We start from the raw sequence: 123,957 nt of genomic DNA on the forward strand, positions 1-123,957 counted from the left end.
TTCCCATTTTATAGTTGTGCATTTGATTTTTTCTTCCTAAGTGAAGTACTTTGCACTTACCTTTATTGAGTATCATCTTGTTCATTTCAGACCAACTCTCTAATTTGTCAAGGTCATTTTGAATTCTAACCCTGTACTCTAAAGTGCTTGCAAACCTTCCCAGCTTGGTGTCATCTTCAGATTTTATAAGCATACTCTCCACCCCATTATTCAAGTCATTAATGAAAATATTGACTAATATTGGATACAGGATAGACCCTTGCAGGACTCCATTAAATTCTTCCCTCCCAGACTGACAGCAAACCCTTTATAACTACTATTTGGGTATGGTCTTCAACCAGTTGTGCACCCACCTTATAGTAATTTCATCTAGATCACATTTCTGTAGTTTGCTTAAGAGAATGTCATGTGGCATTGTGTCAAAAGCCTTACTAAAATCAAGATATATCACAACTACTGCTTCCCCCTATTCACTAGGCCAGTAATCCTGTCAAAGAAGGAAATTAGGTTGGTTTGGCATTATTTGTTCTTGGCAAATCCATGTTGGCTCTTACTTATTACCCTATTTTCCTCTAGGTGCTTACAAGTTGGTTAATAATTTGCTCCAGTATCTTTCCAGGTATCAAAGTTAGGCTGACTGCTCTATAATTCGCTGGGTCCAGTTCATTCCCTTTTTAAACACAGGTACTATGTTTGCCATTCTCCAGCCTTCTGAGCAGGGCTGGATTTCCAATTAGGCACAGTAGGCACATGCCTATGGGCGCCGGCATTCTAGGGGTGCCTAAAAGTTAAAAGTGGGTTAAAAGTTTAATTTTTTACGAAAAACATGAAGGTCAGCTGTAGGTGGGGAAGGGGTGTGTGCTGAAGATGCTGAGCCTAAGAGCACATAAGGTGTAAATCTGGCCCCACTTCTGGGACCTCGCCCATCCTCCAAGAATTCTTGAAGATAATTGCTAACAGTTCCAAGATTCCTTTAGCTAGTTCCTAAAGTACCCTAAGTGAATTTCATCAGGCCCTGATTACTTGAATACATCTAACTGTTCTTTAACCTGTTCTTTCCCTATTTTGGCTTGTGTTCTTCAGAATCCAAACCGCCCCAGCTCGTCTCTGAACAATGCAAACACACATGCCAAGTCTGGGACTCTGGTGTATTTGGCACCCACTGCCACAGTTCCAGTGCTGACCCAGACTTCTCTGCTGTGTCTTGGCTGTCCCTAGCATCTGGTCCTCTGATCAACCCCTCAGCTGTGGGATCACAGACTCCAAGGCCAGAAAGGACCATTGTGGTCATCAAGTCTGACCTCCGGTATAACCCAGTCCATAGAACTTTCCCCAAAATATTTCTGTTTGAACTACAGTATATCTCTTTAAAAAAATATAATATTGATTTTAAAATTGTCAGGGATAGAGAATCCACCATAATCCTTGGTAAATCATTCCAATGGTTAATTACCATCACTGTTAAAAAAATCTGAATGCGTCTAGCTTCACTTCCAGACACTAGATCTTGTTATACTTTTGTCTGCTAGACTGAAGGGCCCATTATCAAATTTGTTCCCATGTAGGTACTTACAGACTGTGATCAAGTCACCCCTTAACGTTCTTTTTGTTAAACTAAATAGATTGAGTCCCTTGAGTCTGTCCCTATAGAGCAGTGGTGGGCCTGGTCCCTATAGAGCTGTGGTTTTCTAGTTGTAAGCAGTGTCAGGATGAGCTCCACCCTGACATCTGGTGGTGAGGTGTGGCAAGTTGTGGAAAAGAACTTCAGGGGCCGATCTCATTTGCATAGGCACACCCACCACGCCTAGAATGAGACCATAGCTGCTCAAATGGTCACTTTGGCTGCTATGGGATCCCCAGCGTCTCTGTTATTGGGGCAGGAAGAATAAATTGTTATTACCCTGATTATGGGAACTGTGCTTGGAACTGTACGTGGCCTTTTGTTATGATGGAGGGATTCACCATCAACTAAGTAGCACTCGCTAGGCAAGGGTCATGGGTTCCAAAACTGTGTGAAGAGAGAGAGGCTGGGGACAAGTATTAATACTTGGTAGCATGGGCTCCTTGGTGAGGGCCTTACATGCTAATTGCACTTCTGCCTCTCTCCACTGTGGAATATCAGAGCTAATTTTGATTTCATTAGAAGTCTAGTTATAGGCTGCTGAGCTCACTTTGGGCTGACAGTGCACCAGCACTGGGGCTCCCCTACTACAAGCTGAATTCACCTAAGAGCTGAAATCACTGAGTGTTGTGTTAGGTAGTGGGGGAGCCTGAAGATATATTGTGGCGCAGTTTGCGGGACGGCTGGTGAAGCAGTTCGACGCGGAGCAGCGTGTGGATGGCAGGAGCTGCTTGTGGGCCGTGGAGCTGAGCGAAGGAGTTCGTGGGGCGGCTGGCGGAGCGGAGCGCAGCTGAGCGAAGGAGTTTGTGGGGCGGTGAGCGGAGCGGAGCGCCGCTATGGAGCTATGGGGCGGTCAGCCTCAGATCGTGTAAGGTGCCTCTTACCCCCGTCCCATTTCCACCCAGGTTGGGAGGTAAAGCTCCGCAGATAAACTTTCGAACTCTGGGGCTGCCCTGACCAGGGACAGAGACTTTTGGGGCATTGGACTTTTGGGACTTTGGGTGATTTGGGATTGCTGGACTCAAGAACCAAAGGGAAAAGGGCATGCCCCAATTTGCCTGGGGTGGGTTTTTTTTTTTGCTCATGGGTTGTGTTATGAATCCTGTTGGTGGTGTTTCCCCAACATAATGCCACAGTGTTTCTCTCTGTTATTAAAAGGCTTTTGCTACACTCAGACTATGTGCTTGCGAGAGGGGAAGTATTGCCTCTTGGAGGCGCCCAGCGGGGGTGGTATATATATTTGTCCCAGGTCACTGGGTGGGGGCTCGAGCCGGTTTGCATTGTGTTATTGGAATGGATCCCCTAGATATTGAACCCGGCCCTTGTTGCTGCCAACTCTGACGGGCAGAAGGGTTACATAGTTCTTTAATCATTCTCATCTCTGAACCCTCTCAACATCCTTATTGAACTGTTGACACCCGAACTAGACAGCATTCCAGCAGCGGTTGCACCAGGTCCACATACAGCGGTAAAATAACCTCTTTACTCCTACTCAAGGTTTTCCTGTTACATCCAATGATTACAAGTTTGTGACAATTCTGCTTTTTGCTCTCCCTCTACAGCTGCAATTACGGAGCTGTGCCACCCAACCACACAGGACACATCTACCCCACCCCTCTCAGTCATCAATCTGGGTTCTTCTTCCTTTTGTGGCTCCTGATTCTCAAGTACAGGATGGTGCAGGCTCAACGCAGCCACATGCTCAGGCCCAGCCCAGAGCTGACTCTTGTCCCGCTGTATCCCTGCAGCAGCAGCAGTGGCAACCACCTGGTGTTCACACCCCTGCATCCTTCTCCCTCTTCTGCTCTGGAGACCTTGCCACAGGAAGTTGGGTAAGAATTTTCTGATATCTCTTTGCCCAATTCCTGTTTGCTTGTCCCCCTACCAATCAGAGCTTCAGAGGATGAACTAGTTTTGGTGAAGGGGAATTCACAGCCCCTTAATTTAATTTCACACCTCTATGACTGGTAAGAGGACACTCCTTCCTTCAAACTCCTGCTTAATTATGTGACAGATAGATAGCCCTTAATCTTTTCTTGGCTGTTTCAGCCTGGCAGTGTCTACAAAAACTAAATACAAATTAGTGAAGGAAAAAAAACCTGAGTGGTCAGCCAGCTGGCTGGCAGGAGGGAGGCCTGGAGGAGCAGGTGAAGAGGCACGAGCGGCAGGCACAGGGGGCCAAGTGGGACTGGGGTGGAGCATGGGCAGGGCTTCTGGGGGAAGAGAATGAACAGCGGTGGGCCTCGAGGCAGAGTCATGGTCAGGGCATGCACAGCCTCCCCAAATGGAGGAGTCACGCGCTGACCATGGAGGCTAGTGTGGACACTGACAGCTGATTTAATTGCTCTGGTGGCTGTAGGTCAACCTAACTAAAGTTGACCTAATTTTATAGTGTAGATAAATCCTCAGTGCTTGGAAGTAGTTTCTTAGACACGCCCAGGGCTGGTGGTAAATTTTCCCAGATTACTGGATGGCAGCTGAAGTCCATTCTCCTTTTATTGTTAAGAGGAACTCCTAGATAATGAACCCACCCCTTCTTGTTGCCAACTCTACCTGACAGAAGGATTACGTGTGCATCATCAACAGAATTGTTATCAAAGTTCCAGTCAGTCACATTTGTGCAATCCCACTGATAACAGGAGATTACACAGGGGTGTGGGAGATCATAATTTGTTTTGAAGAAACTTCATTCCAGTTGAAAGCTAATAAATACAGTCTTGTGCTTAATTCTCAGGCTGAGTTTATAGTGGTAGCAGTTATTAAAACATAAAGCAGAACTTTATTTGTAAACTGAGTATATGAATAAAAAATAATTGAGACAAAAACTCCCACAATGCTATTTTTTAGTCACTTTTCTCAGTAAAACTGCAATCTCAAACTCAGACATCAGCTCGTAGCATCATCAGAATAAATTTACAGTAAAGAGCTTCTCCCAGAAATTCTCTTGACTAATTTTACAATTTTTGTAAATGATATTTCCTTTCATCATAACAGCCTACACCTGGAAGATGCATCAGGACCTAAAGTAGGGGCTTTGGGGCAGTAAGAAGGTAAATCAGCCAATTATACTGAAACCAGGACATAATCCCAGTTTTATTATATACAGAAAAAACTCCTCTTCTAAATCAAGATGTCATGGAACCACATGGGTTACAGCTGATAAATTTGTTCCAAAATCTATGGGTATCCAAAGCATTCTAATGAGAAACTCTTATACAGCAAAGGATTAAATCTGAATTTAAAAATCTTCCAGGAAATGGATGAGCAGTTGTACACTTAATAAAAGTTCTAAAGTCTTCACATTATGGGGAACTAGGACGAATAGCTGCTCTTTGGCTATGAGGAACAAACAAAGGCAGCAATTATTACAAAACTTTGAAGATGACTTCAAAGGCTCACTGAAACACTCAGCCAAACCCTTCTTCCCCAAGGGAAAAATTAATATGTAAATCAGGGAGCATCCCTCACCAAAAAGGAATAAGCTCTAGGGAAAGGCAGCTTTGAAGATTTCTGAAGACTTGCTGGGCATCAAAGGGGAAGTTCAACCCCCAAGACACATTTTCAGAAAGCAATGAAGAAACAGAAAATTCAAAAACATCACGGGCACATTTTTTATTATTAATTCATCAAACATTTTTTCCAGGTTTGGGGGCTGGTTGCAGGGGCGGGTAGACACTGAATTTGCTGGAGTAAAGTGCGAGAGCCCATTTGGGTATGCTGACGCACTCTGGGATGAGGCGGAAGAGGCAGGCCAGCCTTGGCATCAGCGTCACGAGCACATTGCGCACCGATATGTAGTTGTAGATGGGTCTCCCGTCCACATCACAGAAGCGGTAGCGGCGGGCGAGGTCTGGGGTGAGCAGCACCTTGCCGCTGTGGCACATGACGGCGGGATCGGATGCCAGGCCCACCACGCACTTGCCGCTCACTTCGGGGCTCTCTGAATTACCAATCACCTTCTGCAGCAGCACACCCCACGGTCCCGAGCCCGCAGCCTCCTTAAGCACAGCCTCGGTGCGGACGACGCTGGGCCACAGCGTCACGCAGGCCACTCCGTAGGGGCGCAGCTCGACAGCGCAGTCGGCGGCCAGACGGTCGCAGGCGGCCTTGCCCACGCCATAGGGCACATTGAAGATGTAGCGCAGGCCGCCAGGCGAGGAGATGACGATGATGAGGCCGCGCCCAGCCGGCACCATGAGGCGGGCGGTGTAGCGGGCGCAGAGGTAGTGGCCGCGCAGGCCCGTGTCGTTGATCTGGTCCCAGAGGGCGGCTGGGCTCTCCCAGAAGGGCAGCCCCTGCTGGGCAGCGATGGCGCCCACCCCGGAGAAGGCGTTGTTCACCAGCACGTCCAGCCGCCCGCCCTCCGCCTGCTGCAGCCGCTCGAACAGCGCCGCCACCTCCTCCTCCCGCGACGAGTCGCACACCACCGGCACGCAGCGCCCGCCCCGGGCCGACACCTCCGCCGCCGCCCGGGCCAGCGGCTCCCGCTGCCGGCCCGTGATGTACACGGTGGCGCCCGCCTCCGACAGCTGCAGCGCGATACCCTTCCCTATGCCCCGCGAGGCGCCGGTCACCAGGCACACGCGGCCCGCCAGCCGCCCGCCGCCGGACATGCCGCTGCCGGCGTGGGAGGGCACTGCCCAGCGTCGGCCGAGAGGCGGTGCGGCTGCCCTACGAGCCGGGGAGAGCCGCAGGGCTGCAGCCCGGCAAAATCCCGGCCCCGCCTCTTCCTCTCCCGCAATGCAGCCAGGGGGACACGCTGGAAGTTTCCTGCCGGGACGAGCCTCCCCCACCTCCTGCAGCTAGACGCCGCCCAGCTCCGCTTGCACAAGGGGAGCGGCCCCTGCGCTGGAGACAACTGCTTGGCTCAGGCTAGGCCCGTTCCCCCAGGCGCCCGAGCAGCGGGGGATGCTGGGATCACGCCTCTCCACCAGCACGGTCAGCCCTCTGCGACCTCCCCTTGTCTCTGCACGGGGACGTGACAATATGGATCCAAGTCAGAGTCCAGCCACACAGAGCACTTTGCAGGAGCACTGCCCCTCCCCTCGGCACGCCGCCAGCTGCGCCCTCACACCAAGAATGACTACACTAGACCCTGAAATACTTGCATTTTTGCTCGATAGCCAGGACTGGAACCCCTCCAACACGTGTTGTGAAGGGAGTGACAGTTTTGAGTTACGCCTTTACTACAATTTTACTACAGCTTCTTTGAAAAGTTTTTCTGCAACATTGATTCATGTGATCACGCTGTAGAGGAAACAGAAGCAGCAGTTCCACTAAGGTCAACTGTCTGAAATGGGTCATTTTGATTATCACTTTAAAAGTTTTTTCCCCTGCTGATAATAGCTCCTCTTAATTAATTAGCCTCTTACAGTTGGTATGGCAACTTCCACCTTTTCATGTTCTCTGTAATATATAAAATCTTCTTACTATATGTTCCATTCTGTGCATCCGATGAAGTGGACTGTAGCCCACAAACGCTTATGCTCAAATAAATTTGTTAGTCTCTAAGGTGCCACAAGTACTCCTGTTCTTTTTGCGGATACAGACTAACATAGCTGCTACTGTGAAACCTGTCATTATACATTTAGTGCATGACCATCACCACATGGCACAACTCCTCACCTCTAAGACAACATTATGGATATAGGAGAACAAGAACTTTGCAACTGTTAAGGCAGTTATCAATAAAACAGCTACACTAGCCCAGGGGTCAGCAGCCTTTCAGAAGTGGTGTGCCGAGTCTTCATCCATTCACTCTAACTTAAGGTTTTGCGTGCCAGGAATACATTTTAACGTTTTTAGAAGGTCTCTTTCTATAAGATATAACTAAACTATTGTTGTATGTAAAGTAAATAAGGTTTTAAAAATATTTAAAAAGCTTCATTTAAAATTAAATTAAAATGCAGAGCCCCCCGGCCTAGTGGCCAGGACCCAGGCAGTGTGAGGGCCACTGAAAATCTGGTCACCTGCCGCCTTTGGCACACGTGCCATAGGTTGTCTACCCCTGCACTAGCCCCATAGGGTTTCTCCTATACAGAAAAGGTGGTATACTAGAATAGATACTAATAAAAACTGGTGGAAGAGTAAATAAGAGCCTTGGTGATCTATACAGCAGTGACACATTACAGTTACAACCTTGTGGTACTGTTGCCACTCAGAAGCAAGTAAACATAATCTTCCATACGCCAGTAAACTGACCGATTCCCCCCTTTATTATGCTACATGGCTAACATAATGCCTAACCTTATATTCCTACAGAGTATAGAGTACACAACCATGAAGCCCATAAATATTTATTAAAAAATTAGCATGACAAACTTTTTTTGGCAAGGTATAATTAAAAATTCTGAAAATATTAACGCATTATAAATACAGTGATTGAAAAGCTGCCTAAATGCATTTAAAGTTTCACATCCACTGAGTTCCAGAGAAAAGTAGCAAATAGGCAATCTGTTAAGGAATCCGTTCTGCTGTGAACACTTGAGAAGCCTGGCAGCGAGCCTTAAAAAGAAAATTAGATGCGTTCAGAGAACAAAAATATCACTCAGAATATACCTTATGTAATTGTGAGCATTAAGTAATTTCAAAATAGTATTATAAATTAGTTATAATTTTTTTTAAAAAGTATTAAATAACTTTAACCTAGAGTTATAGTTACCTATTTCCTTCCATTATAAACCTTGTTTGCAGTTGCTTATAACGTTACCAAACTTTAGACATTCATGCTGAAGTTTTTCCATGCTGGGTGTCTACCTTAAACTAAGGTCTAAATTTCAGCTGAAAAAATGAGATTAGTGAAGTAGTTATTTTGCCCATATTACAAAATTCATATAACCATTTTGTTGAGAAGCTCTAGCACCTCCATGTGGAGGGGGGTACCTGGTACACCAACAATGTGTCTTTTGTTAGGGATCAAAAAGTTCACTCCAAATTTAGCCAAATTATAAACCTCTGAAAAATTTGTTTGCAAGTGCTCAGCAGAGACCTATTAGAGTTCTAAATACATGGAGCACTGCATCATTAATGGTCTGGATGATGGGATGGCTTGCACCCTCAGCAAGTTTGTGGATGACACTAAGCTGGGAGGAGAGGTGGATATGTTGGAGGGTATAGATAGGGTCCAGAGGGACCTACACAAATTGGAGGATTGGCCCAAAAGAAATCTGATGAGGTTCAACAAGGACAGGTGCAGAGTCCTTCATTTAGGATGGAAGAATCCCAGGCACTGCTGCAGGCTGGGGACTGACTGGCTAAGCAGCAGTTCTGCAGAAAAGGACCTGGGGATTACAGTGGATGAGAAGCTGGATATGAGTCAACAGTGTGCTCTCGTTGCCAAGAAGGATAACGGCATATTGGACTGCATTAGTAAGAGCCTTGCCAGCAGATCTAGGGAAGTGATAATTCCCCTCTATTTGGCACTGGTGAGGCCACATATGGAGTACTGCATCCAGTTTTGGGCCCCCCACTAGAGAAAGGATGTGGACAAATGGGAGAGAGTCCAGCAGAGGGCAACAAAAATGATTAGGGGGCTGGGGCACATGATTTATGAGGAGAGGCTGAGGGAACAGGGCTTATTTAGTTTGCAGAAGAGAAGCGTGAGGGGGAATTTGATAGCAACCTTCAACTACCTGAAAGGGGGTTCCAAACAGGATGGAGTTAGGCTGTTCTCAGTGGTGGCAGATGACAGAAGAAGGAGCAATGGTCTCAAGTTGCAGTGGGGGAGGTCTAGGTTGGATATTAGGAAAAACTATTTCACTAGGAGAATGGTGAAGCATTGGAATGGGTTACCTAGGGAGGTGGTGGAATCTCCAACCTTAGAGATTTTTAAGGCCTGGCTTGACAAAGCCCTCGCTGGGATGATTTAGTTGGTGTTGGTCCTGCTTTGAGCAGGGGGTTGGACTAGATGATCTCCTGAGGTCTCTTCCAACCCTGATATTCTATGATCTGTACTGATCATGCTTCAGCCCACGTCTGCATGGATCGAACAGAACTTTCCCTGTAATTGCTCCTTCAACACTTCTGAGAACTGCTGTGGCTGGCAACAGAACTGAGCAGAGAGACAGTCTCTCCTAAGCTCTCAATATTGCCACTGTTGGGCAGGATGGATGAGAAAGCAATCTGACTGGAATGCAGAGGGGCAGGGGAATGGTAGGACCTAAAGAGTGAAGAACAGCAGAGGGGGAGGGGGAAAGGGACAGACAGAGATACAGGGGAAAAACAGTCTACTCCAGGGATCAGCAACCTTTAGCATGCGGCCCATCAGGGAAATTCGCTGGTGGGCTGAGCTGGTTATCTGCAGTGTCTGCAGGTTCGGCTGATTGCAGCTCCCACTGGCCGCCATTCACCACTCCAGGCCAATGGGGGTTGCAGGAAATGGCGACCAGCACATCCCTCAACCCACGCCGCTTCCCACAGCCCCCATTGGCCTGGAACGGCGAACAGCAGCCAGTGGGAGCTGCGATCAGCCAAACCTGCGGATGCTGCAGGTAAGCAAACCGGCCAGGCCCGCCAATGGATTTCCCTGACGGGCCGCATGTCGAAGACTGCCGATCCCTGGTCTATTCTAACCACTGAGTACACTCCCCTCAAGAACCAGGAAGTGAACCTAGGAGTCATGAGACTTTCTCTGCTGTCAGCCAATACCAGTGTGAATCATGCTGGTGAGGTGTGTGTCATCCCCCACCGGTTTACACATAAAACAATAACCTATTGCTACAGCCTTAATCTTAGTGCAGATAAGATCTAATTAAATTCTCTTAACAGTTTAAATTGGGTATGCTAGTCTTTGTTTCTGAGAAGCACTCAGTATTCTTTTGGAGAAAATGCTGTACACATGTAAAGTATTATGTACATACACATAAAGCTGCAAGCTTCACAAAACTGAGTTAGGAAACTGTTTTTAAGAATGGTAGAATTAGTATATATATTTTGGTCTTGAATATTCCTTTAATTAGAATTACAAGAACTTGAACCACATGAGTACAAGAATGTGTACTAAAGTGTTTTAAAGATCTTACTTTTATTAGTGAAGAAAAAAGAGGAGAGTTTCGTTTTGTGGTGTTTTTGCTGGAGTGTGGGGCGTGGAAACGAAAAAAGATCACAACACACCCAGATATCCAGAGTGCTTATGCGCAATTGATAAAAACAAACGGGTAATTCTATTACGTTTCTGTGTACAGAGTTAAGAGTTGGTATGGCAACCCCCATTTTTTCATATTCTCTGTATATATTCTCTGTGTAGTGTGTGTGTATACATATATACACGCGCGCACGCGATATAGATAGATATCTTGTATCTTATATCTATCTGTCTCTCTCTTCCTACTGTATTTTCCACTGCATGCATCTGATGGAGTGGGCTTTAGCCCATGAAATCTTATGCTCAAATAAATTGGTTAGTCTCTAAGGTGCCACAAGTACTCCTCGTTCTTTCTGCTGATACAGACTAACAGGGCTACCACTCAGAAACTTTTCTGGAATACTTACAACTTTCTCCTCTGGTGAGAGCTCGCCATCTATAGCCACTATTTGGTACTGCTTATCTTTTAAGCTACCCACAAATTTCCGAAGTAGTTTGAGACTGGTATCATCACTGCTTTGTTTTAGCAGTTTCTGCATTTCATGCGATGGACATCCTGGGTCAAATATTAGTAAACATAATGTTCTATTCTTCCTCTCTTCTATTCCAACAATAGTACGGCTATGCCCTAATTTCAAAACAAAATAATGACAGTAAAATCTCGCATCAGGGTCTAGGACTTATTTTATCACTTTATTGCTACACGTCCTTTGGCCAAGTAAAGAATGAGAATATTTTATTTAACAAGCTATTTGCCAATGAAAAGTAGATATCAACCAGTTCAAACCCCAAATCTGGCCTTCAGTGGACTGTAACAATTTTAATCTGATGGGAATCTTATTTTATATATTTCTCTTTTCTTATAACAAATAAGATTAACAGGAAATAAATTGGAAAACTTCCTGCATATAGGGATGAAGGAGGCAGAGAATATGAAATGTCATTTGAAATAATACCATGTTATACAAATGTAATAAAATTCAGTACAAGAGATCAAGAAACTAGTACAGATTATGCTGACCTTGGTGCTGCATGTAGATAGGTGGTTTGGGGGTACACACAACCTTTGTACTACCTTCTCTGTTTGAAGAATAATAGCTCAAAACCCATTCAAATAAACGAGGGTGGGTACCCAAGGGGCCAGTTGACTTGTGAAAGTCAATGATTTGACACCTACAGGAGATTGAAGATGAAAAGTCAGAGTATTATAGTAAGTCCAGGTTTTTTGTCCGTTTGAAAATAATGGTTTGTAGTGCCTAGTCTTTATTTTGTAATGTCAGATACACTTATCACTGCCTTTACAAAAATAGCACTAGCAGTAGTTTCATAATTGTGTGGAACCAGAAAGAGACACAGACCCTGCTCGTCTGGAATGGCCTGATGACAGTACAGCCAGATACCATCATATTATGGTTAAAAAAAAAAAAATTAAAACTAGAGCAAAAGCTATACTTAAGAAGCAATGTGATTTCTATTGCCCAAAACCAGAAAAAAAAAATTATCCCTTTGGTTACAAGCGTTCCATTCTTGGTCTCAGCTGAAAGATAATTTGGGGAGTTTATGAAAATCCTTTCACCTTCACCCTGAGTTATACGAAGTGGCAGGACTACATCACACTTTAAGTTTGAGCAGTAAATTGAGAGACATGCAAATCAATAGCTGCACTTCAAACTTTTTTCGTAAGACTAGACCTCAATTAGGAAGTATGGCTGTGAAATTTTTATTGAATGTGAAGCTTTAATTAAAGTGACTTTTATGCATAGGCAGTACGGAATTTTACTAAGGCCTTGTCTACCCTGCCACTTAAGTCAACATAAGTTATGCTGCTCAGGGGTATAAAAAACATACACCCCTGAGCGACGTAACTCACACAGACTTAATGCTGCGTCTGCACTGTGCTATGTCGGCAGAAGAAGCTCTCAAGTCAACATAGCTTCCATCTCTCATTGAGGTGGATTAACTGCATTGATGGGAGAGTGCTCTCCCATCCACTTATTGTATCTTCACCAGACCGCTAAATCGACACCGCTGCATTGACAGTGGTGCCGATTTAGTGCCGTAGTGAAGACATGCCCTAAGTTTTAAACTGAATAACTGCCTGCAGATCTATGCAGATTCACAAATTGTGTGGTGCTTTAACTAAGGGCTTGTTTACACTACAAAATTAGGTCAACTTAACTTAGGTCACCCTACAGCCACCTCAGTAATTCAATCATCCGTTGGTGTCCATACTACACTCCTTCTGCTGGTGAAGCACATCCTCATCAGGAGCACTTGCACCAACTGAATTGGGGCACTGATAGCCAAGTGAGGGGCACTGACAGCCTCAAGGGGCTCACACCTTGAGCGCCCATGCACCTCAGGCTGACAGCCCCAGCTATGAGCTTAGTACTGGGCTCAATTTCACAGCCATAAAATTGACACTCTCACCAATTTCACGCTGTTATTGTCTCTGCTCTACAGGGCTCTCAGCTTGGACAGCCTGGTTTCCAGCTGGGAGCTGTGCAAGGAGCTTGGGCTCTCAGTGCAGGTAAGCTGGGCTCACAGCTGTAGCTGTGAAACTGACAAATGTAAGCCCTCCACTGGGCTCAATTTCACAGCATGGAGCCTACCAACCATGAAATTGACATTCTTGGCAATTTCACAGCTACAGCTGTGAACCCCAACAGCCACTGTAAGTAACACAGTGTCTACAGGGACACTGTGTAGTCCTAACTACACCAACAGAAGGGCTACGCCTCTCGTGGAGGTGGGGTTATTATGTCGGTGTAGTAGGGCACTTACATCGGCAGGAGCAAGGCTGTAGTGTGTACGCTGACATAATTAGGTCAACTTAAGCTGCTTTATGTCACCCTTACTCTGTAGTGTAGACCAAGCTTCAGTCTTATAAGCTTCAGTCTTAAAGATCAGTCAAGTTTAAAGCCATGAAGTTGCATAAGTTATACAGCTCCAAAAGCAGTGTCCGGTTCTCATTCTCACGAAAAGGAATTTAAAATAAGAAACCAACAGCCTAAATTGGTTTGGGTGTGCTGATATACAAAACATAGCATATGTATAGGCTAAGAATTTTGGCGCCTCGAACACCTTCAAAGTTGATGTGAAGAGAAGAGACATAACTATGGTCAATTATTAGCGCTATAATTATAAAATTAGACAAACAGTATAGTGTACTATCATGTGTTACTGCTCAATATGTTTAGTTTGGAACCGAAAAAATCCCTTATTCTTAAGAGATTATTGAAAATCTTCACGTACTTTAATCTGAGACTGGTTAACAGAGAATAAATTTCACATGCTCCTATCCATGCCTTGGTACCATGTAATCTATTGCAGAAGTGAGATGCTCCTTGAGGATCAAAACCTTCTTTCCAAGCATCTTCAATCATGGACTGAATTTTTGGAATACAAGGAATTAAAGTAATATCTGAAATAAAAAAGCAACTTTTATGTTGCTGATACCATCAACTGAAGCAGTCTCTTACTGCTGAAAGTGTAACTAAGTCTTAATCAGTGTTTCATTTATAAAAACAGGAATGTCAGACAAAAGCTTTAATGTATTACAAAAATATAGTTCTATTTCTAGCTCTCAACTCTAAAATATTAATTTCAGTTGTGTCTCCTTCAGTATCCAGTCATCTCGTCTCAAATTTGTTCCTGAAAATTTGTAGAATACCTGCTAACAATAAAGAAAGTATTTCATAGATATCTCTAACCCATTAAGTATCACAAAGTTTACACTCCCTGATTTCTAATTAATCAGAATGTTGTATACAGAAGTTAACATTCAAAATGGTAACTCACTGTACATACCTCTCAAACAGTCATTATACATGCCATTCCGCAATAACGAAGAAAGCAGCATTTGAAAGTTCCTGTAGCCACAACCCCAACCTCTGTCTCCCAAAGATGAGTGGAAGTGATCCACTCCTGTAGAAAGCCATACACGCCTTACATCTTTGATTTCATTTTGATAGTACCTGCACAGTGCTTCAATGACTCCTAAAAGATAAAATATAAATTTTAAGACTACACAATGCACAAGTTAATATTCTGTAGGGGCAGATTCTCTCTATCTAGGAGCAGGTTGAGAAATAAAAGAGACAACACAGGTCAGAACTGATGAATGAGCATATAGCAGTAAGTTAAACCATGAACTTAGGTCATGTACAGACATTAGACAATCTGGCCATTTCATTTCTCTCCCACATACATCGTAACTTGATGACTCAATATATTTCTGATATAGTCTAAAAATCCACCTGAGCTTTTCTGTTGCAGCCACATCGAAGTGCCTTTTCTAAGATCAATATAGCATCACTGCCTGAAAATATATACATATGCTGTTAATTGGTCTATTGTGAACTACAGAAGTGATACAAGGGATGTGACTAATTACCACTAATTGTGTGACAAGTAATTCCACAGACAATGCTACCACTATATCCCCATTATGTTATCCCCTTTCAACCATGAACACCTTTATGGATACTATCAGTAATCCTCTCACACTTCTTTCAGACCCTCACTTTTTAAGGCAGTCCTTGAACAATTACTCACGAAGCAACATTCCCCAAAGTAATGTCCAAGAAAACAGTGGCATAGAACTCAAACTTTCAAAAACTAGAAAAGCCACTCATTGTGGTGTGTCAAGTCTTTTCTTTCTGCATAACAATAATATTCTTGGAAGTAGCTTTGCATTCATCGGTGCATTTAAGTGCCCAAAGGCCATACACAGACTAATTTGTTGTTCTGCCATAAACATTACCCTTAAAGTTTAAAAAGCATTGCAGTTCACCTTTAAGATCTCAAATCCTTTTAAGTACCAATTTGTTAATTCCAATTAATACAGGTGGAATTAAAAGCTAAATTTTAACTATCAAGGCCTGAATTGAAGTTTCTGTAAGCACTAGTTGCTAACTATAGCTAAGGTAACAAAACCTTGAACTCTGGTTTTGGCCGGCAAATAAAATGAATGGATTTTCAATTCCTTTTTTTTAAAAAGGCATTGGTAATTTTTAGTACACTTAACACATTGGAAGTAGCTTGGTATCTAAACTTTAGCATACTAAATGCTATCTGAATTATGTACTAAGTAAATGTCTACCACTGAAGAATCTTTTCCTGGGCTCTCCAAGTAGGAAGAGAGCTGTATTTAACTAGGAACAGTTTGTATTGAAGTTGTCACCAAAAGAATCATTGCTAGAAAACAAAAGCGGACAGTATGATAAACTTTCAGTGGCATAAAATGCAGGGAAGTGTTAACGAAAAAAATATAGCTGAGTATAAAATAAGCCATTCTGGTACCATACTGCTGTCTTATTGCTATCATTGGTACATACTATATCCGTGCTACTGAGCAAGCAGTACACTGTCTTCAGGAGAAAGTGAATGTTACTGGTGACGGACGGTTAAATAAAGAACCTTATGGAATTAGCTGAACACAAACAGAAATGTAAGTGACTCAACTGCAAAAAAAGACCTGAAAATGTAGGGGAAACTCTATTAGATCATGTGTAATACAGACAAGCAGGCAGAGGGTCAAATGGTCAGATCAGACAGTTAGATTCCTAATTTTTAGGGCCATCGATAGCAGAAAGGTGGGAATAAACAAGTAGTCAGGCGTATGCTGGGCTCTACTACATTAATAGATAATACAAGTATTTAGGGATATCTCACAGCCCTGAATTAAGACTAAACCCCTCTCTAAACTATCTAGCTCAGGTACTCAACCTGCAGCTCAACCAGCACAGAGCTGCGACCCACGTGACATCCTCAGGGTCATACAGGTACTATCAGATGCGGTCCACAATGGTAAATAGGTTGAGAGCCACCGATCTAACTAAATACATGGTACAGAAACTGAGGTGAGCTACACAGTAATAACTAGACAGAGTGAGAAGACCAACTACATGAGTAATAACAAGAACATATTTGACACAACAGCATTCATAGCAATGCCATCATGATGACTTTTGGTCTCTATCAATCTGAGCTGAAAAGATGAAAGGATCCATGCTCCTCCAGCAACACAGGTTAAATACTGACCTGAGGTCTTTGTTTTCCCATCATCTACACCAAAAGCCAAAGATTCCATCATGTCAGCTTTTCTCTTATGATATTCAGAAGGCGGCATCCTTCCCCTAGCTACTTCCCTTTCCATGTTCTTTAGTGACTGCTGCTTGTAGCCTCCAGAACTATCCAAGCCATATTGTCTCTGTTGAGCACAAAATAAGAATAATTTTAATGTGTTTCTTCCTGCTGATTATCATTGTGAATGAAAAACAATGCAATTAACAGGTATTGTTGTGAACAAATTAACAATGATTTGGAAATGCTCTAAACATGGAACTGATTCTGCCATGTGGCATTTTGTGCTCTACTGCAGCTATGTCAAGCTAGAACTGCCAACAGACTGCCACAAAGCGCCCTTCTGAGGAAAGTGTTTGGTGACTATTGGTTTCTAGCATACAAAAATAAATTGCAACATATGAACATAATTACTGAAATTTTTATGATGATTTAAATTAATACAGCCTACCATTTTAATGAGTTTTCACTGTATGTGGACCTCTCAAACTCCCATTCTCAAAGGAATTAATTTTACATTCATACTTTATTATGTGACAGCTACTATACCCAGACATGACATAGCTACTTAATGCAAATAAATAAAATTAAACAATAATACTTAACATGTATCTAGTGCTTTGCATAATCAAAGCACTGTATAGACATTTGACTAATTAATTTTCAAAACATCCTTGGGAGATGATTCACATTTCACAGTTGGGTAAAATGAGACAAAAGTGAAATGACCTGCCCAAAGGCCACACACCAAGTCAGTAGCAAAGCCAAATTTAGAACCCAGTACCTACTGACTCCCAAACTGTGCCCTTTTCTCCAAGACCACACTACCTTCCCACAAAAGCAGCCCTGAGTCTCATCATGACACGCAAATTAGAGACTTCCTAACAAAGCATTTTCACCAGCTTATTGTTTTGTAGTGAGATTCTGACAAAGGTCACTCAGCCAATCAAAACAGTTGAGTTTTTTCTTTTTATATACTCAAATTTCATTGGTCAAAAATTTGTTAACAGTGATGCGGTAATGATTGAAGCAATGAAGTATGACCTGCTGATAGTGCTGCTTGACTAGAGTTTCTTGAGTTAGATACACAGTAGCTATGTTCAGCCTACTCCAAGCCAGAGCTTGACTGCTTTTTATTATATCACTAGCCACGTATTAGAATTTATTCTTACACTATAGATAAGAAAAGCATGACTTTCTCTTCATATGGTACAAAATACATTGCACCTATAGTACATCACATCTGGGACACTACCAAATTTAACCATTTCAGGTTCAGCTCTGCCTGCATAATATTTAATTACAGAGATATATAACTATGAAAAGACAGACAATTTTATCACTCATGGAGAAGGGCTCCAAGTCCCACCTTACTCAAATTAATCTGAGTTATAATATGAAGTTATTAAAACAATATAAGTTTCTATTATAGTTGTTCAGTTTGTTATTACTAAATTGCTAGCAAATTGTGTCAGGAAATTACCAGGCAAAAAATGTGAAAAATAGCAAGATACAAATAAAGAGTTATGTGAGAAACTAAACTGAGAATGCACAAACACAGCTCCAAGATACTCAGTTTGTGGTTGCAAAAATTTTCAGTGGTACCATTTGGATGCCATGGCAAAATTTACAGTACCTGCAGTTTTTGGAATTCTTCTCTCTCTTGTCTTGCTTCTTCTAATCCTTGCTGTCTGTCTTCTTCATTCTGGAGCTGCTGAGCCAGTTCCAGATCACTTAAATTTCCACCTACATTTATATCTACTAGTATCATTTTAAAAGAAAAGATGTATGCACGTTTCAATAGGTTGACATAAAATATATATCTACCTATAGCAATGTGTTTGCATACACACAGCTGGGTAGAGGATGAAATGGTGAACGCTAAGGTTAAAATGTTTGCTTTCTGTATACTGACAACAAAAGAATTAAAGCAGATGTTAGGCTGTGTGTAGAGTTCAATTTTGAGGACCTGGATGGGTATGCCCTGGACGGCTGTATATTGAACTGTAAGGGACTCTTGTGAAGCTAAGGCATCTGTGGATTTGGGTTATGTCTGGACGACAAAGCATGTGAACTGAATTTATCTGGAAGTTAACTAGTGTTTCCGTGTTTTTTAGTGATTGCATTGACAGGAAATACATTTGAGTGAACTTAACTGTAGGATAAGTCTTTTTGGGAAGGAATTCCCCTATTTTACTAAGTTGTTAACAAAAAAAAATTGAACAGAATTGGTGTAGGTGTGATCTAATACTACGGAGCATAATGGGCACTGTTACCTGACAAGCAGCACTGGTAAATGCTACCAAGGAGGCATCTTCTGTGTCTGAAAAGAATCTCCTTTAGTTTGCTTGAGAGGAGCCCCAGTCTGTTGGACCTTACTAGTTCCAAAAGAGCAGGAGTCCCACAGACAAACTTTATCAGATCCATGACAGGTTGGGTGGCATGGACTGAAAGTGAGACACAAGAAACCTGAGGTCAGGGACTGAATGGGAATCTGTTAGAAGGGTACAGAGCTAGGGAACCAGAGAGGCCCATATAAAAGGACACAAATAACTGGTCAACCAGCACCAGCACCTACTCTTGGCAGAAAAGAACCGTGACTTTACCATAGGAAACCTACGTATGTGAAATTTAGAGTGTGTGTGTGTGTGTGTGTGTGTGTGTGTGTGTATTTGGACTGATATGTTTTAGGAAGCTGGAAAAAACATGAGGTGAGCAGGGCTAGGTTTTTTAAAGTGTCTCATTATAAATGCTTTAATTTTGCCTAATATGTACACTACATCTGCTTAGTGGTTTCATAAAAAGATAAATTGTGATGGTTTGCAGTAATTGTAATTTGTGAAAGTGACCTGTAAAAGGGAATTACAGGGTTTTACCTCTCACTTACTGACTCAAGTTTAATGTAAGCTTAAGTACAGAGTTAATAGTGACATCTGCCTAATAAAGTTAAGTACTAATTTTTCTTTCACAAACCTAGACAAATGCTTAAAAAATTCATAGTATCTTTTTCTTGATTTGTTTTGGTACCGATACATAAATATAAAAGAAACACACTAATTTAAAATACTTTTGATCAATACCAAGTTTTGATCTTTTCATGTACCTTCTGAAAAACGGTGCTCTTCTAAGTGCAAGTCAACATGTTCCTGGAGAATCTGACAGTTTGCACAGACAAGACCACAAATTGGACATTCATATAGCTGTTGACCATTTCCTGTATTTAAAGAAGAACTGATTTAAATGTGATGAACAATGCTATTATTCGGTATTTCATATGTGGAAAAAAAGCAGTTGACAGTATATATTCTGAGAGGGGTGTTCAAGCTGACAACAGTGGTTAATTTTGTATTGACAACAAAAGAATTTCCTACTGGATAACCCAATGAACTGTACAGAGTAATTATACTCTTAAAACGGATTTATATATAGCTTGTATGTTAAGAAAATTAAACTCTTCCCACTTAAGCTATGACAAGTCTGTTGGTGGAGGGATTCTCTTTTTTTCTATCAAATAACTGTTCATCAAGTATAATATCCTGCCCCATTTAACTTAATGATCAGAACTTGTTACCAATTCTTCACTTCAGAGAGCAGATGTTTAGCTTGAAACATACACTCAAAAGCAAAAGAAAGAAATGTCTACTGTCAAGAGACGAACCCATGTTTCCGAAAGAACAGGTGTTCAGCCCTCACAGTTGTGAAACCAACATGCAAAGGAAAAACAATCAGTTGGTAATTTTTCTGCTTTATTATATATAAAAGAGGTGGGAAGTTTGTCCTACCGCCACCCAAAAGAGATTTTTCCTGCTTAATTTTTTTTAAGCTTAGAAATATAAAATATATTAAGTCTGTCTACTGTTTTTGCTAAAGGTTTCCTTGGAGGACCAGAAGACTGGAATGGGGAATTGCTTATTCCATTTTCATCACAGTATCCTGTCTATGTATCTTTAACAAAGACCTTTTCTTATCACTTTTTTTTATTTTAATGTGTTGTTAAAACCAAAAATAGTTTTACAGAGTGACAAAAATTCACTTTCCTTTCTCAATTACTCAATTTCGTTTCTTGGGACATACACAATGTATTTGAGGATTAACAAATGGAGCATTGCTGTTGCAGGAAAATGGCGATGAGTGATGCTCACCATGAGTAAAAATTAATAATGATTAGAGTCAAGGCCTCTTATGGTCCATGGACCTACATTCAGCAACAAAATTCTGCACGGGCTGTGTGTGTGTGTGTAAAATTAATTGAATATGTAATTATTTTATGCACAATCAGCATAGTAGCCCCTCCACATTCTATTTTTATTAAATTCTAGTATTTAATGCTGTCATTATGTTTTCATTTTTTTTTCTATGCCACAAATTTTTGTAATAATGGTACAAAATGGTACTGTAGAATTTGTCAGGAGTGAAGCTGCAGGTTTTGACAGTTTAGAAGGGGCTGTTAACACTTGTGGAAGCATGGAATACAGTTCGGGACTGTGAGATATGCATATTAGAGGAATGTTTCTGCTGGAATGATCTGCAATGTAATAGTTAATGTTGAAATTTGAATAGTCATCTTCAGGTGTGAGAAAGACACTAAGATAGATGGGACAGTTCATGTCTTTCAGAAGTAGCATTTTGGCTACCTGAACATTCAGGCAGTCAAGAGAGCATTGATTTACACTCAGTTCATTTTTCAAGGCAATCTGTGCTTCTATAAAGGCTAAAAATAACTTAGAAAAAAAGACAAAAATGAAAGCTGGATTCTAAAGCTCGTATCTACATCAAGGGATGGATTATATGACAAATCCTGCAGCCATGAAATAACTGGCTACATAAGATCTTGAAATGCTTACAGCTCCCACTGCTCACTATACTCTCAAACATCAGTTTGAAATATACACAGTTGGAGCTATTGACTGGACATTGGAACATATGTAAAATGTGACTTTATAACACATAAACATCTCACTGTTCCATTAGGACAGAATTCTAACACTGAAGACAATAATGTATTGTAGTCACTCTAGACACTCTTAAAAGAATCATTTCCTGGCTGAGATGTGGGGACTAAACATATTTGAAGCTATAAGAACCTGAATATTGGTGTTCAGAATAGAACTCCATATCAACTTTTAACTACAGCATAACACTTTGACTACACTGAAATTAAGACTTGGGTTCCTAGATGCTCATTGTCTTCTCCACCTTTGTCCCTCTTCTTTCCCAGGCTCATGCTGGGCACTGCATCCACTTCAGCTTCTATGGCTTTCTGAGCTCTCTTCCTCAAGCTGAATGCCTTTTTCCTTCTCACACACTAAGTGTGCACAAATAGCTTGATAGTTTCCAGCCAAATATGTCACTTGACTCTGTCAACCTCTCGATTTTTTTTTTTTTTTGGTCATTAGTTTATACATCAAATAGAGAGGTAATTGAATCTGTCACACACACAAAAATCCTTATCCTTTGTTACCACTATTATGTATACCATATTTTTGTATGGCTAAACAGTACCATAACCCCAATAAGTGCTGTACTTAGTATTCGGATACATACACACCACCCAGGGCCCTCGAACAGTCACGCCCAGGCGAAGCTTTAGGCACCAGGGTGCCTTCAGCCATAGTTAAGCAGATGCAAGAGCACTGGGCAGGGGAGCCTGTCTTGCCTGAACTGACTAATTGCTAAACGCTGGTCTACGTTTGGGGCGGAGCGTAGGTGCATGTAGCTGCACCCGGCACGGAAAGGCAGGCTACGTCCACACTTGCCCGAGCCGCAGGGAAAAGGCTTAAGACAGGGGGACCCGACTCGGCGAAAGACCAGCCGTGCGGGCGGCACAGCTCGGGCGCGTAGCGAGCCGTGTGTGCAGGAGGGCTCAGGTGTTTGGGGCTCTCCGCCCCCGCTGGCTGCTCACAGGCGTGCTGGGGCGTGCGGAGCCGGGCTCGGTGCAGATCTACCTGAGAGGAGACACGGCGGAGCCGCGGGAGCCGCACTCACCCGGGGCCGGCGGGTCCAGGAGGTGGCCGTGCCGGGACCTCAAGTGCGCCTCCACCTGGCGGCCCGAGGCGCCGGTCTCCCCGCAGAAGGGGCACTGGGGCCGGCCGCCCGCGGGGGCAGGACCAGGCTCGGGGTGCGCGCTGTCCACGTGACCGCGGAGCTCGTCGTAGCCGGGCGCAGAGAACGGGCAGAGCGGGCAACGGGGCTCGCGCTCCTGGTGCGCGCGCAGCAGGTGGCGCCGCATCTCCGGCTCCGTGCGCGGCGCCTGGCCGCACAGCTCGCCCAGCCGCCTGGCGCGGGCAGGCCAGGGACCGGAACAGCAACTCCCCCCCGGGCCGGCTGCCGTTGGTATCCGCTTCCCCTCTTCACCCGGGGGTTTCGTTTCCGCTTCAGCGTCAAGGTAAGCGCTGTCGTCATGACATCACTAGAACCATCGCCCAACCCCAGCACTTCCGGTTTGGAAGGGTCAATTTGTTTTTTCCCCTCCCGCCTGCTACCAAGGCCCGCCCCTCTCAATGGGCGCCTGCCTGCCCCTCCCCTCGAGGAGCATGATGGGATTTGTAGTGTTTTTGAGGCGCCGCCGTCTCGTCATTGACTCAACCTCGCTTAAGCTCGGCGCGCAAGGCTTGCTGGGGAGGAGGGACTCGGCAGCGGGGCTGAGGCCGCCATTTTGAATTGCGAACCTCTGCGAGCGCTGCTCCGCGCTCCGGCGAAGCGGAGCGGGCCTTTCTGAGGCAGCGGGAACCACCGCCGCCGCCTCGATGGGTGAGAGGACGATGGGGGAGCGGGGTGTTTCGCCCGCCCCGGCCCGGGGCTCCGGGGCCAGTCACGGAGCTCGGTGGCGTCTGTCACCTTCCCCCGGGCGGCGGATCGGGCCCTTCCCATTGTTTCCCGGGCAGCGCCCCGGCGCTGGGACCGGCAGCGTCACGCCCCCGCGGGGCTCTCGCCCTTCTTTGGCCGTCGAGGGTGCTCAGCGGAGCAAGAGCTGGCGTCCCCGGCAGGCCCTAGCAGCTGGGTCTCGGGCAGGTGACACGAGGGCGACCCGGGCCGGGGAAGTGGCTGGGCAGCCGGTGCGGCCCCGCATTGGTCGTAGCTGCTTGTTTCTTGGGGCCGTGCTTGGGCCGGCCAGCACCTGAGACCCGGCCCTGAGCCGGAGCGTGGTCTCTTCCACCTGCCCCCCAGCCCCCGCGTTTGGATGGTCCCTCATCCCAGGTCAGATATGGGGCTTCAGTTCCGGAATGATAAACCCTTTCTAGGCCTGTTTGCAATATTGTCTGTTCCTCAATCAAGGGGCTTTGCAAGCCTAAGGAATGTAACATCACTGCCCCTTCTTATTTCAGTTATATGGCCTCTTTGCTGCCTGCTTTCTCGAGTCACATTCTCTCACCAGAGGGTTTGGGTGGACTTCATATGGTTTGGGTTAGAAGCTATATTTCTGAAACGTCTCCAGTCAAACCCATATAATGCCACAAACGTACAGGACTGAGATGGGGAAATCATGGGATAACTGTATGCCTAGAAACCCCATTCTGTGTGTCATTTTGCCAGGAGCTGTACAGCCAAATAGCAAAGATGATAGTGTCTGTCTCAAAGATCTATGCAGTGTTGTTAGAGCTGTGTTGTCTCCAGGATATTGGAGAGTCAAGGTGTGTGAGGTAATATCTTTTATTGGACCAACTTCTGTTGAACATATTGAATCTATTTCCACGTTAAATATCCTCATACCTTATTGTCAACTGTCTAAATGGGCCATCTTGATTATCACTACAAAAGTTTTTTTTCTCCTGCTGATAATCGCTCATCTTAATTAATTAGCCTCTTGCAGTTTGTATGGCAACTTCCACCTTCTCTGTATATATGCTCGAATAAATTTGTTAGTCTCTAAGGTACCACAAGTACTCCTGTTCTTTTTGAGCTGAAGAAGAGCTTTGTGTAGCTAGAAAGCTTGTCTCTTTCATCAGCAGAAGTTTGTCTAATAAAAGATGTTGCCTCACCCAGTTTGTGTGTCTGTCTCAAAGAGTTTATTATCTAGGTGTTAGGATGCAACAGACAGACAAAACAGCCAGGTTGGTGGAGGGATGAAGTTACAAAACGAACAGAGTTCAGCAGAAAAATGGAAACTTGATAGTGGCCTGAATACATTAATTAGCAAAAGCCTGGGCAAAGAGGTTTTTACACCTCTTCTTGAGAAACTTGGGCTTTATTGTTGGTGGGAAGACACAGCCTGTGCCCCAAAGGTTCACAACCCATTAGAAGGCACTTATGTCTCTCAAAATACAGGTTTTTGGAAGGTAAAAATCCCATTGTTTGTTTTTTGTTTTATAGACACGATGGCGAGCCCAGGAAAAGATAATTATAGAATGAAAAGTTACAAGAACAATGCACTCAATCCTCAAGAAATGCGCAGACGGAGAGAAGAGGATGGAATCCAGCTTCGGAAACAAAAAAGAGAAGAACAAGTAGGTTTCTAACAATTAAATGTAATAAGCATGGTTGTCAATTGAGAGCTTTCCATTCATAAAGATTTATTTCTATATAATAATCATATAAACAGGCTGATTTTTTCAGTAACAGTAGTTTGGTTTCTAGAAGAAAATCAAGGCAGTAGCAGACATTTTGTTTACGTGTAAAAAATTAGGAGCAGTCTGCTAAAGCATAAATATTACAGTTGAGGGTGGTGTATCTCCAATATATAAACAGATACAGGAAGCTAATAGTAAAGTAGGTGGCTAGGTATATTCAGGTGGCGATGGTTAATATTTATATTATGGTAGTGACCTGTTGTGATGTCAGTTTGGAAATGAATTTTTTTCTTAAAGCTTCTCAGTGAACTGTATTAAAATAACGTATATGAATTTTGGTCAGTTAATTTGTAATTAAAAAGTAATGGCCAAAAAGAGTACATCCATAGCTACCTGAAATGTGTGAACTCTAAATAGTGCAGGAAAACTAGCACAGCTAATCAAAGAAATGGGTAGATATAAAATTGACATCCTAGGACTTTGTGAAGTTAGATGGAAAGATCAAGGTATGATAACATCTGGAGAAAAAACAATGTTATATTCCAGTGGAACCAAACATGAGAGAGGTGTAGAAATCATCATGAATAGTGCTGCAAAGAAATCACTTATGAATTGGCAGCTAATATCAAATAAGCTACTGGCAGCTAGATTCCACTTTCAGCACATTAAGGGCACCATAGTTCAGGCATATGCTCCAACAAACGATGTAGATGAAGAGGACAAAGAGAGATTCTATACAAAATTGAACGATGTAATGAAAGAAATACCAAACCACAATCTTGTCCTGGTTATGGGAGATTTTAATTCCCAGATCTTTGAAATGAAAGAAGAGGTTGGGAAACAGTCATCAGCCCACATACATCTGGAACAACGACAGACAATGGCACAAGACTTCTTGAATTTTGTGCTGAAAACAATCTTAGCATCTGCAATTTTTTCTTCCAACATAAAAACATACACAAAAAGACATGGATTTCACCAGATAGCCATATACAAAATGAGATTTACGATATCTGTGTTAGTCAGAGGTGGAAGACATCAGTGTTAGACACAAGTATTCGGAGGAGCTGATATAGGGAGCGATCAGTATTCACTGAAAGCAAACATCAAATTGAAGTTTAAAGTGCTTAAAAAGAAAGAACACAGACTGAGATTATTCAATACACAGAAACTACAAGATTGCAGAATACGAAAAGAGTACCAGATAGAGGTCAAGAATAGGTTTGAGGCCCTTAAAGATCTTGAAGAAAACAAAGTGGAAAAATACTGGGATCTTTTCAAAACAGCAATGCTAGAAGAAGCTGAAAAGATAAGAAAGAGAGGAAGCAATAAAGAAGAGTGGATCTCAAAAGAAACATGGAAAATTATAGACAAAAGAAGAAAACAAGACTCTAGTACTACAACACGCGACTGAAGAAACCAAACAAACCTACAGGAACCTTGACAAAGCAGTAAAGAAACAATGCAAAAAATATAAGTAAAATTGGATAGAAAGTAAGGCTAGTGAAGCTGAAGAGGCATGGGAAAGAAACCATACAAGAACAGTCTACGTGATCTGAATTTTGATCCATATCCTGTTAACGGTTTCAAGAAGTGTCCCAGTGAAAGGGAAACAAGGAGAAATTTTGAAAACACAGGAGGAACAAGAAAATAGATGGGTGGAACACTTCAAAGAAGTGCTAAACCAACCAGAACCAATTATAAGACTGGAATTTAACAATGATAAACCGTTAGACCTAGATATAGATGTATCTGAGGTAAAAATCGAAGAAGTAAAAAAAGCATTGCGGAAGCTGAAAAACAGCAAGGCACCTGGTTGACGGCATTCTTCCTGAATTGCTTAAGTATGGAAGCGAAGACGTGGAATCAGTCATCTGTTCTTATCCCCATACATATTTTTAAATGTTTTTTTCTAATTTAATAAACAAGAAACTTCCAAGGTGAAGCCTCAAAGGCACATTAGCTCTTTCTGGATTACAAATACTGCAGGGGTGTTTGGATTTTTCCTTTTAAATTCCTAAAACTTTATTTTAAGATCCCCAGTTTCATGGGTGATTGGGGAGAAGAAGGGAGTCAGTATATAGTCATTGTTAAAATTCAGGTTTTTTTGAAAATTGAGACATTACTATCACTCATCCTAATGTATATGCCTTACTGTTTCATATGATCCACGTTTTCTGTGAAGTTTTCTGAGAATTGTTGAAGGTTCTGATGACTGCTTTTGGAAACGTCTTCTTTTCTTCAAACTTACAAAAAAAAAATCTGTAGCAGTTCATACCTCTATATGCTTTGTATATCTATCCCATATATTAAAAAAAAAAACCACAAAACAATGTAAAATTTGACACATTTTTCTTTGTTTAGTTATTTAAGCGCAGAAATGTTTCTCTCCTGGGAAATGAAGAGTCTATGGTAGAAAGCCCCATCCAGGATCCTGATGTCAGCTCTACTGTACCTATTCCAGAAGTAAGTACTACATAAATACAATTAAAGTATTTTTAAAAATGTGCTTAAAACTGCAAACAAGATGCCATTTGTATATTTTTAGGAAGAAGTTATTACAGCAGATATGGTGCAGATGATTTTCTCAGATGATCCTGATCAACAGCTCACAGCAACACAAAAATTTAGAAAACTGCTTTCTAAAGGTAAATCAGCATTTTACTTTTTTTTATGGTACTTGCTTTGTGTTCATATAACAAGTATTAGTCACATTGAATTTATATGTCTTAAATTTGCAACTTTAAAAAAAAACAAACAGATCTTGCTGGAGCTTCTAACTATGTTTAAATCAGATGAGTAGTCACATTCATTTGGACATAATGGCTAAACACAAAAAGATTCATTACAGTAATGTTAAGTCTTTCAGATAAAGCAACAAAAGCAAGGACTTTGATTAAAGGGGGCTAGGGCAGTGATTACACGCTTACCAGTGCTCATTACAGTGCTTGAATTCCTTGAACAATTTTGATTCAGCTGCTAATGTAAAATACACCTCCAGTTTATTGTAGTTGGGATTGTGGCAGATACCATAATGGCCTCTGTCTCTAATCATGATTTGTTCCCTGAATAAGGAAACTAATTTTATTTGAAGTTACAATTATGGTAGGAATTTCCTGAGAACTGTGCTCAGTAGTATATTTTATATTTATGGTGTAATTTAAGGTGTTGGCTTTCATTTTCATTAGTGCAAATAACCTTCTTTTTTCCCCTAGAACCTAATCCACCTATAGATGAAGTGATACAGAAACAAGGAGTTGTGCAGAGGTTTGTGAAATTTCTAGAGAGGAATGAGAATGGCACTCTCCAAGTGAGTGAATATTACTGATATTGACTTAGGTTTGGGAATGGGAAAAAAACTCAGAAAACAAAACTGGGGAGAATATGGTTTTAGAATTGCATTTAGTAATATGTGGCCATCAGAGATTTGTATTCCAGTTGCATGAGATGTCAGCTTGTTGTCACTTGGTCCTCAAGAGACTTCCATGCTAGTCTCCCTATATTCATTTTATCAAATCCTGCTTCTGTGTGAATGGCATTCAGTTCAAGAGAGCCCTCAAACTGGAATATCCAAGGCATTGAGATAGATGTGTAAGCAAGCTGTCACAGCATCTGCCCACACTGTCTAATTTGAAAATGTTTTTGTGAACATCAACTTCATTCACAATTCTTGTAAAAGAAAATTAGGAAAACATTGTAAATCAAAAAATTTCTTTGACCCTTCCAGAAAATCTTTCAACAAACAATAAGAATACACCTAGTTCTACCCAACACTTCTTGCCACATGGAAAGCCAGGCTAAGGGCATGTCTACGCTACAAAATTATGTCAACTTAAGATAGGTCAACCTACAGCCACCGCAGTAATCGGCTCTTCGTGTCTGCGCTATTCTTGTCTATCGGCGGTGCGTGTCCTCACCTGGAGCACTTACGCTGACTTAAGTGGGGCATTGTGGGGGGCTTAGGCTGTCAAAGACAGCAACAGGCGATGTAAGCAATGCAGTATGTATGAGGATGCTGTGTTGACCTAACTATATTGACCTAAGCACTACGCCTCTCACGGATGTGGAGTTATTTGGTTGGTGTAGCGGGCAAGTTAAATCAGTGGGAGGAACATTGTAGCATAGACGCATACACAGGTCAACATAAGCTTCCGTATGTCAACCTAACTCTGTAGCATAGACCAGGCCTAAGGCTTTAACTAACCAAGAAAATAGCACCAGAATTAATTTTAAGCTAAACTTGATTTAAACTGAAATTAGTGTCCATTCAGGGGTTTGCATCAGTAGAACTAAATAGGTTTAAAATAACACCTTCAGTTAAATCAGTGCAACTTTCTTGTGTAGTCAAAACCTAAGAGCTTCTCTACACATGGAGTTGTTACTAATTAATTCCATGTATGGACAGTCTTATTCCAGAATAGGATTGTCCACGCATGAATTAAATTAGGAACAGTGAATCAGGCATAACTCCGTGTATAGAAAAGCCCTAATAATGTAATCAAGCCAACAACTTCCTTTACTAAGATGCTTAATAGGTACTAGATTTAGTTAATGCCAGTGACTTTCTTCTTCGTAAAAGCATAGTAATGGAGAGATTTATTTTAGTATCAAAGAAGAAACATCTAAGTGGATAATCTGATAAAAATTCCAAATACGTAAAATCTGTTCTGTTTAATATGTGTTTGATTTCCCATGAATGACTTCTGTTTGTCTTTCTCCTTCAACAGTTTGAAGCAGCTTGGGCTTTGACAAATATAGCATCTGGAACTTTCCTACACACCAAAGTAGTAATTGAGACTGGAGCTGTTCCAGTTTTTATTAAATTGCTTAATTCAGAACATGAAGATGTACAGGAGCAGGTACATATTTGTGTTTTTGTAATTTCTAAATAACTGTCCTTTTCCTGTTTACTCTGTGTATGGTTTAAAAAGTTTCGAGTGGTAGAATTTGTGTACTAGTTTATTATGACTACAAAAATAAGGCTCCACACAGTGTGCTCCTTTTTTCCGTCTCTCAAATATCTGCCTTTTTTCTGTGCTGCCCCTTATGCTTCCTCTTTGCCAGCCTACCTCTTTTATCTCTTTCTGTTTCCTCCTAAAAACTCATTTTCTGTTGTGATGTTCGCAAGAAGCGAGGGGATCTAAGGCATAGCAATAGAGAAAATTAAAATAGCTTTACCACTAAGATATCCATATACTTTCTTGAGTTACCACATGATCTTGTTGTTTCCCTTATCTTTCCTCTTAATTTCTTCCCTCTGCCCCACGGTGTATCGTACTGAACTTAGGGTGTGGCATTTCAGAGCAGGGACTGTCATTTACTTGTTTGTAAAGTGCCTAGCTCATTTTGGAGTGACTGAAAAATAAGCAATAATAGTTCCTGATCTAATACATCCTTTGTAATGACTCTATTTTAAATAGCTGTTTGCAATTGAGTTGCTTAGCCAAAGGGAACTTTATCCTTAATTGCATATATATATAGAGAGAGAGAGAGAGAGAGCCCTGCAAATTCGCTGATATCCATTTTATGTGCACGGATGCAGATATCTGCGGACCATTTTTGTAGATCGCGGATCTGATGTGAATACAAAATTTTTATCGTTGCAGAGAAAATGCAGATATCTTTTTTTGGTGGAAGCATATTCACATTCTAAAGCACCATTCATTACGGATATAATTATTCAAGTATTTGACTTTTTTGTACAAATATATGGCCTTTATAAAGCTTGGCTAAAAGGCTGGCAAGCCCTTTCTTGGGTAGGATGTAACTTAATCAAATATGCAAGTTTGATTTGTGAAAGCTGCACGATGAGAGGATTTTCTTTTCTGGAATGTTCACGTAATTATAATCATGAGCTGTTTTGACTCCATCATAGGAATTTGTCATGGGAGGAATACATGATGTGTAGTCTACGCTATAATATTATTTTAGATAAACTTTTATTGTGTTTATATTAGCTTACTTTAGCTCTTTGCTTTCTAAAGGCAGTGTGGGCTCTTGGTAATATTGCTGGTGACAACGCAGAATGCAGAGACTTTGTCTTAAACTGTGGAATACTCCCACCACTCTTGGAGTAAGTATTTAGGCTAATATTGTAAGTAAAACATACCGTTCTAGAGAATGGGAACCATACACTACAAGTTATTGTGTGTATGTGTATACATTTAAAAAAAATGTACATAGGCTTTTGTATTTTTTATAGGAAATATTTGAATGTAGATTGTCATTTTTGCTTTACTAGCTCTTAGACTGGGGTAAGCAACCTATGGCACACGTGCCAAAGGCGGCACACGAGCTGATTTTCAGTGGCACTCTCACTGCCTGGGTCCTGGTCACCAGTCCGGGGGGCTCTGCGTTTTAATTTAATTTTAAATGAAGCTTCTTAAACGTTTTTAAAACCTTATTTACTTTACATACAACAATAGTTTAGTTATATATTATAGGCTTATAGAAAGAGACCTTCTAAAAACGTTAAAATGCATTCCTGGCACGCAAAACCTTAAATTAGAGTGAATAAATGAAGACTCGGCACACCACTTCTGAAAGGTTGCTGACCCCTGTCTTAGACCAATAACACCAAAAATAAAAAAACTATATCAGTTCTAACACTTGGAATATCTAGGCTTAATTTGATTGGATTTTGTAATTGATTTACGGGTGGCATGGTATGGTATTGCCACTCTTACTTCCGCGCTGCTGCTGTAAGGGCACTGCTTTCAGAGCTGGGTGCCTCGCCAACAGCCGCCGCTCTCTGGCTGCCTATCGCTGAAGTCACTGCAGAAATAAGGGTGGCAATATTGTGACCCTTCTCCTCCCCCCGCCCCCCCAAAAAAATCTTACAACCCCCGTGCAACTCCCTTTTGGGTCAGGACCCCCAATTTGAGAAATGCTGGTCTCCTCTGTGAAATCTGAATAGTATGGAGTAAAAGCACACAAGACCAGATTTCACAGTCCATAACACGTTTTTCATGGTCGTGAATTTGGTAGGACCCTACATGTAACTCCTCAAATATATCCATACATAAATCTTGTGATTATGATGACTGCTTCTCAGTAGAGACATCATATGCCATCCTTAAGTTCTTACTATGAATATATGCAACATAGGAGGTCCCTGTAAAACTGTGCCCCCTGCACCAAGAGGTTCCTGGGTGACAGTTATTCAGGAATAGCTGTTTGTGCTTTAAATTTGTACACTACTTTGGTCCAAATAAACTTTCAAGTGTAGAGGAGCTCTAAAGATTTTTTTAAAATAAATAACCTCAGCGCTTTACAAACAACTTGAAAATGTCAAACACGGAACAATGTGTCTGTCCATTCCTTCGCAGTTTTTGCAGCCCAAATATTGCAGCATTGTTTACCATTTTCAAACTTAAATGCTTAAAAAGTAAATTTAGATTTAAAAAATTCTTCTAGTAACATAGCCAGCAATCTTTTTAAAAATAGCTTAGTCTGAATGTGTTCCTTTAAATGAAAATACCTATGTTAATAAGAAGAAAAGGAGTACTTGTGGCACCTTAGAGTCTCTAAGGTGCAACAAGTACTCCTTTTCTTTTTGCGAATACAGACTAACACGGCTGTTACTCTGAAACCTATGTTAATAAGGAAGGTTCCCACTTGCTGTTCCTGGCTCCTCCTTTTACCGACTGCTATATTGCATTACAAGAAACTCAATTAATTACTTTCCTAATATTTTTCGTGTAAGCAGTTGCTGTACTTGACACCGCAATGTTATGTGATTGTGAATGAGGGGAGAGGTAGCTATACAATAGTGTAAGGGAAAGTGTCTCTTATGAACCACGTACTCTATTAAACTGGTCTGTGCCATGAGAATATTTCAGAACAGGCAAAAAATCAGTATTTGCAAGAGGAAAGGAATTAAACTAGTGCAGGGAGATAGGAATTATTTCTAGACTTCTGACAATAATAAGAATCCTAGGAAAACAAGGGAATACCACTCCTTGGTAATGAATGTAATGTGATATTTGTTCTCTTGCTTGGCAGATTGTTGTCAAATTCAAATAGACTTACAACAACTAGAAATGCAGTCTGGGCTCTCTCAAACCTCTGTAGAGGCAAGAATCCACCTCCAGACTTTAGTAAGGTATGTAAGGAATCAAAATATTTCGCTTTTAAGGAACTTATAAAATGTGAAGGGGCACTATCCTTGTAATGGGGTGTTCTCATACAGAGAAGAATCTTCTTGTAGTCAACCCAGTCAGTCTCCGGGATAAAGAATTTTTTTTGTTATGAGAAGACATGTTTGCTGTAGATCCATATGATCTATTCTCATTCTGAGGTAAACTAAGTCTTCACTAATAAATAGTCACCATTTTATGTGACACAATAGAAAATGTAGATGTTACCATATTATATGCAGAGCTTTGTGTGTTTCTGCTGACCTTAATGCTAGTGCGAAGGATATTGATTCATTCACTATCTGAAAACCAAACCAAGTCCAGTGTGTCTAAATAAATTTTAGTCTCTAAGGTGCCACAAGTACTCCTTTTCTTTTTGCGAATACAGACTAACACGGCTGCTACTCTGAAACCTAAATAAACTATGTTAATCTTTTTTGATGCTTTCTATAAACAAGAGAATAAACTATTAAAATAGTTAAAAAGTGTCACTTTTCATCAGCTTGGTCTGCAGTATCTTGCTAGGAAACAAGGTTCTTGTATTTTGCTATAGCTCTTCAGCAGAATAGTATTAATGTGGTGATGTTTTAACTTTGAAAAAGCAATCCATCTTTGTAATGTAAATATTTGTTTGTAAATCTGGAACATTTTTGTATCATTATCCTAAAGCTTTTAAATAGTTTATTTAATTGAAGTAAATCGGGTATTCTGGAAGAGGGCAGGGGAGTGAGGTCAGGACTCCTGAATTTTAGTCTCATTTCTGCTATTGGCTGTTGTGACCTTGGGTAAGTGAATTGCTCAGCCTCTCTCAATTTTCCCTTCAGCAAAACTTTTCTCATAGAGTATGAGATTGATTGATTATTTATTAATATGCTACTTTAATTTTATTCTTGTGGGGGGATGTTAACAAAATGGTGAGTAGTTTCCCCATCTTGCTGTTCTAGTTTATAAACTGCTGCCTTCAATAATAGCCCTTTCTGGTAGTGTGGAACAAGGATGCTCTTTGCTACTTACGTATTCCCTTCTCTGGGCAACTGCTACTCGGAGTAGTTCCTTTGCCTTTCACAGTAGCAGCACTAAAAGGGGGTAGGGGAAGCAGAATTGTGTAGCAACTGTCAGCTGAAGAGAAAAGGACTCTTAATCCCTGCAAAGAACCCAGTATTCCCAACATTGACGTTTGAGGGGAAAACTGAGGGGTGAGGTGGGGCTAAAACTGGCAGCTTCATCAGACAAACTACTGTCCATGTAGAGGTGATAGGAAGAGGTTGGGTTCCAAGCTCTGCCCAGAGAGACTGCAAGTGAATGGGAACTGAGATTAGAAGGAATTTCATAGAATTATAGAATCATAGAATATCAGGGTTGGAAGGGACGTCAGGAAGTCATTTAGTCCAACCCCCTGCTCAAAGCAGGACCAATCCCCAATTAAATCATCCCATCCAGGGCTTTGTCAAGCCTGACCTTAAAAACCTCTAAGGAAGGAGATTCTACCACCTCCCTAGGTAACGCATTCCAGTGTTTCACCACCCTCCTAGTGAAAATTTTTTTCCTAATATCCAATCTAAACCTCCCCCACTGCAATTTGAGACCATTACTCCTTGTCCTGTCCTCTTCTACCACTGAGAATAGTCTAGAACCATCCTCTCTGGAACCACCTCTCAGGTAGTTGAAAGCAGCTATCAAATCCCCCCTCATTCTTCTCTTCTGCAGACTAAACAATCCCAGTTCCCTCAGCCTCTCTTCATAAGTCATGTGTTCCAGACCCCTAATCATTTTTGTTGCCCTTCGCTGGACTCTCTCCAATTTATCCACATCCTTCTTGTAGTGTGGGGCCCAAAACTGGACACAGTACTCTAGATGAGGCCTCACCAATGTCGAATAGAGGGGGACGATCACGTCCCTCGATCTGCTCGCTGTGCCCCTACTTATACATCCCAAAATGCCATTGGCCTTCTTGGCAACAAGGGCACACTGCTGATTCATATCCAGCTTCTCGTCCACTGTGACCCCTAGGTCCTTTTCCGCAGAACTGCTGCCTAGCCATTTGGTCCCTAGTCTGTAGCGGTGCATTGGGTTCTTCCGTCCTAAGTGCAGGACCCTGCACTTATCCTTATTGAACCTCGTCAGATTTCTTTTGGCCCAATCCTCCAATTTGTCTAGGGCCCTCTGTATCCTATCCCTGCCCTCCAGCGTATCTACCACTCCTCCTAGTTTAGTATCATCCGCAAATTTGCTGAGGGTGCAATCCACACCATCCTCCAGATCATTTATGAAGATATTGAACAAAACCGGCCCCAGGACCGACCCCTGGGCACTCCACTTGACACCGGCTGCCAACTAGACATGGAGCCATTGATCACTACCCGTTGAGCCCGACAATCTAGCCAACTTTCTACCCACCTTATAGTGCATTCATCCAGCCCATACTGCTTTAACTTGCTGACAAGAATACTGTGGGAGACCGTGTCAAAAGCTTTGCTAAAGTCAAGAAACAATACATCCACTGCTTTCCGTTCATCCACAGAACCAGTAATCTCATCATAGAAGGCGATTAGATTAGTCAGGCATGACCTTCCCTTGGTGAATCCATGCTGACTGTTCCTGATCACTTTCCTCTCATGTAAGTGCTTGAGGATTGATTCTTTGAGGACCTGCTCCATGATTTTTCCGGGGACTGAGGTGAGGCTGACTGGCCTGTAGTTCCCAGGATCCTCCTTCTTCCCTTTTTTAAAGATTGGCACTACATTGGCCTTTTTCCAGTCATCCGGGACTTCCCCCATTCGCCACGAGTTTTCAAAGATAATGGCCAATGGCTCTGCAATCACAGCCGCCAATTTCTTTAGCACTCTCGGATACAACTCGTCCAGCCCCATGGACTTCTGCACATCCAGCTTTTCTAAATAGTCCCTAACCACCTCTTTCTCCACAGAGGGCTGGCCATCTATTCCCCATGTTGTGATGCCCAGCACAGCAGTCTGGGAGCTGACCACCTTAGTGAAGACAGAGGCAAAAAAAGCATTGAGTACATTAGCTTTTTCCACATCCTCTGTCACTAGGTTGCCTCCTTCATTCATTAAGGGGCCCACACTTTCCTTGGCTTTCTTCTTATTGCCAACATACCTGAAGAAACCCTTCTTGTTACTCTTGACATCTCTCGCTAGCTGCAGCTCCAGGTGCGATTTGGCCCTCCTGATTTCATTCCTACATGCCCGAGCAATATTTTTATACTCTTCCCTGGTCATGTGTCCAACCTTCCACTTCTTGTGAGCTTCTTTTTTATGTTTAAGATCCACTAGGATTTCACCATTAAGCCAAGCTGGTTGCCTCCCATATTTACTATTCTTTCAACACATCGGGATGGTTTGTCCCTGTAACCTCAACAGGGATTCCTTGAAATACAGCCAGCTCTCCTGGACTCCTTTCCCCTTCATGTTAGTCCCCCAGGGGATCCTACCCATCCGTTCCCTGAGGGAGTCAAATTTTCCTAGTTTGGCTCTGTAAAACTCAGTAGTATATGGGCAGCTGAGAAACGTATGATCCCTTTTTGTAAAGTGATTATAATAATGTAATTCCTTCAAGTGGGTAGGCTGAAAAGCAAACAATAAATCCTTTACATGAAAAGGAAAGACTAGCATTACTGCATGGTTGCAATGTCTTCGTAGCAGACTGTGTGATAAAGTAAAGGTAATTCCTGCAGGGTTCTGATTTGGGCTATCAATCATCCTTAGCCTCGACCATGAAACAATCCATTCTGAGATTGTAAGCCAACACTACTCACCATATGGTGCATGTAACTTAATTCACATTTTTCTATTAGCACATGAAAAAACAAATTTAAAACAAAATAGAGGAAACATCTAATCATGTATAATTTTTTTTTAACCTAGGTTGCTCCTTGCTTAAATGTTTTATCAAGACTGTTGTTTAACAGTGACCCAGATGTATTAGCAGATGCTTGTTGGGCCCTCTCTTACCTTTCAGATGGACCCAATGATAAAATCCAAGCAGTTATTGATTCTGGAGTCTGTCGAAGATTGGTGGAACTTCTTATGTAAGTGCCTTTAGTCAGGTCTCTATTTTAGGGTGTTGCCAACATGAACATGGGCTCAAACTGTGGGCCTACAGTACTGATGGGCTGTCCTCCAGGGCAGGGGTTCTCAACCAGGGGAATGCAGAGATCTTCCAGGGGGTACATCAACTCATCTAGATATTGTATTTGCCTAGTTTTACAACAGACTACATAAAAAGCACTGGCAAAGTCAGTACAAACTAAAATTTCATACGGACGGTGACTTGTTTATACTACTCTATATACTGTACATTGAAATATAAGTACAATATTTATATTCCAATTGATTTATTTTATAATTATATGATAAACATGAGAAAATAAGCTATTTTTTCAGTAATAGTGTGCTGTGACACTTTTGTCCAAGTAGTTTAGGAGGTGAAACTTCAGGTGTACAAGACAAATCAGACTCTTGAAAGGGGTACACTAGTCTGGAAAGGTTGAGAGCCACTATTTTAGGGTTACTCCGTTTTTTTCAGTCGTCTCTTATGGCCCATGTAAAGTGCCTGTCCCTTTTGGCGGAGGAGGACTGTAAAGCGCTTCAGTCTGAAGCCTTTCAGTGCTGCTTCTGGCTTGGTCAGCTCCTTGAATTTTTCCTAGGTTGCTAGCGAAAGATGCTTCATCCACAGCACTTCTAACCTGGAAAGCAAGGGATTGTGCTTGAGACACAAACTGGCCTGAAAACTTCAGGTTTTTGAGTTTTGTTTTCTTGCTGGTAATATTAAACTTAAGGGGTCCCCTAGCAGAAACATGGACAGTTAATGGGAGCATAAGTCCCAGAAACAGTTTTGTGCTATTTTTTCACATTTTCCCAGTTTACTAGGTGGACATTTCATAAACTGCCAAGAGGAAGAGGAAAAACAAAAAAACACTCTGCACTATGAGTCTGCAGAATAGCAGAGTATGGTTCCCTGAGCTGCTCAGTCAGCACTACTCCCTATGAATAGATGGCTAGGATACGTTTAGGGAGAGAGTGTTAGACATGTTTTTTTTTTCTTTCATGGTTGATGAAGGACTGTTCAGTAGACTCTTGTCCTAATTGATAATTGTGGGGGTGTCTCCATGTTACTGATTTGTGAGAAAGGAATGGAGTCTGCCTCCCAAAAAACTAGTTGGAGGAAGGGAAATATCTTCAGTTTCACTGCCTCTCTTTTTAGGCTGGATGGCTACTTCAGGAATTTTGCTCATGGATTACGTCATTCCCAAAGGCCCAGTTATTCTGTGAAATTCAGGCAGGGTGAAGTCATTCACGTCCTTGATTTGTAGACATAGCTTTCTCTGTGACAGACAATCACTGTTGCAACTTCGAAAGGGAAATCCTTCCTTTAAAATAGTCAACTGGACTTAAGAGCTATTGGGGAGAATTTGGCCAAACAGTGGAAGATTGCAAGAGATGGCTTTCTGTTGCCATGGCCATAAGTTTAAATCCTATCAGAAGCCTAAAACCCTCCAACTGTAGTTATTGTATAAAGTTTGGCAGCCTCAAGCAGTTTAACATTTGTACTGTCTCTAGGCATAATGATTACAAGGTGGTGTCTCCTGCATTAAGAGCAGTTGGAAATATTGTGACCGGTGATGATATTCAAACACAGGTAAGATCAACTTTTAACTTGAGAAATATAGCTAATTTGGAAAAGCATATAGAAATTTTTGGTGTAGGAATGAATTGTGCTATTTAGGGAACTGATTAAGGCTGTTAGTTGTATTCACATATTTGTCTAGCAACAGGTGTTCAGATACCGTAGTGAAAGGGGCCATGTAAGAATTTAGGCAGATTCTGTATTACCAGTCTGATAAGGTATTAATAATTTTGGCCAATGACTTCTACATGTAATTGCTGTGAGGATAAGGTTAATTTAGTCATTCCAGTTCTATGGGAAAAATACTGTATTACATTTTTGAATTTTACTCTTTTGTTCTTCCCAGATATTAACATAATACATTTTCAGTAATTATTAACAGGAGTCAACTATATAATAACCCACTTGGACAAAGTGTCTTTAGTAGCCATTCTAGTTGTTTTTTTAGACACATGCGAACTGATTCAAAACTTCCTCTCTTTCTCCATAAAAACTTCAGTCATACAGAAGTATCAAAGTGGACTGTAATTATGGTTTCTACTTCAGTATGAACCTTATAAATCACAAGCAATAGATGAATGTTTTATATTAACCAATACGTATAGAATGGCTTTAGTTTCCTGTATGGGAACTGTACTCCATTCTTGTATTTATCGGTTGTAGTTAGGTGGTACATTTAATTATTTGTCCATGAACCTGTGGTCCCACTTGTCCTCACTTGACTAATCTTTAGGAAACCTTGTACATTGAATTTGAGGCTGTGCAGATAAAGACAGTCCCTGCTTTAAATAGCTAGTAAATAGCTTACTATCTAAAAGACTTAGAGAAGAGGGGGTTGATTTAAATAGTTACGTGATTTTTATTGGGCCTCACAGAAGTAAATTTTTAAAAGGGATTCAAATAGAATGGCAAGGTCCTCTAATGCACTATGGATTAAGAGAGCATTGCATGTGTAAAGGTAGCGTGGAAGAAGGCATGAAAAAGGGAGAGGTAATATAAAATGAAGTTTGGGATGTAGACTGCAGCAGAATTGTGCAGGCATTCGGTGGTTGTACAAAGTGCTTAAATTTGATACTGAGGACAAGAAAGAGCTGGTGGAGAGGATGTTGTGAAGGCCAGTACTATCACGGCATTCAAAAGGGAGCTAGATAGATTCATGGAAGATAGGTCTATCAATAGCTGTTAGCCAGGATGGGCAGGAATGGTGTCCCTAACCTCTCTTTGCCAGAAGCTGGGATTGGGTGACAGGACATGTATCACTTGATGATAACCTGTCTGTTCATTCGGCACCTGCCATTGGCCACTGTCAGAGGACAGGATACTGAGCTTGATGGACCTTTGGTCTGACCCAGTGTGGCCATTCGTAACGTTCTTATGATTTTGAGTCGCCATCATATAGATACTGAATCTGTGGAGTACATTCCTTCACCAAAGGATAAGTAAAAGAGGGAAATGCACACACAAGGCTGGAGGGAAAGATAAATTGCTAAGAGACTGAAGCAGCAGTGTGCCACAGAAGGAGAATCAGGACGGGATAAGGCCACAAAAGTTGAGGAGAGTGGTTCTGTAGGAGTTTCATTTGCATAACTGAGTGCAGAGTATGGCCCATAATAGCTAATTGTGCGTTGACCATTATTATGGGGGGGGGGGGAATGATCCCGCCATTATTTCTGCCCCCCCCCCCTTTTTTTTTTGTCATTGGCATGTGCATTTATTTGGTTTTTGGATCTAGCTTCAGTAACTTTAGTGTAAAGTAGGCATACAGTTGCCCGCCTTAGTATACAAATTGTTAAATAACTTGTGGTCCAACTGCTCCTTTTCCCCCCCCCTCCATAACAACTTTCCTGTTTTGGCCTAATCAACTGCACCTCTCCCCAAATCACCAAATTGTCTGTTTCTCTTTCTGTGTCACTATGTTGCCATTTAAATACCTTCATTTTGGAATGCAGTATTTGATAGATGTAAAGTATATTCTTATAAAGCCTGTCTGTCTTGAATTCCGCTGTCAACTGTGAACTGTACCTTTTTTATGTTGTACAGGCAGAAATTTTCAACTTTCAAATTATTTTAGGTAATTCTAAATTGCTCTGCATTACCCTGTCTCCTTCATTTGCTGAGTAGTCCTAAGGAATCCATTCGAAAAGAAGCATGCTGGACAGTTTCTAATATTACTGCAGGAAACCGAGCTCAGATTCAGGTAATGAAATGTTAGTAATATAACCATCTTCTTCTGAACTAGAACTTAGTGCTTTTCTCTTGGAAGGAAAAATGTGTATAACATATTTTACCCTTCCATTTTGATTTTTGTTCTAGTTGGAGTTTTATTTGTTTTTTCCAGCTTTTGGGGTGCTTATTAGAAATTCTAATCTAAGTTTACAATTAATATGTAATTATATAAAAATAAAACTACGTGATATCCGCTTTTTTTTTTTTTGTGCTAAAGAGGCAGATTCCTGTTTTGACTTTTTAAAGGGACTGACAACTAGTTAATGATTATAAAATGAATTGAAGACTTAAAAGATGTAAAGTTCTAAGTATTATTGTTTGTAAAGAATATTTACGTGCAAGTGCTTGCTTACAAAGTTTTAAATGACCGGTGCTTAAAAATGTTTATGGAGCTTTGCAAAAAAATATACAAAGTGTATATTACAAAATGGATTTGGAGTAGGGAAATCTTCTGGGGATGTACAGGATCTTTATATGCAACATTCAGAATTATATACTGGGTGTGTTGTTCCTAGTTATTGAAAAGCAAATTGAATTGAAATGCTATTTTTGTATTAAAAGGAAATGATTAAATTCGACAAACATGAAAGATACAAAGGATGCATAAAATATTTTTTCAACAGTATTAATACAACAATTTTTCCCAAGTTACTGTGTTACTCTCCATTAACATAATACATGAATTCTGTCAACTGAATACATGTTAAAATAGCTTGATGTGGCAGACAGTGCATTATAGGATGTAGATAATTCACTTCAGTGAGAGACTTAAATTTAACTTCATTTAAATCAAAATTTTCTGTGGGAAGATGTCTCTTTTGATATTTTATTTTTTCTTTTTGGCACAATCAAAAACAGTTTTGTTTCAAGTAGATTGTGATTCAAAACAACATTTTTAACATAAACCTTATTGATTTGAAATTTCTGGGGTTTTGTTGTTTTGTGAAGTGTTTCAGTATTTTTACTTCCTGTTTTGCTTTGATATGGAAATTAATTTCAAAAACTCAAAATTCCCCACTGGGAAATGGAATTTTTTTCCTAGCAGCTCTAGTTCTCGCCATGAAAAAGCCTGGTAATTACAGATTAAGATATTGGAATTTTAGTGTAACTTCAAAAAACAGATTGGTGAACAGTATGCAGTGCAATCTTTACTAACTAGCAAACCTGTGAAAGACTTGTTTTTCTTATTTTGCACTATGGTAATCAGCCTGGTGTATATTTGCATGTTTTTAATCCCCCAGACATCTAGCCTGAGTGTTTAGATAGTATTATGACAATACACCATTTTAAATTGTCAAATTTTCACTTACAACTTACAGTCAACATTCCTTCAGTGGCTTTCTGTAATTATTTGAGTGGCCCTAATGTGGGGACTGAGTGTAGTTGTGCATATTCTAAGGTTTTTTGTTTTTTAAATAGTGGTATTCCATTTGTAGAAATGGCTTTTGAAGAGAACACAAGCCCTTTTTGTCACAAAAGTTCTCCCAGTCTGGGTGAGGCTAACTGATTTTATTCGAAGTTTTAATTTCAAATCGCAATCCTAGATTTTCAGCAACTTTGTCAGGACTGTATCAGGATCTTAAATATGTTGACCCAATCTAAATATCCTTATTCAAAAGGTAATATTCTTTGTACTATAACTTTTGAGATTCTCATCATGAGGCAAATCTATAAATAAAATATTATTTAGAAAGATACTTTGTGACCTTCCTGAATATAAACTAGTGTGCACTGGAATCTTCACAAGTTAATAGACAATTGCTGATTGGTACACTCTTAAAGAATGAATAGCTTTAACAAATAATTTCAAACTAAACGAGAATTGGCTGACACATTCTACCGAATCATGGTATTCTCTATTCTGGAAACATCTTTAATGTTTTTTCTCGATTTATATTAACTTGGTTGTTTTTGTTACCATTTAAAGCCTATTGTATAATGTCACTGTTTCTTGTTTTAGGCTGTTATAGATGCAAATATTTTTCCAATATTGATTGACATTCTTCAGAAAGCTGAATTTCGCACCAGAAAAGAAGCAGCATGGGCCATCACTAATGCAACATCAGGAGGTACTCCTGAACAGATAAGGTAATGAATTAGAAGTTTGATTCAGAGGAGAATTAGTATGTGAATTCACTTAGTATTCATCTGAAAATAACCTAACGAATTGAGACACAGGTATTTTGCCACTTACGTTTCTCTTTGACCTTAAAGAGAAAATTCTTAGTCCCATAATTGGATTCTGGCAAAATTCACAACAAATTCCTAAAAACAAAGCTGTTTTCTTGGAACTAGTTGTCTTTTTATATAGTGATTTTTTTGTATTGCAACTTAGAAAATGGGTTGTATAAAGTATGTGTGAAGTTTTGGGGATCACCCAGACCAGTACAGGGCTCTGTGTCACCTCCTGCCCTGTAACCTGGGGTGCCTTTATGTTGAGCAGCTTTGGTTCAGACTCCTGACACCAGTAGCCTGCCCACAAGCACAAGATCTCACCCTGGCTTCCACCACCTAGTTATTCCTTGCAGGGTGACATTAACATCCCTTCCAGTCTCAAATCTCCCCAGGTCTGTCTCAGAGTTCTTTGGTACCAGCCATTTGTACTCTTCCTCACTGTTTCATCAGTGACGCCAATCCCCCAGACATATCTTACTTTAGTCCACATACTCAACATAGTTTACACACACTTTTTTACTTGGGGTAAAAGTAAAAGAAATACCTAATAGAGAGAGAGAAAATTACAATTTCAAGGATAAAATAGTTAGGAATAGGAAACATGTACAAGTTACACAGAAAGTAAACATAAAGATACAACCTCAGGCTTTAGACTTGCAAATTAGATTCCCTTTTCTAATACAAATTACCTGTTGCCTCTGAACAGTTTCCCAGTTTACCATCTACTCTTAATCCCGTGTTTCACGGACAGCACCTACCAAATGACTGTCCCTCAGTTTCTGGATTCTCCTCAAACCCCTTCTTTTTTAAAAAGTGTTTTTTTTGGGGGGAGGGTTGTTATGAGTTTGGGGATTATGCAGATTGGGGAAGTTCTAGCTGGGATGTCTCATTGTCTTCTCATTAAATCTAATGGCCCATCATTTGTCTTTTCTTGAGTTGTATAATGCTAGGTGCTTGGATCTAGTCTCCTCTAGTTGTGGAGGTAGCATATCCTTGCTTGACTGCCCACTGTGAAGTGAAGCTGAATGCTGCAGCATAAATTATTAACATAGTTTTATTTATACACAAATACAAAAAACCAGTCTGTATATGTAATTCATAATGACTATAAAGTTCAGAACATTACAAGCTTTCATAAAATACCTCACTCAATGTACTTTTATAGCACAATAACATTGTATATAATCAGTTGATTCAACTGCTTATTCTTTGGGGTTCAACCCTCCACCCCCATTCTTCCCTTAATGTGTCTGGACCCTGATTGTCAGAATATACAACTGAATTAGCAGCACAACTGAAACACTGTAATTTCACTCAGTGAAATTCACCCTTGTGAAAGCTCTGAACACTGAAGTCAGTCTCCCCCCACAAAGAGTTTTGCTAATGTCATATTGTCAAAGAAAATTTGAGCTGTTTATGAACAGCAAGTGTGTCTAGGGTGAATTACAGCCACATGAAACTGGGTCATGCCTATTTGTTGGGAAAAATTTTTAAAAATATATTCTTGACTTCAAGTTCAGGCAGTCATGTTACATAAAACTTAACAAGAATATTATTTTTAAATATCCTATTACAGCTGCAAAATGTAGCTTAATCATTTTGAATCTGTTCTGACTACTTTACTTTAATTTTCCTTTACATTACTGTTGGGATTCTTTCTGAGACTTCTCTCCACTCAGCTTTCCAAGGACTCAGTTCAACTCCAGATTTTTGTCACTTGGGTATCTTTACTTGGCATACAGGAAATGCTCAGCTATGCTGAGTTGATGAGACTTAAATGTAGGGGGTGGGTGAGGCGTGTACCACGCATCCAAATTTGCATGGAAAATATCTTCCTTTATATACAGTTACACATGACATTGCATTTACTATATATTGCATACCTTTTGGGATTGGTTTGGTTCTTACAAAATAACCAGTCTCTATGCATCATTCTCTGTCCACGCTGTCCATGTCCATCTTACCTTCCAGGCTTACCTTGTCCATTGTAAATAGATCCCTGGGTGTTCTCCCCCTCCCTCCCCCTTATATTAGCAAGTTACAGACATTCTGTGTTTTAGCTTACAGACCTATTTATCTGTCTACCTGTTTCCAGCCTGCTGATTCATTTACTCCCCAATCTTGTCTCCCAACAAATGAGTCCTCACCCATTTCTAATTACTCATGTCAAGCCGGACCTGTAATTACTAGGATATTCCCATAGATAACCATCTATATTATTATGATGGTCTGACTTGGAAAAATAGCTTTGATCTCTTTAGTGATCGAACAAAACCAAACATTTTTCTGGTTTATCTGAATACCTATACTTGGATTATTTTTATTAGTTTAAATGACTTATTGATAATATGCAGCTGCCCTAGTAACTGATTCTATAGTTGTGCTGTAAACAGTCCTTTTTAAGCAAAAATGGCAAGTGCCACAAAAATAGTCTTTGTGAAACCAAAAGTGTGCTAAGTACTTGTATATTTCCTGGAAACAGTTAAACCATTTTGCACCACTACAGCCATTAAATAGTCTAATCAGAATGCCAGAAAAATAACTTAACATTTAAAAATATAATATCCTTTATTTCAAATAAAACTTTTCAGATTTGATACAATATGTGATGTGGATCTCCTCCTGAAACTTTGGTTGTAAGATAAATATTTGTTTGGTACCATAAATACTCGGCACATTACAAAACACAGAAGAAGGTATGATCTCTGTCACACAGAGCTTACCTCTTAAGTACTCTGCACTTAAATAATGGCACCTTGAGGATTTCAGTGTGCTTTATGAACATAATTAACTAAACTTCAAGCAACCCTGTGATATAGGTAAGCATTACTGTCTTAGTTTTACTGATACAGGAGGAACTGAAACTGAAAGGTGGTGACTTCCCAAGGTCACACAGGAAGTTTGTGGCAGAATTGGGAATAGAAATCAGATCCTCTGAATCCCAGTCCTTTGCTGTAGTCACAACATTCTTCCCTTTCTGGTAGCTAATGTTCAGAATTATTTAAATGCATTCTGTTTGTATTTTAATGGATTGCTATTGAATTGAAAAAAACATTCTTGTCTCCTTCTAGAGACTTGCTTAGAGCTTTGTCCATTACATATTATTCTTGATTTGAGAAAAGAGGCTGTTACTGTTACATACAGGAGAAACATTCTGATATAATTAGAAGCATCTGAAATGCATCTTTTTAGAACAAGGTAAAATCATTTATAAAAGGGATTGAAAATGTTTACATAATCCAAACATCAGTTATAAGATTAACTGCTGTATTCTTGTCTCATTAGGAAAGACCAGGGTTTGACTGTATTTCAGAGTAAGGTTGCCTTCGTAGGTTATAGAAATGCTTTTATTTCAGCAGGTTACTTACACCATTCTTCTACGGTATAGAATTCTGCTAAAAACAGTATCAAAGTTTATACTTGATTATCAATCCTTCTTTTTTCCCCTCTATTTCCTCCATCATTACGAAGGTATTTGGTAGCATTAGGTTGTACCAAGCCTCTTTGTGATCTCCTGACTGTGATGGATTCCAAAATAGTGCAGGTGGCTTTGAATGGACTTGAAAATATTCTGCGTCTTGGAGAGCAAGAATCCAAACAAAATGGAATGGGTATTAATCCTTACTGTGCCCTTATAGAGGAAGCATATGGTAAGCAATTATTTCTTGTGAAGCTGTGCACTTAAAGTTGTCTTATTCGTAACTGAAAAGGGAAAATAATGTAAAACATTTCACTAAGATAGTTACAAGTTACTTAGACCTACTATTTGCTATACCAATTTCTAGCCATATTTCAGACAAAACTAAATCAATATGCTGGAGTTAAAATTCAGCAAATATCTAATTTAAGGCAGAACATACAAGTTCTTACGGTACAAAATGTTAGTAAGCCAGAAACTCAAAAGTAAAATTAGATCATATCTATGAAATTTAGGCAGATTACTTTTGGTTTTACAAAGTTAGTGGTAAAAATAAATTTAACATTATTATGAAAACTAATCTCTTCCATAAGGACCTGGCTAGCCAAAATAGTTCTTTGCAGCTGCTCTACTACAAAATCTATGCAGGCTTCTCTGTGCTTCAGAGGAGGCTAATAATTCTTAGGGGGGATCTCCTGTCTTCAGTGACTGGGGAATACCTGATTAGATATTCCATTATGCATTTTTCTGTAGAGCAAAGTTTCTGATTTCAGTGAACCTGGGTGTTGGGTTGGGAATTGGGCTGTTAAGATGAAACGGGTAATTCTCTGGTTTACAGAATCCTCTCGCCAATCTAATGTGGAAGCAGAATAATTTCTGGGTCTCATAATGTTAATCAGATGGGGAGAATTAAAGGGATCTAAGATGAATTTGTTCTGCCCTGGCTGTCAAGCTTGTGCCTAAAAGCTTCAGCCCTTACTATTGAGAGGTAAATAACTGGATTAAATAGCACTTTTGGGCTGGCTTCCAGAACATACCTGTCAACCATGGGAGAGCAATAAATAAGCTATTCACAACCCATAAGATGCAATAACTACGCCCTCACACCACACAAAGATTGAAACTTGTCTAAGAACATTACAAGTTTTCTACCTGTTCCATGTCCATGACTTCAGCCTTTCTTTATTTACCCCTTTAAAAAAGGGCAAGAATAAACCTCTGGTAGGGAAATATAAAGTTAGTCAGAAGCCAGAGTTGTTGAGTATTGGAGGAGGGAAGTTAAGTTCTTTGGAACTGCAACATGGAAATAGGGATATGGGGGGTCTTTGCTGGCAGATTTTTTTTATAAATCACCCTGCGTTTGGAATCAATATTGCATACTAATATTTTTTAATTATGTGTAAGTAGATATTTGAGCCTCCTTCTGTTTTGCTTTGTTCACATTCATTTCATATAGTTTATAAACTGTCAAATTGAACTGAAAGGGCAAAAGAAAAACTAAGTCTGTAAGTACCTGACTGATGCATTCTCTTATCAGGCTGTTGGGAGTATTTGGCATAGAAGAAATGCACCTTGTTTTTAAAATAATAATCCTGGAATATTCAGGGCTAATGTATGTCAGTGATTTTACAGATTGATGCATTCTGGGTTGTTCTCGAAAGTTCCAATATATTTCATATTAAAAGCTAATTCTTTGATTTATTCATCACACAATTTAAAGTGGTAGTATTCAAAACACATTTATGTGTTTAACTCTATTTTCATCCTGGCTTTGTATTTCACCTTTAAATCTTTTGGATCTGTTGGATTTAGAGCATGTCTTTTTGTTTTTGTTTTTTCCTTTTAAATTTAGGACTGGATAAAATTGAATTTCTTCAAAGGCATGAAAACCAAGAGATCTACCAGAAGGCTTTTGAACTTATAGAACATTACTTTGGTGTGGAAGAAGAGGATACCAGTATTGCACCTCAGGTGGATGAGAGTCAGCAGCAATTTGTGTTTCAGCAGCAGGAAGCTCCAATGGAAGGATTTCAGCTATAACTATTAAAGTGAAGACAAGGCAAAAATATAAACATTTGCAGCTTTTCAGGGGTCTCCTCTTCATGGCCAAAGTTAGAGGAGAGGTTTGAATGTGTTTTGCAGAACACAGGTAAAGAAGCAGCCCGTGCACTTTTATACTTTTCTGTTAAATACAACTTTTCATTCATTGTTTTTGGTTTGGGTTTTTTTTGTATTTCTGTGCACTTCATATGTTCAGAAACTGTGTGAGTAATCAAGTCTAATATAAAGGATTATGTGATTTAACAAGAATGGTTAAGTTTGAATAATAACTTCAGTAGGATTTTAGATAGTTCTGAATTTTTCATGCAATTTCTGCTACCGCAGTAGAGCTGTTGGCAATTGCATTTTGGCAGTAAACTTGACATGCCCAATCTATATCAAATCTACCTCTGAACTGAAGCAAAAAAGTTGCTTCAGAACTAAAGCATGAAATAAAGATGAGCCTGTCAAAAGCTAAATTTAGAATGTGAAAAATATTTATTGTGAAATGTAGTTTTATGTATTATATTTTGCATAGAGCATAAACCAGTGAAATATATTTGTAAGACATTTAAAAGCATAATGCAGATTTTTGTTTAATATATAATGTTTAAATACCAGATGTTGCTTTGAATATGTGACACAAAGCTGTTCTGCATTTTGTGGTTTTCAAGTTGTAATCAGCAGAGAGTTGGCTCATCAGGTGATGCTGGCTCCTTATTTCAAGCTGCTAAACAGCATTAAAGATAAGCTACAAATAAAATACTTTGCTGTGTAAGCAATTGCTGAAGTTGCCATAGGGATGTTGTGATTGTAAATGAGAGAGGAGGTAATTTGCGCGGTTGTAAATGATAGGGGAGATGGTTTATGTGACTATCTCCATATTAAAATGTGGTAACAATATAAAAGTTTGACAAATCTTGCAATACTTGCCTTTCTTGAAACACTACTTATTTAAACAAAGTTTAGACTATATGTATGTATTGTATTTTTAACCAAATATGCTACTGCTTTTTGAATTTTTTTTTTTAAGTCAGATGTCTCCATTTTCTTTATTTTAGACAAGGCTGTAGAAATGTGCCCTGTTATAATCCATCTTGCTGCAATTGGGGGAAAAACAATCTCTTCTCCATTTGATTGAAGGAAAAAGGTTTGCTTTGTTGTAAATATTAAGTATATGAACACCAAAATGAATCTGAAGATGTCTGCTAAATGTTTAATTTCTAAAACACTTAATGTCTGCTACTACTCACTAAAAGAAATATATCTAAGAATTTGAAACAGTTCTTCTGTATGCTTTGAAAATCTACATTAGGTTTTGGGTTTTTTTTAATATTCAAAATGTCTATACCACACTGCTTGATCTCACTTACCAGTAGCCAGTCTGAATTTGGATTAATGAAAATGTATAATTGTGGTTAAATATATTAGTCAAATATTGTGTTGAAATAATAGTGAAAGCTTTGAGCTATGAAACTATTTAAACCATGTACAATAGTTGAAATTTCAACAGTTAAAATCACTCTTTCCAGGGTAGTGTGCTTGTCACTAAACAAAATGTTGATACCCTGAGAAATCCAAATTAGAGCATGGTATCATTTATATTCCGTGTTCTGGGTTTAAACTGTTTATAAAATGTGCAAATACTGTTTTCAGTTAAAATTCATAAATTTGTTTTACTTTGAGACTATATTAAAGCACTATATATTGTGTAGTAGTTTCAAGGTGAGAATTGAAGCAGATTTTATAAGACTAATAGTCAGTGTGACTATTGTATGTATAAGTAGCAAGATGCAATTCAAAAAATGCCTCCTCATTTGAAATTTTTCTCCTGGAAATAAAAGGTCTGATATGAGGAATATAGGAGTGCGGTTACTATAATTCTGTATAAATGAAAGATTTAGCAAATACTTTTTAAACCTAGATTTGTATAGAATACAGCAGGTTTGAATACTATGCACAATGCTGAGCCAAATTTTTCTTATGTTTGAGACTTGTATTTGTGCCCTTTTTTATGATAGTTCGAGACTTTAGTATACTGGCATTTTTGGCATCATCTCTTCAAAGTTCAGGGTAATTATATTGGAAATTTACAGGATTACCAATTAAATGATGATGATTTTCAGTGTTCTTTTAGTGCAAGCATAATCCTATAAGTATTCAGGTTACAGGGTATTCCACTGTTTCTTGCAAACATTGTTTTGATATTACATAAGCCAGCTGTGCCTGCTTTTATTTTGAGGACCCCATAGATGCTGCATTTATAAGCCTCCCAGTTAAGCCGAATCTAAATTTAAAAAACAAACAAACAACCCCAACAACCTACTTAAGACTTGTAAATGGAGGAAACGGGGGCAGGTTCCAAGTATTATACTTATTTGAGAGGATTACTTCATTTTTTTGGACATATTATTGTGTATGTCTGAGTGGTTAAAGTGACTGCACTTTATGTATATAAATACAAATTCATGCCTCTGGTATATTCAAAGTAGTGCTTTTAGTTTAAATAGGAACTAAAATTGATGGACTTTGGTTACTAAAAGGGACACTAGTTATTTAATCTCAACATTTGGTTAATCCTAAAATTGTTAAATCTGGCATTTCCTATTATGTTGCTATGTGTGTGTACATCTAAAATCCACCAATCTCACTGGGAACACTATTTTTTTAAAGTAGCTATTGTTAATGAATGATCATGGAATAAGAATGTTCTCACAAATTAACAATACCTGTTGTCACAACTGACACTGATTGATTGTTTTCCTAAGCATCACTGATACAATGACGCTGACAGAAAGAAATCAGTTCTGCGCTGTGGAAAGCATTTAGGAGTAGGGGATTGAGCAGGGGCTGTGTTTGCTAAATAGATTTTTTCCATACTGGTTTTATCCAAAAGGCTATTACAAGTTTTGGGGGGTTTGTTTAAATAATAGACACAGTACTAAAGTGTCCCTTTAGTTATGCAGCTTGTTCCAAAAAACAAGTGTTTTTCAAAATAGCATACCATTTGCTCTGTTTGAATTTGAATTCTGACAAGTTAATCTATGCAAATATGCCACGTTTGTTTTAGTTTCTTAAGCTGTTTGACACTAAATCATAACTAATTTTCTACTGAATTTTATCATAGCACTTTTTGTCTTTGAGAACTTTGTTCATACTGCTGTTTAATTTTGTAGTATTTTCTTTAAACACTATTGCTAGCAGCAATCAGAAGAGGAAAACAAAAAATAGTAATAATGTTGGTGCAGAAATAACTTGACTGTAGAACAAGTTTGGAAAATGATCTCTATTGGGTCTATGTGTAAAAGATGCACTATCCTTTTTCCTCCATGTAAATTACCTCCGTTGGGTTTTTGTCTTACAAAAATTAAATCATAAGATTGAAGTGAGACTTTTTTTAAAGTGCAAATTGATATGCAGGGTAAAATGCCTGCTGCTTAGCATGAAACTAGTGCAAAAGTTAATTGAAATCTTAAATGAGACATTTTTCATTCTCACTCATGGCATTATGGTTTGATGTAATGTATGAATCTAAAATGCCTATATTGACTTTAAGTAGAGTGATGGTGCATCTTTTAATCCAGACTGGAGGCCCATTATTGTGTATCTATACAAACCAACACACGAAAAGTATGCAATATTATGGAATGTTTCAATTCAGAAAACTATACAAAAACTAATAAAAGCTATTTTACAGTGGTGAGTGTATTCATTAGTATTCTAAAATGAGTCCTGATTCTTAGAAAATAGCAAAATACAATCTCTATACTAACGTAAGAGCTGAATTCAGTAAAAACTGTGGCTGACTTCCATACTGTAGAATACTGTGCCATGCTAGAAAAATCAGCTTTTGGAGAGGGGTTAAACAAAATATTGCATGAAGTGACTTTTAAAACTAGCCTTGAAAATATCTCCTCCTTAAGCATCACATGCCTCTGACCATCACTATCCTTTCTTCATTTGTAAAATTAATTTAATGGGAGTTCCCAAGAGTTTTCAGAGGAGAAGTCTGTAGAGACTAAAATGCTGCCTATTGTGTTTTGAGTTTGCAAAATAACTAAGTAAACTTTAGTGAGACAAGGTGGGTTAGGTAATATATTTTATTGGACCAACTTCTGTTGGTGAGAGAGACCAGCTTTTGAGGTTGGTCCAATGAAAGAGATTACCTCTCCTACCCTGTCTCTCTAATATCTGGTACTAACACAGGTACAACGTTGAGTGAGTAAACTGTGTCAGTTCAGCCTGGTCTAGTAAACGAGATTCAACAGAGATACTGTAGTGATGCTATTCATTTTTCTAACTACGTAGTCACTGGCTTCCCTAGTATTTAAATGACTTGTGGCTTGCATAATTTTTTTAGTATGCTTTAATTTTGTGTCTATAGAAAAATGTCCAGAATCAAGATCTAGCAGGAAGAGATTTCAGGTCAGGGTTGGTGATGTATGTTGTCTTTGTGGACAGTTACATATTTTTATCAAATTGAGGCAAAAAAAATAAAGCCTCTTGAAACTGGAATTATTAGAACTTTCTAAAGATTTGAACTGACCTTGGTCATCTGCTGCAAGGACTGAAAATATCTCTGTGTAACATAGAAAAAGACACCCTATTCCCTTCCCTCCCAACATTTTTTTTGAGTGCAACATTGTTGGGCTCCAATGTGTTGATGTTTTAACATAGCAGTCTGCTAACTAGTTAGACCATCACTAATTATGCCAAGTAATGTTTTTTGTAGTGTTTGCTCCTACTAGCAAATCCACAGTTTTTAATAGAAATATTATTTAGTCTTAGATTCTGCTGATATTGCAGCCTCTTCACGCCACTTGGCTTTCTTTGCTAGGTTCCAGCTTGTTAGGGACTCATGGTGTTCAGCCTGCAAAAATAAAACATAGGCTTAAGAGTGTGAATCACTAAATTACACTTAAGAAAAACCTTGCATCATGGTAGCAGCTAACGTTTTTCTTATGCTTTATGAATACAGGTTTGTGGAAGGAGTGTTACCTAAAATACATAAATTTGATTTAAATTTTAGTCACTAGCAACAATTTTTATATATATAAATATATATATATATAAAAAATAAGTTCCATCAATATTTACAAGATTTTTATATTATATTTAATTATCTCCTTGTTGTTAAAAATACATGGCAATATACCCACCCTTCTAGCTGATGCAATCACAGCAAAGCAAGCGATAATTGTGAGTCCAATCATTAGATAACAGGCTTTTACTCGAGCTTTGTTTCTTGCAATGTCCAGCATTTCTGGCCTACAAGTAAAATTGCATTGAACAAAATTAGCATGAAACATCAAGAAGTTCATTTAGCACACCACAGATATAACTTTGGTTGATTTTTTTAACAGAAATGAAATTTCCAGCGGCTAATATGTGACCATTGTGGGCTTGGCATGTATTACTGGGCGTTGTCTGTCTATTGACTCTTTTTTGCACTGTAGGACCTAATCCATCTCTAGTTGTAAACAATGCAAGATGGATTTGAGATTCTTGATCTTTCCTAGAACTATTTGCAATGTTTGAGATAAGCAGGGTGTAAACAACATTTAAAGTTATTGGTCGATAGTGATGTGGTGAATTTCAAATACTTCCACAGATATGCAAGAACTCTGTTAGAAGGGAACTGACATTGCTTGATGTGAGGAGTTCTCTTGACTATTCCGAAATAGATATATTAGTTGTAATACCTAAACAGCACTTCAAAAACTACTTAAAGTTTTGACTGTATCCAATCTACTATAGATCTGGGATTTCACAATATTTCTTATGTTAATAAAACTGATCAGTTTCACACTATCATGGGTTTTAGTCTTGTGCATCACCTGTTTATTTTTAAAAGGATAATTTTGGTGTTAAATTAGCACAGGCAACATTTACATGCTTTCACAGTTTTGCATGCCTAAAAAAGAGCAGACCATGCTGGCCATGTCAGAGGTAGTGTGATTTGTTGTCTAGAGCATAGTCAGGTCTTTCCTTGAAAGCTGTTTGCAACACTTACATTCAAATACAGCTCTTTACCTGCCAAAAAAACCCCAGCACCCTCTTTCATCCTTATCCTGGCTTTCAACAATCCCACCCCCTGCTTCAGATCTCCCCTATCACTTGCTGGTTCTCTCCTTGTTCTCAATGTGTGCATTCCTGATTTTAGCTTTCTCTGATTTCTAGTTCCTGAAGTAGTTGGGAACCACTAGTGGACCATGAACTAAACACATGCTGGGAAGCAGAAAAACAGAGAATCTCTCCAAACCACACACGAATGATCTCCCAAGCTTGGTTTCACCCTTTTGCCTGCTGGATACGAGGCCTGGAAACAGTATTCTAAAGATTACCCTTGCATCTGCAGGATCGGAAATCATAGGGTTAGAAAGGACTATAAATGTCATCTAGCCTAGTGGTTCTCAAACTTATTTGATAGCACCCTCCTCTTTGTTTGTAGTAATTTATGCCACTGCCCTCCCACCTCTTACCACACCCAGCTTTGAAGGCAGAGCAGAGATCAGCTACTGGCTGGGCACTCAGCTCTCAAGGCAACGCCATTGCCAGTTGCACAGAATTAAGGGTGGCAATACCATACCATGCCACACTTACTACTTTGCAGCTGCTTTCCGTGGTGCTGCCTTCAGAACTGGGTGCCCATCCAGCAGCTGCCACTTTTCTAAAGCTTCTCATGCCCCCTCATCCACCAGAATACATTCCTGCCCCCCACCTCACCCCCCATTTTGAGAACCTGTGATTTAGTCTAACCCCTTGCCACAATACAGGATTTGCTGTGTCTAAACCATCCAGTTCCGTCTGTTCACTTTTTGCATTAAATGGTCTTAAAATTCAGTTTAGTTTTAATTGGCTCATTTAAAAAAAAAAAAAATACGTTCTAAAAGGCATCCCATATGAAAAGACACTTTTTTAAAACTACATCTAATGAGCTTAGACTACAATATTAGACGTTCCCTCCAAAAAATAACAACCCTGTGAAGTGCACAAACACGAGAACCTGACAGCATTACTAGCAGACAAAGCATTTGGTAACAAGCTCTGCCAAAATCTACCTTAATATAGAACATTTTTAAAAGGGAAAGGGTATAGTGAAATTGTGGGGCCTGCGGTGCTTCCCTTCAGCCCATAAAACCTACACCACACACAATGGCAAATCTTACAAACAACTGAGCTAACCCTCATTTACAGTAATGAGTTGAGGGTGTAATGCACTTCTAAGGGAGCTGTCAGGGCTTGAGGTTTGATCATCAGTGTGAGGATACTGTAGCTGTATTTCATAATGCTAAACACATTAGGTATGAGAGATCAAAACCAGACTAGCGCATAAAACTATTAATCTAGGATCCATTTGAAGCAGCAGAAGCCGAAATATAAATGCATTATTTGTCTGCCTTAATGCCTTAATCATATTTCACAATGCACTAATTGAAGCTGTTCTGAAGCAGAATCCCAGTTCCTACCTGCTTTCTGCCACTGTTTCAAGGAAACAGACCTAATTATGGTTTTCTGTAGTCTTTCATTAAGGACTGTATCCCTCAATCCTTACTCAAGTCAAACTCCTACTGAAATCAGTGGAGATTTGTTTAAGCAAATCTTGAATAAGGACTGCAGGATTTGGTCCTTAATGCCAAATATCTTACAGGAGCAGATTTTACTCACATGTAACATTTGCTTTGCCATTGCAAAGGGCCATTTTGATAGCTAATCATTTTCATTTTTAATTGCTTTACATTTGAATCTTCCGAAAACACTTATTACATTGCTCTCCTATTTCTCTCTAAAGGATAACTCTCTTGTACTGAAGACTGAGTGTGAATCTTTGGCCCTGCTGAAGTCATGGAAGTTTTGCCATGGACTTCAAGAGGTCAGGATTTCTCAGTAAGGGAGGAAATTCTGACAAGAGTAAGATGAGTAGGGAACAGCCATGGGATTAATATTAGACAAAAGTTGGGGCTATTGTTGCTTGCAGAGATGCTATTGCTTATTTTCTCAGTTGCAGTAGGAATGAAACTAGGGAACAAAGGAAACCTCCTGGAGTCATCCTTGAAACTATATCTCGATAAAGTTCAGTATGTTATATATGGCCAAGCAAGGATGAAGGCTGATGATGAAAAGAACAGTTCTGTGGATGAGTTACATTTTGTGTCTATGAGGCTGAGGAATAAACATTAGTTAATGTTACATGAACTTCACATTTCTATTTACTTGGGGAGGGAAAAGGGAGAAGAATTGTCAGTGACGTGAACTGAGCTGGTGGTGGTTAGAGGGGGAGCAATATTGTGGCATCAAGACTTACTCTCAGGGTATTCAGTATTGTCCTAGAAGTAACTTCTTCCAAAGTTGGTCTTTTTGTTTTTTTTTTTTAAGCAGGCAGTAAGTATATATTTCTCTCTCTCCTCCCACCCTCTTTCTCAAATACTTTTGCCTTGTCATAAAGTGTATTGAATGGATGATCACTAAATGATAACATCAAACAAGTTAGAAGATATATTTTGTTTATATAGTCAGTAAACAGAAAATACTGTTTACTGATACAGTCTTCCTCTGATTACACATTAGATAAACCAAGCAAATAAACAAGCTGGTCTGTAAACATAACCAAAGCTCAAACCACTACCGCAGTTAGGGCCAAATCCTGTCCATCTTGCTCGGGGACGTAGTTCTATTTACTTCTGATGATGATGAGCACCAGGTCTTGACTCTTAAACTGTAAAATGTAAAATCATCTAAAAATGCCTGAAATCCTCAAGGGAAACTTATGGGGGAGGGAGAGATCTGGAAAACTTTTAGCCATTGGTTTTATATTTTAGCATTTTGAGTTTTCCAAATTCCAGAGATCATATATTGTTGAAGGTTTAATACCCTTCTCTCATGCTCTGATGATTACACCTAGCCTTGTTTGGATGTACAGTATTAACTCTTTTGATAGTATGTGCTTGTCTTCTCTTGGAAATTCTGTCATGATGGTCATGCTAACAAGCATCTGGCCACAAATAAGGGGCTGCTCAGTGAAGGAGCCAGTTCTGTCTCAAGAATCCACCACAATAGGATACAAGACTCGATCCCTCAGCAGCCACCTTACTCCCAGCAAGTGAGAATACAATGGCAACCTGAGGTGAAAATGGAGCTGGGACCTAATAGTGAGACTAGAAGCCACTGGGTCAGTGGGAGAGAGGAGGCGATATGGAAGCAGAGGAAGATGGGGCACAGCATCTCATCGTCCCTTATGTCTGTCTTGTAATTTTTCATTGACCTTTCAAATGTAAAACGTTGACAGGTTCAAACTTTTGGGTCAGTTTGAAAAGGAGGAACCCTCTTTTCATCCCAGTAAGCCTCAGTAGGAACCAATGATGCACTTACGGGATCCTTGAGGGAATCTCTTCTTCAGTCTTGAAGCGTCCTGTCCACATGAGGATTTTTTTGTCAAAGTTGGAAGGTTTGTAACTACCTGGTACTTTGTACATCTTCTCGGCTGAAAGATGAACCAGAGAAAAGCACCTCATCACTTTGTGCACTGGAGAGGTAATGGGATTGGGGAAGAGTGTCCCTAGCCATGGTCCATCTCTATTACTGGATTCTGGTAAAGACCTTAACCTTTACTCTTGAGTAACCTTCTTTCCTGTGCCTCAAATCAACTATGTTCTCTGTTTGCAGTGGTGATGTGGCCAAGAAGGTCCCAGGATACTAGAGAGACAAAATGGGTGAGGTAATGTCTTTTACTATACCAACTTCTGTTGCTGAAAGAGCTTGGAAGAGTTCAGTGTAACTCAAAAGCTTGTCTCTCATATTTTGGGTCACACTTGTGGATCTGGGTAGAAACTGGATCTACCTGGAATCTGCTGATTTTTGTACCCATGTCCCTGAATTGTACCATCAACCTAAAGATCAAGTCTGCCTGCTCCTATTGTACCTCAGAAATCTAAACCCTGCTGCACCATGGCACATGAGTATTGTAAAACTTCACTTCCGCACCTGGCTCCAGCCTCAGCCCAGAAAAAGTTTAGGTGCTCCCATTCCAACAAAACCATCCAGATGTTAATTCAGCCTGGGTGTATGACACAGCTGCTTGAACCTGGATCTGGTAACTGGATCCTGCAAGACTTTGGCCTCAGTCACCTAAATTCCACAGTTTAACATGAGAACATGTTCAGCTGTTTCTGCTCCATCTTAAAAATCCAGCCCCAGTAGCATCCCACTGTATCAGCACCTTAAACTAGATATTCAGATTGAGGCTTGGGAGCCACAAGTGGCTCTTTAATGTGTTTCTTGTCTTTGCAGGACATATTAAAAAAAATATGATTTAATTATTAACCCAACAGGCTGCTTTTAATATGTTGTTAACCAACTGTAAAATACTCGCTTAGGCATTTTGCTGTGAGAATGAAGTGTGTGTGTATGTGTGTGTGAGGGGGTAAATGACCCAATGAATTCACACTACAGTGGCTCTTGGGTAATGTTGCTATTGCTAATTTGGCTCCTGAACCACTGGGGTCCCACTACCACTGCCTTAAAAGTTCAGATCAAGCTGCTGTATCTTGGCAAATTTTGGTCACAACTCCATAAATGACAGGTTGCAGAGTAGCAGCCATGTTAGTCTGTATTTGCAAAAAGAAGAGGAGTACTTGTGGCACCTTAGAGACTAACACATTTATTTGAGCATAAGCTTTCCTGAGCTACAGCTCACTGAATGCATCCGATGAAGTGAGCTGTAGCTCACGAAAGCTCATGCTCAAATAAATGTGTTAGTCTCTAAGGTGCTACACGTCCTCCTTTTCTTTTTGCGAACTCCATAAATGTTACCCTCAAACTCGAGAACAAATGCTTCTCCTGCTCCACCAGAAAAAGGTAGCCCTATGCCATTTCCTCCTGGGGCAGGTCGGAGGTGGTTTTATGGGGGGACCCGAGGGGCGGGGGAGTAGCCTTGTTCTCTGTGTTAATGGTACAATTTGGGGGCTTGGGTCCAAACCTTGGCTGGATCGAGGCGCCTCCAGCGTTTATTCCCCCCCGCCCCCCCCGCCTTACTGGCCTGAAGGAGAAGGGAGAGCCGGAGTGCTGCAACCGCCCCGCCAGGACACGTCCCAGCGGGGAGCCCCTGGTGCTTGCCAGGGCCCTGGGGTGGGGTGCAGCGGAGCGGGTGCAAGCAGCCTGCCAGCCGGAGGGGAGGGAGGGAGGGAGGGTCTCTGTGAGTCACAGCACAGGGGAGCCCCGGGCTCCCCGTTTACTCACCCGAGCTGATGGCCCCCGGGCTGCGGTTGTGGGCGCTGCTGGAGGAAGCTGCAGTGGCCGCGATCCCACGGGCTGCCGGCCGGAGCAGGGGGGCGTGCAGCTGCCCTTCGGCCAGGAGCCGGCCCAGGCAGACCCGGCTCCTAGCTGCCGCCAGCATAGCGAGGACCCCGCTGCTTGGCTGCCGCCGCCTCCCTGCGAGGCGGCTGAGGCAGGGCAGGCAAAGCGAAGAGGGGACCCCGCACCCCTGCCGTCCCCAGAGCAACCGGTACCAGCTCCAGCCCCTCGCAGCCTCCCTGCGCCCGCCCCCTCCTCCGGGCCGGGGAGCGCCAGCAGCTCTTCCCAGCCTCTGCCCCCACACCGCTCGCTAGCCCAGCTCAGGGCTGCAGCCCCCTCGGGATCTGCCTCCTCCCTCCAGCCCAGCGAACTTCACCAGGCTCCCAGGCACTTGCCTCCCCCTCCGCCCCCCCGTCCCATAATTCCCCCCTTGGGAAACTGCGAGTCCCAGCTGCTGCAGCTCTGGTCCAGCATCAAGTGGCTGGTGCTTCCCTCTCCCCCCTTGGGAAATGCCGCTACGACTTCTCTCATCTCCTATGCAGGAAGGAGGGAGGCAGCTGCTTCTCTTCGCTCAGTATGGTGACCCATCTCCATCTGCCTGCCCCCTGGGCCGGGAAGGCTGACTTCTTACCTGCTACCCCCTCAAACTGCTGCCCCCAGCGAGTCTCTCATTTCTGCTCCGATGAGCTGGATCTGATGGGTGCGAGAAACCAGGGAAGATTTTGCTTCTCGCTGGGCCAGGGCTGATCCAGGCTGGCAAAGTGTGAAGGAGAGAGAAACATCCATCACACTGGTAAAAGTGTGTGGTCAGAAAATACTTCACACCAATGTGGTGGGATAGATCCATTGTAAATTAGCAAACGGGGGGGTGGGGGAAGGGGAGGAAGGGAGACATAAAGTCAGTGCCTGCATATCAGACTTCTGTCTTGTCAGTCATGAAGTATCATGTAACTGCCCCAGTGTGCACAGTGCCTGAAAAAATGGAGGCCTGATTCTTGAATGGCGCTGTTAGATGCAACCACAGTTCAAATAATAACAGTGGATTCTGTCCCTGCACATAGTCTCACTGCTGCCATTCTAGGAAAATGCCAACACCAGCACAAATAAAGGGTTTGCCAACATGAGAACTCAGAACGCAGAAATGACCAACAAGAAAATGTAGATGTTCTGTTTAAAAGGGACTCATAAATCACCTTCTTGCACCAGCAATTAGTGCCAGTGCAGTGTGCAAAGCCAACAGCTAATTTTCAGAAGCTTCAAAAAGTATCAGGGCTAAGCTCAATGTTGCTAAATTATGTTTCTAGTCCTTTGCCATGTAAAAATGACCTTGTGACTGAAAGTTAACAGACTGCAGGGACGGAAAACTCGTCACAGATTTTTCCTAAAGATCCTGGATTATTCATTGTACCCCTTCTACCACCCACGTCTGGCCTTTGTCGCTCTATGAATCCCGTGGTCACAGGTCCCTCAGTCATTGGAAGGAACCCCACCAGTTTGTGGCTGAGGGAGGTAGTACCATGCATGCTGTAACTAATAGCAACATTGCTGCTTCATGCAGCCTCCCAGCAGAATTGATGCAATTCCTTGTGTAGGGGCATTCCTGGGAGAAAGCGGGGAGCTCTCTATGTCCTGGTAGTCCTATTGCCAGGACAGTCCCTTTGGGGCAACAGGCAGCTTGGCATAGTTTAGAGCAGCCCTGAGGCTGTAGGGACCAAAGTGCCTCTTGCCTGCCCCAGGATTGGGGGAACTCAAAGATGGCACAAAGCCACTTTCCTTTTCACCCCTACTCCTCAGTGAGTGCAGCTCTCTAGACTAGAGAATCTAGCCCCTGGTACACCAGGGTGTTATAATTCTGGCTGCTTTATGATAGCAACCTTAGGGAACTCTTGAACACTTCAGGGTGCGGTAAATAGCCTTTTTCTTCACTTCGCTGTTTATAGGGGAATGTAAGGCTTCACGTGTCTTTCCTGTGGTATCTTCACCTAATAAAAAAACAGAGAATAGTTTCCACATAGAAAGCAGTATGTTTAGTACTTCCTGCACAGAAAACCATCTGCTCTATATCATGGATGGGAGGAGGAGTTTTTTGTTTTATTCCCTGGGCATGCACAGACTACATTATTTGTGTCCAAACTCACGTACATCCTAAAAGCAGCCCAGTATGCCCAAGTGCCCTTTGCAAAAATGGGAGATGGGTTGAAAATGCAGCTGAGGAAGTGACATGGATTTTGCATTATTTAGTTCCTTGCAGAATTTCCTCATGTAGTTTTCCTCACGATTTGCTGCAGAAGTAAACTATTTCTCTCCATTTTATGGCACACTAACTTTTTCTTCAGATGTGCTGCAAATGGAACAGCATTGCAAGATCCAAGGACCTCCTGGTCAGCCATGATGGTGCATCGCTTCCACTAGGAATTCTGACAGCAAAAGTTTTTGTTTGTTTGTTTGTTTTTAAAAAAGCTGCCAGTGGAAGATGCCCAGGGATCTTTTGTGCCAGGAATTTCTGTTGCTTGAATCAAATTAATCATATGTTCCACTGCTGTGCATATTTTTCATTCATTTGGCTCCATTTGGGAAGTCCTCTGGCAGCCAGAGCGGAGCGGGAAAGTTGTGCCTGAATGAAACCACCTCCCTGATTCCATCTGCCCCCTTGCTCTAGCAAACTTGCATGCTACATCTCTTTCCTCACATTTTTTACATTAGAATCCAGTGCTGGTAGCAGAAAGAGATGTGGAACAAACCATTTTCATTTTTCAATACAAAGCTGAATCAATATGTCCCATATGCTACTATCGCATATATCACTATTTCTAGGATATCACCACTTTTCTCAAGGCTCAAAAATGCAAATTCGAATGAAATACTTCTCAATTTATTCCGGATAAGTACTTTTTCTGCTTTTACGATGCTTGACAGAGCAAAGAGGTGTGCTATAATTGCAGAGACCTCAGGCAGTGGTAGTAGGGTTGCCAACTTTCTATTTGCACAAAACCAAACACCCTTGCCTCACCCCATGCCCCGCCCCTCATCCAAGTCCGTGTCCTGCCCCTTCTCTGAAGCCCCGCCCCCACTCACTCCATTTTCTGCCACCCATCACTCGCTTTCCCCACCCTCACTTGCTCATTTTCTTTAGGCTTGCTCAGGGGGTTGGAGTGTCGGGGGGGTGAGGGCTCTGGCTTGGGGTGTGGGCTCTGGTGTGGGGCCAAGGTGAGGGATTTGGGATACAAGAGGGGGCTCGGGGCTGAGGGGTTCAGAGTGAGGGAGGAGGCTCCAGGCTGGGATGGGGGGTTGGAGTGGGGGTGTGTGTGAGGGCTCCAGCTGAGGGTGCAGACTTGGGGTGGGGCTGGGGATGAGGGCTTTGGGCTGCAGGAGGGTACTCTGGGCTGGGACCAAGGGGTTCAGCGGGTGAGAGGGGGATCAGGACTAGGGCAGGGGTTTGGGGCAGGGGAGCAGGTTCCCGGCCCATGGGGTCTGTGGAGCCAGTGCTTGGAGTGGAAGGCAGCCTGCAGAGCCCCCTGGCTGCTCCACGCATAGGAGCTGGAAGCGGGACATGCTACTGCTTCCGTGAGCCGCACGGAGCCACGGCAGGCTGGGAGCCTGCCTTATCCCTGCTGCACCGCCGACCGGCCAGATGCCTGGCAACCCTAAGTGGTAGCCCAAGTGGTAGCACCTCGCTTTCTTATATTCTTTGCCTGTGGGACGCACCAATTTGGTCTAGCTCAAGCTATTAGGCTCATTTGAGGGGTATCTGGGTGAAATTTAATGGCCTGTGATATACAGGAAGTCAGACTACGTGGTCTAATGGGACCTTTAGTCCTTAAACTCTGTGAAATTATGGAATATCTGTTGTATTTTTAAAAGTTACAATTTACATATGTAGTACTAATTAATATCCCTAATCAACTGAAACAAATATATGTGGATTTTAGAAGAAATGGGAAAGAAATCATTGCAAACAGCAGCACAACACTAATAATAATGCAACTTAATTTTGCATAAAAAATATTTCTAATACACCAGCAAAGAGGCAGGTCACTTTAACAGTTATTAGGCGGCACTAGAATTTCCTTGGCCAGCACACACACAAAAAATGAAATATTAATGCACCACTAGATGGCAGCAGCACAAAAATTACATAAAACACTAGTTCAGCAAGTAGGATCAATATTGGTGAAATGCATCTGGAATGCTATTATGGGTTAGTGCCTTTAAAACAAATATTGAAGTGCTACCAAACAGTTCACACTAATTTTCTCCACTGGTGGAGGGTGAGGTAGGCAACTCTCTCTGAGTCTTATAAATCTAAATATAGGCATAATCTTAACCGTTTCTGAAATCAAATGTTTAAGAGTCACACACTGTGGCCCTGACAATTGCTAGGAAACATGGGCACTAAAGAAAAGTAAAGAACTATCAGCAACCCCATAAAGTATAACCATAATTAAATAGACTCTACGATGCAGATTGCAGTATGTCACCCCACTTCCCAGAGTATCTGCCTCCCTCAAAAGCCCCTTCAAAATATGTACTTTGTAGCATACCCGGAAGGTCAACAGGTTTTGCCTGTTTCAGACTAAGATGCAGGAGGTTGGCTCCCCCTGACTAAGAAAGCTCTAGATGGTTCAGATAGGCCCAGGCTGGACAAAATTGAATTCCTCATGCTGAAACACTCATCTGTTGGAAGGATGTTGCAGTGGTTAGGGCACTAGCCTAGGAAATCCAAGTCTGTTCCCTGTTTTGCCACAGACTTCCTGGGTGATTTATGACAAGTCACTTAAGTCAAGATCCTCAAAGGTATTCAGAGCCTAAATGCCTTTGAGGATGTAGACCTTTGTGTCTGATTTTCTTATCTGTCAAATGGGGATACTAGTACTTTCCTACCTCACAGAGGTATTGTCAGGATAAAAATATCAAAGATTATGAAGTTCTCATATCCTGCAGTAATGGGGGCCACAGAAACAACTAAAATCCACTCTAAATGGAGCTTTTCTATGAGTTTTCCAGGTTAATAACTGTATTTGAACCTTGTGTCTGAAATGCTGACTGGAGTAGGTATTAGGATCTTCAGCAAAATGGACAGCTCCCAAGGTACAATTTTTCTTGTATTGTCCTGTTGACATAACAGTGCAGTGTTTTGAATGATCATGTCATAGTTCTTGAGTACTTGCCCTCCCCTATCCTACATGTCAACGTGAACAGCTGTTTTTGCATCCATCTATAGTTAAGGGAAAGAGACATGAAATGCTTTAGTATCTGAGTCAATTTTATTTCCCAATTAGAGTTTAGTCAGGTAGCATGTAGCTTATACAATATACATTATGTATATTTGAAGGGGTTTTTGTTTTTTTTTATTTTCCCACCCCGAGATCTTGTGTGATTATATATGATTCCAAATGGCAATTATTTCATGGTTTGTGCTTATCATAATAAGCTAAGAGAGTTTTTGTCATTTAATTACTTGCTTTAAATTAGCTGTTATTTCATTCCCCTAACAGAACAACGTCCCGCTAACTTCAAGCAATGAAAATTCCATGCTGGAGCTTTCTGTGGTCATTATAATGTTTAAGGGGTGGGGGCAGGGGTGTATGTGCGTGTAACTCCTGCTGCTGTTACAAGTTCATGTTTTTCAAAGCATCCCAAAACATCAGCTCTCATTGTGACAATGAATGGCAGGGTCCTTCCACACTAAGAGAGTAGAGGTTGTTTCAAAATAAACAGCACAATCTGTTCAGTACCACACAGCCGGACACACAGATAACAACTCCATAGTTAAGGTTGTGCTGAGGACCTGGACTTGATTTAGGAATAAAATCCCTGTTTTTCACACTTTCGTGGTGGAAATGCACCTCCAGAACTGACACACTAAGTCTTCCTAGGACAACTGAATGTTCTGTAGGTTTTTTGTTTGTTTGTTTGTTTGTTTCTGGGATCCAGGTGGTGCCTCCCTTCCCTCCCCAACCACATGGCCTTGGCAGAGAACTGTGAAGAGGTGCCAGCCACAGAATCTAGCCAGTAGCCATAGAAGGAGGGACCTTTTTCACCTTCAGACTTTCCAGTCAAAACTGTGGAGTGTTCTCTTTCTCTGCCCTGTGCTGACTGGCTATTTGCTCCAACCTTCCCTCTCTTCTCCCTCCAGTCTCTTCATCTCAGCTTCACTCCACACATGCCCTTCTTACTGTCTTCTCCCCTGCCCTGTCCACCTCACCCCCTTCTTTTCCCTTCCCTTCTCTTTCCATTTAGCTGATCCCCCCTTAACTAATCCCACCCCCAATATTGACTCAGTGTTTCCTTGTACTCACCCATCCATCTGTACCCATCGGTTGTCTTTTGTCTTATACTTACATTGTAATCTCCTTGGGGCAGAGACTGTTCTGAGTTTGTTCAGCTCCTAGCACAATGGGGCTCTTAGCCCATGACTGGGGTTCCTAGGTGCTATGGGAATACACATTATTATTAATTATTATTATACATTGCTCTTGGTAGAGGAAACATTTAAAAATACTCCATTTTTGAAATTGGACCCTCAGTATCTCCCCCTTTTTCAGCTCCCCCTAGCTAAGGGACCACAGTCTCCATAAACTCTGCACGGCACACACAAGTAGGGTCAGATGACTTTTCCCAGACAGACTGCTTCGGGACATTTCTACATATCACTTAACATAATTTGGCATATCCTCTACTAGTTCTGCTAAGAATAGCCAGCAGAATTGTCAAGCCTTATCCGCTACATTGTTGGACTTACATGTGGTGCCTTGCACAGGACTGGGGAGCCAGGGAGGCAGTCATGGGGCTGAGGATCAGAAGGCCACGATGCGGGATTCAGTGCCTGGGTGGAACAGAGATGTGTGTGGTGGGAGAATGGTCCTGGAGTGAGGAGCAGTAGATGGGCTTGAGGCCTGGAGGTTCATCAGGGTACAACTCCTCTCCATTCCTCTTTGGCCACCCAGGCCCCACATCTCCCTTATGCTCTCCCCATAAAAATCTGCCACATCCCTATCCACCCCTTTGCCTCCCAGAATGGATGCTTGCCCCACCTACAGCCCCATGCTCCAAACATATTACCACTATGACCTGCCCCTCAGAACATATTGCTCCCAAATTCTCCCACAGCCCCCAGGGAAAGGAACACAAGCCAAAAAAGGGAGAGAACTGAGATAAATTAGATGTGCTCAAATCAGCAGGGCCTGATCAAATTCATCCGAGGGTACTTACGGAACTAGGTGAAGCAGTCCTGGAACCATTAGAAATTATCTTTGAGAACTCCTGGAGAACAGGTGAGGTCCCAGAAGACCATAGAAGGGAAACATAGCACTTATCTTTAAAAAGGTGAACAAAGAGGACCTGGGGAATTATAGACCAGTCAGCCTAATTTTGATATGTGGAAAGACACTGGAACAAATTATTAAACAAACAATTTGTAAGCACCTAGAGGATTATAGGGTTATAAAGAACAGCCAACATGGATTTGTCAAGATGAAATCATGCCAAAACAATCTAATTTCTTTCTTTGATAGTCCTAGTGGGTGGGAGGCAGTGGTGGATGTGATATAGTAAGGCTTTTGACACAGTCCCACATGACCTTCTTATAAGCAAATTAGGGAAATGTGGTATAAATAGAATTACTATAAAGTGCAAAACTGGTTGAAAGATAGTAATCAAAGAGTAGTTAGCAATGGTTTGCTGTCTAACTGGGAGGGCATATTTAGTGGGATCACACAGGAGTCAGTCCTGGGTCTGGTACTATTGAATAGTTTCATTAATGACTTGCATAATGGAGTGGACAATATGCTTATAAAAATTGCAGATGACACCAAGCTGGGGGGAGGGAGAGGTTGCGTGCACTTTGGAAGATAGGATTAGAATTCAAAATGACCTTGACATATTGGAGAAAGTGGTCTGAATTCAACAAGATGAAATTTAATAAAGGTAAGTGCAAAGTACTTCACTTAGGAAGAAAAATTAAATGCACAGCTACAAAATAAGGGAGGTGGTGGAATCTCCTTCCTTAGAAAATTTTAAGGTCAGGCTTGACAAAGCCCTGGCTGGGATGATTTAGTTGGGGATTGGTCCTGCTTTGAGCTAGATGGGGTTGGACTAGATGACCTCCTGAGGTCCCTTCCAACCCTGATATTCTGTGATTTTATGAAAATGGGGATAACCGGCCAGGTGGTGCTGCTGAAAAGGATCTGAGTTGTAGTGGATCACAAATTGAATATGAGTCAACAATTTGATGGAGTTGCAAAACAAGCCTGATATCATTCTGAAATGTATTAACAGTAGTGCTATATGTAAGACCTGGGAGGTAATTGTCCCACTCTACTCAGCACTGGTGAGGCCTCAGAGATAGTACTGTGTCCAATTCCGGGTCCCACACTTTAGGGAAGATATGGATAAATTGGAGAGAGTCCAGAGGAAAGCAACAGAAATGAGAAAAGGCTTAGAAAACTTGACCTATAAGACCAGGGTATAAAAACTGGGCATGTTTAGTCTTGAGAAAAGAAGACTGTGGGGGGGACCTGATAACAGTCTTCAAATAAGTTAAGGATTGTTCTAAAGAGGACTGTAGTCAATTGTTCTCTATGTCCTCTGAAGGTCAAACAAGAAGTAATGGGCTTAATCTGCAGCAAGGGAGATTTAAGTTAGGTAATAGGAAAAACTTTCAAACTCTAAGGTAGTTAAACTCTGAAATAGATTTCCAAGAGAGGTTGAAGAATCCCCATCGTTGGAGGTTTTTAAGACTAGGTTGGAAAAACTCCCATCAGGGATGATCTAGTTTTACTTGGTCCTGCTTCAGAGCAGTGCACTCGATCAGTGGTTTTCAAACTTTTTTTTCTGGGGACCCAATTGAAGAAAATTGTTGATGCCCGGGACCCAACGGAGCTGGGGATGAGGGGTTTGGGGTGTGGGAGGGGCTCAGGGCTGGGGCAGAGGGTTGGGATGCAGGGGTGAGGGCTGTGAGGTCGGGCCGGGAATGAGTGGTGCAGGGTGTGGGAGGGAGCTCTGGGCTGGGACAGGGGGGTTGAGGTGCAGGAGAGATTCCTGGTTTTAGGAGGGCTCAGGGCTTGGACAGGGGTTTGGGGTGCAGGAAGGGGTTCCCAGTTTGGAGGGGCTCAGGGCTGGGGCAGAGGATTAGGAAGCGGGCACGGACTCACCTCCGGCAGCTCCGACTCAGCGGCACAGCCGGGGTGCACCGTGGACCACGCTGCGCCATGGAAGCAGCCAGCAGCAGGTCTGGCTCCTAGGCAGAGGCACGCAAGCAGCTCTGCCTGACTCTCACACGCAGGCACTGTCCCCCGCCAAGTTCCCATGGGCCAGCCAATGGGAGTGCAGAACCAGTGCCCGGGGTGGGGGCAGCGTATGGAGCCCCTTGGCCTCCCTGCTTAAAAGCCGGACCGCTGCTGGCTGCTTCCGGGGTACAGCGCAGTGTTGAGAAAGGTAGGCACTAGCCTGCCTTAGCCAGGCAGTACCGTCGATGGGACTTTTAATATCCCGGTTGGCGGTGCTGACCAGAGCAAGGCGACCCAGCGCCTGACATGCCGCAACCCAGTACTGGGTCATGACCCACAGATTGAAAAACACTGGACTAGATGACCTCTCAAGATCCCTTCTAGCCCTACATTTCTCTGTTTTCTATGGTTCAGTGTGTTTTCCCCTCATGGCCTGTCCCCACCCCCACACCTGGTCTCGTCCTCAACCACATTCAGGTTTTAGACAATCTTCATAAAATACATTGAGATGTATGGGTGGAAAGCATTGGGGCTTTCTATGTTTGTTTTGTGTTTGTACAGTACTTTGCATAATAGGGTCCTGGTCCATGACTAGGGCCCCATGGCACTATGGAAATACAAGTAATAATAATAATTAATAATAAATTGGAGATAAATATTATTTTTATTCAAAGCTGAGCAAAAGTTCCACGGGAGAGATAAGGAAATAAAGCAAACAAACACCATTTTAAATAATACATTTTATTACATTAATCATATCATTTTCTTATATGTTCAAGATATCCTAATCTTAACATTTCTGAAAGCAACATACATATATACCTACAGAGGTCTATCCAATTGCTTCCTTTGACTGGCCAGATGCTAAAAAATGACCAGCATAGTATGAGCTTTCTTTCTCTCTTTTTCATGAGTTTTGCTGTTGCAGAAGCAGCTAAACTCCAGCAATTTCAGATTTACAATACAAAATGTTTTACATTCAGAACAGAACTCTTAACACATTGCTGCTCATACATGACAACCATATATACATATATACTTTTAATCAGGCTCAAATTGTACACACAATTGTTCATTCCTGTACATAAATTGCACCCATATAATTCACACTCATAAATGAGTGTACATTTTCATGTCAAAATCACTGTATAGCATATGCTTATTGTTGAAAGGGATCTATAATAAGAAAAATAACATACCGCATTACCTATTTTAGCACAAAAATCAAAGGTTTGTTTTAATATACACTGTTAAAACACTACAAAAGTACAATATAAAAGTATTCATTTTCATGTTTAGTAGATTGCGAATAGAGATGTAAGTAAAATGACACTGGAATCAGTGGGCTTGATTTTGATCTTCTTTGTCTTCAAGTTACTTAGATTTATGGCAGTAAAATTGAGAATCAGGCCCACTATCCAAAAGTTATATTTACAAAATCTGTGTAATTTTGGACTACCATTGTGTAGAAGTTAAAATATAAAGTGATATTTTCCAATTTTGCAGGTTAATGGTATAACTAAGTATTCTTTACAATCTTATTTAATATCAGTCAAACTTTGTGCTATTGCTTGGTGTCAGAAAGAGTTCATTGTTGTTTTTCTTTCAAGATCTGACTTCTTTACTAGTATTATAAAAGCTAAAATTTTCATGACATTTTTCATTGATCCCAGCCATCGAATGATTTATCCAAATGAGATGGGGGAATTCTTTAGTGTTGAAGTAAGTGCTATTATCATGTTTTAACACAGAGTGTTCCCTTATTTGGAAAAGGTCAACACCTCTGGACAAGCAATCTGGGACAGGTTCTCCTGACACGGTCTTCCCTCCTCATGCATAGGAGTTACAGCCTTGTGTGGGAGGATTTGTGGGAGAGAAGGGGACTGACAATAAATGCAGATAGAGAACTGTGGGGAAGGCTTTCATTTTTGCTACAGGCCTGTCTCTTTGACTTTGGTTACTTATCACGCTGGTGTCTGAGCATTTTCCACTCTCCTCTTTCTGCCTGAGGATAGGATGTGATGGTTGGTGGTGTTTTGTTTTTGTGTTGGGTTATTGTTGTTGTTGTTTGGGGCAGGGGGAGCTTCTCCTGAACTGTCATACCAATATGCCGCTGTTTATGCATCCTAGAAGACCACATCCCCTGTGGGCTGGACAGGGCCTTGGGGAGAGCCAAGGGGCAGGAGACCTTGAGAAGATCTGGCTTACTGAAGTTACTCTTTCCTTATCTAGCTACTCCAGTGCTACACAGTCATATGCTAGACAATCTCTTCCTTGATATTGGCCCAGCAGCATTTTTCGGAGGAACTTTCTCTCTTATCAGACTATGTTTGGAGACTTCAAAGTGGCAGTTGCCATTCACAGAGTTTTTTTCAGATTTACAACAAGAGTTTGTGATGGGATATTGGGGGTTTGTACAGTTAGACTCCAAAGAAATTTGGTTAACAGTAAGGCTGCCTACACTTTTGGAAGAATAATTGTAAATTATTTCAAGAAATGCAGATTTTGTGTTTGTTTCTTGCTTATAAAGAATGATGTAGCACTTAGGAAGGAAGTTGCAGCATAGAATTCCATAATTTGATATTAAAATAACAGTGATCTCAACTGCTGGCCGGTATTTACCGAACGTAGTTGTATAGACTGGGATGAATGTAATCCAAGCTATGAAGTAAATGAGCATGCCAAAGGTTATGAATTTAGCTTCATTGTAATTCTCAGGTAATTTCCTGCCTTTAAAGGCAAATATGAAGCAAATGAAGGCCAGAGCAGCTATGTAGCTTAATATGACCCCAAAAGCCACAATAGAACCTTCATTACATTCCAGTATAATAACTCTTCGAATAAAGAATTTTTGCTCAACAAATGGGCTTCTAAATATTACCCAAAAAGTGCAAATGACAACTTGAATTCCAGTGCAGGTGACCACAATAGGAATAGGTTTGTAGAGACACTTCAGAAAATTCTGTAATTTGGGATCAAAGCTGAAGGCCAGTAAAATTTTCAGTGACTTCATTAAAATACATGAGATGCAGAGTGCAAAGCTGATGCCAAAGAAAGCTTGCCGGCTTTTGCATTTGAATTCCCTTGGCTCACCAATGAAAAAGCCGGTGCTAGCAAAAATGAAGAAGTGGCACAGGAGAATAACATAACAAACAGTTAAACCACCTGATGCTTTTACGACAGGGGTATCCAGGTTTCTAGTAAATATTGTGCTGATTGCAAAAATCAACACAACTCCAAGGCCAGAGAGGATTATTAGCAAAATAGCAAACCAGTCATTCCAGCTGAGGTATTCAACTATCTTTTTGTAGCATGTAGTACTGTTCACAGGTGCCCAGTGAGTTTTGTTGTTGCACAGAAAGCAGTAATCCATATCTAAAAGGAGAGAAGTGGAGATTACTGAGCAAGACCAAAGTAGCCTGGTTATCAGAGATAGGTGGTTTGTTCTGAGCTCTAGAACAGGACAAATGTTTTATCTGGGACCCAAAATAATACCCTTTAAATTAAACCTGTTACCTCCTGTATACTTGGAACTATCATTCTTTTAGAAATTCTATTTCTTCTGTGTAGGAAACTTCTGAATACCCTGCTGTCATGGTGTGAGACTCACCCCTGCAGTGCCTCCTGCTGGTCTCTCAGGGAATTAGCTCTTCCAGCCTCCAGAGCATCCTCTGCAAGCACCGGTGTCTTGCTTGCTGCTGGGCCCAAGTCCCTCCTGGACCCCAGTGCCCCTTTCAGGTCAGGGTGCTGCCCCCTGGTAGTACTCCCACAGGTCTGGGTCTCCCCTCCCCAGGGAACCCAGAACCCCCTATCCCCACCTTGCCTCAGTATATGGCTACTGCCCAGTCACCATCTAGCCCCCTTTCACTGGGTCAGACTGCAGTTTATAAGCCACTCATCACAGGCAAGGGGGCGGGTTGAACCTGCTGCCTCTGCCTACCCGTGGGTTGCCCCCTGCAACCCTAGTACTCTTTGTGGTCTTACCCTAAGCCTGCAGCCTGGGGGGTTTCCAGGCCAGAGCTCCCCAGCTCCTCTAGCTTTCCCCAATCCCTGCTCTACCTCAGGTACCTTAGTACACGCCCCAGCAGCCAGGCTCTTCTCCCTCTAAAGGCAGAGAGAGAATGCCCTCCTCCTTCTGGCTCACTGCCCTCTTATAAGGGCCAGCTGAGCCCTGAATGCACTGGCTACAGCTGTGGCTGCTTGGCCAATCAGCTTTGCCCCAGCAGCAGCCCTCTCCCTGGCTGCTTTTAACCCCTTTGACCACCCCACTACACCTACAGTAACTTTCATTTTACAGACACCTTTTCAAAATACAATAGTGAGGACAGATGCTACTGTAGTTTGCCCTTTAAAAGTCTAACTTAATTGTAACTGGGCTACCTTTTGGCACAGCTTTGTTGAACATATCTGTAAAATTCTTTGCAGAGAAATTTTGCAAATGCTTTGGTTTCTATGAACAGCATAAAAAGAGGGTGGATTGTAGTTTACTGCTGGTTGCTATCAGAACGTTCAAAACGTATGGTATTGAACACTTTCTTAAGCCCACTTCTTTCCTTTTCCTCTTCTACTCTTCACTCCCCATGTTTAAAAGCTTTATTAACACTAGGTACTGGCACTGACAGCAGGTACTGAAGTCCTCATCCTTCGTGCATCTAGGAGATATTATTTTATACCCTAACCTGACAGTACTCCCATTACAGACAAAACATGTGTTTGGTAACCAAAACTAATACCCACAGTACTTATATTGACATGGATGTACTGCAGAACGACCAGGAGGACCCTGTTCTAGTTTTAAGAAGAAGTGATCCAGAGATGCAAACTTAGGCCCTGATCCTATCATTGGATCCACGTGATTAATCCCCTGTTCCCAAGTGGTGCCTTAATGAAGTCAAAAGACATCCACTTACATGGATCCAGTTGTAGAATCAGATCCTAAATTTGCGGCTATTTGGATTGGAGATTTGATTCAGTCCAGAGAGGTCAGGGTTAGATAAAGGGTAAGTTTGGATCTGGGTCTGAATTTTCTTGAAGTTCAAGGGTGTTTGGATCCAGATTTTGGATTCAAGCCATTTCTACCTTAAATAGAACCATCTATGATAGCAGGACTGTCTCACAAACCCAGTGAATTGGGGCATCTAATCACCTTAGCTTTGGAAGAACTGATTTAAAAGAAATAATTTAAACTGAGTTGTGTGCCGAATACTCCTGCCCTGTGTATTTATGGCACTGAATGTAGACAAATATATTTATCTCATTACAATTCTTTTCCAGGTTGCCAAAACATATATTGTACATGAATAAAACAAATGTTTTATCTGGATCCTAATTAATTACCCGTCTGATTAGTGTAATGGTCTTCTGGGCAGTTCACACACTCATAGCAGCATGTGTGTGGACTGGCTGAAACCTTCTTCATTTGCCCTGGTCTACATTTCCTGGAGCATGTTGATTTAACTTTCTGCAATGTTATGGAGAAAACAAACAAAACACAAATGAGGCACATCTAGAACACATCTAGAACATTCTACAGTTTGATCAAACTCTTTGCTATTAAACAACATTTTAATGCAACCTACGAATAACTCTGTAAAAATTGCATTGTAGGGCTTCATGTTTATTGTCTCCATACTTTCTATATGTACTCATTTTAGAAGTAAAAAGATGGGGGAGTTTCTAACTGATAATCTTGCAAATCCCATAAGTCATTTTTTTAATGGGACTTGGGCTTCTAAGTCATTTTGATGCTTTTGAAAATTTGACCCGGATTCTGACCTTTGGGTACTTTCTTTATCATCATCATCAGTAATAAAGGTTTATATCAGATTAGGTGTTCAGTCTCAGCTGGGCAATCAAATTTTGCCCTCCGTGTCATCTGGCAACTCCACTGAAGATAATAATGTTGTCCAGATGTAACTGATTGGGATTGTTTCCCGCACAATCCCCAAAAACAGCAATGGGGTTGGACAACACTTCTATCTATAAGGCACCAGAGGGAACACAATTTTAGCACACGCTCTTTTAGCTGTGTTGACTCTGGGGCTAGTAGAAGCAAAGAGCAACAAAGGATTATTTTGTCACTAGAGTGATCATAAACAAAAGGAATAGATGTGTTGCATAAGACGTTGACATTTCTACATAATTACTTTTTAAATTAGAACCACACTATCAACAGAAGTTTTAGGACAGATGTAACTTGTAAACTGTGAAATATGAAAGCATCTATAGGAGGAGCTGGATCTCAGTAGTGTTTCAATTGAAATAATTGAGACCATTCTCAGATCAAGGTATTAGAGTAAACAAGGGTGACAGAATTTGTCCCTAAAGTAATGGAGCATTTGAACTCTGACATCCGGGAGGAGTCTTCACTAATAATACTAAGTACATGAGAGGTGAATATTAAATACATACCCCAAGTGCTAGATCCTGCAGGAGAAGGGCAAGGGCATGGAACAAACTTCCCAAACCATATTTTGTTCACTAACAGTTTCACATTTTACAATACAAACACAGTGTGTCCTCCAGATACCTTAAAATTCAAAAACTCTATTTCTTTCTCCTCATCCTTGAAGATGAAGTCATCTTTCTGCAGGTCATATTCTGCTATCTCAGTGATCACCATATGGCCACTGATTTCCTTCCAGAGGAGCACATCATATCCCATGTTAAGATCTCCTTTGGCATCAAAATGAACTTCTTTTTCATTGTCAGTGAATGTTACTTTTTTAAGTTCTTCAAGCAGCTGAAGCAGTAAAAATAAGAAAACACAACAATATCATTTCACTTTGGTAAAATTGATATAGTTTATCATTTATATGGTTGCATAAAGATAAGAAATACTGCTTTTAGGAACATAAAAATCTTAAAATCTGGAGCAGCCATTATGATAATCTCATATGACATACATAACACAGGCCACAGAATTACATTAGGCAGGAGGCCAAACAATCTTACAGGTCCCTTTTGACCTATATACATAAAAAGCAGTTTTCTTATCATTACTTTATATAGTCACACAAATGCTCATGTTATTGCGTGTCCAGCTTGTGACAATTTGGTACAATGCGGAAAGGAGAAGATCCTGCTGACAAGCAATGGAGAAGTCCTTCAAGAATGATCCTCTTGTACAGAGCTTATCCTGGCTGATGCCAGCCATTATTGTTCAGCTGTATCTGAGGTAGAGATGGACAGAGTTTAGACTCAGATATGGATCCAGATCCAAACTCTCCCAAAGCTCTGGGATTGTTCAGATCCATATCCAATTCTAATATGTTTCAACTGCGAGTCTGATTAAGACGAGTCATCTAATGCCATGGTTACAGTATGGGGCCGAGAGGGAATTTTGACGTTAACAACTTTTCAAGTCATTACATTTTCTTATACAAACATCTTCCACTTGAATAAAATCAAAGAACCATTCTTTCAAATGCAAACGTGTTAGGCCAGTTTCTGCTCTCAGTTACACTAATGTAACTGTAACTTCATTGATGCTACACTGGTGTAAGTGCAAAGTTTATCTTTAATGGAGTTATGCCTAATTTTCACTGGTGTGTGTGAGAGGAGCATCAGGCCCTAAGTTACTAAGAAGCTGAGGGCAAAGTTTCAAAAGCAGCCTTTAACTTTGGGTGCCTCGGGTTTTTTGACGTCCAACTTGAGTGCCTAGAAATCCAGATGAAATCAGAACTCAATTCCTCTGAAAATCAGGCCTTTGATGTCTTATGCAGGGTACCCAGAAACAGAGAAATCCCAAATTAGAGACCACTTTTGAATAATTATCTCTTTCTGATTTGTCTAGGATCATATGTCAACTGGAACCAGTTACTTGCAAAGACTGAATCTCCACTGACCTTGTGGGTTCTCAGTACAGGGAGATGTGCTAAAGATTCCGTTTCAGCCTAACTTTGAATATGCCTGCTTGTGGGGCTTAAGCATGAACCCTGAAGGATACATTTTCAAAGCAGTGCATATTTAGTTAACTCTCGCAACTCCCTCTATGTCTTGGACTCTAAACAGGTTTATTCAGATGCCATATAGGTTTTGGACTATAAATTCAGCTCTGATATGAATGCAATTCCACTGCAGTTAATAAAGTTGTAGCCACTTATACCAGGTCCTTTGTGTTTACAAGTTTATGTAAAAAGTTGATGTTTTCTTCAATCTCTATCTTGGTTTGACCTGCCCTGACCTGGGATAACAGGTCACAACAGGTCAGGGTGCTTCAGAGTTTGTTTGCCTTTTAAATGAGCTTTGTTTAACTATCTCAGTAAAAGTGTGTAGAAGTGAACAGGCCTGACCAGGCACTTCAGGTAAAAGGTCAGGTCAGGTTTATTTGTCTGATTTCTCCTGCTCTTTCCCTACTCTACCCACACCCCAAAACAGATGGGTATTAGGCAGAATACTTCACCCATACCAAATACACCAGGGCCTGCTTTCCCTGCCATTCACTCCAGTGTAAAATCAGAATTAACACACACAAAAGAATGGTTCGCTTCAGTTTGACTTTCAGGTGACGGTTCATGTCAGATGAAAGACAACTGAACCCAGGGAAGATGGAAGTAATGTTGGGAGGAAGTGGTAAATGCTTTGAAGAACTTCCTTCTTCTCTAATAATCGTCAAGAGCATCCACTGCATATTGTTAAATTGGTATGCAGCCTCTGGGTTTTTAGTACCTGGGAGATGTTCAGATACTAAAGTAGTGGCTGTTTACCTTCTTAAAAATTTAATTGATTAGATCGTTCTGGTTGTATCTAAGATGTCTGACCAATCTCTAGTATACAAACTTTGGTTTAAATTGGCACAGCAGTGGTGAAGGAAGGACTAAACGTACCTCAATTCAGGGAACAGATTTCTGGTGGGAGAGAGTAGGTTACACAGTAACAAGAGGACAGAAGTGCACAGCTAGTGAATATGGGCAACAAAGAAGAACTAGGGAATGAATGGTGTTCATAGAGGAGGAAATGCAGAAGTATCATAAACGTACTTCCCAGGGGGCAAAAGCAACCGGATTCTTGCAGTCTCTGTCTTTGCACTGCTCCCGTACAGCATATGCAATAGCATGGACTGCGAGCATAGTACTCTGGATAAATCCTGGCTCAATGTTGGCCATCAGAAAATCATCTCTCCAGATCTGACTGCGTATCCCAGCCTGGTAGATCAGATTCTCCTGAGAATAATTTGAAATGCACTTGTTCAAATCCTGGTCCTCCACATGTGCGCAGGTTGACAAAAGTACGCTATATTCTTTTAAGAACATGTTGTTTTCAGTGGGTTGCAAATGCAGGGTTTTCAAGAAATCATGAAAAGTAGACATGTTTTCACTTTTATATGCAAATCCCACAACTGTTCCAAGGTGCTTGATGTTGGGAATGCTAGTAATCTTGACGGCAGCTGACCAGTTATCACTTGCAATCCAGATTTTATGTATGTTCCTCTCAATTGCTTTTTTAAATAGTTTCGTCACATGGAATTGTCTGAGAAAGACAACGATTACATTTACTCTGGTTTCCTTGACAATCTTCTCGAGTGCTTGATTAACTTTGGCATTAATGGTGCCATCAGAGAGATAGGCTGGCAACATTTCTTTAAAAGCGATACAGACCTTGTTCGCCATGGCCTGTATCCCAAAGCTCTCCAGAGCAGAACGCCCATAGTCATCATCGGTGGCTATTAATCCAATCCAGTTCCATCCAGACCTGTGGATCAAGCGGACCATTCCTCGCGTCTGATAAAAATCACTAGGCACAGTGCGTAAGAAGGAAGGAAAGCGGATTTTGTCACTGAGGATTTCAGCGCTTGATGCGTGACTAACCTAGGAAGGGACAGAACATTTCGGTTACAGAAACTGTGAATTCTGAGTCGATGCCAAGGGATCCAAAGCTATAAAAATTGCTCTTTGAACATGTGCTTTGTACTAAAGGTTTAATCCTCAGGTGTGCCAAGTTTGAGCCTGATGCAGCTGAGGATGGGAGAGGCAAAGGTGGCTCTAAGCCATCTTTGTGCCTCCCCCAATCCTGGGGCTGGCTGGGGGCTTCAGAGACATTTCCAGCAGCCCAGGATCACCCAGTTCATCACACTCCACCTCCACCCTGTCATAACCTGGACCTCCCTCCTCCCTACCCCTTTGCTGTCCCCAACATTCCCAGTCTGCTAGACAATTGGAGTGGGTGATACAAAGCCTGCTGAGAATTCCTCCATGTCAGGGGAAAGATGAGCTGACTATTTAGGGCTGGTGTGAGGACTCTGGGCCAGATTCATAAAGGTATTTAAAGAACTAAAGACGCAGACAAGTGCCTAGTGGGATTTTCAACAGTGCCTAGGCACCTATCTGCATCTTTAGGCATCTAAATACCTTTACAGTTCTGATCCTTTGTCCTATTCTGGTAGCACAAAGGGATCTTAATGATGACTGAGGATCTGGTTTTAAAAGAAGAAATGACAACTACACTAGTACTGTCATTTTATTTTACAGATAAACTTTGTTCAGATGACATCAACCTCCTATTAAAAGACGTTAATCAAAATTTTTGGAAGTATTCAAATAGTTACTTTTCAGACTCTTGGTATCCTTAGTCTTTGTAGGGCAACACTATCATCAAGCCTGGCAGAACAATTTGCACAGATACATATTCATTTATCAGAACTTTAATTAATTTAAAAAATATATACAATCTCAATATCTACTGGAGGAACATCCCTGAGAAAATAGTAGCAAATAGTTGGAAAGTGTAGTCCCAGAAAGAGTGAGACAAATTCTTTTATAAAACTGGTTGATGCACTGATGCCATGGAATATAACTCGGATATCTATGAGTGGAAAAGTTTAACTTAAACCAAAGTAGCTTTTAATCCATTTGTCTTTTGGGATTTTCCTTTGCATGTATTCCTTTGCACATAATATTGGCATCTTAACTGTCACAATAAATCCAAACTTGCCAACAAGGGAAGGATGACCAGGCTGGTTGATACCAACTATTACAATTGTTAGCTGATTATAGAAATTAGTGATGGGAAAAGCCTCTATTAGGTCATCTTTCCCATTCCCCTGTGCCAATGTATGATTTGTTCCTATAACCTGCCTATTGATTAAGATCAAGTTTAGGATCAATTTAATATATGCTACGTGCCCAATAGGGGAATTGGAGAACATGATCCCTTCCTATCATTGCAGAAGGAGGGATTTAGTGATCTTATATATCTTATTCCTAGCTCTCTAATTACTATGTCCTATCCTATAGTCAAAGTGATGTGTTCCGTACTGTTAGCAGTGCATTCAGGACTAGATCCTGGCCCCAACTCCACCCCTTTTGCACCACTGGAGCATCCCAAAGGCAGGTACTGAAGCATGCGCCTAAATTTAAACATGTGAGCAGTCTCTGTGATTCCATTCCAGTCTCATGGATTCCATGTCAGGGACGGAGAAGGATATTTGGCTGCAGGGAGGATGTGGCTGGAGCACCACGTGCTCCACCAATCCTTGGATGCTCTAGGAACGGGAGAGGAGAATTTCCAGATTTATCCCCAGACTAGGTCTTCGTCTTTTTCCAGCACAGGACAAGACACTAACATAGTCACCCAAGACCAAGTGAGACACCCATTGATTCAGTGAGCTTTGGATCAGGCCCTCAGTTTCCCCAGCCCCTCTAGTTAGACAGATTGGGCCAAATCATCATGTGCCACTGCTCTGTGGTTTAGAGGGCAAATGAACAACTCCCTTCAGAGCTCTGGCTTTATGCCCTTCCATTGAACGACTGAAAGAAAGTGACTGCAGTGTCAGCGCTGGCAGGTTGCCACCCAAGTTCCCTCTAAGCTGCGCAGCCATGCCGCCGCGCAGCAGCCTATTAAATGCCACACAGGCTCTCAGGGCTGCAGCGGGGAGAGGCGCCCCTCCCTGCCGGCCGCAGCCCAGCCCCGCCCCGGACCTGCCCTGTGGGGAGAGGCTTCTATCCTGCGGCCCCAACCTGAAGCTGCCACGGTGGGGAGAGGTGGGGAGAGACGCTCTCCCCCAGCCCCCGGACCTGCTGCGGCTGGGGGGGAGAGGCGCCCCTCCCCCAACCTCAGCTCAGCGGTGCCCCAAACCTGCCATAGCTGCGGGAGAGGTGCCCCAACCCAGCCCAGCCTGGACCTGCTACAGACGGGGAAGAGGTGCCCCTCCCCCCGGCCCCAGCCCAGCCCCGTACCTGCCATGGTGGGGAAAGGGGCCTCTCCCCCTCAGCCCAGGTGCTGTGGTGGGGAGAGAGAGCGGGGGGAGTCCTCTCTCCCCGCCATAGCCCTGGGGCAGCCTGCACCCCAAACCTCTCATCCCTGTCCCCACCCCATAGTCCACACCCCCAGCCTGAGCCCTCACGCCCCAGCCCTGATCCCCCTTCCACATTGGAAACCCCTCGGTCCCACCCCCACTACGTGAACTTTGTTACGTGCACCAATATGGAGGTGATAGTGCACATCACAAAATTCATTTTGAACATGCATGGGAAAAATTAGAGGGAACCCTGAAGCACTTTCCCTCTTTGATTCCTGAAGACAACAGATAGTCTTTGGGCCAAATCCCACTCTGGCATAAGCATATGCAACTATCATTCATTTCAATTGGCGCAGCACCTACTTATACCAGTCCTACATTTGGTCCTCTATTCAAAATAAAAAATACTGCCCCAAACTTACCAGTGGGATTAGTTGCAAATTCAATATCCTTGAAACTGCCATTGCTATTTCAGAGTAGCTGGATCCTATGACAGCCTTAATTCTTGGTATGTAGTCTGAATAGTTACACTTGTATTCTACTGTGTCCTTGGAAGCATTGAATTTAGCCAGGAACCTCAAAGCTGCTCCCATGGCTTTTGTAACTTCTGCACAAGTGTCATAGATTTCATAGCCCAGTATAATTCCAGATAACAGAGTTGAATTGTTGATCATTTCAATGGCATGTATCATCGCAAGAGTCTGAAGAAACACTTGAATTTCGAAACTGTCATGAAACAGAATTGTTACTTTAAGTAAAGATTTGCAGAATCAAGGCTGGAACAAAGGCAGTTCCCAACCCTCGTCTTTAGCCCCTGACATTTACTAAAATGAAATGTCAAAATTGTTATTATGTGTGATTTGTTTGGTTTGGGAGGAAAATATTAAATTTAGATTGTTTTGTCTCACATTCAAATGTGAGATTTAGGAAGCCAACACAAAACCTTTAATACAACGTAAATAAGAATTAGCATGTCATGGAGAAGCAGAATATACCTTGCTACTCAATTGTCAAACTATATACATTAATCAGCCAGATTCCCAGCTGGTGTAAATCAGCAGAGCTCTGTTGAATTCAGAGCTCTCTGCTAATGTACATCACATGAGGATTTGGGCATAATTTTCTATTTGAAGCATTATCCTTAAACATACGCCTGAAGAGAAAGTATTTTTTCATACAATGCACAATTAACCAGTGGAACTCATTGCTGTGGGATGTTGTGATGGCCAAAAATATAACTGTTTAAAAAAGAGCTAGATAAGTTCATGGAGAATAGGTTCATCAATGGCTATTAGCCAAGATGGTCAGAGATGTTTGGGTGACCCTAAACCCCTGACAGCTAGAAGCCGGGAGGGGAAGATGGATGGATCTCTCCAAAATTGCCTTGTTCTGTGCATGTCCCCTGAATCTCTGGTACTGGCCACTGTCTGAGACAGGATACTGGGCTAGGTGGACCATTGGTTTAACCTAGTGTGTCAGCTGTTATGTTCTTATGGTCTTAAACAGAAAAGAGAAAAGACTCTAGGGAAATAAACATTTCTGAGACTATAATCTGAAACCCATATAGCATTTGGGTGGATGATCTTAAGGCCTGATCCAAAGCCCACTGAAGTCAGTGGAAAGATTCCCATTGGATCAGACACTTAATCATAAGTAGCAATGTACAAAATATTCACAATAACACTACCTCATCTCCACACTTGGCCAAGCTTTGAGTGAAGCTGGAATCAATTTCAAGTGGACCTGGGACAATTTATGATTTTACATCAAAATTGATCCAAATTTGGAATGTTGTATAACTGTGAAGCAAAACCAGGTGACACCTGAATATTTCAACTGCTTTGCACTTTTAGATTTTGTGTTCTTTTGAACCTAGAACTCAAAGTGAAAATTGTTACCAGGATTTAAAAAAAAAAAAGCATGAAGGAAAACTACTCGGTCTGACAAAGTCGTAGTCATAAACAGCCACTAGGAGTATTATGAATAGAACATTAACAAACAGCAAAATAAATGCATAAATTAAGTAGGTGTTTGAAGTGTGTAAAATTATAATCCATTTTCATGTAAAAAATATGTATTTGAAACCCAAATAATGTGTGTTTGAAACATAAAGTACTGGTTTTTCTTTATCATTTATATATTCAAAATGAGATCCTTGAAATAGTATTTTATTGAATTTCATAAAAGACCCAGGGTGGGATTTTGAAGAGTACCTAATGAATTAGGAGCAATAGCTTTCAATGGGACAAGTGCTCCTAACTCACTCAGGTGCTTTTCAAAATTCTGCCCCAAATCTATAGCCAGATACTGAAGCTCTTCACTAATCAAAGTTCTCAGTGGGTACTTTTGCTGAATAAGGACTGAGCAAGGATATTAAGATTCAGGCTGCAAAAGTGAAAATCATAGAATCATAGAACTGGAAGGGACCTCAATAGGTCATTTAGTCTGGTCTGAAGCAGGACTAAGTATTACCTAGACTAGGGATCGGCAACCTTTGGCACTTGGTCCACCAGGGTAAGCTCCCTGGCAGGCCGGGCCGGTTTGTTTACCTGCCGCGTCCATAGTTTGGCCAATCGCAGCTCCCACTGGCCACTTCACCACTCCAGGCCAACGGGGGCTGCAGGAAGCGGCACGGGCCCAGGGATGTGCTGGCTGCCACTTCCCGCAGCCCCCATTGGCCTGGAGCGGCAAACCGCAGCCAGTGCGAGCTGCGATCAGCTGAACCTGCAGATGCGGCAGGTAAACAAACCAACCCGGCCCACCAGGGGGCCTACCCTGGTGGGCTGCATGCCAAAAGTTGTTGATTCCTGACCTAGACCATCCTTGTCATGTATTTGTCTACCTATTCTTAAAATCCTTCAATGGTGATTCCACAACCTCCCAAGGTAATTTGTTCCAGTGCTTGATTATCCTTGCAGTTAGGAATTTTTTCCTAATATCTATCCTAAATCTCCCTGGCTTCAATTTAAGCCTATTACTTCTTGTCTGCCCTCAGTGGATAAGGAGAACAATTTATCACCCTCCGCTTTATAACAAACTTTTATGTACTTGAAACGTCTTATCATGTCTCCCCCGCAGTCTTCGTTTCTCTAGCCTAAACAAACCCTTCCCCCCCACCCAATCTTTCCTCATAAGTAATGTTTTCTAACACTTTAATAATTTTTGTTGCTCTCCTCTGGACTCTTCTCCAACTTGTCCACATCTTTCCCAAAGTGTGGTGCCCAGAAATGGACACAATACAGCAGCTGAGGTCTTATCAGTGCTGAGTAGAGTGGAAGAATTACTTCTTGTGTCTTACTACACTCCTGCTAATACATCCCAGAATGATGTTTGCTTTTATTGCAACACTATTACATTGTTGCAACATATTCAGTTTGTGGCCCACAATAACCCCAGATCCTTTTCTGCAGTACTACTTCCTAGGCAATCATTTCCCATTTTGTATTTGTGTAATTGATTATTCCTTCTGATATGTAGTACTTTGCATTTGTCTTTATTGAATTTCATCCTATTTATTTCAGACCATTTCTCTAGTTTGTCAAGATCATTTTGAATTCTAATCCTGTCCTCCAAAGCACTTGCAACCCCTCCCAGCTTGGTATCATCTGCAAACTTTATATGTGTACTCTGTGTGCCATTATCCAAATGAAGATATTGAATAGAACTGGATCCACACTCCCTGCACACACCCCTTGATATGCCCTTCCAGCTTGACTGTGAACCATTGATAACTACTCTCTGAGTACGGTTTTCCAACCAGCTGTGCACCCATCTTATAGTAGGTTTGTCTAGGCTGTATTTCCCTACGTTGCTTATGAACAGGTTAGGTGAGACAGTATCAAAAGCCTTACCAAAGTTGAGAAATATCATATTATCTACTGCTTTCCCCCACTCCTGTCCACAAGATTTGTTACCCTGTCAAAGAAGATTATTAGGTTGGTTTGACATGATTTGTTCTTGATCAATCCATGTTCACTGTTACTTATTACCTTATCTTCTAGATGCTTACAAATTGATTGTTTGACTATTGATTATTTGTTCCATTATCTTTCTGCATACCAAAGTTAAGATGGCTGATTTATAATTCCCTGTGTTGTCCTTATTCCCCTTTTTATAGATAGATAATTTTCCAGTCCTCTGGGATCTTTCCCAGCCTCTGTGAGCTCTCAAAGATAATTGCTAATGGCTCACAGATCTCTTCAGCCAGTTCCTTAATCAGTCTAGAATGTATTTTGTCAGGCTCTGCCGAGTTGAAGACATCTAACTTGTCTACTTGTTCTTTCCCTATTTGAGCCTCAGATCCTGTCCCATTTACACTGATATTCACTTTGTTAGTCGTCCAATCACTGATAACCCGTTTGGTGAAAACTGAAAAAAAAGGCATTTAACATTTTGGCCATTGCTGTGTTTTCTGTTATTGTCTTTCCCTTGTCATTGAGTAATGGTCTACCTTGTCCTTGGTCTTCTGCTTGCTTCTAATGTATTCGTAAAATGTTTTTTTATTACCCTTTATGTCTCTAGCTAGTTTAAGCTCATTTTGTGCCTTGGCCTTTCTAATTTTGTCCCTACATGTTTGTGTTGTTTTTTTAATATTCATCCTTTGTAATTTGACTTAGTTTCCACTTTTTGTGTGACTCTTTTTTGAGTTTCAGGTCGTTGAAGATCTCCTGGATAAGCTGGATAAGCCAGCGCGGTCTCTTCCTATCTTGCCTACTCATTTGGATAGTTTGCTCTTCTGCCTTTAATAATGTCTCTTTTAAAAACTGCCATCTCTTCTAAAGTTTTTTTCCCCATTAGACTTGATTCCCATAGTATCTTACCTATCAATTCTTTGAGTTTGCTAAAATTGTCCTTCTTAAAGTCCATTTTCTTTACTCTGTTTTTCCCCTCCATCATTCTTTACAATCATGAACACTATCCTTTCGTGATCACTTTCACCCAAGCTGCCTTCCACCTTCAAATTCTCAACCAGTTCCTCCCTATTAGAATCAAATCTAGCACAGCCTCTCCCCTAGTCAATTTCTCCACCTTCATTAAAAAGAATATACTATAATTTAGAACATATACAATCTAGAGTGCTGGCCAGTACAACATGTTCAAATGATATATTATTATATGGCCAGTAGGTTGTCAGCAAGGTACTACGATGGATTGTAAGCTCTTTGGAACAAGGACTGTCTATTTGTTCTGTGTTTGTACAGGACCCCAAAACAGTGGGGTCCTGGTCCAGGACTAGAGTTCTTAGGCACTACTGATAATAAATAATAATACATTAGAGTACTGTTTAGGCAAATAAAAACAAATCAGAGCTAAAATTATAATTGAAATGAAAAAGATTGCTCATCCCCAACCTCCAATGCCATTTGCTTCCAGGGGTAAATAGATCCAGGTGATCAGAGGAAGAGTCATCCCCAAGTTCAACTGGTCACAGTATCTTCTGGGGAGCATATTATTACACTACACTGTGCTATGCACCTCCCCCCCCCTTACTGGGAGGATTCAGAAGACTAACCTGTTTTTAAGAAATAATTATTCAGAAATGCAATTTATCAAGCATTTTTGGTGTCTGCTCATGAGTAGTTTCAGTTATATCATCTTGGTATTTCATTTGTATTATTTGCAGTGTTACTCACCCAGCACAATTCTGAATCACTGGTCTCATGGGGTGTTCTTCTGGATGTAGCATTTTGCCATGAACTGCAAACAAACCTCCAATGACAATGTCCCCAGGAGAACTGGCACCCACAAAGTTGTCAGCATTCTGGCAAGAGTGGGTGACATCAAAGCTGATCACAAAGCAGGGGATCAACAAAGCAACTAATGCCATGTTTCTGTTTCACTTGCTTACTAGCTGCCTTGAGTCAATTAAGCTAGCTACAGTGCCAACAACACTGTTCCTATTTCACCTGTAAACAGTAGCAAAAGAAAAGGGCTGCACTGAAAGCTCGTCACACCTCACCAGATGCCTGTGTTTAGTTCAAATGGCTCATGGTATTTCCCTGATGCCACTAATGCAATACTCTTACAAACAGCTGAGCGAGAGCCCTGAAATAGATTTAATAAAATAGATGGGATGTTGGGCACAAAAATTCTGTGTACTTACAGTAATATATTATTGGGCTGTATATGAAACATATGTCAAATATTTTGATGTAAATTTGGAATACTCTGTCAAAAGCATATCCTGAATATCTTCTAACCCAAGGCATATGAATCTCAAACCATGTAAAATACTAGTAGAAATACCATGTCCAAAATTTTGTCACAAAAAGCTTTAAAGGCCTGATTCAAAACCCATTGAAGATATTGGAAAGAGTCCCATTGACTTCAGTGGGCTTTGGAGCAGTCCCTGAAAGAAGAAGTTGTCTCCAGACTGCATTTCCTCACAGCCATTTTCTGAGAACTGTTTAACATCTTGATATAAAATACGTGTTTGGATGGGCTTGATCCAAAGCCCGGCTTCCATTGACTTCAATGGGCTTTGGATCACGTGCTGAGTAAGTAAAGGGCCAGATCATGCCCTCTGCTTTTTGAGCCTGAAAGGCAATAAATCTGTGAAAAACAAGCTGGTCTGAGCTATATTTTGTTAGAAGGAATGGGTGTATCATCTCTTCTCTGTTTGACTCTGCAGAAATAACCTCCATGAACATGATGGCTCTGATTGTGAATGGCAGGGAATAGCCACTCTCAGCAACAACACTTTCTGCCAAATCCACAGAACTATATCACATGAAATACTTCATGTCAATGGGTAGCCAAATGTACAGCAGAGAGACACTGAACCTCCATGTAAATGTCGCTACCATCAATAATTGCCCATGACTGTGAAAAAAAACCACGCAAATTAGAAGGTTCATTTTGAAACTCTGTTCTGAATTTTCTGGGCCTTCCTTCCATGGACTTTTTGTGAGGAGGGCATTATTGGACCAATATTTGGAGTGGCAGCCTGGATTTTGTTTTTCCCACCATGATTCTCAGAGTAGTTACACTGCCAATGGTTTCAGTCTGTTGTTGTGCCCTAATCCTTGCTCTGTGGTAAAAGTCACAGAGAAATGTATGCTGTAAACAGTAGCATTCATTTTGGAGAGGTTTTCTGTCAGAAAATCCTCAGGTTGCCAAGGAGGTCATATACCACAGGGATGAATTAAGGAGACCTAAAAGGGCTGTTTCTTGGCTCTACCCAGCTTCAGGTAGATCCCCTCAAGATCCTGCCCACCCCCAAATGTAGTGTGGGTCCTACTCACCCGATGAAGGGGTGTCAGGAGGAGGAGGAAGTTACATACACTCCACTTCTAGAATTTTTGGCCATTTGTATATGATTAGTAGAGATGGGCAATAAATAAATAAATCAATCATGAAATTTTTGAAAATTTTGAAAACATTTTCATTTCAAAGTTGTGGAAACAGAACTGATTTTTTTTTTTCGGTTTAGTTCACAAAACGTTTTTATTTAAAATTTTTGTTTTTCAGTTTTCCCTCTCTTTCCCCACCTTTTTTCACCACCCCCTTTCCATTCTGAAAAGGGAAAAAAATGGGCTAAGATGGGAAAAAAACAAAATTTGGATTGTCAGTTTTCATAAACCTCATAAAATTTAGAAAATCATTTTTGATGAAAGTTTATTTTAAAAAGCTATTTTTGATAAAGAAATACTAATGATTAGGATACGGTTGCTCTCTGTGTGTTCTACAATGGTTGCTCTCTGTTAATGTATCACAACTACTTATTATCCTACTTACTGTGAATCAGTATCCAAGTGATGCTACTGCATCTGATTTGTGTCCATTTATTCTTTTACGTAGAGACTGTCCAGTTTGACCAATGTAAATGGCAGAGGGGCATTGCTGGCACATGATGGCATATATCACATTGGTAGATGTGCAGGTGAACGAGCCTCTGATAGTGTGGCTGGTGTGATTAGGCCCTATGATGGTGTCCCCTGAATAGATATGTGGACATAGTTGGCAACGGGCTTTGTTGCAAGGATAGGTTCCTGGGTTAGTGGTTCTGTTGTGTGGTGTGTGGTTGCTGGTGAGTATTTGCTTCAGGTTGGGGGGCTGTCTGTAAGCAAGGTCTGGCCTGTCTCCCCAGATTTGTGAGAGTGATGGGTCGTCCTTCAGGATAGGTTGTAGATCCTTGATGATGTGTTGGAGAGATTTTAGTTGGGAGCTGAAGGTGATGGCTAGGGCGTTCTGTTATTATCTTTGTTGGGCCTGTCCTGTAGTAGGTGACTTCTGGGTACTCTTCTGGCTCTGTCAATTTGTTTCTTCACTTCAGCAGGTGGGTATTGTAGTTGTAAGAATGCTTGATAGAGATCTTGTAGGTGTTTGTCTCTGTCTGAGGGATTGGAGCAAATGCTGTTGTATCATAGAGTTTGGCTGTGGACGATGGATCATGTGGTGTGGTCTGGGTGAAAGCTGGAGGCATGTAGGTAGGAATAGCAGTCAGTAGGTTTCCGGTATAGGGTGGTGTTTATGTGACCCTCGCTTATTAGCACTGTAGCGTCCAGGAAGTGGATCTCGTGTGGACTGGTCCAGGCTGAGGCTGACGTTGGGATGGAAATTGTTGAAATCATGGTGGAATTCCTCAAAGGCTTCTTTTCCATGGGTCCAGATGATGAAGATGTCATCAGTGTAGTGCAAGTAGAGTAGGGGCATTAGGGGACGAGAGCTGAGGAAGCGATGTTCTAAGTCAGCCATAAAAATGTTGGCATATTGTGGGGCTATGCAGGTACCCATAGCAGTGCCGCTGATTTGAAGGTATATATTGTCCCCAAATGTGAAATAGTTATGGGTGAGGACAAAGTCACAAAGTTCCGCCACCAGGTTTGCCGTGACATTATCGGGGACTCCTTTTGGACTCCTCAGTGTGATGGGATACAGTAGTAGGCTATACCTTTCTAGTGCCCCCTCTGGGAGAGGGTGGGCACAGCTCCTGTCTTGGAGGCTGGAATAAATGCCAGGTGGACTAGGAACTGAATAAAGGGGAAGAGGCAACAGGTTGTGTTGAAAAGTGTATAATCAGGCTAGAGGGAGGTTACCAGTGGAGTTCCTCAAGGATCGTTCTTGCAACCAATCTTAGTCAATATTTTTATTAATGACCTTGGCACAAAAAGGAGTGTGTGGTAATGAAATGTGCTGCTGATACAAAGTTGGGAGGCATTGTCGACACACAGGAGGATCGGAATATTACTCAGGGAGATCTGGATGACCTTGAAGACCAGATTGACAGAAATGGGATAAAATTATCATGCACTTAGGGTCTAATAAGAAAGAATTTCTTCTCCAAGAAGGAGGCTCATCAATTTTAAGCAACAGAGAAGGAGAGAGACCTAAGTGTGTGGGTCAATCAGTGACTATGAGCCAACAGTGTGATGCAACTATAAAAACAGCAAATGCAATCCCAGGATGTATCAGGTGAGGCATTTCCAGAGAGAGCAAGAAGTAATAATACCATTGTACAAGGCACTGGTAAGGGCTCATTAAAAATACTGTGTAAAATTTTGATCATTCATGTTCAAGAAGCATTAATTTAAACTGGAACAGTTTAACTGAACAAATTCAGGCTGTAAATGAGAAGAAGGTTTCTACCCATCCGAGGGCTAAGGATCTGGAACAGCCTCCCAAAAGGCATTGTGGAGGCAAACAACTTAGTTTGAAGAATGATGGACAAGTTTATGAGTGCAATTCTATGACAGGATTGCTTGTGATGGTAGGGGCCAGTACTTGACAGTCTTCGGGCTCACTTTCTGTTTATATCTTATGTTTCTAAAAGCTCAGACTTCAAGGTTTCAGCTGCCCACCTGCAGGGATCAGGAAGGGATTCCTCCCCTACTCCCATTGTATTCTGTTTTGTGTTTGTTTGTTTTTATCTCCTTCCTCTGAAACATCAGGGATGGCCATGTCTGGAGATGGGTCACTAGATGGGGAAGGCCACAGTTCTGAGGTGGCCCTGAGCATTCTTTCTCTCAGGTGCTTGGCTGGCTGGTTCTTGCTCACATGCTCAAGTCTAACTGATCACGTTATGTGAAGTCAGGAAGGAATTTTCACCCAGGTCAGATTGGCAGTGACCTTGACTATTCTTTGCCTTCCTGTGAAGCTTGTGGGTGCAGGTCACTTGCCAGGATTTCTGGGTGCCTTTCTGGGTGTTTCTCACTCAATCATTTCCCTGCCATTGCAGGGGCCTGAGTTCTGGTGCACCTCGGTCTCACCTATTATCTGCCTGTGGACACAATAGTCTAGTCTCCTGAGAACTGCAATATTTGGGTTTAATTTTGGGTGTTGGGTTTAGCATGTGGGTGCTGGGTGGTGTTGGGGGGCCTGTGATATACAGGAGGTAAGACAAGGTGATCTGGTGGGACCTTCTGGCCTTGAATTCTATGATTCTATGACTCTAAGTGATATCTGAATCTAGCCCTGAGTTAGGAGCTGTGTTAGCCTGGTATTTTACATAGGTATTCTTATATATCTGTTGCAGCCTTTAATTGTGTTTAATCATAAATAATGATATTATGATCCACCTCCATTTGCTTGGTGTAATGCAGTACCATTGCTCTGTTTATAGGATTGTAATCTAAACATCACAGGTGAAAACATCTCTGTGGCTGATGCTTTCCAGCTTGCAGTACAGACTACCACATCACTGAGGACGGTTGTGGCAAATGGAAACACTCAGTCTTGAATCTGTATTGACAAACTGCAACTTGATCACAAGTCCCTGTTGCACGTTTCCCTCTATATTTGCTGACATCTGGTGAATCTTTCTTTGACCTATGGTCATTCTTTCCTCTTCAGCTAGCGAGTTCTATAGCCTAGGTCCCACTGTCTCCCAGGCCCATGAAGTTCTGTCTTCCAGGCCCAGGAATCCCCCTGTTTTACTCTCACGATTTCAGTGCAATGTAGCTATCATGGGAGGACATGGTTGTGGAGCAACACAATTTAGGACTATTTTCGTGGAGGGCTTTGAATATCAGGACCAAGACCCTGAACTAGACTCTGTATTGAATATGGAGCTACTGCAGAGAGAGAAGTGACCCATGTTTCTAAACAGATGGACTTCTACATTTTGTACCAGATGGAGCTTTATGCGGGTGTATAGATTCATTATTAGTTCTGAGTTGCAGCAATCAAGCTTGGAGGTCACAGATACATGGATTACTACTCTTCATCCATTGCTGATTTCAGCTAGGCACTGAGAAAGCCAGGAGATGGACAGAAAGAAAAGGTATAACTCGGTGATGTCTCCATATTCATCAGTTGCTGAAACCTTTGTGTCCCTGGTAATATTGTGTCTGGTTATCCTCTACCTTCTAGCAGCTTTTGTACACTGCATTCTCCAATTAAAATCTCTTTGTTAAAGGTGAATCTTAACTTAATTTTTTTCTCTTTGGGACAAGCATTTATTCAATACATTTTGTAGGTCAAATTGCATATGGATGTATCTTATATTTGTCTGGGTTGTATGTGGGTGTCTAACATAAATTGGCTGAATATTTTTTTTCATTATTTGTCAAATTCTGGCAACCTATTGTAACAACTTAGGTATTCACCCACCAAGAGTGACGTAAGTATAGCCACTTAGCACAATATTGCGTTGTGACCAGAATCTGATCAGAATCAAGCCAAATATCAGCATGCAAATAAGTGGAGGCGTGGATCCACTTAGCACTGCTAGTAATTCCATCTCAGAAATGGAATAACTTACTCAGATGCTGTGCACAGCAGGATTTGTCAATCAAGTTTGACGGTAGTGTACTTATGCTGGTTTACATGTGGACCACCCCTACTTTGGGACTAACCAACCCCATGCAATATTCCGTGTTCCTACATGCATGCTTATTAAATATTGATGGCATAGCACATACTGATAGAGATTTCTATCAGGTTTTTTCCCCAAGCAAACTCATAGAGCAATCACTGTTCATTACATAGCCTTTTGCACCAGCAAATGCCATCCACCATCTCGTTTTATATACATGTTCTTGTAAATCTCTTACCAAAATGATATCCTCTGAGATATGAACAGCTTGGAATTTAAGCTAGACATTCCCTTGAGAAGCTAGTGAGAAAGATTCAAGTGTCTCTAGTGTAACACATGGACACTTTACACATTTAACTTTCAAGGGCCTAACATTGACTATTGCATCAAGGATACAATGAGATTACAGTTTTGATCATTCAAGACTTGTTAGCGATTATGACTTGTGGTTTAGAAGCAGGTGAGAGCTGGAATTTCTGTCCTGCCCTGACTGCAACAAGCTAGTCATTTTTACACAGGAGGATTAGATTTAGAAAACAAAATCCTTGTTGCCTCATTTTGGAAAATGGAAGTTGACAGAATAAACATTACACATAATTTGTGCATAATTTGATGGTATTTATAAAAATATCCTGAAATGATGTGAGCAATAACCTAAGTTGCTTGGAGTTCCTCCCTTGGACCAATACTGTGTAAAACATTTTTGTGGATAGTTGGGTTAAGCTTTTATATCTAGCATTATATCCTACTACTGGTTATCTGTTGCTGCTTGGATACCAAGGTGCTAGGTGCTTAAAAATACCTTAGCCAGTGTGACGGGGCAAGACCAGATGGCTATAGAAAAGTAGTGGGAGATAGATATATTAGCTCCAGGCTAAACAAATCCCTGGTACCAGGATAAGTGAAATGGCAGCTGCTCCAGGTCAATTAAGACACCTGGGGCCAATTCAGAACTTTCCAGAAGGCAGGGAGAATGCTAGGTTGATTGGGACATCTGCAGCCAATCAGGGGCTGGCTGAAACTAGTTAAAAGCCTCCCAGTCAGTCAGGTGGGTGTGCATGTCAGGAGCTGTGGGAGGAAGTTGCGCTGTTGAAGAGACTGAGTAGTACACACCATATCAGGCACAAGGAAGGAGGCCCTGAGGTAAGGGTGAAGTGAAGCTTGAGGAAGTGAGGGCTGCTGTGGGGGAAGTAGCCCAGGGAATTGTACATGTCATGTTTCTAAAAGGTCAGCTACCATAGCTGATACTATTAGGGTCCCTGGGCTGGAGCCCGGAGTAGAGGGTGGGCCTGGGCTCCCCCCACCCCCCCTTTTCCCCCTGATTAATCACTGAGACTGGGAGACAACAGAGACTGTGCAAGGAAGGATAACTTCTCCTCACCTCCCTCGCTGGCTTATAATGAAAATGGCTCAATAGACTATGACCCTTGTCTCTAGAGAGAGAAGGGTTACATGGAGGGTCACAGTGAATCTCTGAGGCTAGCAAAATCCGCCAGGAAACGCAGGACCCACAGAGGCAAGGACAGAGCTTTGTCAGACCAGGTAAATATACATAATCTACTAGTGTAGAATCAGTTAAATAGTTGAAAAATCCCTGTTTCATTGATGCATTGTAATATTTATAAACTGGAAATTTACAAGGTGAAAATCAGATCATGAAGCCCCTCTTTATCATACCATTAATTGATTCCTTGTTTGCAGAGAAACAGGAAAGGTTTCTTTAAGAAATATCAAGCCCATTTCTGGTGTAGAAAGGTGTAAGTTACAAGCTAGAAGATTTGTAAAGGTGTTCTCATTGCATCTCCTCGACAAAAGTGATGCTCATTCAAAGAACCTTTTTTTGTGATCTGACTCTGGAAGCCAATTGAATTGTGAACCATAGACTCAAGCAAGGTGCTTGGGGAAAAGATGGGCCCTTCCTCACTGATGGGCAGAAGAAGAGTTAAGGGAAAGCTGGAATGACCTGACAGACCCTAAGAAAATGCTGGAAACTTAAGATAAACATCTGCTCCTTGGAATTATTTGAAAGAAGAAAGGGATGATCACAGGGGATTCTCCATGTTATGTGAAGAGACACCCAGATGTCTCCTAGGTGATCCAAAAGTCTGTTGGTAATTCTGACAGAAATAGCTTTAGATACAGGCTAGTAATTAATGGAATGCTTTTGAAATGCTTTTCTGGTCTATGAAGGAGTGGCTTTCCTTCAGTTTGATTATCTCCTCTTATTCTTGCTTGTCTAGAATTAGAGGATTTGGGCATTTCCAGTAATGGTGCAATCACCTGGAGCAGTTGTGAGACACTCCATGTTCACACCCACAAGTGGTCCTATACCATTTCATAAGTGTGGCCAATTGCACCACCTCTTAGCAAGTTTTATAAACTCCTCTATCCATATTGGTTCATTCTGAACCCAGTCAGTGTTCATGTGGATGGGAAATGCGGGTACTGTGGCTGAACTGAACATTTGATCCCCTCTCAGCATATTCCTACAATGATCCAGCCCATTCCTCTGATAGCTCAGACTGTGTCACCTCTCAACTGTCACTGCACAGATTCTATGCTTGTACATGGCTGTGATTAGCTCTGCTCTTTTATGCCAGCCCCAACAATCTGTCAGTGTTAAATGTTTCCACTTTGGATGAGTGCAGTCTGGACATGCAATCATAAATAAACCAGGGAGGTCAAGATGACAAGTACGCTTTGTCTCACTGTGGCCTTGTACATGAGCTCTGCTAGATTTTATCTGTCCTGTGAACATGATCTTCTGAAGTAGCAGTGACTGGAGAACAACAGAAACCAAAATCTGAGAGAGCAAGTTCTTCCCTGCTCTGCTGTTGTGACTGGTTGCAGCTGACTCAGCTGGTCAAGGCAGTTCTAAGAGTAGGTGATTCTTTGCTCTTTAAATAAAAATGAAATGTATATTGCAAAATATTTGTTGTTCTGATACATTCCAGTCATATCACTGGGCTTGCTACATTATTTGCATAATATGGATTCTTTGGTAATTGTTTTGTCTTAGAAAAAATACATGGTCATATGATGCTCTTGTACTTAAAAAGCTATGCAAGAGCCAAAGTCATTGTTTTTACCACGTGACTCTCCATGGCAGGCTGGGTTTAATAGCCTGTGGAGGAGCAGAAGACATGATTTACCAATTCTGAAGACATGGTGAGGCCACAAAAAAATTCTGAGGCTTGGAACATTTGTGGAAGGCCAGCCTCTCTCTGACCCTCAAGGTTCTCCATCACCATAGCAATATGGTTCCTCACTTGTAGTCCCATCTGTGCCTGAGCCCCAACTTCCTTTCCAAGGGGATTTGAAGGGCAGATGTTTCCCATGGGAGACAGTGCAGGCAAGATCAGCATTAATTCCTGAAAAATATTTTCTTGTAGATTTACATAGCATCCATTTCATTGTCAGTGCCATTAAATGCCATTAAACCCTCTTTGTCCAGATGCACTCCACTCCCAAAAACTGTGGCTGTGACTATGTGGAGTTCACACTGAAGAGTATCTGTGTAGTCAGAAGGAGCTGGATATGGTGCCAGTTAGATGCAGCCTCAGCTTACTCTGAAAAATGTTGATCCCACATGTTGATCTTCTGCTCCTTCCGTCTTGTCCATGGCCACAACTGCAGGGTTGAGCTGGTGCTTATACAGAAGGTAATTTTATCTAGCGATAACTTTGGAGGTACATTGTGTCAGCAAAAAGAGAGAGACTATGTTGCAGGGGCTCAAACAACAATAAGTTTGCAGTATCTGTCTGCCCTTGCAATTGCTTTTAACAGTGGAGAGTCCTACAGAGCATGTTGGATTCTTTTCTGTAATGTCCACCCTATGAGATACTGTAGGACTTGTGGGAAGACATGTTTTAATACTGTTTTCTTTCAAACATAATCACTGTTTAATTTCATTCTTTACAAAACAATGTGCAATAAAGCTCCAGATCCTCAGCTAAGCCAAGCTTATGCTCAGTGCATATGGGAGAATGGGAAAGGAGGCAGGCCCTTGATCATTTTCCTTACTCGCCATCCAAAGGAGCTGGTTAGACATCTCTCATTCAGGGCTGTGCTGCCCAGGCCCAGGTGAGCCCTTAACATATTTTGGAACACAGCAGTCACTGAAAAAGAAAATCTCGTCATGTATTTGTACTCTAATGTTCTTCTGAGTTGAGAGGGATCAAAATCCACTGACATCTCTCCTGTGTCTGTTCCTATATGAAAATTACCACCCCAAGAAAGGAAGGAGGGTCTTGTGATTAAGGCACTGGACTGGGCCTCAGGAGAGCTGGGTTCAGTTCCTAGTTCTGCCATAGACTTCTTTTGTGACCTTGGGTAAGTTACTTAGACCCAGACCTCAATGGGGGTTAGGTGACTAAGTACCTAGTGTCTCTGTGCCTCAGTTCTCAGCTGCAAAATGGAATAATAATACTTCCCTTCATCTGTCTTGTCCATTTTGATTGCAAGCTTTTGAGGACAGCGATTGTCCCTCACTATGTGAAAGTACAATGAAGTCCCAACTCAAATGGGGCCTCTAGCGTCTATTTTAATAAGATAATAAATAAGAATAATAATAACAACAACAGTGTGGTAAGAGAAACTATACACATTGATCCAGGCCCTGGTGTAAATCAATGCCGCAAAGGGGGGGGGGGAGATTAAATGGTTCTTTTATGCATGTTTGCTTTTGAGCAGGGTTAAAGATAGGCTATTTTCCCACCACCCTACATGTTTTGCCTTTCAAAGGGTCTGTTTAAAAAAAGTGTTAGCTTCTTACATCACTCCCTTGATCTTGAGAGTACTGTAAATATTGTGATTTCATAATCCCTAATCCATTAAAGGTTCATTCAATACAAATGCCAACTTGTGAGTGCTGTTGTCTACATCTCACTCCACTGGTGTCCCTATCATTTCTCTGGCCAGCAAACTATCAATGCGTAGATGTCTTCCTTACAGGGGCCTTCTGAAATCACTGAGGAGTGAACAGCTCACCTGAAAGGCTCCTAAGCAGTGAAAGTTAAAGGATCTGCTCTTGCAAGGTCTTTCTGAAATCACTATGAGCTGAGGGTACTCCGGGTCTCCCAGAAGGTGTTCAGTACCTCACAGATACAGGTCCGAAGGTCATAGCCTTGAGTCTAGTGAAGAGAAGATAAGGGAGAAAAGGTCAGGGTGAAACATGAACGTTCATATGTGTCTAAGGCTGTATCTACTGCACTACGAGCTCACATGTGAGCCTGATGAGGGTTAGCTTGAGTGGACACAGTGGTGTAGCCGTAGTAACACAGGGAGTGGCAGTGGTGGCACGGCTTAGCTATGCTGAGTACAAATCCACTTGGGTAAGTAAGTACTCAGCATGTACCTCTTGTCCGCTGTCTGAAATGGGCCATCTTGAGTATCACTACTGCTGATAATCGCTCCTCTTAACTAATGTGCCTCTTAGAGTTGGTCTGGCAACTCCCATCTTTTCATATTTTCTGTATGTATAAATATCCTCTTACGATATGTTCCATTCTATGCATCTGATGAAGTGGGCTGGAGCCATTAGAGCTTATGCTCTAATAAACTGGTTAGTCTCTAAGGTGCCACGAGTCCTCCTGTTCTTTTTACTCAGCATGGGTGACCCATGCAGTTGCTGCCCATATTACCACAGCTACACCACTATTTATATCCACGTTAGCTCTCATCAAGCTAGCATGAGCAGAGGAGAGGTGTGTGAGTCACCTCTCCTCTTTTGCTTTTTAGACTGTGCCAACAGAAAAAGCTTAGGGTCGTCACAGTCATAGAAAGTAAAAAATCATCCACAGTCAAATGGAGCTTGGCTGAAAACCAAACACATTAATTCCTAAAGAAACAAACTCAGTTTTCAAGGTAATTAGTTTTGTCCTCTAGGCCCCTGTCACATGAGTTACGTAATGGGAAAATGTATATTTTTTGTCCTTGAAGACTTAGTAGTGTAATATCTATGCTAACACAATGCAGTCTGTGGGCTGGAATCACCCATGATCCATGATGCTTTTGCTACAGTAGACTCTGTGGAAGGCTGGGTTGGTGGAACGTCTGCCCAATGGAGGGTTCTAATAATGCTATGAGCTGTCAATCTTCTTTTTTGTGGGTGAGGCCGGGCCTGTAGTCGTCCTGTGCAGCCTCAAAAGTGGTCTGCTCTGGCTGGGGAGGGAGGCAGTCAGGACATGTGCTGATACAGTGCTGATTAGGCTTCTATGAAGCTGTGAGAGATTAAAGCTTTCCCTTTACAGAACCACTGGGGGGAAAGACAGTGATAAAAATAAACCCCACCTCTACCAGTTGCAGTGTCCCTCGCTAACGAAGGGAGGCACAATTTGAACTTCCATTAATGGGAACGATTCTGGTCCTTTAAAAGGGAAAGGTTACACCAAGGATATGACGGAAGGTCAAACAATGTTTTAAATAAGTTCACATGCCATTTGTAATTTTTCTTCTCTATGTATTACGTACAAAAAGCAAGTTAATATAATGTTATCTGAGCGGCAAAGTCAAGTACTCAAAAACTAGGATGCTCCAAAACTCAGGTTGCTTTCATGCTGTGCAAAATATAGGTGTGTTGTGATACAGCCTTTAAGCATGGGTACACATTCTATTTTTTTCTGCATGAGTCCTGACACATTAAGAGGACACCAGTCACCTTCAGACAGCAATGGGTGGAGAAATGGCAGCCAGTTTTTACAAATATGGCCCACAAAATCTAGGCGTGGCAGATGTGACTCAAACACAAGATATTTGACTGTTTTCTTTTTAGAATAAATCACCCAATTTTATTTACTTTACCTTATCTCCTCTCTTCTCAGAACAAAAACAAGTTAATACCAAGTGTGCTTGTTCCTTGAAACATCCACAGAGGGCCCAACCCTGCAAATTAATCCATATTGATCTTCAGTGAGACTTAGGATCCTAAGGCCCAGATCCGCAAAGTTATTTAGGTGCCAACTCCCATTGACATCAATGTGAGTTAGGAGCCTAAATATCTTTAAAAATCTAGGGCTGTGTAAGTCACTTTGAAGAATGGGATTTAGACCCCTAAATCACTTCGGCACTTCTCAAAATTTGACCCAAGTTCTTCATTATTATTACCTTTATGCTATTTTTTTTAAAAAGAACTGAAAAGACACAGGTGAGGTAATAAGGCTTGTGTTATAAGGATAAACACACTTCTGCAAACAGCATACACCGAGAGCAGGTGACCCCAGTAAAAATTCCTTTGAGATAAGGTACGTAGACATTTCCTGGAAAAAAACAAACAAAGAATCTGCAGGAAACCATTCTGCTAAGAGACTACGAAGAGAGGGAGGTATGGGGAAAAATCAGTAGATAGTCTTCTGTTCAAATGCTCTGACTTAACACAGATTATTTTAAGCCATTAATTAACACATTAACTTTCTACTTCTGTTTGGAGTGCAGGTACTGGCGAGCTCTAATTGCTCACACAAAGAAAATATTTCAGTATTACCTCTGGCTAGCCATAATATAAGTTATAGGTTGTTGAGTTAGTTAATTTCTACTAAATAGCAACTAATAAGAGATTCCCTTCAAAGCCACAGTTACAGGAATAAATAAAACCACTAATGAAAATGTATCCTCCTTTATTCAGGATATACTGGTTATGGTAAAACACATACTAGTTAGAGATTCAGTCACAGACCTGTAGGTGTGGAACCTTTGGATTACTCTGGAGCTTGGTATTGCATCTATTTGGAGCCATGCTCCTGTGTTGATTATACGTGGAAGAGCCATCAGCATTACATTCATAACCTGTAAGGTGAAATTCAAAGCCAGGGAAGAAGATGCAATTCCTTGTATTGACAGGTTAACCAAAAGATAACAAGAACTAGTTAGAGCCAATGATGGACAGAGTTGCAGTGATAAAGAAAACACATTGGAGGGAATAGCTGTGCAGCATTCACAATTTTCATTCCACAAACATTTGGCTGAAAATTTTCACCATTTCAGTTAATGCATCTTCACACCCCTGACATTTAGATATAGTCACTATTCTGATGTCAAGAAGTTGGATGTTTTTAACGCAAAAGTCATTTCCCCATAAAAATAGCCCCATTTTCTTAATCCCTGATTTTTCTCAGAAGATTCACTTAGTTTAACGATATCTTCTGCAAAATGGGCCCATTTTTCAATTTGTAGCTATGTGCAAAAAGCTTTCATCCTCCAGTTGTTTTGCAATTTGCTATAAAGAGTTTGCATGCTCTTGCAGCAAATGGAGTTCACAGGCAGATTCATAAACCAGAGAAGCATTGAGAAAAAAAATATCTGGAAGTTAGAGGCCTGGGCATAAGTAACTTGACCCAACAACAGAGGTGATTGCTGGACTCGGGCGCTTGGCCATCTGTTCTCCTAAGCTCATCATGGTTTCCATCTTCTCACACTCATGGCTGTTTACATTGATTTCTAACACTTACTTGGGAACTTCATATTTTTGTTTTGTTCCCAGTGGTGGGAGAAAGTATCATCATATGGCAGTATGTAGACTCTGTAAATATATTCTAACTTGAAACAAAACCCTTTGATTTAAATGAAACTGCAACTATGATTTCACAACCAAGGGCAGCCAAGCTGGCCTTTACACTAATCACGAGTGGCTTTACTGGTTCTAAGTTTTCCCTCTACTTCAGATATATTGTAATGAGAATATTTTTTGATTCCTAAATATTATCGGCCAAAGTTGGTTCTCATTTACATGGGTGCAACGATCTTTTACCTGAATTCATATAAATTGATGGTAGAATTGAGTTGCCTGCATGTGGACACATTATAAATTGAAAAGATTTATGGATTGACTGCGATAACGTTTGTGTTTTTAAAAGTGTTAACTTTAATATTGCCAGCACAAATCACGAGTGATAAAGAAATCACATTGGAGGGAATAGCTGTGGCATTCAGAATTTTTGGTGAGATGAATCCTGAGATGCATAATAATAATAATACATTGAGATTCTTTTATTTGCTTTTTGGTGTTTGAACCTTCAGAGTTCATGTTTTCAAGCTTTTCTCTGCAAGTACGAGGTCTAGAAACTTACTTTTTAAAAAAAATGAAAGCTGAAATTCTCACATAACAACATAACTCCAGGAGCTGGATCTTTAAGAAAACACCAGCACTTATGCTTCAGCTAGTCTGCTACTGCTCATAATTTCATTAATTAGTGGGAAATTAGGAAACAGCCATCCAAATTCTGCTCTTAGTCACAGCAGAGTGACTGAGGGTTTGATCCTGCAAGGTATTGCACATCCTCAATGCTCATTGATATCACTGGGGGTTGTGAGTGCCTATCACCTTGCACCATTGGACCTGAGAGATTTATACTGGGATCATGAAGGTAAAACAGTTCAGTGAATTGCAGAACAGATCAAACATTCCCTCACCAGGCTTCAAAACACAACTAGGATTGCCAACCCTCCAGGATTGTGAATCTCCAGCAACTGAAGATTAATCTTTAATTAAAGATAATGTCATGTGATGAAACCTCCAGGAATTCATCCAGCCAGAGTTGGCAACCCAAAACACAATATGATCTAATTATTTAAGATGGACTTTGAAGATAGCTTTTTATTATATGGTGACATAACACTGATATTATTTCAAGATATAAATGCTATGGAAGAATAAAAAGCAAGAGAGCAACATGGATGTATTATATTACATTTTTTTCAAGTGGCTAGTTCAACAGCAGCAAAGAAAACAATTACAAAATTCTTTTGTCATGCTTGTTGTGTCATGTACTCTATAACCCTATAGCATGGCTCAGTATATGTTCAACAAGCAGTTTCTCTACCGCACTCTGTCCCTGACCCCCAAATCACACACGTACACTAACCACAAACTACTATCAAAGCCCTGGTCTACACTAGGAGTTGAGGTCAAATTTAGCAGCGTTAAATCGATTTAACCCTGCACCCGTCCACACGACAAAGTTTTTAAGTTTTTTCAACTTAAAGGGCTCTTAAAATCAATTTCCTTACTCCACCCCTGACAAGGGGATTAGCGCTGAAATCGGCCTTGACGGGTTGAATTTGGGGTACTGTGGACACAATTAGATGGTATTGGCCTCCAGGAGCTATCCCAGAGTGCTCCATTGTGACCGCTCTGGACAGCACTCTCAACTCAGATGCACTGGCCAGGTAGACAGGAAAAGGCCCGTGAACTTTTGAATTTCATTTCCTGTTTGGCCAGCGTGGCAAGCTGCAGGTGAGTGCAGAGCTCATCAGCAGAGGTGACCATGCAGAGCTCATCAGCAGAGGTGACCATGATGGAGTCCCAGAATCGCAAAAGAGCTCCAGCATGGACTGAACGGGAGGTACAGGATCTGATCGCTGTATGGGGAGAGGAATCCGTGCTATCAGAACTCCGTTCCAGTTTTCGAAATGCCAAAACATTTGTCAAAATTTCCCAGGGCATGAAGGACAGAGGCCATAACAGGGCCCCGAAGCAGTGCCGCATAAAATTAAGGAGCTGAGGCAAGCCTACCAGAAAACCAGAGGGGAAAATGGCCGCTCGGGTCACAGCCCCAAACATGCCACTTCTATGATGAGCTGCAAGCCATTTTAGGGGGTTCAGCCACCACTACCCCAACTGTGTTGTTTGACTCCTTCAATGGAGATGGAGGCAACACGGAAGCAGGTTTTGGGGACGAGGAAGATGATGAGGAGGAGGAGGAGGAGGTTGTAGACAGCTCACAGCAAGCAAGCAGAGAAACCAGTTTTCCCAACAGCCAGGAACTGTTTCTCACCCTGGACCTGGGCCAGTACCCCCCGAACCCACCCAAGGCTGCCTCCCGGACCCGCCAGGCGGAGAAGTGACCTCTGGTGAGTGTACCTTTTAAAATAGTATACATAGTTTAAAAGCAAGTGTGTTTAATGATTAATTTGCCCTGGCATTCGTGGCTCTCCTAGATGTACACCCAAAGCATTTGCAAAAGGTTTCTGGGAAGGGCAGCCTTCCACCATGGTAGGACGCTTTACAATTCCAGGCAAGTAGCACATAGTTGGGAATCATAGTAGAACAAAGCATTGCCATGTATGTTTGCTGGCGTTCAAACAACATCCGTTCTTTGTCTTTCTGTGTTATCCTCAGGAGAGTGATATCATTCATGGTCATCTGGTTGAAATAGGGTGCTGTTCTTAAGGGGACATTCAGAGGTGCCCATTCCTGCTGGGCTGTTTGCCCGTGGCTGAACAGAAATGTTCCCCGCTGTTAGCCTCGGGGAGGGTGGAGGGGCTAGCCACATGGTGAGGGGAGGCAAAATACGACCTTGTAACAAAAGCACATGTGCTATGTATGTAATGTTAATAGCAAGATTTACCGTGAAAGAGTGCACATTGTTCTATAAAATGTGTCTTTTTAAATACCACTGTCCCTTTTTTTTTCTCCACCAGCTGCATGTGTTTCAAGGATCACAGGATCTTCTCCTTCCCAGAGGCTAGTGAAGATTAGAAGGCAAAAAACCTGCACTCACAATGAAATGTTCTCTGAGCTCATGCTGTCCTCCCACACTGACAGAACACAGACGAATGCATGGAGGCAGACAATGTCAGAGTGCAGAAAAGCACAAAATGACCGGGAGGTGAGGTGGCGGGCTGAAGAGAGTAAGTGGTGGGCTGAAGATGATAGGTGGCAGCAGCGTGATGAGAGGAGGCAGGATTCAGTGCTGAGGCTGCTGGAGGATCAAACTAATATGCTCCAGCATATGGCTGAGCTGCAGGAAAGGCAGCAGGAGCACAGACCACCACTACAGCCCCTGTGTAACCAACCGCCCTCCTCCCCAAGTTCCATAGCCTCCTCACCCAGACGCCCAAGAACGCGGTGCGGGGGCCTCCGGCCACCCAGCCACTCCACCCCAGAGGATTGCCCAAGCAACAGAATGCTGGCATTCAATAAGTTTTAAAGTTTTAAACTTTTAAAGTGCTGTGTGGCCTTGTTCTTCCCTCCTCCACCACCCCAACTGGTAGTTTCCTCCTTCACCGGGGTACCTTGGCAGTTATCCCCCTATTTGTGTGATGAATTAATAAAGAATGCATGAATGTGAAGCAACAATGACTTTATTGCTTCTGCAATCGGTGATCGAAGGAAGGAGGGGAGGGTGGTTAGCTTACAGGAAAGTAGAGTGAACCAAGGGGCGGGGAGTTTCATCAAGGAGAAACAAACAGAACTTTCACACCATAGCCTGGCCTGTCATGAAACTGGTTTTCAAAGCTTCTCTGATGCACACCACACCCTCCTGTGCTCTTCTAACCCCCGTGGTGTCTGGCTGTATGTAACCAGGGGCCAGGCGATTTGCCTCAATCTCCCACCCCACCATAAACGTCTCCCCCTAACTCTCACAGATATTGTGGAGCGCACAGCAAGCAGTAATAACAGTGCGAATATTGGTTTCGCTGAGGTCTAACCGAGTCAGTAAACTGCGCCAGCGTGCTTTTCAACGTCCAAATGCACATTCCACCACCATTCTGCACTTCCTCAGCCTGTAGTTGAACAGCTCCTGACTACTGTCCAGGCTGCCTGTGTATGGCTTCATGAGCCATGGCATTAAGGGGTAGGCTGGGTCCCCAAGGCATTTCAGCATCCCCAATGGTTATTTTCTGGTCTGGGAGTAAAGTCCCTTCCTGCAGCTTTTGAAACAGACCAGAGTTCCTGAAGATGCGAGCTTTCCCGGCCATCCCACGTTGATGTTGGGGAAACATCCCTTGTGATCCACCAGTGCTTGCAGCACTATTGAAAAGTACCCCTTGCAGTTTATGTACTCGCCGGCTTGGTGCTCTGGTGCCAAGATAGGGATATGGGTTCCATCTATGGCCCCACCACATTTAGGGAATCCCATTGCAGCAAAGCCACCCACTATGACCTGCACATTTCCCACACTCACTACCCTTGATATCAGCAGATCTTTGATTGCATTGGCTGCTTGCATCACAGCAGCCCCCACAGTAGATATTCCCACTCCAAATTGATTCCCGACTGACTGGTAGCTGTCTGGCATTGCAAGCTTCCACAGGGCTACTGCCACTTGCTTTTCAACTGTGAGGGCTGCTCTCATCTTGGTATTCTTGCACCTCAGGGCAGGGGAAAGCAAGTCACAAAGTTCCATGAAAGTGCCCTTACGCATACATAAGTTTCGCAGCCACTGGGAATCGTCCCAGACCTGCAACACTATGTGGTCCCACCAGTCTGTGCTTGTTTCCCGGGCCCAGAATCTGTGTTCCACCACATGAACCTACCCCATTAGCACCATGATGCCCACATTGCCAGGGCCCGTGCTTTGAGAGAAGTCTGTATCCATGTCCTCATCACTCTCATGACTGTGCTGACGTCGCCAACTCGCCCGGTTTCGCTTTGCCAGGTTCTGGTGCTGCATATACTGCTGGATAATGCGTGTGGTGTTTAATGTGCTCCTAATTGCCAAAGTGATCTGAGTGGGCTCCATGCTCGCCGTGATATGGTGTCTGCACAGAAAAAAGGCGCAGAACGATTGTCTGCCATTGCTCTTATGGAGGGAGGGGCGACTGATGACATGGCTTACAGGGTTGGCTTACAGGGAATTAAAATCAACAAAGGGGGTGGCTTTACATAGAATCATAGAATATCAGGGTTGGAAGGGACCTCAGGAGGTCATCTAGTCCAACCCCCTTCTCAAAGCAGGACCCATCCCCAATTAAATCATCCCAGCCAGGGCTTTGTCAAGCCTGACCTTAAAAACTTCTAAGGAAGGAGATTCTACCACCTCCCTAGGTAACGCATTCCAGTGTTTCACCACCCTCCTAGTGAAAAAGTTTTTCCTAATATCCAACCTAAATCTCCCCCACTGCAACTTGAGACCATTACTCCTTGTCCTGTCCTCTTCTATCAAGGAGAAACAAAAACAACTGTCACACAGAATGGCCCCCTCAAGAATTGAACTCAAAACCCTGGATTTAGCAGGCCAACGCTCAACCCAATGCTCAACCCACCGAGCTATCCCTCCCCCTGGTATTTCAGGCAGAACTGAATCTCCATTAAACTTTTCAAGGTGCCCCTGACAGACCTCACCAAAATGATTGTCGGCCGTTGATTTCACGGAGGGAGGGAGGGGGGAGCAAATGAATACAAAACAAATATGATCTATTTCTTGTTTTGATCCACTCCATCTATCTTTTACATCTTTGGCTGGCAGCAGGCGGTGCAGTAGGACTGCTAGCCATCCACATCTCCTGGCTGTTCTGCAGAAGATGGTGCAATAGGACTGCTAGCCATCCTCATCTCCTGCCTGCCTGGCAGAAGATGATGCAGTAGGACTACTAGCCATCCTCATCTCCTGCCTGTTCACCAGAAGATGGTGCAGTATGACTGCCGGCAGGACTGAAGAGAATGACCTGGTTGAGTCACTCCTAATTTAGTCCCTGCGCCCATGTCTGCCCAGGCACTCCTGACTGACCTTACCGAGGTGGCCAGGAGCTACTCGGACGTGATGACGATGGTTATCAGGCCTACTGCACCGTCTGCTGCCACAAGGCAATAGATTGCTGCTGCTGTGTAGCAATGCAGTACCGCTTCTGCCAGCACCCAGGAGATGTACGGTGACAGTGAGCTGAGCGGGCTCCATGCTTGCTGTGGTATGGCATCTGCACGGGTAACTCAGGAAAAAAGGCGCAAAACGATTCTCTGCCATTGCTTTCACGGAGGGAGGACCTGACAACGTGTACCCAGAACCACCCGCGACAATGTTTTTTGCCCCATCAGGCATTGGGATCTCAACCCAGAATTCCAATGGGAGGTGGAGACTGCGGGAACTGTGGGATAGCTACCCACAGTGTTAGTCTCTAAGGTGCCACAAGTACTCCTTTTCTTTTTGCGAATACAGACTAACACGGCTGCTACTCTAAAACTCCGGAAGTCGACGCTAGCCTCAGTACTGTGGAAGCGCTCTGCCGAGTTAATGCACTTAATGCACTTAGAGCATTTTGTGTGGGGACACACACAATCGACTATATAAAAACGATTTCTAAAAAACTGACTTCTATAAATTCGACCTAATTTCGTAGTGTAGACATACCCAAGGGTCATTGGCAGGTTGATTTAAATCTAAAATGTAGTTTTTATAAAAAGCAAGGGGATTTACAAAACTTAACAGCAATAGAAACATTGCCATGACATTTTATGTTTAAATTCCACTGAAGCAGTTTTCTATTTGGATTGACACCTTCCAGTACAGTGTTGGCAAACCAAATAGCATGACACCGTTGTGGGAGTATTTGAGCAGAAAGACAGGTTTCAGAGTAACAGCTGTGTTAGTCTGTATTCCCAAAAAGAAAAGGAGTACTTGTGGCACCTTAGAGACTAACCAATTTATTTGAGCATAAGCTTTCGTGAGCTACAGCTCACTTCATCGGATGCAAAACGATTCTCTGCCATTGCTTTCACGGAGGGAGGACCTGACAACGTGTACCCAGAACCACCCGCGACAATGGATGCTGAAGTGAGCTGTAGCTCACGAAAGCTTATGCTCAAATAAATTGGTTAGTCTCTAAGGTGCCACAAGTACTCCTTTTCTTTTTGAGCAGAAAGTGAAACTGAGTTGAAACTAAAGTGAAACTTCTTGTCCTGTGTATCTTTGTCTGTTTGTAATACTTGAAATACATTCAGTACCTTGGACTCTAAGGGTATGGCTACAATGCAGCTGGAGGAGTGACTGCAGATTGTGTAGACCTACTCACGTTAACTTTTATCTAGGCTGAAAATAACAGTGAAGACCTGGCAGCAGGGGCTTCAGTGTAGAGGAGCAATACGAGTATGTACCCAGTGTCCCCAGCATCAAGCTTGTGCCACCGTAGCTTCACAGCTATTTTAAGCTAGTGTGGGTATGCCTACAGGAATTGCAGTCACGTCTCTGATTGCAGTGTAGACAGACCCTTAATGCCTCATTGTCCAAGCTGCAAGAAAGAAACAAAATCAATAAATCACCATTAAAGATGAAAAGTAAAGTAGAGGTTATAAATGCATAGGTTAGGTTTTATTAATAACATAAGTGAGGGCATTTTAAATATATGCTATTTAATTTGATAGTATTCTTTTAAATTGGACAACCTGGAGGATAGGGAAACGCCTATTCATTCCATACTAGTATATGTAAGGGCCACTCCAGGATTGTGTGAAAGGCGAATGAAGACATGGACTTTCATCTTCAGTTAAGCTTTCATCCCCGGCTGCTCGGAATCACTGACATCATTTTAGGATACACAGCTGGAAAACAATAGGCACAATGGCATACTAATGCACGGGTCCACAGGGCCTGCATCGGTGCTGGAACTAGGGGTGCTGCCGCACCCCCTGGCTTCAAGTGGTTTCCATCATATCCAGGGTTTCCAGTTTGGTTCAATGGCTCTCAGCACCCCCATTATACAAATTGTTCCAGGAACTCTGCGGACCTGTACCCAGAGGTCCCAGCCAATTTGGGGGCCCCCATGAGTGTTGGAACTGTGGCCTCAGCCCTCCTTCTCCTCCTCTTCCTCCTCTTCCTCTTTCCCCTGGGCCCTGCCCCCTGTCCAGACCAGAAGCCAGAGCTACTGAGGAAGCTCAGGTCGCTGTGGGGAGCCCTGAACCCTCCACCTTTCCTGGGCAGGGAGCCTTGGGGCCTGAGAGCAGCCTCCAGTCTGTGTCTCAGCCCCCAGGCGCATACTGCCCAGGGCAGTTGGAGGGTCCGGGGTGCCCACAGTGACTCAGGCTCCCTGGGCAGCTACCGCAGCTCTTACCACAGCCCTGCTCTGTCTTCTGGCCTAGCCACTGGTGGGGAGAAGGTCTCAAGGGAGAGAAGAAGTATTGGGGGTGGCCCCATGGTGAGGGAAGTGTGTGTGTGTGGGGGAAATTCTTTGTGCTCAAAAAGAAAAGGAGTATGAAAACGAAAGAATGCATCCGATGAAGTGAGCTGTAGCTCATGAAAGCTTATGCTCAAATAAATGTGTTAGTCTCTAAGGTGCCACAAGTCCTCCTTTTCTTTTTGCGAATACAGACTGACACGGCTGCTACTCTGAAACCTGTCTTTGTGCTCAGAGACCTTTTAAATCTTAATCCACCTCTGGGTTTCTATCTGCCCACCACCATCCTGTCATAACAATGAGTAACACTGCTAGAATGCACAACTGCAGTGTCTTTTTACTTGGGACTCTTTGGCACTGATCAGTGCCAAGGACACTACTACCAACACTAAGAGCCAATTAATTTTGCAATAGCATGTAGCATTGGGAACTCCCAACTCCAAACACTCTTAGGCTGGGCATTGCCTCCCGAATTCTCTGGCACTGGAACCACAGGCAACTCAGACACTAAGTTAGGGAGGGATAGCTCAGTGGTTTGAGCATTGGCCTGCTAAGTCCGGGGTTGTGAGCTCAATCCTTTAGAGATCTGGGGCAAAAATTGGGGATTGGTCCTGCTTTGAGCTGTGGGGTTGGACTAGATGACCTTCTGAGGTCCCTTCCAACCCTGATATCCTATGATTCTAAAAGCCAGAGATGAAACAAGACAAAATCAAAGAGGCTCTGGATAAAGAAGTAGTTTGCAATTAATATCAATTGTTTTAAAACAATGTTCTAACATCATCCCGTGGGATGGGGAAAAAAAATCATCTCAGCTGAGGCTCCCTTGAATGGACAACTGGATTGATAGGATTCAACACAGATGCTTTGACCTTGACTGTCTCTTTTTCCCTGTCTCTCTGGTAACTGCACATGGACACACACACACATACAGCTGGCACCATTGTTGAGAGCCTTCACATGGGCCCTGGAGAGCTGACAGCTCTCTCACTCATAGAGGTGTCTCTCCAGAACTGGGCTAAAGAGAGCTTGGTGGGGAATTGTGGGGAGACTATTATTTCCATATCTATCACTGCCTGTTGTGTGGTAAATAAAACATCATGCAAAATCTTCCAAAAATGCACATGCCTGTCTTCAGTGGGAGCTTCATCTATGCATTTAGGGCTGAATTTGGCTCCCTTATTTTTAATCTCATCCATCCAGCATTTTTTTAAGCATTCAGTTCATTTCAACGTCTAAAAATAAAGGAACTAAGAGTGCTAGGCTCCCCCACTCCCATCTCTACAAAGTGCAATTAGATACTTTCTAAATGAGAGGCAGTGTGATCTAAGGATGTGGCTGAGAATCAACAACTCCACAGTGCTAACCTCAATGTTACCACTGACTTGCTGAATGACCTTGGGAAAATCACAATGGAATTGCAAAGATGTAACCCAGGCTGTGACTACACTCCAAGCTACGGGTGTGATTTCCCTGCTCATTGGCACATACTCACACTAGCTTTCCTCAAGCTAGTAGGAATAGCAGAGTAGCCACCATAACACAGGTAGCACCATGCTGAGTATATACCCACTGGTTTCAGGCGGGTTTGTACTTGGCACAGCTCAGCTTTGGCTCTGCTGCTATTACCAGAGTTACTGCAACTACACGGCTATTTATACTTGTGCTAACTGGATGAGAGCTAGCATGAGTATGTGTAAACAAAGAAGGAGTCACACTCCTCGCTTGTAGTGTCAACACAGCCTAAGAGGGGATTTAGCCCATGGCATGGGTTATCTTCCTGATCTGTAAAAATGGGATAATGGTACTAGATGGTGAGGATTAACCTTTTAGAGCATCTGCATTGCTTTGAAGCTGTAAAGTGCTAATATTATTATGTATAATTCAATTCATAAAACAATCAGCTTTTTACTTTGCTACAATGATTTCCCAGTGCTCTTTTGCCACGTTTTAAATCCTCACACAGTTTTCTTGGGACCCTCTTTTTACTCAGATTTCAAAATCAAGATTCACAGACTGTCAAAATGGTAGTGTGAGTCCTTGTGCTATGAGTTTTTCAGAGAGTCTGAGGCTGAACCCATCCTCTGAGTTTCCCACCATGAGCTTCATTCCCATGACAGCTTTCATGTTCGCCAGGCCTAGTACTTGTCCAGTCTGTTTTATTTATATTCTTTTAAACTGGTAAACAATGACTTTGGAAATGCCTCCTTTTTAATGAAGTGACATTGACCTGGAACTAGAGAAATCAGGATATAAATCAGTGTTTGTTAGCAGCAAGTTTACATATAAGAAAAAAATGCTGAAAAAGTATAAGACGGAAAAGCTATCAAATGCTTTCTTTTGAATAATTGCCTCTTTAAAAAAAAGATCAATGAATTAGGTTTTGCTGATGGCTGATCTTGGTTACTATGTCTTATCCCCAGAAGGAATAACAAAGGAGATTATGGGGGGCTCTTCCTGATTTCAATTAGGTCAGCCTAAATCAGTGGTTCTCAAGCTTTTGTATTGGTGACCCCTTTCACTCAGCAAGTCTCTGAGTGCAACCCCCCCTTATAGATTAAAACACATTTTTATATATTTAGCACTGTTATAAGTGCTGCAGGTGAAATAGGGTTTTTGGGGGGGAGGCTGACAGCTTACGACCCCCACGTTATAAACTCATGACCACCTGGGGGATCACAACACCCAGTTTGAGAACTCCTTGCCTAAATCATTCATATAAAATTATTGTGGGTTATATTGTGCAGCCCTTACTCACATCGGTGAGTGCTCATTTTTACAACAGAAGAGTCATAAGATACATTTCCAACATCTGAATGCTCTGTCTTCTGCAGATTCCTTGAGTTCTGGGGCCACGTGCGTGAGGACAGGCTCTTCCAATGCCTTTTCACGTACCTTGTTTTGTTATGATCAGTGTTGCTGCTAACATCCCTTTTCTCCCCATACTGCTGCCAATTAGTTTTATAATGACTGGCATGTAGGACACCCCTGTCCTTGATGCCTCCAGCCGCTTTATCAATTAACCTTTGTTTGTAAAGAAAAAGGTCTTTCTCTTTCTTGGGCAAAAAAAATGTCATGGTCCCTTTTCACAGATATCAAGCAACATTGTAATTGGTTATTATTTGTATTACATTAGCACCTTGAGACCTCCACCAGGATAAGCTAGGCACTGTTCATACACATAGCAAGGGTATGTCTATGCTGCAATAGAAGACCTACAGTTGGCCCAGCTCAGCTGATTCAGGCTCGCAGGGCTGGGCTGTGGGACCATAAAACAGCACTGTAGATGTTCAGGCACCAGCTGAAGCCTGGGTTCTGAGACCCTGCAATAGGGGAGGGTCCCAGAGCTGGGCTCCAGCCCGAGCTTGAATGTCTACATTCCAATTTGATAGCCCTCAGCCGAAGTCCTGTGAGTCCAAGTCAGCTGACCCGGGCCAGTCACGGCTGTCCTGTAGGTCTTTTATCAAAGTGTAGACATACCCTGAGAGGCAATTCCTGCCCCAAAAGGCTTACAAGCTAGACAGACAAAAGGGAGACTAAATCGACACTTTACAAATGGGGACTAGAGAGATAAAGTGACTTTTCAGAAAGAAAGCAGGATGTGCGTGGTGGGGGCAAGAATGGAACTCAGTTCCCAGTTTAGCACCTTAACTGCAAGCTCATCCTTCTTCACTATGAATCAAAAGTGTCCCTAGCAAGCTCTAACACACAGTTTGCAGACAGATAAAAATGTTGATGAATTACTGGCCAGACTCAAGCCACCTATGATTTTGAGGTTTGAGTCAAACATTTTGCGGAGCTCTTGTGATTACCAGTGAGCAGAGACAAAACAAATCCCCACTAAATGTACTGTTTTGTTATGAGGCACAGAGTTGAACAGCAGTTCAGAAGATTGAAGCACAAAAATACCTTTAATTACAACATGATACGAATGGCCTATAACTAGAGAGTACATCAGGTTCCAGCTGTAGCAGGCTGTACTGTTAAATTTGTTATCCGGCACAAATCTGCCATTCATTTAGTCTGTTGATGAGACACAGTAAAGGCCTCTCTGATGTTTTCAAAACACTTCCAGACTGAACAGGTGGTACTTAAGGAGTTCCAGTTAAAGGAATAGACTAGTTGAGGCTGGCTGTGACTAAGGGGATATTGTACCTTGTGGTCTGGTGTCATAAACAGAAAGTAAGAAAGAGGCAGTCTTGTTGCCCCATTGTCTGTTATTACATTACTTCACAGGAAGCTGTTAACCTAGACATTGCTGTGTATTTCTGAGGACTATAACAGTCATTCTCAATCTCCCACCCCCCTTATTTTTGCTCTGACCATCTCAAATCCCACAATCTTTTTCAGAGTGTGGGATTAGAGTCATAGCAAGGAATTAACCATCTCTATTTCACTTATTCTCATCTCATCACTGGGCCTGCATCCCAAGATTCCTCTACCCCGGTGCTCAGAAACTTTGAAAGTTAAGCAACTTTTATTTACTTTAAAAGAATAAAAGAAGGTATTTCTGATCAGGATTTGTTTTTACAGCTATGGTCCCATTCTCCCATTGTCATATGGATATCAGACTCAATGGTTTTGAGGGAGAACATCTATGTTTTCATTCAGGGCACTGTGCTTCCATAACGGTTTGTACTGAGTACAGTGAACATACATTTAACTGAGAGACAAGGCAGGTGAGGTAATATCTTTTATTGGACCAACTTCTGTTGGTGAAAGAGACAAACTTTCAAGCTACACAGAGCTCTTCTTTGGGTCATATGAAAGCTCAAAAGCTTGTCTCTCTCACCAACAGAAGTTGGTCCAATAAAGGATATTACCTCACCCACATTGTCTCTCTCATATCCCTCATATGGGACTAACACAGATATACCACTACTGAAAACATACATGTAACTGTTATTTACAATTATGGCCTGATCCAAAACCCACTGAAGACAGGCACTTAATAAGCAGTTTGGCCATTCTCTGACCATCACTGAATATATGATACACAGTTGTAGCCATTAAAAATCAGCTTTAGCCAAAAGTTGCCTCATAGAAGCACACCACAATTTCTTCCTACGCTTTAGAATAGAAAAATAACTGTGGCTACTATAGGCTAAATTCACTAAGAAACTTAGGCATTGTGATGCTCAGTAGCACTGCATCTAACTTTTAGGTACCTTTGTGATTCCCAAAGCCTGAGTTCAGCATCTAGGCTCCCTGTACAATGAATGGGGAGAAATAGGCACCTCAGAATGGTATTCACAAAAGCTCCTTGAGATGCCAAGCCAAGGGGTGTGCGCTAAGCCCCACCCCTCCCTCACACAGAGGCATCTAGGTCCAGTCTACAGGGAGGTGCCTCCTTTCGCTTGGAATTCTCAGCTGCAAACAACTCTCTTGGCATTAGGTGATCACACCATTTTTGCAAGAACCCTGGGGAGAAGGAACTAGGAGGCATTGCCTCCTAACTTCTAGCCAAGTGGTTAGAATACTCTCTTGGAAAATGAGAGGCCCTGGGTTTCAGTCCCCTCTCCATGTGAGGGGGTAAAAAAAACCCCAATATCTGAACAGGGATCTGCTGCCTATTAGGTGGGTCCCCTAAGCTGTGAGCAATGGGCTATTCTGATGGGAGCCTCCCTCAGTCCATCCTTCTGAAGTTGTTCCACTGCAGATACAAAATTATTAAAAAAGTTATGGAGTGAATTCTGGGTCTCTCATCTTCCTGGTGAGTGCTCTAACCACCAGGCTACAGACACCAAAGAAGTTGAGATATCTACAGGGTTCAGTGGCATCTGAGCAGGGATTTTGTGAATCCCACTGTGACCTGATTCTGGGATTTAGATGCCTAAAAGTGTCAGTTAGGTGCATCGGTCCTTTTGTGAATTTAGCCCTACATGTCATTTAGTGGCAAATGCTGACCTGTTAATGACAAGCACTGTAGGTGCATAACATGAACAAAAGCAAAAGTTTGATCAAATTATATTAAACTTTGGTCAAATTCTGAGACTGGCTGGCATATGAATGTCTTTATTTCTGTCAAGGATGACAAATATCAAAGAAAGTACGCCTCAGCCAGAATGCAGAAAGATAAGTCAGTGACAATGTGTGAGAGAGAGTTACACAAGAAAAATGGCACTTTTGCCCTGCTAACTAAGGGCCTAACCCAGAGCTGAGTGAAATCAATGAAAAGTCTGCCATTGATTTCAATTGGTTCTGGATCAGGTCCTAAGGCCCAGATCCTTAAAGGGAGCTAACACCCACTGATTTCAATGGGAGTTAGGCATCTGATTGCCTTTGAGAATCAGGCCCTAGCTAATCACATATATAAATGAAATGTGAAAAGGATTTTTCAGATGAAGTAATTGACAGGACCCACAAAATAACCAAGTATTGGGCAGTGTGATGTCATTCTTCTTACTTAGCAAATTGCCATTCTTGAACATTTCCATGTGTGCTCTGACTAGCCGTGGTGGTAACCTGTAAGTGATTGAATGTCAAATCTGAGACATAAAATTGAATGTTCCTGTATAATAGCACAGTTAGTTCAAGCCATTTGTTCAAAGAAAGGCATGTAAACCTATTAAGCACCCTTTCCAGTCCTGTAGTACTAGTTATGAAAATGAGTTATGGAAGCATCCGAGCTACCTGTCTCACACAAAAGAAGAGTCGTTTCATGGCCTTGATGACTTGACTCCCTTAACACCTTCTTAACAGGCATTTTCAGTTACTCCAGCTATACACAAGTGAGGGCTGCTAGTAGAACTGTGTGAAATATCTGCATAATCTCTCCATGCCACTCAGTCAAGGTTGAATGGATCCTCCAACCTCAGTCCATGTTCTTGGAAAATTCATAGAAAGGTGAAGCTGTTTGAATAGCTACACATAGAAAATCTCATCTGGCTTCCCTACCTTCTTTCCCACGGACACCCTCCACCTAGGCAGAGTGTAAACATAAACTGTAAAACCATTTGCAGCTGGCAAGCACTTAGGAGCATACACTTGTGTTAAGCACAAAAAGATTTTCACAAAATTTGGCAAAGACAGGTATGTCTTCACTGAAAAAAAAAAAAAGTTAATTCCGAGTGAAGTACAGGGAGTCTTTATCTTACACCATGGCTACATTTACACGCTCACATCATGACTCATGGCAGGAGGGACAGAGGAGGGGTGCTAAGAGGCTAAAATTGATTAATTTTTGTTCATTAATACTCAGATTCTCAAATGGAAGGTACCATAGAAGAAAAAATACAACACATCTCTCAAAGCATCACCCACATGTTTTTATACTTTTTTTTAGATTGTTAGCGACCTCAGCTAGAGACCATGTCTTCCTCTTTATTTGTCCAAGACCCAGTATAATGAAGCCCTGTTGCTGACTGGGACCTCTGGGTGGAGGAGAAGCTACTGAAATACAAATAAAAAATAATAATTCACATTGTGTAGAATGTCACTTGAAGAGGGGAAAAGAGATGTGCACAGTCCTGCACAAACAAGGCTATTTCTCCACTTAAAAGAAAATCAGAGCAGAAAATGAGAGAATGGATCTAGAGCAAGCAGGAAATAAATGCTCAAACATCACCATCTACTGGTGATCAGTGTTTGTTCCTCAGGAAGCACTCATTACAGTTCTGTGGTGAATTTATTTGCTCTCTAAATCTCTGTTTTTGTACTGATGATAGCAGGGATTAAATTCTCAGAGATTATTTCCCAGAGCCCCACGCGCCCCCAAGTTGGGACTTCAGGCGTCAGCTCTTGGGTGGGGGTCTCGGGACTTTAGTCCTGTGGGGGGTGAGGGTGGCGCTGGGGGCTTTAGCCCCGCAGGGGGGAACACCGGGGCTCGGGGCTTCAGCCTCGCAGGAGGTGCCGGGCTTGGGGATTCAGCCCTCCAGGGCGCATCAGGACTGAGGACCCATGGGAGGCACTGGGGCTCGGGGCTTTTGTTCCACAGGGCATGCAGGGCTCAGGCTTTCAGCCCTGTGGGAGATGTGGGGGTTCCCGCTGGTGGAAAATATTTACTGGAGCTCCACTCCAGACAGCTCCGGCTGAATTTAAGCTCTGGATGATAGTCTTCATGAAATGGTTATCAGCTCACGCACTATGTTTGTGGACCTTCTTCTGAAAACACTATTTTCAATATTAAGGGAGAAAGATTGCCCAATCAGGTATTACCAAGACAAACATGAGCATGTAGCAAGTTCTTTGTGACACCATGGAGAGCACTTGCCAGCTATCAACATGGCCCATTTTTTCAACTTTTCAAAAAGCGGGACTCAATAGCATTTTTTGCTAACAAATTTGCTTTAACCCAGAGGGTATATAGATAGCATGGAATTATATCATTAATCCTGTAGGGGGCATGTGTTAACTGTTATTCCGTGGCTTGCCAAGGAATAAGAAAGACCCATTTGTTTTCATTATGTGTGATAATCTACAGTGGTAAATTGAAATGTCTAAAGTTTTCCTTTCTTTACCCGGATGTGTGTGTCCATGTGTGTGTGTGTGCACACATGGTCTACTTTAAAGTGAACTTGGATGACACTTGGATTCAAGACTATTATTTTCTTAGCCTCTTGCCTGCACAGATTCCATTTCTCTATTTCTCTTCTATTCAAAGTCACGTTCATGCTTTCTGCGCCTGTGTAATCATGGACATGAAACCACCAAAATTCAGCATATTTTAGATGTAGTTTTGGGAAAACTCCCCGATGAGTTTGACCACGTATAACGGGATGTGGACAATTTGGAAGGGGTTCAGAAAAGAGCTACAACAATGATTTGAGGTCTGGAAAACTTCCTTATAGTGATAGACTTAAAAAAAAAAAAGATCACTCCGTTTAGTTTATCTAAGAGAAGATTGAAAAAGGATTTGATCACAGTCTATAAGTACCTACATGGGGAAAAGCTTTCTGATGGTAGATGGCTCTTTAACTTAGCAGATAAAGACATCACACGATCCATTGGCTGGAAGTAGAAGCCCGGCAAATTCGGACTAGTAATAAGTTTCAAATGTTAACCAGTGAGGGTAAATAACCATTGGAATGACTTACCTGGGGGTGTGATGGATTATCTGTCACCTGAAGTCTTCAAATCAAGGATGGCTGCCATTCTAACACATAACCAGACGTTATGGGCCTGAGGTAGAAATCGTTTGCTAAGGTTCTACTGCCTGTGTTGTTGATGATCATAACAGTCCCTTCTGACGATCAAATCTAGGAATCGGTGTATTCTGTGGAACACTGGAACTAAATGCTGCAGCCTGGCCCCTGTTACTCCAGGTCTGAATTTGGCCATTTTTGTATAAAATACTATGGAAACATGGACACATGCTGGGGGTGAAGCAAACCTCCCCTTAATTCAGCAAGAGATTTGGAGCTCAATTTTACAATACACTAAATACTGTGGAAATATTGCCAGTTTATATGCCCGAGAAATGTCCTTTGTGATCTGATCTCACCCAAACCCTCAGCGTATCACAGAAATAGGATTCAAAGCACAATGTTGAAGACCTCGCTACCGCTCACTTCAATGAGTGGTGTAACTTGCTGATTTTCAAGCCAAGAAAGCCAATAAAATTAGGTGTAAATTTGTATAAATCACAACCTTTACTCCAGGCACTGATGATCATTGATCATCTGCAATGAGTCAGTGGGCCAGAACTAGTGTAAACTGGCATAGCTCCTCTGAATCAATGAGCAACACCCATTTATATCAGCTGGGGACCTGGCCTTTTACTTTAAACATGATAATAGTGTGAAGTTGAATACTCTGTACATTTAAAGAACTATAAATATATTTGGAAAGGAATAAGTGTTTGACCATGCCAAAAAATAGATGTTAATAATCCAGAAGTCAACACCATGTAAAAATTTCTATTGTAGTGTATTTGTCAAGAGAGGATATAAAACAGTTTCTATACACTTATGTCAACATAAAAAAGTTACACAGGAACAAATCAATGACAAATTTGATTTCTATTACACATTTATCTTCCACATAGTTTTCAGTTGAACACACAGATTCTCCCATCTATCTAAGTCATACTAATGTAAATAAAGATCAAAACATTTAAATACCATGTGCTCTGCTGGCAACATTAGGAAGAAAAGTTGCATCCATTTGGTAGGTTCCAAATTCTGAAAATTGGCATAAAAAGTATATCACATACAAATTGTGCACCGTAGTTCTAGTGTGCCACTGAACACATGGGGACTATTACACCCTGCCCAAACACAGACATCTGAGGAATTTTTCAGGACTGTATCCAAAATCTGTTGAATTTTGGCGGTTTCACGTCCATGAGTTTCACCAGAAACCACCACTAGAAGTATAGGCACAGAAACCCTGACCGTGACTTTGAATGAGAAAAGAACAACTAAAGGGGTTCTGTGCATACAGGCTGCGAAGAAGATAGATTTTGACTCCCAGTGTCATCTAGACTTCATCCAATGCAGTGTTGACTGAAGCTGGCATCCTGCTTGATCTAGTGAATGCAATTTTCAGATGTGATGAACATTCAAGCCTCAAGCTGAAGCCAGTGGGAGCTGAGCATACCCACCTACTCTAAAAATGTACTCCTCTCTCCCTGGAGAAAAGATGTTTGCAATATAGTGAAGGCAATCTGAGTCAGCGTTTGGGGAAAGAAGTGAAATCAACCTTATTGCATTATTGGCTTTAAAACCCTATTATGTAAAACATGAAATACTGTGTTCTAGAAATACTACTAGGTTAGTCTCATGAACTTCTAAAACACTATTCCAACATCTGGCACAAGGGAATGCACCATAATGTAACAAGAGAGTTCATCCATGCCTACTGTATTACTTAATTGAATACTAGTGTGCTCAGATCTGTGTAGTATGCAGAGGAAGACACAGTCTTTGCTCCAAGGGTCTTAGACAAGCATAGAGTTTGCATTTTTAGCCAAATAAAGGCCACAGACTAATGATGATGCAGATGTGAATTTGTGTCTAGCATAAATCAATCTTGAAAGGCTTCATGGAAAGAGTGAGATTTTCTAAGAAACAGAGTTATTTAGTGAAAAAGAAACAGGAGGCTTTTCCAGACTTGAAAGAAATTTTGGAAGAAAGCCCAAAGATAAGAGTGGTAAGACATGGTGAAGATAATATGTTTTCTGTACACAAACACACAAATAACCAAAGACAAAAACATGCCCTTTCCGTGTGGTTGACTGCTTTTGAGATTGTGTCAAACAACAAGGAACAAATATAAATTTCCAAGAGACACAGAGAGAGAGAGAGAGAGAGAGAGAGAGAGCACACAGTGCATTACTCACTTTGTAAGACCTCTTTTCAATTGCCTCACAGCACCATTCCTCAACAGACAGGCAAGGAGGCTTGTTACATTTAAGGTGCAGCATGTGGAAAACAGAATCATAACACCTTGCCTATGTTGACATATATACTACAAAGAGGAGTGTTTAGGTTGGAGGCTCAAGTGGAGGGAAGTGAGTAGGCGGAAGTGAGTACAAATATAGGTGGAGGCAGAGTTGTCTAGAGCCTTGAAGTAAAGGGCTGCTAGCTCAGATATGCTAGGGAAGGCCATGGGCCTTCTGTAGCCAACTTGGTAAATATTCAAACAAGCACCTTTTCCCATACTGCCTCTCACACTTAGGAGGTGCTCCCTGGGAATATCCACAAAGCTATTCAATTATCCACCTTGAAATCCCCCCTCAGAACTCTCCTTTGCTATGATGCCCACAAATATCTTGCCAGTGGTTTAGGCTGTTGGTGTGATGAGACCACTGCCTATCATACTGACCAATATCATCTCACTGTTTCCTTGTACTCCCACATCTGTCTGTCCCCATATGTTGTATCTTGTTTTATATGTAGATTGTAAATGCAAAGCAATGCACATAGGAAAACATAATCACAACTGTACATATATAATGATGGAGTCTAAATTAGCTGTTACCACTCAAGAAAGAGATCTTGGAGTCATTGTGGATAGTTCTCTGAAAATGTCAACTCAATGTGCAGTGACAGTCAAAAAAAGCAAACAGAATGTTGGAAATCGTCAAGAAAGGGATAGATAATAAGACAGAAAATATGATATTGCCTCTCTATATATACTTGGTACGCCCACATCTTGATTACTGTGTGCAGATGTGGTCACCCCATCTCCAAAAAGATATATTGGAATTGGAAAGGTTCAGAAAAGAGCAACAAAAATGATTAGGGGTATGGAACAGCTTCTGTATGCAGAGAGATTAATACAACTGGGACTTTTCAGCTTGGAAAAGAGATGACTAAGGGGGGATATGATTGAGGTCTATAAAATCATGACTGGTGTGGAGAAAGTAAGTAAGGAAGTGTTATTTACTCCTCATAAGACAAGAATTAGGGGTCACCCAATGAAATTAATAGGCATCAGGTTTAAAACAAACAAAAGGAAGTATTTCTTCACACAATGCATAGTCAACCTGTGGAACTCTTTGCCAGAGGATGTTGTGAAGGCCAAGACTATAACAGGGTTCAAAAAAGAACTAGATAAATTCATGGAGGATAGATCCATCAATGGGTATTAGCCAGGATGGGCAGGGATGGTGTCCCTGGCCTCTGTTTGCCAGAAGCTGGGAATGGGCGATGGGAAGGATCACTTGACGGTTACCTGTTCTCTTCATTCCCTCTGGGGCACCTGACATTGGCCACTGTCAGAAGACAGGATACTGGGCTAGACAGGATACTTTGGTCTGACCCAGTATGGCGGTTCTTATGTTCTTATGAGTGGGGCAAGGACCATTGTTTAGTTCTGTGTTTGTACAGAGCTAGCACAACCTGGTCCTGGTCCATGACCAGAACACTAGGCACTACAATAATACTAGCAATAATAATAATGCCTTGGAATTAGGGAACTGTTGGAATTACAACATAAGGAAGTCAAAGGAGAAGTGAGAAAAGATTATTACAGATGAATAAGAACTGGTATAAGGACAAAACTCAACTTGAAGAATTTGACTGCAGCCATTCATATGTGAGTGATACCAGTTGTAGCATACACTGCTGGGGTGATCAAGCAAAATCAAGAGGAGAAGAAAAGATATGGACAGGATTTACATCTGATCTTGCAATGGAGGAAGAGGTCTGCTATCTGTGGAGGAAGCAATTGACAATGAAGAATGCAACATCAAAATATATACGGAGTCAACCAGAGTAGAAGATTATCTGATGGCAATAACAAGCAATGGTTGTATGTGTATCCCAGCCCAAGAAAGCCCAATAAAAAAAAGTAGAAAACAAATTGTCAGAGACAGACTTGAAAGATTTACACAGAAATCAGTGCATGGAAAGTGGTGGAGAGAGATTGAACACTTCAGCAATTAACCAAGATTAACAAACTCATGGCTTGTAGAAGGATACCTCAAAAGAGACAATTAGAGATATTAGAGAGACAAGGTGGGTGAGGTAATATCTTTTATTTAACCAACTACTGTTGGTGAAAGAGACAAACTTTTGAGCCAACACAGAGCTCTTCTTCAGGCCCAGTCAAATACAAGATATGACCTCACCCACCTTGTCTCTCTAATATCCTGGAACCAACAGAGCTCCAGAATACACTGCAAACCTCAAAAGAGAGACAGAGAGTTATTATGAGTGCACATGAGCAGTCATTAAGACTTAATTACATTCACAACAAAATTGATCAACAGAACTGATCCCCGAACTGCAGAATGTGTTCC

The 123,957-nt window shown here is 41.8% G+C and overlaps 5 protein-coding genes across 7 annotated transcripts; 1 reads left to right on the forward strand and 4 right to left on the reverse strand.

Annotated features, from left to right (window-relative positions):
• Window positions 1-5,225: 5,225 nt before the first annotated feature.
• On the reverse strand, window positions 5,226-7,388 carry DHRS1 (dehydrogenase/reductase 1). Its single transcript, XM_077811716.1, has one exon. It carries the CDS (start codon window positions 6,232-6,234, stop codon window positions 5,248-5,250), a length of 987 nt encoding a protein of 328 aa, XP_077667842.1. The 5' UTR covers window positions 6,235-7,388; the 3' UTR covers window positions 5,226-5,247.
• Window positions 7,389-7,901: 513 nt separating this feature from the next.
• Window positions 7,902-23,194, reverse strand: ZUP1 (zinc finger containing ubiquitin peptidase 1). 2 transcript variants are annotated; one of them, XM_077812986.1, is made up of 9 exons: window positions 22,776-23,175; window positions 19,894-20,004; window positions 18,427-18,548; window positions 16,749-16,917; window positions 14,514-14,702; window positions 13,959-14,127; window positions 11,725-11,876; window positions 11,111-11,331; window positions 7,902-8,125 (listed from the first exon to the last, which is right to left on the reverse strand). In XM_077812986.1, the coding sequence occupies exons 1-9, from the start codon at window positions 23,017-23,019 to the stop codon at window positions 8,078-8,080; spliced, it is 1,425 nt and encodes a 474-aa protein (XP_077669112.1). In that variant the 5' UTR covers window positions 23,020-23,175; the 3' UTR covers window positions 7,902-8,077. The 2 variants fall into 2 exon arrangements, with proteins under 2 accessions (XP_077669112.1, XP_077669113.1); XM_077812987.1 differs by having other exon boundaries at window positions 7,902-11,331; window positions 18,427-18,551; window positions 22,776-23,194.
• A 213-nt stretch (window positions 23,195-23,407) lies between these two features.
• On the forward strand, window positions 23,408-52,639 carry KPNA5 (karyopherin subunit alpha 5). Of its 2 annotated transcripts, XR_013345619.1 has the most exons (15): window positions 23,408-23,540; window positions 25,101-25,234; window positions 27,662-27,763; window positions 27,846-27,945; window positions 28,513-28,607; window positions 30,025-30,156; window positions 31,282-31,370; window positions 33,302-33,401; window positions 37,320-37,483; window positions 39,015-39,093; window positions 41,153-41,278; window positions 43,268-43,395; window positions 46,954-47,132; window positions 48,753-49,049; window positions 50,002-52,639. XR_013345619.1 is itself a non-coding variant. In XM_077812988.1 (14 exons), the coding sequence occupies exons 1-14, from the start codon at window positions 23,537-23,539 to the stop codon at window positions 48,938-48,940; spliced, it is 1,620 nt and encodes a 539-aa protein (XP_077669114.1). In that variant the 5' UTR covers window positions 23,408-23,536; the 3' UTR covers window positions 48,941-52,639. The 2 variants fall into 2 exon arrangements, 1 of the variants encoding a protein (XP_077669114.1); XM_077812988.1 differs by having other exon boundaries at window positions 48,753-52,639.
• A 1,075-nt stretch (window positions 52,640-53,714) lies between these two features.
• Window positions 53,715-60,332, reverse strand: FAM162B (family with sequence similarity 162 member B). Its single transcript, XM_077812989.1, has 4 exons — window positions 60,176-60,332; window positions 58,310-58,421; window positions 54,100-54,208; window positions 53,715-53,810 (listed from the first exon to the last, which is right to left on the reverse strand). Exons 1-4 carry the CDS (start codon window positions 60,330-60,332, stop codon window positions 53,715-53,717), a joined length of 474 nt encoding a protein of 157 aa, XP_077669115.1.
• Window positions 60,333-71,707: 11,375 nt separating this feature from the next.
• GPRC6A (G protein-coupled receptor class C group 6 member A) lies at window positions 71,708-87,521 on the reverse strand. Its single transcript, XM_077811717.1, has 6 exons — window positions 87,328-87,521; window positions 82,117-82,420; window positions 78,438-79,265; window positions 75,986-76,198; window positions 74,794-74,917; window positions 71,708-72,831 (listed from the first exon to the last, which is right to left on the reverse strand). The coding sequence occupies exons 1-6, from the start codon at window positions 87,519-87,521 to the stop codon at window positions 71,708-71,710; spliced, it is 2,787 nt and encodes a 928-aa protein (XP_077667843.1).
• Window positions 87,522-123,957: the final 36,436 nt, after the last annotated feature.

This window comes from Eretmochelys imbricata, chromosome 3 (assembly GCF_965152235.1).
Source record: "Eretmochelys imbricata isolate rEreImb1 chromosome 3, rEreImb1.hap1, whole genome shotgun sequence".
Lineage (NCBI taxonomy): Eukaryota > Metazoa > Chordata > Testudines > Cheloniidae > Eretmochelys > Eretmochelys imbricata.

Coding starts and splice junctions, on each gene's coding strand:
- DHRS1 (XM_077811716.1), bottom strand. CDS start 6,234: ATGTCCGGCGGCGGGCGGCTGGCGGGCCGCGTGTGCCTGGTGACCGGC.
- ZUP1 (XM_077812987.1), bottom strand. CDS start 23,019: ATGCGGCGCCACCTGCTGCGCGCGCACCAGGAGCGCGAGCCCCGTTGC. Junction 20,005..22,775: donor CCTGGACCCGCCGGCCCCGG/GTGAGTGCGGCT, acceptor CTTTAAATACAG/GAAATGGTCAACAGCTATAT. Junction 11,877..13,958: donor TTAACCAGTCTCAGATTAAA/GTACGTGAAGAT, acceptor AATCTCCTGTAG/GTGTCAAATCATTGACTTTC.
- KPNA5 (XM_077812988.1), top strand. Junction 30,157..31,281: donor ATGAAGATGTACAGGAGCAG/GTACATATTTGT, acceptor TGCTTTCTAAAG/GCAGTGTGGGCTCTTGGTAA. Junction 43,396..46,953: donor GGTACTCCTGAACAGATAAG/GTAATGAATTAG, acceptor ATCATTACGAAG/GTATTTGGTAGCATTAGGTT.
- FAM162B (XM_077812989.1), bottom strand. CDS start 60,332: ATGCTGGCGGCAGCTAGGAGCCGGGTCTGCCTGGGCCGGCTCCTGGCC. Junction 58,422..60,175: donor CCCGGGGGCCATCAGCTCGG/GTGAGTAAACGG, acceptor TTCATCTTTCAG/CCGAGAAGATGTACAAAGTA. Junction 54,209..58,309: donor GAGATTCCCTCAAGGATCCC/GTAAGTGCATCA, acceptor TTTTACTTGTAG/GCCAGAAATGCTGGACATTG.
- GPRC6A (XM_077811717.1), bottom strand. CDS start 87,521: ATGGCATTAGTTGCTTTGTTGATCCCCTGCTTTGTGATCAGCTTTGAT. Junction 76,199..78,437: donor TTGCTTTTGCCCCCTGGGAA/GTACGTTTATGA, acceptor TTACTGCTTCAG/CTGCTTGAAGAACTTAAAAA. Junction 72,832..74,793: donor CCATTACACTAATCAGACGG/GTAATTAATTAG, acceptor CTCTCCTTTTAG/ATATGGATTACTGCTTTCTG.